This window comes from Saccopteryx bilineata, chromosome 7 (assembly GCF_036850765.1).
Source record: "Saccopteryx bilineata isolate mSacBil1 chromosome 7, mSacBil1_pri_phased_curated, whole genome shotgun sequence".
In the NCBI taxonomy this organism is placed as follows: Eukaryota; Metazoa; Chordata; class Mammalia; order Chiroptera; family Emballonuridae; genus Saccopteryx; species Saccopteryx bilineata.
The window spans coordinates 75977645-76117564 of NC_089496.1; the positions used below are offsets into that span (position 1 = coordinate 75977645).

Consider the following 139920-nt stretch of genomic DNA (forward strand, 5'->3'; position numbering starts at 1 on the left):
GCTCTAGAAAGAGAAAGAGAGCAGGCCTGCACATATTGCGCTGTTTGCCTTAAGGGTTTTTATAGATAGACTCCCGCATACGCCCAGCTGGGATCCACCTGGCACGCCCACCAGGGGTGGCGCTCTGCCCACCAGGGGGCGATGGTCTGCCCCTCTGGGGCGTCGCTCTGCCGAGACCAGAACCACTCTAGCGCCTGGAGCCATCCCCAGCGCCTGGGCCATTTTTGCTCCAATGGAGCCTTGGCTGCGGGAGGGAAAGAGAGAGACAGAGAGGAAGGAGGGGCTGGGGGTGGAGAAGCAAATTAGGCGCTTCTCCTATGTGCCCTGGCCGGGAATCAAACCCGGGTCCCCCGCACGCCAGGCCGACGCTCTACCGCTGAGCCAACCGGCCAGGGCCTATTTTTTTTTTTTTTTTAAGAAAGCTTATTTATTTATTGATTTTTTAATTGATTTTTTTTTTTTAGAGAGAGGGGAGAGAGAGAGAAGGGGGGAGGAGCAGGAAGCATCAACTCCCATATGTGCCTTGACCAGGCAAGCCCAGGGTTTCGAACCGGCAACCTCAGTGTTCCAGGTCGACGCTTTATCCCACTGCGCCACCACAGGTCAGGCCGATGTAAGGTATTTTTGCCGCTGAGGAAGAAAGAAGGGCATAGCCACGAAGTGTGGAACAGCAAAAGCTTTATTTAGTAGAGCGCTTCTTGCATGATGTTCTCTGGTCCGCGAGAGGAGAGCCAGAGAAGTCACACAGATTCTCCCATTTTGGGGGTAATTTATAGGATTGGTAGGGTGAGTTGATATGATGTGGCAAAATTTCATTGGCTGCCTGACCTGTGGTGGCGCAGTGGATAAAGCATCGACCTGGAAATGCTGAGGTCGCCGGTTCAAAACCCTGGGCTTGCCTGGTCAAGGCACATATGGGAGTTGATGCTTCCAGCTCCTCCCCCCTTCTCTCTCTCTCCCTCTCTCTCTCTCTCTCTCTCTCTCTCTCTCTCTCTCTCCCTCTCCTCTCTAAAATGAATAAATAAAAAAATAAAATAAAATAAAAAAAATTTCATTGGCTGACAGATAGTAGTTCTTTTTCAAAGGGCTTCCGGCTGTTTCCTTTTGGCAGGCATGGGTGTGGCGGTTCCAGCCAAAGTTGCTGGGCCTGGTTCCCTATGTGACCCTCCTCCATTGCCAATGGACCTCACAGAAGAGAGAGAGTGAGACAGGCTCCTGTATGCCCCACTACCAGGATCCACCCTGCAGCCTTTGGAGGGGCGCCAATGCTCAAATCAATGGAGCTATCTTCAGTGTCCTAGGCCATGCAGGAACCAATAGAGCCACTGGCTGTGAGAGGGGGGGAAAGGGAGAGAATGAGGAGTGGGAGGAGGAGAAAAGCAGATGGTGGCTTCTCTTGTGTGCCCTGAACAGGAATCGAACCTGGGACGTTTATATGCTGGGCCGACACTCTATTCACTGAGCCAACCAGCCAGGGCCTTATCTTTTTTTTAAAGGCAGGAATTAAGAGGTTTCAGGGGAGGATCTCAATAAAATATTCATCAGCTTTCCAGGTATGTCCTTTCAGGGTTGTGGTTTCTAATGATTGGTCAGCGCTAGGGTAGGGGTTTGTTGGTTATTGCATCTGGTCCTGATGTCATCCATGGCCTCTCTTCATCTTGTTTTGATGTTTTTTGGGGCCTGAAGCTGAAACACAACTAGGCCTAAATGTTATCTCTAGTTGGCCAAAACTGTCTCTGTAGTCAACAGACCTGAGGCTTTGTTCCTAAGATTATTTAATGCTGATCATAACCTCATTGTCCTGAGGGCTTAATGCTTAATGCTTAAGGGATAGTTGTACAAGGGAGAAAGAGGCAAGTGAACCACTTATCTGTCTCAGTTTCCCCATTCCACTTGCCAAGGAATTTTCCTAGCTTCTTACTATTCTGCCTCAGCAGGACCTTCTGATAATAATAACAATTATTTACTAAGTGTCAGGCTTTATTCTAGTAGTTTACATTCTTACCTCACTTAATTTCCACATAAACCCCTAGATACCACAATCCCTATTTACAGCTAAAGAAACTGAGCTACAGAAAGGAATTGTAACTGTCTATTGTCACAGTCTGTAAGGGGCAGATCTCCAGCGCTCATTTCTTTAACTCCTCTTCATATTATATGGCTGAATATGCCCAGGATTGTAGGATGGCAAGGAATGTCAGGATCAAACTCCTGAGTCAGGCAATAACCAAATCCTGCATTTTCAATACAAGCCCAATAGTAACCTTTAGGTAAATGGTTTTATTACTCCAGTGCACATTTAAGTGATTGCTAATGATCATATCTTTGAATGTGGTTGCATTAAGAGAACATTATATTCAAATCTAGATTTACACAAGCCACGTTTCCTGCAGTAAGTCACTGCCTCAAGAGATTTCCATTGAATCCTTTAGTGATTTTCAACCTTTGTTTCTCACGCACTCATAAACTAATTACTAAAGAAAAAGGGGCCCTGACCTCTTCTTCCTTACTAACTATTTTATTTGGCCATGAAATGAAAATGGTTGTATTTAGTCAGGGGCACTGACCTTAGTAATTAGTGTGTGTTTGTGTCATGAAAAAAAAAGGTTGAAAATCACTTTTAAGCTATCAAGAAGAGCCAAACCCATCATTAAGCTCTAAGATGCAAAAGCACAAAAGGCAAGTCACCAGTGACAGGAGGTAGAAGGCCTGGTTACAGAGGAAAGACTAAGGTTGCCTCCAGTCTTGGCCCTTTTACCCACAGGACTCCCAGATTCACAACACAGCTCTCTCATCTCTAAGAACCTATAAAACAGCCTGAACTGTGGTTGCACAATGGACAAAGCGTCGCCCTGGAATACTGTTAAAACCCCAGGCTTGCCCGTTCAAGGCACATAAGAGAAGCAACTACTATGCATTGATGCTTCCCCGTTCCTCCCCTCTCCTTCTCTCTCTCTCTCCTCTTACTAAAATCGATAAATAAAATCTTTTAAAAAGTAAACAAAAAAGAACTCATAAAACAAACGTTTAGCAAGGCCCCTTTCTTCCTTTAGCTAAATCAGAATGTCCATATAGGAAACTGGCCACTCTCACTCCGCACCGCATACACTCACATACCAACCCAGAAAGCTGGTGCTTCCTCTCCCCAGCTGCCTCTGCAGCTGTCCAGGACTTTCTAAAGAGACCTCTCCAAAAAAATCTTCCAGGGAGTCTGGAAGACTTGAGTGACACTAGTAATCTCATTTCACAAAAGGCGCCTTTGATTTTTGGGAATGAGATTTCTTCCTGATACCACATGTCATGCAGAGCTGCTGCATTTTTAAAAACCATGGTCTCTGATGTCCATAAATATTGGGTTGGTAGGCAGAAAGTCTCACCTCTCTCTCTCTTTTTTAAGACATTTATTTATTGATTCTAGCAAGAGAGGAAGGGAGAGAGAGAAAGGAACATCGATCTGTTCCTGTATGTACCCTGACTAGAGACCAAATTGGCAACCTCTGCGCTTCGCGATGATGCCCCAACCAACCGAGCTATCTGATCAGGGTAGAAAGTCTCATCTCTTTTGCCCCTGAATCTGATTTTGGAGAGGCTAGGTGGATGGTCCTCCCAGAAAAGCTAGAGAGATCCTTTGGGGAGGTGGGGCCAGGGAAGAGTTAAGCTTTCAGTGTGGCCTGTCCTGATACACCTGGACCATTTTCTTTCTTAGGTTCAGAAAGGGACTTTCTCCTTCCACTCACCACCTTCTTCATTCAGAAGGACAAGGACAAACACTGGTGAGATCATGGTTATTTTGAGTAGCGTTATAAAAAATGGAGTCCACTTTGCTTCTGCGAGTAGACACCCTTAATTTGTACGGAAATAATTAACCAGGCCTCAACTATGACAGACTTTCCTAACCCTGAGTATTTGAACATCAGTTTGAATCCATTTCTTGTTTTTAATAACTACTAATATTTATTGTCATTCATTGTGCCAATAGCTATATTAATGTGTACTATCTTGTTTAATCTTCAAATGATTTAAATTGTTTTTTATTCCCACTTTACATACCAGAAAACAGGATAAAAAAGAGTTAGTTCATTGGTCCAAGATCACACTGCTAGTGACTAGCTGATCTGTGATTCAAAGCCAAGTGGTTCTGACTTAATCTCTATAATAAGGGGCCTTCTTCAGGCAGGCCAGCAGTCTATATATGAAGGAAAATACCAGACATGTCATTGTGATTGATGGAGTCCAAAAGACTTATGTGTTGGAAAGATTGGCAGCCCAGTGAGCAGAGAAAATAGCATGTCAGAGTGCCACATTTGGAAAATTTAATTCCTTAGGCTTTATGTCTTTATCTAGTCTGGGATCACCTGTCCTAAATATCTGAATTATTTTCATCAGAGACATTGTTTCCTCCCCAGCACTGTAGGGAAACCTCATTAAGCCTTTCCAGATCTACCCAGTTTATATTAATCCCTCCCAGTCCTATTCCTTCCTAATGCGTTCCTTTCACTCCGATTATTTCTCACTCGGTCTGTCTTGTCTTCAAGACTGTTACCAGAAAGCAAGCCTGAGTGTTAGCCACACCCCCACACCTAATCCCATTTCTAATTGCTGCTTGACATTATGCTTCCTCCTTAATAGCCTGCTTTGACTAAGGCCATGCCTGGATCTGAGTTTCTATAGCATGTATAGGCTAGCAATTATACCTTAACTTGTTGTCTTCTTTCATATAGATACTTTTTTTTAATGTTTATTTTTTATTGATTTTAAAGAGAGGAAGAGAGAGAGCAAGAGAGAGACAGGAACATCTGTTCCTGTCTGTTCCCTGATGGGGCATGGAACCGGCAACCTCTGTGCTTCTGGACGATGCTCCAACAGAGTTATCTGTCCAGCACCCCCAACCCCCATTTTTTTCTGCAGCAAGATACTATAAGCTCTTTAAGGACTAAGGCTATATCTTCTACTTTTTAATTTAATAAATCCTTTTTTTATAAATATTTATTAATTTTAATGGGTGACATTAATAAATCAGGGTACATGTATTCAAAGAAAACATGTCCAGGTTATCTTGTCATAATAAATCCTCTTTTAATCTTGAGCAAGCACTGCGGACCACCATCTTCACTGATCTGAGTCATTATAATCATATTCTTGAGTCTTGCTTGATTCATCTGTCTGGGAGGCCTGGGCCTTCTGGGTTTTAAGTCCTCTATTCATTTGACAACGGTTTGCTTGTTCGTTTGTTTTTCATTTGACAACTTTTTTTGAGTGTTTATTTCATGGAAGATGCTGGGTTAAAAGATAAGTAAGAAAGGCCAAGCCTGGCCTGTGGTGGCGCAGCGGATAAAGCGTCAACCTGGAACGCTGAGGTTGCCGGTTGGAGGCCCCGGGCTTGCCTGGTTAAGGCACAAATGAGAGTTGATGCTTCTTGCTCTTCCCCCGGTCCTTCTCTCTCCCTCTCCCCCCCATCTCTCTAAAATGAATAAAAAATAAAAAAAATAAAGAAGGGCCTCATCCCAATGTGAGACAATCAGTTGCTTTCTCTCCAACCAAGACTTTCTTAAATTTGAGAGATTCAGGTAGTGCTTTCAAAGTTTCCTGCATCCTTCATCTTTAGAACTTACTGAAACCACCTCAGCTGTCAGTTTCCCATTGTGCGACACCCGCCCCACTTGAGACCACAAGGCTTGGCGATTCATCTGGTGCCACACCCAGACCACGGGTTTAACCGTGCTGGCCACTGAGGGGCCGCTTCTGTCCGAAGAAGCCAGAGACCCGGCTTCCCATTGGCTAGCCTTCCGGAAGTTGAAGGGCGGGCTTCCCTCTAACCCCGGGCCGCGCAGCGGAGCGCGGAAGTGGGTTCCGGTCGGTTTCCAGCACGCGAGCTCTGGAACTGGAGAGCCCTCCTACAGCGAGGCCAGACCAGGAGGCTGGATCAGGAAGGTTGCGAGTCCCTTTGTCCACTCTCCGCAGCGAAGGGGCGGGCCGTGCCGTTTGCCGCCCCGGAAGTGGAAGTGAGGGCGCCGCAGGGTCCTGTCCACTGCCAGTTCACCCCGGCGTCTGTCGTTCCGCCCTCCGGTCACATCGCGCCCTCTTTCTTGCCGGTGTCTTCCTCACCGGCCCTACGATGCTGTCTCTAGATTTTTTGGATGATGTGCGGCGGATGAACAAGCGGCAGGTGAGGTTGGCCTCCGGCTGTTTCCCCGGGCTCCTCATGTCCTTTCGACACTAGCACTGCGGGATCCTGCGGGCCTTTGGGCCCCTGAGCGGGTCTGACGCCTGGACTATCTCTTTGTGGAGTCCGAGGCCAGAGGTCCTTCTGTCCGCCCCTTACTATTTTTAACCCCTACCTAATTTGGGGCTTCCCGGAGCGGGAAGCTGAATCTTTACTTTTCTCCCAGTGAGGCAGAGGAGCAGATGGAAACGGAGAGCGCTTTGTAAGTGGGAGTTGGGTTTCCGTATTGTTCTAGACTTGGTAAGGCGGCAAACTCAGGGTTTCTCCAATCGCGACGGCTTCCAATGGATTGCGGGGACTACACTGATGCTGGGATGCCCGGAAGGCGGTTGTAGGCCCCACAAAAGCCGGTTTGCTGCTTTCAGCTAGTCCCAACCCTTCTACTACAGTTGGGCCCCAGCGGGTGCACTGACTTTTCCTTGGGTCACCTCCGACTTGGAGGGAGTTGGAACGGTTAGTTTACTTGCCCTCGAGCCCATTTAACATTAAAGTGGAAACCCTTAGAATCCTCGGTTATACCGCCCAATATTAGTGGCACCGGGATCTTCAATGTTAGATCTCCCGGTTTTATCCTTAAATCTTACTCCGTCTTGAGCTTCTATATAGATCGTATGCCAAATAGTAGTAGGAATGTTTATTATTAACATTTAATTATTTAGTCATTAGGAAAGGTCGTTTCTTGTCATCTTCTGCGCCAAGTGTGCCCATCTGTAGAGAGCCTAGTTTTCCTTGCCTCACACCTTTTTACAGTATTTGACAGCTAAGGATTTTCCTGCCCTGGCCAGGTAGCTCAGTTGGTTAGAGCGTCATTGGATACAACAAGGTTGCAGGTTTTGTCCTTGGTCAGGGCACATCAAGAGTCAACCAGTGTGCCTGACCTGTGGTGGTGCAGTGGGTAAAGCGTTGACCGGGAACGCTGAGGTTGCAGGTTTCAATCCCTGGGCCTGCCTGGGCAAGGCACATACAGGAAGCAACTACTATGAGTAAATGCTTCCTACTTCTCACTCTCCTCTCTCTCTCTCCAAAAGTCAATAAATAAAATCTAAAAAAAAAAAAAAAGTCAACCAGTGAATGCGTGAACAAGTGGGACAACAAATCGGTGCTTCTCTCTCCCGCTCTTCCGCTCTCCCTCATACTCTTTCTCCCCCATTCCTCTCTCTTCCCTTTCTCTAAAATGAATTAAAAAAAAATTTTTTTTTAAAAATAGTTATCCTGTCACTTAAAGATTTTTCTCTTGGACTTGCATTTTGCAGTATTTATAAATACCATTTAGTGAAGTAGATATGCATCCTCCCCTTAGTCTCTTTCAGACTTTAGCTTCTCTTAGACATGTTTCTTAATTCCTTCGGTCATAACTGATCATTCTTTTCAAATTACACAAAAAACTTTTATGTCTTTAAAGATAACACTTAAGTTTCTCTCTTTTGTATAGTGTTGTCTTTTTATCCATAGCTGAATTTCTAGGCACCACAAACATTTCTCTGAAGAAACAGTATTTAGGGCCTACTTATATCGTACCCTGTGCTAGATAAAATGAAAAAAATGCAAAGATAAGAGAGACACTCTTCAATGAGCATAAATGTGTAGAAAATGGCTAAGGCAAAACAACTATTTTGAGCTCTTGCTATGTGTAGAGCAGGGGTCCCCAAACTTTTTACACAGGGGGCCAGTTCACTTTTACACAAGGGGCCGGTCCCTCAGACTGTTGGAGAGCCGGACTATAAAAAAAACTATGAACAAATCCCTAAGCACACTGCACATATCTTATTTTAAAGTAAAAAAACAAAATGGGAACAAATACAATATTTAAAATAAAGAACAAGTAAATTTAAATCAACAAACTGACCAGTATTTCAATGGGAACTATGGGCCTGATTTTGGCTAATGAGATGGTCAGTGTCCGGTTCCATATTTGTCACTGCTAGCCGTAACAAGTGATATGACGTGCGTCCGGAGCCATGACGCTTGCGTCCCACGTCACCGGAAGTAGTATTATAGTGAGCGATGCTGCCCTTTGCGGTGCCGCCACATACAGTACTCACTGACCACCAATGAAAGAGGTGCCCCTTCTGGAAGTGTGGTGGGGGCCGGATAAATGGCCTCAGGGGGCCGCAGTTTGGGGACCCCTGGTGTAGAGTATGTAAAGTGCATTGCGTATATACCTTTGAGGTAGGTAATGCTATTCCATTATACAGATTAGGAAAATGAGCAACCTCCTAGCTGTTGTGAGGAGGAAATGGAAGGGATTGGACAGTATGGGAATAAGGCGAGGGAAAATAATGAAATGAGGTTTTACCTGTATATAACTTCCGGGAAAAAAGAATCAACATTGACTATAGGTACTGAAAGCTCATCACATGAAAAGAGGGAAACTAGAAGTTTGATTTTACTTCTCTAAAATGCTGTCATTGCAGAACTTTTTCATTTATGCCTAAATACATATCATCAAATGTCTGATTAATATGTTTGAGTTGTAATTGTGTTTTTTTTTCTTGCCAGGTTCATAGAGGAATACTTTAGTGCAATCAATTCCATCCATTTAAGTGTAAAATTTGAAAAGTTTCTACAGTTACATACACCCATTACAATCAGGATATAGAGCATTTTGGTCCCCTACAAGATCCTGTGTCCCTTTGTAGTTCTCTCCTCTAGTACCTGGCGACCATGGATTTGCTTTTTGTTAGTATTAGATGGGTTTGCATTTTGTATAAATGGAATCACGGAGTATGTATGCTTTTGAGCTTTGAGTTATTACTGATTTTTAATGCTTTACTCAAGGCTTTTGTTTATTGCATGTATTGTAATTTTGGGGGGGTCTGCTTCACAGTTTTCAAAAATAAAGTGTTTCACTACCTTCACCACATCCTGTTGCGAGATTAATCTCCTCTCTCCTCCCTCAAAGCTTCAGTAGCTCCCCATTGTCTCAGAAAGGCCTTTGCTATAAGTCCCAGTCATTTTATACCTGCTGTTTCTCATTGTTTCAGTCTTCTCCCAGCTTACTTTTCCTGCCTATTTTTTACTTTTATTTTTTTACAGGAACAGAGAGAGAGGGATAGATAGGGACAGACAGACAGGAATGAAGAGAGATGAGAAGCATCAATCATCAGTTTTTTGTTGCGACATTTTTTTTTTATTTTTATTTATTCATTTTAGAGAGGAGAGAGAGATAGAGACAGAGAGAGAGAGGAGAGAGAGACGGGGGGAGGAGCTGGAAGCATAAACTCCCATATGTGCCTTGACCAGGCAAGCCCTGGGTTTCGAACCGGCGACCTCAGCATTTCCAGGTTGATGCTTTATCCACTGCGCCACCACAGGTCAGGCCTTGTTGCAACATTTTAGTTGTTAATTGATTGCTTTCTCTTATGTGTCTTGACTGTGGACCTTCAGCAGACCGAGTAACCCCTTGCTCGAGCCAGTGACCTTGGGTGCAAGCTGGTGAGCTTTTTGCTCAAGCCAGATGAGCCTGTGCTCAAGCTGGCGACCTCGGGGTCTCAAACCTGGGTCCTCCGCATCCCAGTCTGACGCGCTATCCACTGCGCCACCGCCTGGTCAGGCCCTCCCTATTTTTTTTTTAAAGATTTTATTTATTCATTTTTAGAGAAAGAGGAGATAGAAAGAAAGGGAGGAGCAGGAAGCATCAACTCCCATGTGTGCCTTGACCAGGCAAGCCCAGGGTTTTGAACCAGCGATTTCAGTGTTCTGGGTCGACACTTGATCCACTGCTTTTCCTACCTATTTTATATTAATGTCTTTATGAACATTGTTCTACTCAAACCTTGTGTATTTAACTGTCTTAGGAGTCATTGTGGTCTGCCTTTGAATATTAGGAGATTTCTAAAGTTTTTTTGTGTTTTTTTTGTGACAGAGGGACAGATAGGGACAGACAGGAAGGGAGAGAGATGAGAAGCATCAGTTCTTCGTTGCGGCACCTTAGTTGTTCATTGATTGCTTTCTCAAGTGTACCTTGACCAGGGGCTAGAGCCGCCTGAGTGACCCCTTGCTCAAGCCAGTGACCTTAGGCTCAAGCTGATGAGCCTTGCTCTAACCAGATGAGCCCATGCTCAAGCCGGCGACTTCAGGTTTCTGAACCTGGGTCTTCCATGTCCCAGTCCGACGCTCTATCCACTGCGCCACTGCCAGTTCAGGCTAAAGTTCCTTTAGTTGTTATATACTGTTTCATTTGTCTTCTTGCCTTTGGAGTAGGTCTCCTTTACTGGAATATCAGATTGCCATTTTCCTGAAAAAAATTGGGGGGAGGGTGGGGGGGGGAGGGAGAAGCAGGTAGAGACAGGAATATCAAGCTCTTCCTATATGTGCTCTGACCAGGGATTGAACCAGCAACCTCTGTTCCTTGGGCAATGCTCCAACAGAGCTGTCTAGCCAGGCCTTAATTTAAAAACATTTTTTTTTTATTTAGTCAGTTGATTGATTTTTTTATTTTTTTTTTTAGGGAGACAGAGAGAGGAAGGGGGAAGGAAAGCATTCATTTGTTCTACTCAGTTCTGCACTCATTGGTTGCTTCCCATGTGTGCTCTGACTGGATTGAACCCGCAACCTTGTTTTGGGATGACGCTCTAACTAACTGAGCTAACTGGCCAGGGCATGCGCCCGACCGGGATCCACCAGGCATGCCCACGGGGGGGCGATGTTCTGCCCCTCTGGAGCATTGCTCTGTTGCATCCAGAGCCATTCTAGCGCCTGAGGCAGAGGCCACAGAGCCATCCCCAGCGCCTGGGCCATCTTTGCTCCAATGGAGCCTCGCTGCAGGAAGGGAAGAGAGAGACAGAGAGGAAGGAGAGGGGGAGGGGTGGAGAAGCAGATGGGCGCTTCTCCTGTGTGCCGTGGCCAGGAATCAAACCCGGGACTCCTGCACGCCAGGCCGACGCTCTACCGCTGAGCCAACCGGCCAGGGCCTCTCAAACTTTTTAATCTGTGAAGTCCTGATTTGTAGAATTTGCCTATTTCTGTGGTGTAAATAATCCCAACAGGGCTAATTTCAAGCTACTAACATGACATTATTGAATGTGGAAATTTGAAGAGATGTGGTAGCATGCAACTGTATTTCTACCGAATGGATAAAACAGAAAAAAACAGCCTCAAGAACATAGATAATTAATTTTTTCTTCCATTAACCATTCTATATTTCTTTGCCCTCAGCAAGAACCTAAGTTGATCGTAGTTGTTTGCCCAGTGGAGTGACCCCAACCTTTAGTGACCATATAACTAAAGGATTAATGTCATGAGTAGTCCTCCCTGAATTGGATTGTTGTAGTTTTCTCTAACTTTTACCTCAAGACATGGGAGAGAGGCCTCAGGATTCTCTATATTGTGGTTATATTCCCCTCATTATGTAGTAACAGCCCTGTTTATCTCTTGGTGGTCAGACTCAGTCACCCTTGCCGATAAATAACCCCCTGTTCTCTGCATTTGGTTCACTATAGCATGAGGAGCCCAAAGTGGCCAGGTGGCAGTCTCAACTTCCAGTCTAATGGATTTATTGTGTTCCGGGTGAAGGGTATCTCCTTTGGGAATGAAAACTTCTAAACCAGTAGAATCCAAAGAGAAGTCACTCCCATTCTTACCCTCAATTCCAGACTAGTGACTCCTACTATAGAAGATAAAACCCCATATGTTGCCTGACCTGTGGTGGCACAGTGGATAAAGCGTCAACCTGGAATGCTGAGATTGCCGGTTCAAAACCCTGGGCTTGCCAGGTCAAGGCACATGTGGGAGTTGAGGCTTCCTGCTCCTCCCCCCTTCTCTCTCTCTCTCTCCTCTAAAGTGAATAAATAATTTAAAATAAATTAAAAAAAACCCCATATGTTGTTTGCTAATATAGAGCATTTTCCACATACCGGAGGGCATTACATGTTATCCCAGCCTCACAAAGTGCTGCTGTGCCTTGCTGCTGCCGTACTGTCCTCAAAGGGACATTTGTATCATGAAACCACACCAGTAATTGAACAGGGCAACGTTTAATGTAAAGAAATTTTAACTAGGCCCTAGCCAGTTGGCTCAGTGGTAGAGGGTCATCCGGCATGTGGAAATCCTGGGTTTAATTCTCAATCAGGGCACACAAAGAAGTGACCATCTGCTTCTCTACTCTTGCCCCTCCCCTTCTTTCTTTGTCTCTCTCCCCCTCCTGTAGCCATGGCTTATTTGATTTAAGCAGCTTGGCCCTGGGCACTGAGGATGACTCCATGGCCTTGCCTCAGGTGCTTAAATAAAATAGCTCAGTTGCTGAGCAACGGAGCAGCAGTCCCAGATGGGCAGGTCATCATCTGGTAGGGGGCTTGTTGGGTGGATCCTTGTAAGGCCAGTAGCCACGGCCACCATCACAGCCACCTGGCCCATGCAGGTTTGCATTGGATTTGGACAGATGGTAATGAAACAATGGAGCCAAGAACTGGTGGGCCATTACCTTTAATCCTAGCTTGTACCCAGCAGGCAAGTAATACATACAGTGGGAAAACACTTCCCTTTCCATTCAGGGCTCCCAAAGCCACTGACTTATCCGAGTTTCCTAGAATTAAAGGTTTCAAGCTCACTAGCCTTATTCACCTCTGTTCCCCATCTCCTTCTCTCTGCACAAACTAGCTTCTCCTTCAGCATTCCTCCATGTAGCCTTACTCTGCTCTCCTCCCTGCTCTCTGCCCTCCTCCTAGAACGCAATCACTCTTCTCCAAGAACAACATGATCTCTCTTCCTTTTAAAACCTTTTAGCGCGAAAGCCCTCCCCCACGCCCATCCCAAGCAAGAAGGGCAATTAATACTATCACCGGGGCGACGTGCTTTCAAGTGGGCAGCACCATCTTTAACAAAGTGAGCATAATATATTTTATCTGCCCAACAATCCTCTTTCGGGCACCTGCAGGAGTCTTTCTGCTTCCCTGCCTCACACTGAATAATAAGAAAGAAGAAAGAAAGGAAATGTTAACTAGTAAAAGATGCTTAACTACCATATTTCCTCATGTATAAGATGCACCCTTTTTTGAAAATTTTAGGGTCTAAAAACTGGGTGCATCTTTTTTTAAAAAATAAAGGCTTTTTTGGCCCTGGCCGGTTGGCTCAGCGGTAGAGCGTCGGCCTAGCGTGCGGAGGACCCGGGTTCGATTCCCGGCCAGGGCACACAGGAGAGGCGCCCATTTGCTTCTCCACCCCTCCGCCGCGCTTTCCCTCTCTGTCTCTCTCTTCCCCTCCCGCAGCCAAGGCTCCATTGGAGCAAAAATGGCCCGGGCGCTGGGGATGGCTCTGTGGCCTCTGCCCCAGGCGCTAGAGTGGCTCTGGTCGCAACATGGCGACGCCCAGGATGGGCAGAGCATCGCCCCCTGGTGGGCAGAGCATCGCCCCTGGTGGGCGTGCCGGGTGGATCCCGGTCAGGCGCATGCGGGAGTCTGTCTGACTGTCTCTCCCTATTTCCAGCTTCAGAAAAATGAAAAAATAAATAAATAAATAAATAAATAAATAAATAAAGGCTTTTTTTTTTAAGATTTTATTAATTAGTTTTTTGGAGTTGGGGGGGAGAGAAAGAGAGAAAGGGGGGAGACACAGGAAGCATCTACTCATAGTAGTTACTTCCTGTATGTGCCTTGACCAGGCAAGCCCAGGAATTTGAACCAGCAGCCTCAGTGTTCCAGGTCACTGCTTTACCCACTGCGCCACCACAGGTCAGGCAAAACTGGGTGCATCTTATACAGTAGTGGTAGATATTTTTTTTACTTACATTTTCGCCTTTTCATGTTTGTTGTCTTTGCGTTCATTGTTTCCTACTTATTACAGTATATTACGGTAGGTTACTTTTTCCCACGTTCTGCCCAGAAATGACTCAGAAAAGATTTACGTACAGTGCTGAATTCAAGTTAAAAGTGATCCAGTTTGCAAAAGTGAATGGAAATTATGCTGCTCAATGTAAGTTTGGTCCTCCTCCAACTGAGAAATTAATCTGAGACTGGCTACGGGAAGAAGAAACCCTACTGAAAACACCACGGCAGAAAAAGGCCATGAGAGGCAAGTCAGCAAAATGGCCTGATGCAGAAAGGGATTGAAAATATGGATGAAGAGCAAAGGGCAATTGGAATTCCTGTGTCCACAGAGATGGTTCAGCATGAGGCAAGAAGAATTGCTGATGAAAAAGAAGTTACTGATTTCAAAGGAGGACACAAATTGGCGCTTTAGGTTCATGAAACGGAACGGACTACGTCCATACATGCACCAGACTTGGCCAAAAGATGCCTGAAAGCTATGAGCAAAAGGTCCTTGAATTTCATCGTTTTGCTATTCAGTGTCCGAAGACACATTGGTTTGAGTTGAGACAGATTGCAAATATGGATGAAGTCCCCCTTCAATTTGATATCCCAAGTAACAGTCCCATAGATGGAACTGAGGATAAGGCAATATATGAAGACAGTGATTTGTCATCAGACACAGAGGATAAGCGAATGGATGGGAGTTTTGACAGTGATGAGGAGTTGTATGAATTTTATGATGAATAAAACTTGAGTTCAGTAACTTTATGTAATACTTTTTTTCCCCAAAATTTGGACCCCAAAATTAAGGTGTGTCTTATACATCAGAGCGTCTTATACATGGGGAAAATATGGTAATAAAACAGGTAAAAGGACTTTTAAAGGCTTCAGAAGTAACATATGCAGAAAACAGCTACTACCCTCTAGAATGAGGGAGAGTGAGCAAGAACTAGGAAAACATCTTTTGCCTACAAGGCCCTTTCCAAGCCTGAGATTCAGACCTCTTTGGAGAGGGTGTGTCTGCCACAGGAACATGCACCATGTAAGGACATTTGCCAGAGCAGTGAGCTGGAAGTGATCCCTACAAGTAGCCTGCTAGGAGGCTTAAAAATTTGTCTGTCTGTGTGCGTGGCAGCCATTCTGTGGTGGTCACTGAAGTGAACACCAATAGACCTGCACCCAGATCCACTAGTTGTCGTGGATATGAAAGCACAGGACTGGGAAAAGAAGCCTCTGTCGCCTTGCTGTGAGCCTTCAGCATCTATTGTTCATGAAACCTAGTCATTGAGCCAGTTAGAAAAGGAGGATTTTGCCTGACCAGGTGGTGGCACAGTGGGCGATATTAGAGTATCGCCCAGGGACGCTGAGGACCCAGGTTCAAAACCTTGAGGTTGCTGGCTTAAGCCCAAAGGTTGTTGGCTTGAAGCCCAAGGTTGCTGGCTTGAGCCCAAGGTCACTAGCTTGAGCAAGGTGGTCACTGGCTCAGCTGAACTCCCCACCCCCCAATCAAGGCACATATGAGAAAACAATCAATGAACAACTGAAGTGCCACAACTGCCACAGCTATGAGTTGATGCTTCTTATGTTTCTCCATTCCTGTCTGTCTCGCTAAAAAAATAAATAAGAAAAGGAGAATGTTTATAGGGTTCAGCTCTAGTAACACAAAGAAGGATGGATAACTAGCCTACTATTCCACTGCTCAAGATGATGGGGGACATAGTAAGATCAGTGAATTCCATGACCATGTGCCCACTGTGTTCCTTAGCCATAAAATAAGTTCCCTAAGCCAAAAGCAGTGTCATATGGAATAAGGCATTCTGTAAGCTCATGGTTAGTGGTTCTGACAGAAATACTAAGGACAAGGGAGATGATCCATGCCCAGAGTCTATTCTAGTAAGAAGTTGCTGCCTCTTTTGTGATGGAAACAATCCAGTATCAGGAATGGTGACGTTATAGGTCTTTATGGTTGGCTGACTAGGGAAATTGGTCTTGGTGAGTGAAAATCCATTTTGCTGACCTTCCTCTTGGCTGCTGCAACTACTTTGATCATGAGTCCATTGGGCAAGACAGGGATGGCTGGGAAAGAGGCTGATAGCTGCAGAACAAGTAACTTTATCCACCTATTAATTAAAATACTCCTTTGCTGAGGTAATTTTTTGATGAGCATTTAGGACACAACCCTGTTCACACTTTATATACCTACTTGGAGAGCTCCATCCATGAACCAACCCTTCCTTCAAACCTCTTGTCTCCATCTTCCAGTGACATCCTTGGCTGTCCAGCAAACTGCTAGTCACTCTTAAATCAGTGTAAGTCCACACCCATGGCCATCTCTCCTTCCAGGCAAAATGAACAATTGGTGTCTTGCTCAAAGTTCTGTCCATTGGGAGGATTTTCCTTCATCACAATCCTTTGTAGTCAGCCTGAATGGGGATGTAATGCCACAGTTGTCCACTTTCAGTTAGTGCTTTCAGTGGTTCATGTAGAATCTTCTTAACTAGTTCCAAAGTTTTCCTTAGCTGGTCATGGTAGGTAGAAGATGAGAAAGAGGAAGAATTGCAGCAGTGTTTTTATATTATATATATATATATAATTTTTTATATAATATATATATAATTTTTTTATATAATATATAAAAATATATATATATTTTTTTACACAGAGACAGAGAGAGAGTCAGAGAGAGGAGGGATAGACAGGGACAGACAGACAGGAAGGGAGAAAGATGAGAAGCATCAATTATCAGTTTTTTTGTTGCGCATTGCGACACCTCAGTTGTTCATTGATTGCTTTCTCATATGTGCCTTGACCGTGGGTCTTCAGCAGACCGAGTAACCTCTTGCTCCAGCCAGCGACCTTGGGTCCAAGCTGGTGAGTTTTTGCTCACACCAGATGAGCGTGCGCTCAAGCTGGCGACCTCGGGGTCTCGAACCTGGGTCCTCGGCATCCCAGTCCGACGCTCTATTCACTGCGCCACCACCTGGTCAGGCAACAGCAGTGTTTATTTTTAAAATTTTGTTTGAATATTCAGATCTACCCATCTTTTCCTTCATTTGGCTTCTGGATTTATTTATTTTTAAATTATTTTTTTAAATTTATTCATTTTAGAGGAGACAGAGAGAGAGAAAGAGAGATAGAAAGAGAAGGGGGGAGGAACAGGAAGCATCAACTCCCATATGTGCCTTGACCGGACATACCCAGGGTTTTGAACCGGTGACCTCAGCATTCCAAGTCGATGCTTGATCCACTGCGCCACCACATGTCAGGCTTTTTATTTATTTTTAAATGAGAGGAGGGGAGATCATGAGACAGACTCGTATATGCACCCTGACCAGGATCCACCCGATAACCCCTGTCTGGGGTCAATGCTAGAATTAACTAAACTTTCCTCAGTTCCCAGGGTAAATGCTGGAACCAGTTGAGCCACTGGCTGTGGGAGGTGGTGAGGCAGGGAAGGGGGACGGGGAAGGGATAGAAGCAGACGATCACTTCTGTGTGCCCTGAATCGAACACGGGAGTCTGTACACTGGGCCAACACTATCCACTGAGCGAACCAGCTAGGACCTGGCTTGGATTTCAAGTCAGTTTAAAAGACCTCCCTCACTCTAAGGCCCTTTTTACTCATTTTCTTTTATTTCGTGCGTGTGTGTTTTTATAAAACCATCTTTATTGAGAAATAATTTATAATATAAAAATCACCCATTTTAAATGTATGACTCATGGTTTTTAGTGAAGTTATAGAATTGTGCAACTGTCACCACAGTCCAGTGTTACAACATTGCTGTCATCCAGAAAGGTCCTCTGTGTGCTTGTGCAGTCAGTGCTTGTTCTCACTCCAGCCCCGGGCAGTCACCAGGCTATTTCCTGTCCTCTGATTTGCCCGTACTGGACAGTGTATGTCAATGGAATCACATAAAACGGAGCCTTTTGCACTTGGCTACTTTCATTTAGTGTAATTTTTAAAAATAGTGGTAAAATGCATAGCAAAATTTAAACCATTTTTTAACTTTATTTTTTCATTGAATTTATTGAGGTGACATTGGTTACATAGGTATAGAGCTTACCGTTCCATATTCCATCATCGGCACACTGCACTATGTGGTCACGACCCAAAGTCAAGTCTCTTCCGTCACCATTTATCCTGCCTTTGCCCTCTTCTACCTTCCCCCACTTCCCGTGAACTACACTGTTATCTGTTTTTTAAGTGTATAGTTCAGTAGTTTTAAGTACATTCACATTGTTGTACAACCAATCTTCAGGATACTTCATCTTTCAAAATTAAAACTCGCCCTGGCCGGTTGGCTCAGCGGTAGAGCGTCGGCCTAGCGTGCGGTGGACCCGGGTTCGATTCCTGGCCAGGGCACACAGGAGAAGCGCCCATTTGCTTCTCCACCCCTCTGCCGCACCTTCCTCTCTGTCTCTCTCTTCCCCTCCCGCAGCCAAGGCTCCATTGGAGCAAAGATGGCCCGGGCGCTGGGGATGGCTCTGTGGCCTCTGCCTCAGGCGCTAGAGTGGCTCTGGTCGCAGCAGAGCGACGCCCCGGAGGGGCAGAGCATCGCCCCCTGGTGGGCAGAGCGTCGCCCCATGGTGGGCGTGCCGGGTGGATCCCGGTCAGGCGCATGCGGGAGGCTGTCTGACTGTCTCTCCCCATTTCCAGCTTCAGAAAAACGCAAAAACAAACAAACAAAAAAAAAAAACAAAACTCTGTTACCCAATAAACCTCCCCATTTCCCTCCACCCAGCCCCTGGTGGTCACCGTTCTACTACTTTCTGTCTCTATGAAATTGACTTTTATTGCTTTTTGTTATTGTTCATCTTTTTTTTTATTTTATTGATTACAGCTTTAAACTTTACGTTCCTTCCTTGGTTGCTCTGTTTAGTTTGCTGTTTTTTCTAGCTTTTTTTTTTTCCTAAAAAAATTTATTGATTTGTATTTTTCCGAAGCTGGAAACAGGGAGGCAGTCAGACAGACTCCCACATGTGCCCAACCGGGATCCACCCGGCACGCCCACCAGGGGCGATGCTCTGCCCACCAGGGGGCGATGCTCTGCCCCTCTGGGGCGTCGCTCTGTTGCGACCAGAGCCATTCTAGCGCCTGAGGCAGAGGCCATGGAGCCATCCCCAGCATCCGGGTCATCTTTGCTCCAATGGAGCCTTGGCTGCAGGAGGGGAAGAGAGAGACAGAGAGGAAGGAGGGGGGGAAAGGGGAAGAAGCAGATGGGCGCTTCTCCTGTGTGCCCTGGCCAGGAATCGAAACCGGGACTTCTGCACGCCAGGCCGACGCTCTACCACTGAGCCAACCGGCCAGGGCCAAATTTTATTGATTTTAGAAAGAGGAGGGGGAGAGAGATAGAAAGAGGAGAGAGGGAGAGAGAAGGGGGTGTGGGAGCGGGAAGCATCAACTCATAGTAGTTGCTTCTTGTATGTGCCTTGAACAGGCAAGTGCAAGGGTTTCGAACTGGTCACCTTAGCATTCCATGAGGATGCTTTATCCACTGTGCCACCACAGGTCAGGCTTTTCTAGTTGTGTGTGTGTGTGTGTGTGTGTGTGTGTGTGTGTGTGAGAGAGGGACAGGTAGGGACAGACAAACAGGAAGGGAGAGAGATGAGAAGCATCCATTCTTCGTTGCGGCACCTTAGTTGTTCATTGATTGCTTTCTCATATATGCCTTGACTGGGGGGCTACAGCAGAGCAAGTGACCCCTTGCTCAAGCTGATGAGCCTTGCTCAAACCAGATGAGCCCGCACTCAAGCCGGAGACCCCAGGGTTTCGAACCTGAGTCCTCTGCACCCCAGTCTGACACTTTATCCACTGTGCTACCACCTGGTCAGGCTTTTAGTTTCTTAAAGTGGAATCTTGGATGATTGTTTTAAAATTTTTCTTTTCTAATATAAATATTTAAATCTATAAATTTTCCTCTATGCAGTGCTTTAAGTTCAGTCCAAAATTTTGATATATTTTTGTTTATACTTTGTTCAAAATACTTTGTAATTCCCTTTGTGAGTCCTCTTTGACCCATGGGTTACTTAGAAAAATTGTTTAATTTCCAAACATTTGTGGTTTTCCCAAATTTCTTTCTAGTGCTTATTTCTGATTTAATTTTATTATGGTTACAAAACATAGCTTGTCTGATTATAGTCTTTTCTTTTTCTTTTTCCAAAGTTAGAAGCAGAGAGGCAGTCAGACAGACTCCCTCCCTCATGTGCCCAACTGCTATCCACCCGGCATGCCCACCAGGGGGCGATCCTCTGCCCATCTGAGGCATTGCTCTGTTGTGGCTGGAGCCATTCTAGTGCCTGAGGCAGAGGCCATGGAGCCATCCTTAGTGCCCCGACCAACTTTGCTCCAGTGGAGCCTTGACTATAGGAGGGGAAGAGAGAGACAGAGAGGAAGGAGAGGGGGAAGGAAGGAAAAGCAGATGGATGCTTCTCTTTTGTACCCTGACTGGGAATCGAACCTGGGACTCCCACACGCCAGGCTGATACTCCATTGCTGAGCCAACCGACCAGGGCCATGATTATAGTCTTTTAAAAGTTGAAGCCCTTTGCCTGACCAGGCAGTGGATAGAATGTCTGACTGGGGCGTGGAGGACCCAGTTTCGAAACCCCAAAGTCGCCGCTTGAGCGTAGGCTCACCAGCTTGAGTGTGGGGTTGCTGGCTTGAGCGTGAGATCATAGACATGACCCCATGGTTACTGACTTGGGCCCAAAGGTTGCTGGCTTGAAGCCCAAGATTGCTGGCTTGAGCAAGGGATCACTTGCTCTGCTGCAGCCCCCAGGGTCAAGGCACATATGAGAAAGCAATCAGTGCACAACTAAGGTACCATAACAAAGAATTGATGCTTCTCATCTCTCTCCCTTCTTGTCTGTCCCTATCTGTCCCTCTCTCTGTCTCTATCACACACACACACACACACACACAAAATGTTGAGGCCCTTTTATTATTTGCCTACTGCCTGGTCTCTGGAGAATGTTTCCTGTGTTTGAAAAGAATATGTATTCTGCTCTGTTGAGTGGAGTGTTCTGTAGATATTTACTTGTTTGGCGATAGTCAAGTTTTCCATATCCTTGCTGATTTTTTGTCTCATATTAACTATTGAGAATGGGGTATTGAAGTCTCCAATTTCTTATCCTGTGATAAATCCTACTTGCCCAGGCCCTGGCCGGTTGGCTCAGTGGTAGAACGTCGGCCTGGCGTGCAGGAGTCCCGGGTTCGATTCCCGGCCAGGGCACACAGGAGAGGCACCCATCTGCTTCTCCACCCCTCCCCCTCTCCTTCCTCTCTGTCTCTCTCTTCCCCTCCCGCACCCTGTGATTGTCAAAGGCTACATATTGTAGAAAAGTTAGTACTAGAGGAGTTCAGAAACAGAGGTGCAGCACTGGCTCATATGTGTCATGAATGTGATTGAATTTAATTAAGCTGAGTGGTTGTGAAGTCCAAATGAAATAAATTATATGAAAGTTTCTGAAAGTAATAAGTTATATAAATGTAACACATTTTAACAAACAAAATGGCATAGATTACCTGGGGTGAGAGAAAGAGGGCTATTCTAGGATTTAAAAAACTGTCTCAGAACTTCAGCCACCCTAATAGTGCTACTTGAAACGTTTAAATTAGCCTTACTCTAAGCTGATTCCCTGGGTGGAGAGAATCATAGATCTAATCACTTCTCTTCTGTTCTTACAGCTGTATTATCAAGTCCTAAATTTTGGAATGATTGTCTCCTCGGCACTAATGATCTGGAAGGGGTTAATGGTCATAACTGGAAGTGAAAGTCCAATTGTAGTGGTGCTCAGGTAATAATTTGTCTTTTCAAGGCTTGGAATTGCATGGTGTTGCTGGGGAGAAAAAATTTGACATTGAATAATGATTGTATTGTTCCTCTAGAATAGGGATTTTCAACCTGTTTCATCTCATGGCACACGTAATTACTAGTTTTGCGGCACACCAAAAAAATAGATAACTTTTTGTTGATCTGATAAAAAATAGGTATAATTTGATTCATTCACACCAGACAGCTGTTGTTGTGTTGACTGTTGTCATTGTTTATTTGACAATGTGAGAGAACAGAGGCCATGCCCTGATCAGTCAGACACTGCATATTGTAAAAATCCTCACAGCACACCAGTGTGCCTCTTGAGGTACACAGGCTGCCCTAGAAGCTCTCTTTCCCCAAAGAGGGCCTGGAAGAAAGTTGGTTCCTATTTCTCAATTGTGAGAAATTCTCAACGTGTTAAACACTTTACATTCAGATCTGAAGGGCTTGTGACCTCTGTACAAAACATTTACTATGTCAACTTTCTTTTTGGCACATCTCTTAAGAAAGTGTTTCAGTGGCGCTGGCTGGTTTGCTCAGTGGATGGAGCGTTGGCCCAGTGTAAGGATGGATCTCCTGGGTTCGATCCCCGATCAGGGCACATATGAGAGGTGACCATCTGTTTCTCTCCCCTTCCCTCTCTCACATCTCTCTCTCTTCCCCATCCACAGCCAGTGGCTCAATTAGTTTGAGCATTGGCCCTGGGTGCTAAGGGTAGTGTGGTTGGTCCCAGTGCATTAGCCTCAGGTGCTAAAAATAACTGTTGATTTGAGCATCAGCCTCAGACGGGTTGCTGGGTGGATCCCAGTTGCGGCGCATGCTAGAGTCTGTCTCACTATTTCCCCTCCTCTCACTTAAATTTTTTTTTTCTTTTTTTAAAGAAAGAAAGTGTTTCGATGTACTTTATTATCCTGAAGTTCTTCTATCTTACTCTTCGCTTTGACCCATCAGGGCTGATGTTCAGTTGATAGTTGGGTAGATTATGCATCGACTCCAAATTAAGAGTTTTTTGCAGCGTGTTCTCAGTGTCAGTACAGAAGCGTCACTAATTATTTCCATGTTTCCTGCTGACCTTTAAATATCACTTCTAAATAGACTTCAGGAATTTTGAATGTACTGATGCCATCTCTTAAAGTGACAAACAGTACTGACTTTTTTTTTCTACTGTATTTCCTTCCCCCTTCTTATATTTCTACTCTTGATGCTTTAAAAATCTAGCTTACTCATTTTTGGAGAATTACCACCTGATTACTTAATTGAACCATTATAGTTCTGTCTTATTTTGGGCTTAATTAGATAAGCACTCCCAAATCTTTTCTGCAGATAATGAAGTATAAACATAAAATAAACCGAATAATTAACATTATAAAATCTATTTAATAGTATGTTACTCTTGCCTGACCTGTGGTGGTACAGTGGATAAAGCTTCGACCTGGAATGTTGAGGTTGCCTGTTCAAAACCCTCAGGTCATGACACATATGGGAGTTGAGGCTTCCTGCTCCTCTCTTCTCTCTAAAATGAATAAATTAAGTCTTTAAAAAAATAGTACAGGCCCTGGCCGGTTGGCTCAGTGGTAGAGCGTTGGCCTGGCGTTCAGAAGTCCCGGGTTCAATTCCCGGCCAGGGCACACAGGAGAGGCACCCATCTGCTTCTGCACCCCTCACCCTCTCCTTCCTCTCTGTCTCTCTCTTCCCCTCCCGCAGCCGAGGCTCCATTGGAGCAAAGATGGCCTGGGCGCTGGGGATGTCTCCTTGGCCTCTGCCCCAGGTGCTAGAGTGACTCTGGTCGCAACAGAGCGACGCCCCAGAGGGGCAGAGCATCGCCCCCTGGTGGGCAGAGCATCGCCCCTGGTGGGCGCGCCGGGTGGATCCCGGTTGGGCGCATGCGGGAGTCTGTCTGACTGTCTCTCCCCGTTTCCAGCTTCAGAAAAATCAAAAAAAAAAAAAAAATAGTACAGCCTGACCAGGCGGTGACACAGTGAATAGAGCGTCGGACTGGGATGCAGAGGACCCGGTTTCGAGACCCCGAGGTCGCCAGCTTGAGTGCAGGCTCATCTGGTTTGAGGAAAAGCCCACCAGCTTGAACCCAAGGTCGCTGGCTCCAGCAAGGGGTTACTCGGTCTGCTGAAGGCCCACGGTCAAGGCACATATGAGAAAGCAATCAATGAACAACTAAGGTGTTGCAACGCGCAATGAAAAACTAATGATTGATGCTTCTCATCTCTCTCCGTTCCTGTCTGTCTGTCCCTGTCTATCCCTCTCTCTGACTCACTCTCTGTCTCTGTAAAAAAAAAAAAAAAAAAATGTTTAGAAACTTCCTTTAAAAAAGAAATAGTACAATAGCCTGACTGGGCGGTGGCGCAGTGGATAGAGCGTCGGACTGGGATGCAGAGGACCCAGGTTCAAGACCCCGAGGTCATCAGCTTGAGCGTGGGCTCATCTGGTTTGAGCAAAGCTCACCAGCTTGGATCCAAGGTCACTGGCTCCGGCAAGGGGTTACTCGGTTGGCTGAAGGCCCACAGTCAAGACACATATGAGAAAGCAATCAATGAACAACTAAGGTGTCGCCAAGAAAAACTAATGATTGATGCTTCTCATCTCTCTCCGTTCCTATCTGTCTTTCCCTATCTATCCCTCTCTCTGACTCTGTCTCTGTAAAAAAAAAAAAAAAAAAAAAAAAAAATAGTACATTACTCTTAACAGGGTGAATTTGACTCCTCCTTTATCAATATTGGATATATAGTACTTCAAGCAGCAAGTGGTTGGAAACAGTGGGTCTCCAGTGTCTTTCTTGTACCTTAGTTCTGTTTTTATAGACTTGGATTTCCATTTCTTTCATTGTCTAACTACAACCCTGGACGAGGCACTTATTCACTGAGTCCTTGTTTCATGTATAAAATAAAGGCTAGACCTAGATGAAGTCAGACCTTTCCAGTTCTAAAATAATGTGGCCCTAAGTTCCCAGTCTTGAATTCAGTGGAGAGCTTCAATTGATGAAGCTCAAACACTAGCAGAAGGGGAAGCAAACTAAATGGCAGTGTGGGGAAAGGCATAGAAAGAGGCCCAGGGGCCCTGGCCGGTTGGCACAGCGGTAGAGCATCGGCCTGGTGTGCAGGAGTTCCAGGTTCGATTCCCGGCCAGGGCACACAGGAGAAGCGCCCGTCTGTTTCTCCACCCCTCCCTCTTTCCTTCCTCTCTCTCTCTCTCTTCCCCTCCCGCAGCCGAGGCTCCATTGGAGCAAAGATGGCCCGGGCGCTGGGGATGGCTCTGTGGCCTCTGCCTCAGGCACTAGAATGGCTCTGGATGCAACAGAGCGATGCCCCGGAGGGGCAGATCATTGCCCCCTGGTGGGCATGCCGGGTGGACCCCAGTCGGGCGCATGCGGGAGTCTGTCTGACTGCCTCCCCCGTTTCCAGCTTCAGAAAAATGAAAAAAAAAAAGAAAGAAAGAAAGGCCCAGGGAAACTTCCTGTGGAGATTCTTCTGGGATTATTTCAGATAGAGTTTCCTTCCGTGGAGATGTTTAAGGACAATCTAATAACCTTTAAACTTGGCATGTTGGAGTGAATAGGAGATTAGACTAAGGACCTGCTCATTGGTGGTTCTGAAAATAGTACATTTTTACTATAGTTGGAAAATTTGTATTATCAATTGGGACTTAAAAGTGGTATTTGGATACGTTATTTGGTAGCTAGTTTATGAACTAAGCTTTTTTGATTCCTAATGTGGAATAAAGAAAGGAAGTTGGAAGCGAATCTGTTCAGGACTGGAAGGAGCAGTCATTAAAGAAAGGCATTCATGGGATTGGGTGGCCTGGCCAGGGTTTTCTGGTACTCTAAGGAATATAATTTCTGCCTGAAACAAATATGCTCAGAGAACTCAAACCAACTGAAAATCCACATTTAGGATTTTTGTGAAGCTGTTAGGGATAAAGACCAATACTTTTTTTTTATTTTATTAACTGAAGTTTCAGGGAACATTTAGAACTTTTTATAGAGCTGAAGTCAATCTTAAAATATTTAGCCTGCCCTGTGGTGGTGCAGTGTATAAAAATACATCAACCAGGAATGCTGAGGTTGCTGGTTCGAATCCTGGGGCTTGCCTGATAAAGGTACATATGACAAGCAATCAGTGAACAACTAAAGTGAAGCAAGTGTCCTGAGTTGACACTTCTTGCTCTCTGCCCCTTCCTCTTCTTTCTGTAAAATCATTTTTAAAAATCTTTTAAGAAATTTAAATGATTTATATATAATGTCTTATAAAATTTTCATGATTGATGTTTAAACTTAAGTATAGTTTAATCAGATAATAGTAAGGTTACTAATAATTTATTTCATGTTTAAAGAGTTTCCCCTGATTGATTATTTCTTCTTCTTCTTCTTCTTCTAACTTATTTATTAATTTTAGAGAGGGGGAAGGGAGAGAGAGATAGACAGAAACATTGATCTGTTCTTGTCCGTGCCCTGACTGGGGATCGAACTTGCAACCTTGCTGTATGAGGAGGATGCTCTAACCAACTAAACTATCCAGCCAGGACTTGCTGGGTTATTTCTTTTTTTTTTAAGTTTTTTTATTTTATTTATTTATTTATTTGTATTTTTCTGAAGTTAGAAACAGGAAGGCAGTCAGACAGACTCCTGCATGTGCCCAACGGGATCCACCTGGCATGCTCACCAGGGGGCGATGCTCTGCTTGTCTGGGGTGTTGCTGTGCTGCGACCAGAGCCATTCTAGCGCCTGAGGCAGAGGCCATGGAGCCAACCTTAGCTTCCAGGCCAACTTTGCTCCAATGGAGCCTTGGCTGAGGGAGGGGAAGAGAGAGACAGAGAGGAAGGAGAGGGGGAGGGGTGGAGAAGCAGATGGGCGCTTCTCCTGTGTGCCCTGGCCGGGAATTGAACCCGGGACTCCTGCATGCCAGGCTGACGCTCTACCACTGAGCCAACCGGCCAGGGCTATTTATTTATTTTTTTGTGTGGCAGAGACAGAGAGAGTCAGAGAGAGGGACAGACAGACAGGAAGAGAGATGAGAAACATTAATTCTTTGTTGTGGTTCCTCAGTTGTTCATTGATTGATTTCTCATAAGTGCCTTGAGTGGGGGGCTACAGCAGACCAAGTGACCCCTTGCTCAATCCAGCAACCTTGGGCTCAAGCTGGTGAACCTTGCTCAAACCAGATGAGCTTGCGCTCAAGCTGGCGACCTCGGTGTCTCGAACCTGGGTCCTCCACATCCCAGTCCAACGTTTATCCATGCGCCACTGCCTGGTCAGGCCTGGGTTATTTCTTTAATGATTCTCTCACTATACACTTCATCTTTGTTTAATTGCCATCTATATCTGAATTCTTAAATCTTTATATTTCTTGTCAATTTTTTTTAACTGATTTGAAAGAGGGAGGAAAGAGGGAAGAGAGAGAGAGTCATTGATTTGTTGTTTCATTTATTTATGCATTCATTGGTTGATTCTTGTGTGTTCCCTGACCAGGGATTAAACCTTGGAGTATCAGGACAACACTCTAACCAACTGAACTACCCAGCCAGGGTTCTCGTCAGCTTTACACTCTTGGCATCTAGACTCTTGTTTTTGCCCATACTAGACATCTGCTTGTTAACCAGGCACTTGAAGCTCCACATAATAAAAGTGAAATTCATCTTTTCTCACAAACCTGTTCTTTTTCCCCAACTTTCTGTGACTGTCACTGCATTCTGCTCAGTTGCCAGTGTTAAAAACCTAGGATCCCTGGTTGGATAGCTCACTTGGTTAGAGCATCATTTGATGCCCAAAGGTTGCCAGTTCAATCCCTGGTCAGGGCACATACAGAAACAGGTCAGAGTTTCTGTCTGTCCCTTCCATTCTCTCTAAAAATCAGTCAATCAATCAAATCTAGGAGTTATTCTGTCGTATCAAATTGACCATCAGATTTGTTCTTTTCCCTGTGTTCTATCTTTTTATAGTTGTGCCCTTGCTGTTGTTTTATTTCAGGCCCTTATCATTTTCTGCCTGGGTGGTTGTGGTGACCTTTAAAAAATGCTTTATTATTTAATTAGGAAAAAGTTAGTATATTTTCATTATATGAATTGTTGAAACCATACACACAGAAAAATCTAGATGAAACTAAGTCACCCATAGTATATAATTATTGTTAACATTTTGGTCTCTATGTGTATTATTTCTTACATAATTGAGGTAATTCTGTATATATACATCCTTTTCTCTATATTTTTCTTCTTATCATTCTCTTATATCCATTTTATAAACAACATTTTTTTTAAGTGAGAGGAGATAGAAAGACAGATCCCCCCCCCCCCCCCCCCCGCATGCACCCTATCAGGATCTGCTCGGCAACCCTGTCTGGGGTCGATGTTCAAATCATCTGAGCTATTCTCAGCACCTGGGGCTGACACTCAGACCAGTAGAGCCACTGGCTGCAAGAGGAGAAGAGAGAGAGAAGGGGGAGAGGATGGGGCAGAGAAGCAGATGGTCGCTTTTCATGTGTGCCCTTGACCAGGGATCAACCCAGGACATCCGCATGCCAGGCTGACACCCTATCCACTGAATCAGCCAGCCAGAGCCTAAATAACACTTTTAATATTTGTCAAGAGTACAGTTATAAGTAATGGCCTGGACAACTGGTCTACCAATTGACCTTCTCATCTATTCCACTTTATTATTAATTTGATAAATATTTGAATATCTTCTATATTCAAATAGCTTCTGAAATGATAATTCTTAATTTCTTTTTCTTTTTTTAGAGACAGAGAGAGTCAGAGAGAGGGATAGACAGGGACAGACAGACAGGAACGGAGAGATGAGAAGCATTAATCATTAGTTTTTTGTTGCGCATTGCAACACCTTAATTGTTTATTGATTGCCTTCTCATACGTGCCTTGACCACAGGCCTTCAGCAGACCGAGTAACCCCTTGCTCAAGCCAGCGACCTTGGGCTCAAGCTGGTGAACTTTTGCTCAAACCAGATGAGCCCTCGCTCAAGCTGGCGACCTCGGGGTCTCAAACCTGGGTCTTCTGCATTCCAATCCGACGCTCTATCCACTGAGCCACTGCCTGGTCAGGCTGAAATGATATTTCGAAAATGCAAATATTATGATGATACTTCCTGTTTAAAATTCCAGAGTGGCTTGGAGACAGTTTAGCACAGTGAGAGGTGAGAAGTTTGTCCTCTCATTATTACCATGGAATTAAATCCTTTGCTCATCTCTGAAATTCTTGGGCAAAGGTCTCGGCTCTTGTCCTTGGTTTTCCTTCTTGTTTCTCTTTTCAAAATAAATGAATTGATAACAAGCATTATCTCTGTAGCTGACTGTTCTTTGACTTGATGAGCTGTTTTTCCTTTTTAGTGGCTTGAAATCATAAGGTCATCTTGGTCTGTGTCTTTATAAATGGCAGAAGAGGCTGATCCAGTTCTTATTTGAATATTTGAATATGCTAAGCGTTTTCAGATGCAATGAGAATGAGGGCAGTGATTATAAAGTTCATTCTTTAATATTCTCTTTGTCACTTGAAATTTTAAAAGGTTAAAGAATTAGTAACATTGCCCTTTTCAAAGATTTAAGCTCCTTTGAATAGTAATGCCTGAAATGGAACTAGTTAATGAATGCTAATAATTACAGAAACCATTAATATACCTCATTTGTCTGAGGAAATTGTATTTTCAGAACAGTATCCATTTATGTCCATCAGTAGATTTGTTAAGGTGTTCACTATACTTCAAAGGTGATATGTTTTCATTGTTTTGTTGAAAATCTAATTTTGAAAATAAATTTAATCTCAGATTTTCTCTTTGCTACCCCCCCCCCCCCAGTGGCAGCATGGAACCTGCATTTCATAGAGGAGATCTCCTCTTTCTAACAAATCGAGTTGAAGATCCTATACGAGTGGGAGAAATTGTTGTTTTTAGAATAGAAGGAAGAGAGATTCCTATAGTTCACCGAGTCTTGAAGATTCATGAAAAGTATGTGCAAGCTATATCTTTTCTGTTTTAAAATATTTTTATGTCTTTGTGTTTACAATATTTCATTTTGATAGCCTAAAGATTAAAAAAGGGTGGGAAACTCGTAGGTCCTTCTTCCAATTCATTTTTAGGAATGTCTGAAGGCTTTGTAAACATTTGAAAACTAAATAGTTATTTATCAATCCATTTATTTCCCTGAAGGTTTTTCTGGACCTTTTCCTTCATTTTCTTCTGCTTCTCAGCCCCATCAATAACTCTGCATATCACGAAGCAGTAAACAACTTAATGGGCCTATTTATCTACGTTAAGAACATTCTTTTCAGATGATGCGGGCCTGGTGGTCACTCAGAGCAAGTTGCTTAAGATGGCATCGGTCATGTCAAGCACCAGAAACCATTTTGCCTAAAATTTTACCCCTCACGATCAGCTCTTGTAATCTCACACACCCCTTTCTTCCAGAATGGTTCCTGAGCCTCTGAGGGGATGGAGAAATACAGTTGTCACTTTTTGTGAAATCAGTTGTTTGCACTATAGACAAAGGCCACAAGAACAGAGTACTGTTACTCTGTGTGTGTTGTGTGTGTGTGTCTGCATACTGTATTTAATCACCTCAAATGACATAAAGGTTGATCCCCAATAGAATCTTCTGATATAATGGATGAGGAAGCCCTAATCTTTTCTTTTTAAAAAAATTTTATTTAGAAAATTAGATTTAACAGGGTGAGATTGAGCAATAAGAGTACACATTTCAGGTAAATATTTCTATAGCATTTGAACTGTTAATTATGTTGTATACCCATTACCCCAAGTCATATCATTTTCTGTCACCTTGTATTTATTTGTCCTTCTTTACACTCTTTCCCCTCTCCCCCTAATATTTTTTCTTAATCATTTTTCTTTTTTAAATTAAAAAAATTTTCCCATTGATTTGAGAGAGAAAGAGAAGCATCAACTCATTTTACTTGGTTATTCCATTTAGTTGTGTACTCATTGATTGCTTCTCCTATGTGCCCTGACCAGGTGTTGAACCTGTGACCTCTGGTGTGTCAGCTTGATGCTCTATTCGCTGAGCCACCATGATGGGACCAACAAAAAAAAGAATCTTTAAGGCAATCTTTTTTTTTTTTTTTTTTTTTGTATTTTTCTGAAGCTGGAAACAGGGAGAGACAGTCAGACAGACTCCCGCATGCACCCAACCGGGATCCACCCGGCACGCCCACGCCCACCTGGGGCGATGCTCTGCCCCTCTGGGGCATCGCTCTGCCACGACCAGAGCCACTCCAGCGCCTGGGGCAGAGGCCAAGGAGCCATCCCCAGCGCCCGGGCCATCTTTGCTCCAATGGAGTCTTGGCTGCGGGAGGGGAAGAGAGAGACAGAGAGGAAGGAGGGGGTGGAGGGTGGAGAAGCAAATGGGCGCTTCTCCTATGTGCCCTGGCCGGGAATCGAACCCCGGTCCCCCGCACGCCAGGCCGATGTTCTACCGCTGAGCCAACCGGCCAGGGCCAAGGCAATCTTTTTATTTTTTTATTTTTTTCCTTTTATTTTTCATTTTTCTGAAGCTGGAAACGGGAAGGCAGGCAGACAGACTCCTGCATGCACCCGACTGGGATCCACCCAGCATGCCCACCAGGGGGCGATGCTTTGCCCCTCGCCAAGGCAATCTTATAGACATTACAAATGAAAATAAATTTCCAAAAAGAAAAAAATAAATTTCCAAAGAAAATTTCTAAAACTCTGTTATTCTTTTAAATACAGACTTACATGTTAGAAGGGATGTATATAAAACCTTTAGTGTCACCTGGGGATGGAAGGGGGGGCATGTAAATGAACAAAAATTTCACCACTCTGGATCTCAGTTTCCTTGTCTGTAACATAAAAAGGTTTAGGAAGATGAATTATGAGATGTCTAAGTTCTAAGCCTGTGCTTCTTGTCAACTACACATATCCCAGCCCCTCCCTGCGAAGGTATAGTTACAGAAACTTTTGAGAAGGGAAGAAAGAAAGAAATGAAGGAAAAGGAGGTGTTCGGGAGGACACACAGAGGGCAAGAGGAGTGGTGGGAGTTACTTAGGTTCTTGATTATGAGGAGGCCCTAAGTAAGTACTATCTTATTCTTAAGAACAATGACCCTCTAACTTAGTTTATCTTCTCCACCTAAAAAAGGGACAACTGCTAGTTGTTGCTTTTTGAAAATTCCTATAAACATTCAAGTTTGGAAGAGTTCTCTTAACAGTGAAATAGAGATCTGACTACTCTTTTATCTTCAGACTTGAGTAGATTTTTTTTTTTAATTTTTTTTTTAATTTATTCATTTTAGAAAGGAGAGAGAGAGGGAGAGGAGAGAGAGACAGAGAGAGAGAGAGAGAGAGAGAGAGAGAGAAGGGGGAGGAGCAGGAAGCATCAACTCCCATATGTGCCCTGACCAGGCAAGCCCAGGGTTTCGAACCGGCGACCTCAGCGTTTCCAGGTCGATGCTTTATCCACTGCGCCACCACAGGTCAGGCTTGAGTAGATATTTTGAAAGAGATATATCATTTTGAAACAATATTCTATTATTGACTAGGAAGAAATAACTTAATTTGGGGGGGGGATTTATTTTGAAATTCAGTACAGGTAGCTTTTTGCAGATTCCTCAAGTGGTTTTGTTGTTTGTTCTCAGCACTACTTGTTGTGGACAAAGTAGAACCAGCTTTCCCCTGAATTTATCAGAGAAAATGAAACCTAGACCTTGCTTTGGGTAGAGCGGAAATTGTCCATTTTTATGTGATTCTTGAAATCCAGTAAGTTTTTTGGGTTTTTTATTTTGAAATAGTTTATCGTGTTTCAGGGTGGGTTCATTAACAGATGTTATATCAACTACAGACTCCCTACATTTTAGCAGTAATTTTTAACAGAATTTTGGATATTTTAAGATGGACAGTACTTAATATAGGAGATTCAGATGCATGCCTTCACCCTGCAGGACTGTTTAAATAGCAGATGCTGTTAATATTCCAAAGTTTCCAATTTCCTTTTTTCATTCAGGGAGACTAAAATACCTGGTTGTAATATTTACCTGATGACAAGCAAAATGGATTATGTTTTGTAGGCAATCTGTCCTGAATGTTTGCAGGCTGGTTTTTACACTATTGTTCATTTCTTTCAGAAGAAATAAAATCCTGAGCTTTAAGAAGAAGGGAGGTAGGTCTGACCAGCTGGTGGCACAGTGGATAGGGCATCAGGCTGGAATGCTGAGGACCCAGGTTCAAAACCCCAAGGTCACCAGTTTGAACGCAGGCTCACCAGCTTGAGCAAGGGGTCACTGGCTCAGCTGGAGGGCCCCCTTCCCTGTCAAGGCACATATGGGAAAGCAATCAATGAACAAACTAAGGTGCCGCAAGTATGAACTGATGCTTATCTTTCACCTTGTCTGTCTATCTGTCCCTGTCAGTCCCTTCCTCTCTCTGTTGCTAAAGAAATGGAAGAAGAGAGGTAGGAATAGTTCGACTGACCTCTCTCTTTTGTTTATTCCTCCTTTCTTTCCCCCCCTTCTTACTAAGTAAAGTGCCTTTGTAAATCTGTAAATATCATAGAAAACTCTTTTTTTAAGTATATATATCTCCACCTTGTGGACATTCTTATTACATATGTATTGTTATAGATGATGTGTAAAATTGGAAAGTATAGAAAACAAAATCACATGTAATCCTAGCACCCAGAGATAGTGGTAAATTTGGGATAATTCTCTTTTTGTTGTATAAACATACTACATAGTTTATCTTTAACCTTCTATAAAATGGTTATTTTTTCCTTCGTGCCATCACAGTATTCTGATGGTTGAATCAAACTGTAAGTGTGTTGAGCTCCTTAGGGATAAATAATATGAAACATTTGGTCCCTATGTGAGGGGACTGTTCAGTATAAATATGTCATCAGTCAGCATTTGGGCCTTTGAGTTGTGAGGTGCTGGAGTAGGTCTAATAGGAGCTAGTTGCCACCAGGGAATATTTGTTACACTATTAAGTACATAGTTGAAGGAGACCTATGCTTTTTCAGTCAGCTGTAGTGTGGTTTCTCCTGATTATATCCCCAGGGGTTGGGAGGAGGATTTGGGTATGTTTGGTTGGTTGGTTGGTGGGTTGGTTAGCAAATCAAGTCTTTGGGAAGAGCCCAGATCTGTAGCATCCCTTTCCTTTCCTGGGGAGTTTCCCATTTCCCAGTCTTCCTCTCCTATTTGATTTTGCTTCTCTGCCTCTCTGTGGTTGCCATTATATTCAGGGCTGAATTGCCTCTTGCTTCCTGCTGCTCCTGACTGTAGGGCTGGGCTCGTAGCCCCACTGGCATCTGTCCTCTCTCCTCTTCTGTTCCCAGCCTTTCTCACATTCTTTCACTCACTGAGTTGTTAGCTGCAGATTATTTTTCTCTGTTTATATTTGCATATTTTCTTACTGGAAACTCATTTTTAATGTGATTGTTTGCACCTAGCTGTTTTTGGTGTTTGCAACACCTCCCAATTTAGTTTTATCTGCAGATTTATCCTCCCAATTTAGTTTTATCTGCAGAGACTTCTAGTGAGCCAGTTTCTGGCTTAGCATCTCAATGGGTATTACTAGTCAGTAGGAGTCTGAGCTAGTGTTTTTTTTCTTTTTCTTTTTCTTTTTAAAGATACAGGAAGAGGAAGAGGCCCTGGCCGGTTGGCTCAGCGGTAGAGCGTCGGCCTAGCGTGCGGAGGACCCGGGTTTGATTCCCGGCCAGGGCACACAGGAGAAGCGCCCATTTGCTTCTCCACCCCTCCGCCGCGCCCTCCTCTCTGTCTCTCTCTTCCCCTCCCGCAGCCAAGGCTCCATTGGAGCAAAAATGGCCCGGGCGCTGGGGTTGGCTCTGTGGCCTCTGCCTCAGGTGCTAGAGTGGCTCTGGTCGCAACATGGCGACACCCAGGATGGGCAGAGCATCGCCCCCTGGTGGGCAGAGCGTCGCCCCCTGGTGGGCGTGCCGGGTGGATCCCGGTCGGGCGCATGCGGGAGTCTGTCTGACTGTCTCTCCCCGTTTCCAGCTTCAGAAAAATACAAAAAAAAAAAAAAGATACAGGAAGAGAGGGAGAAGAGAAGCATCAACTCGTAGTTACATCATTTTAGTTGTTCATTGATTGCTTCTCATATGTGCCTTGACCAGGGGACTCAAACTGAGCCAGTGACCTCTGGGATCAAGCAGGCGACTGTGTGATAATTTCAATGATCCCACTCAAAGTGTGACAACCCTGCACTCAAGTTGGCCATCTCAAGGTATCGAACCTGGGACTTCAGTGTCCCAGGTCGATGCTCTATCCACTGTGCCACACTGGTCAGGCCTGAAGTTACATAGTTTTTTTCTTTTTAGTATAACAGTTAACTCAAACTCACTTGAATTAATTTTAAGATAGTTTTCTTTTTTCTTCATTTTTATTTATTGAGTTTAGAGAGAAAGGAAGGGAGAGAGAGATAGAAACATCAGTCTGTTTCTGTATGTGCCCTGACTGGGGATCAAACTGGCAACCTTTTGTGTATCAGGACCATGTTCTAACCAACTGAACTATCTGGCCAGGGCTCCTAAGGTAGTTTTTTGTTCGATTTTTTGTTTTGTGAGAGAACGAGAGAGAGAGAGAGAGAGGACAGACAGGAAGGGAGAGAGATGAGAAGGATCAATTCTTCCTTGCGACACCTTAGTTGTTAACTGATTGCTTTCTCATATGTGCCTTGACCAGAGGGCTCCAGCTGAGCCAGTGACCCCTTGCTCAGATCAGTGACTTTGGGCTTCAAGCCAACGACCATGGAGTCATAGACATGACTCCATACTCAAGCTGGTGAGTCTGCGCTCAAGCTGAATGAGCCTGCACTCAAGCCTGCAACCTCAGAGCTTTGAACCTGGGTCCTCTGCATCCCAGGCCAATGCTCTGTCCACTGTGCCACTGCCTGGTAAGGCTCAGATAGTTTTAACTAACTGTAAAATATACTTTGCTTTTAATTAAATTTTGAAATTACTAGAAACTTTATGGTTCTATAGAAGAATTAAACTAATATATTCCTGATTAAGTAAGATACTGTCATTTTTGCTTTTAGTTTTTAAATATAGAGAATTTCCCTTCCTTTGATAGAGAGGAAAAGAGGGGAAGGAAGGAGAGAGAGAGTAAAGAAACAACTCGTTGTTAGGATGTTCCATTTCATCGTGCACTCATTGGTTGCTTCTCGTATATGCCCTGACCAGGGATCAAACCTGCAACCTCAGTGCACTGGGACAATGCTTTATCCACTGAACTACCTGGCAAGGGCCTAAATATGGAGAATTTCTAACATGCATAAAGGTAGACAACACAGTACAATGAACTCCCATGTACTTATTACCTAGTCCTAATAATTGTTCATCTATGGCCAATTCTGTCCCGCCTACACTACCATGCTTTCCCCCTTTCCTACCTGTTATTTTGAATCAAATCTTAGATTTCATGTCATACACAAATATTTTAGTAAACATCTTTGAAATATAATCACTGGGCTTTTTAAAAAGAGTTTATTTGAATTCAGGTTCAGATAAGGTCCTCAGTTGCGGTTGGTTGATATGGCTTGATAGTCTCTTTTTTTGTTTTGTTTTGTTTTTGTTTGTTTGTTTTTTGTGTTTTTTGTATTTTTCTGAAGTTGGAAACGGGGGGCAGTCAGACAGACTCCCGCATGCGCCCAACCAGGATCCACCTGGCACGCCCACCAGGGGGTGATGCTCTGCCCATCTGGGGCGTTGCTCTGTTGCAACCAGAGCCATTCTAGCAACTGAGGCAGAAGCCACGGAGCCATCCTCAGCACCCGGGCCATCTTTGCTCCAATGGAGCCTTGGCTGCAGGAGGGGAAGAGAGAGACAGAGAGGAGGGAGAGGGGGAGGGGTGGAGAAGCAGATGGGTGCTTCTCCTGTGTGCCCTGGCCGGGAATCAAACCCGGGACTCCTGCACGCCAGGCCGATGCTCTACCACTGAGCCAACTGGCCAGGGCGATAGTCTCTTTATTTTAAACTTAAATTCCCTTTTTAACTTTTTTTGTTCTTCACAACTTATGGGTTGAAGAAGCTGAGTTATTCTGTAGTTTCACATATCCTTCATTTTGCCTGTTATATCTTGTGAGGTAGTTTAATGTGTTCCTTTGCTCATTGTATTTCAAGAAAAAATTGGTGGTTTGTGGGGTGTTTTTGTTTGTTTGTGAGAGAGGCAGGGAGAGAGAGACAGGAACATCGAGCTGCTTTAGTTTGTGCCCTGACCAGGGAATCGAATCAGTAACCTCCATGCTCTGCTCTGGAATGAGCAGAGCTATCTGTCCAGGCCTTAATTATTTTTATTTTTTAGAAACAGAGAGTAACAGAGAAAGTGGGGAGGGGGGAGCAAAGCATTTGTTTGTTGTTCTACTCAGTCATTAGTTGCTTCCCGTGTGTGCCCTGACTGGAGATCGAACCTGCAACCCTGTCGTTTCAGGACAGAACTCTAAACTGACTGAGCTAACTGGCCAGGGCTGTGGTTTGTGTTTGTTTTAATATAAAAATGAGCTTATATTGTACATTTTGTAATCTTTTCTTTATTAATACAGTCTGTAATAGTCCTCTGTAATACTGTCCTTAATGCTTGCTTAGTATTTCAACTCTTGAATGTTAAACTTGTAGCTTGTTTTCAGTTTTTCCTTACTATAAACTGCACAGCTATAAACATCCTTTTAGCAAAATAAATAATTATTTTGATCTTGGGATTGGTGATAAGATACCACAGTTCTATGGGACATTTTAATTAGAAGGAGCAAATTTTAAATGACATGAAGGTATTTGATGACTTGGGTTTCTCTAACTCTTTTAAGGCAAAATGGACATATCAAGTTTTTGACCAAAGGAGACAATAATGCGGTTGATGACCGAGGCCTCTATAAACAAGGGCAACACTGGCTTGAGAAAAAAGATGTCGTGGGGAGAGCAAGAGGGTAAGTGTAAAGGGAGCATTTGCTACGTTTTTATGTCACTACAAACATGGCCCTCTCAATTGTAGTTTCTGGTTGTGCACAGCTGAACGTAATGGTTGGGTCCTGGTTGGGTCAAGTCACCTTGTAGCCTTTGAAAAAGCATGCTTCTTAAAATACACCTAAAACTCCAGGTATACTGCTCCAGAGGGGCAGGCATGGGGTACAGTAATAGAATAGAGTATTAGTGATGCAACAGTGAATTGGAGTGACAGTGTTAAAAATTCATTTGTTTTTTTAATTCAGTCAAGAAACGTTATCAGGCACCATGTACTCTAATGTCTGCATTGTCTGGGCTCTGGGCATCCGGAGCAGTTTTAATCCTGTTTCATGAAACTTATATTTCTCATGTATTCACTGAATCAGCACCTTAAAGTGTTCGTCTACATTAATTTAATCATATTAATTATTAGTTATTCCATACCATTCTATTGTAGTATTGAAATTACTGAGATCAAATGAAATTTAAAAGTTATATTAAGCCTGTTTATATCAGATTTTTATCAGGAGAACAGATCAGTGGAGAACAGGAATTGTAAGTATGAGGAAGTATGGGATTGTAACTACCTTCATGTTATTAATACTATTAACAATAACTGACATTTATTAGGGCTTACTGTGTGCCAGCAACTCATTCTAAGTGCTTTACAAGTATTACCTCTTTTTAACCTCAGCACAGTCCTGATATTTTCATTCTGTAAATGAGGAAACAGATCTACCGTCACAGTGATGACAAGCAGCTGGCTGACCCTGGAGCCGCTTTCTTAACCATCAGTCACACCAGAATTACAGGCATCATAATTCTGGAATGGGTGGCTACTGGTTCTGACCGTCCAGATGCCCACTCTTCCCTGTCAGAACATCTGCTCCTTCTGACCTAGGACGGGCAGCGTGGACTCAGAGTGATTTTTAGCACAGTGATTTTCGATCTCGCATCTCATGACACACATAAACTTCCTAAAATCCTGCAGCACACTAAAAAAATATTTTTTGCCAATCTGAAAAAAAAAAAGTATAATTTTGATTCATTTGTACTAGACAACTATTGTGTTCACTGTTGTCATTTTTTTTAAGATTTGACTAAGGGAAAAGAGGTCATTGCCCCTGACTAATTATTCAGGTATCACACATTTTAAATCATTTTACGTCATACCGGTTGAAAGTCACTGCTCATAGGCCACCACACTGGGGGACTCGGTTCCCACAGAGAAGTAGCGCAGGTTATTAAGTGAAAGCTGCCCCAGTTCCAGCATGAGAGAAGCTCAGCTCAGGGCCCAAGAGAGCTGGTCAGGGTAAGCACTCATGTGTGTCCTGCAGAGTCGGGTTTTCTGTGCGTGCCACCATTTATTTCCTACGATAGAGCCAAACCTACCTTTATCACCCAAGTTAGATTGTCATTGTTTCTGAGAAATTATTGTTCTCACTATACTGCTCTTATGGTTGTTCAAGGTTATCAACCTCTTAGAGTCTATTTTTACTTTAATTTTAAATGTACAGATTCATGTAGAAATATAAGGAAGACAGTCATCAAAAAGCAGAGTCACTTTTCATAAACATATCCCTCATTAAATACCTGATTGCAAAAAAAAAGAAGAAAGGAAAGAAAAAAAGCAAAGTCATTTCTCTTCTTCTGCTTCCCCTCTATAAATATTTAACTCTTTGATGTATTTTTTTATCCTTTATGTATAAAGATGCAGATGTTTATATATATATGTATATATACATAAACACATTTTGTGCATAGGGAAAGAATGAGCGTAGTTCATAACCTTTTTTTTTAATCCCTCAGAGTTATTGGTATCTTTATAAATCACAAGATTTATCTCCATATCATCATTTTCATTTATTTTTTAGCAAGAGAGACAGGGACAGACAGGCAGGAAGGGAGAGAGATAAGCATCAATTCTTTGTTGCGGCTCCGTAGTTGTACAGTGATTGCTTTCTCATATGTGCCTTGACCGGGGGTTTGGGTTTGGGGGCCTCCAGCAGTGCAAGTGACCCTTGGCTTAAGCCAGTGTCCTTGGGCTTCAAGCCAGCAACCTTTGGGCTCAAGCCAACCACCATGGGGACATGTCTATGATCCCATACTCAAGCCAGTGACCCTGTGCTCAAGCTGGATGAGCCTGCGCTCAAGCCAGCGACCTCAAGGTTTCAAACCTGAGTCCTTTGTGTCCCAGTCCAACTCTATGTACTGTGCCACCACCTGATCAGGCTCCATATCACCATTTTCAAAACTGAGCTATTCCACTGTGTGGATAGACTACATTTTTATTTAGACAACCTCCTATTGTTGGACTCTTTGATTGTTTCTATCAATATTTTTTAGAATTATGAGCATCCTTGTTACATGTATTTTAGTGCCTCTGCCAAATCATTTCTTCATGGTAAATTCTCAGAAGTGGGATTCCTGGGTGAAATAAGGTTTCTGACAAGTTTTGCCATAGTGTTTTATTTTTCTTCTGCCAGTATGACAGAGCTCCTTTATCTGGACCTTGATCATCAGGTGTTCAAAGTAGCCTTTTCTGCTCATTCTGGCCCCTGTTTGGGTAAAATACCTGTCACCCAACATCGAAGATATGGACCTTTTTGTGTCTTTAATAAGAAAATGTAATAGCCTGGTCCTTTCTGAAGTCAGTAACTTTCTGTGAGGTGTAAACAACTCGTGAACAGCAGGGGCACAGGATCTGAACTGCACAAATTCACTTTGCATTGATTATACTGCTTCTTGCCTTGTCACACAATGAGGCATATCACCTCCTCTTGTGGAAATTGTGTTTACAAACCCCTAAACTGATATTTCAAAGTCAGACTGTACCCAGACCATGAGAATAGAGCCTTCTCGCAGATCATTCTGTACCTGTGCTACAAATGTCTTTAAGAATTTTTTTAAAAAATGATTTTTTTCAAACAGCTGCCTGCACACTAAGAAATTTTACACTGAGGGCTAAGGCCCTAAATAAAACAAGTTAGAAAAACCTTGCTGAGCTATAATTCACATAAATCAGGACATAAAAATCACTATATCAAATGAGCTATATCAAATGGGGTTTTATATTCACAAGGTGTGCGTAGCTGTCACCACTAATAGAACATTTCCACAACCCAGAAAGAAAACTCCGAACTTATTTGCAGTTACTCCTTGTCCCCGTATCTCTGCAGCCCCTGGCAACCACTAATCTGCTTTCTGTCTCTACTGATTGCCTGCTCTGAACATTATATAGAGTCTTGCACCATATGGTCTCTTTTGTCTGGCTTCTTTTGTATAGCATAAGGTTTTCAAGGTTCATTCATGTTGTAACATGTAATGAAAACAATTACAGAAAATGAAACTAATAGTGAACCAACTAAGCATTTAAATAGGAGTGACACTTTCTAAATTCAGGGAATTGAAAAACACAAAAGGACCTGTTAGAGAGATTTGACAGCAACAGAAGAAAGGAATGACAGCTGGTAGATCAGGGAACAGAGAGTTCTTGACATTAAAAAGAGGAATTAAAAAATAAGGAAGGAGCACAGTAATTGAGCTCTCTGTTGGCCGAAATCAGTTTTATGGATGAAGCTTTTGAAATGTACTCTTTAACTTGAAACAGATTATTTGAGGATAAAAACAATGACCCTTAAGTCAGCTATTGGAGTCTAAACTTCCCAACATAGGTCCTCCCCCTTTTTAAATTTTTTTTTTTTTGATAGAGACAGTGAGAAACAGGAACATTGAGCTGCTTCTGTATATGCCCTGACCCTAGAATCGGGCTTACTTTTTTTTTTTTTTTTTTTTTTTTAAGAAACAGAGAGAGGAAGGAAGAGGTTGAGGAGGAGGCAAGAAAGCAGTCATTTGTTGTGCTACTCAGTCATGCATTCATTGGTTGCTTCTGGTGTGTGCCCTGACTGGGGATCGAACCTGCAACCTTGTTTTGGGATGACACTCTTAACCTACTGAGCTAACCGACCAGGGCCTAAATCCCTTTTAACATCTGCCGAAACTGGTTGCTCTTCCTTCTGAGGTTATTTTCTCAGCATCACTGTGATCCCAGAACCAGAATGTTTGTATAGTCACACTCTGCCTTCTAGAGGTAACTTGGCACAGGCTTGTGTTGGAGGTGGCCTTGTGGGTGGCATTTGGTTTATTTATATTAAACCTTCTTCTGTTTATTACCAACTCTGCTTTAGCAGACTTGATCTGCACAGGGTAGGAAAAAAATGCATCTGCTCGGAATTGAAGGTGACTGATGGTAACAGCATTGTGCACTCTATGCTGTCTCTGTCCATGGAGGGAAACGATGAGACAAATCACAAAGTCTTCTGTGTGACTTTGGACTGCCTGTCATGTGCTGTCTAATGTTTTGCTTATATTACTCCTAAAGATCATTGTGTTTCCATGTCACTCATGGTGGCAAGGAGAAACCAACCTTAGGAGAAAAATTGGGTCCATGGATAACTCACAAGCCAGAAGTTGTGGTTCTTTGAGCATCAATATTATTGTAAGGAGGTGACAGCGAAAAATCTCTACACATGAGAATGGCTCCTGACTGATCATCGGATCAGAATTAGGAGCCTGATATTGTCTTAATAGAAATCACGATGCTTTTATAGCTTTTAATCTACACCTTACCATCAGGCATTTGCCTTTACATTCTTAAAGTAGATGATTTAGCTGTTGCTGAAAGCTGTTGGTGTTATGAATGAGACAGAAGAGATTAAAGAGTTATTATATTGAAAAGAAAAATATGTGGCCCTGGCTGGTTAGCTCACTTAAGAGCGTCATTCCAGCCTGACCTGTGGTGGCACAGTGGATAAAGTGTCAACCTGGAAACGCTGAGGTTGCCGGTTCAAAACCCTGGGCTTGCCTGGTCAAGGCACATATGGGAGTTGATGCTTCCTGCTCCTCCCCCCTTCTCTCTCTCTCTCTGCCCCCTCTCTATAATGAATAAATAAAATCTTTAAAAAAAAAGAAAAAAAAAAGAGCGTCATTCCAAAAGGACAAGGTTGTCGGTCAGAGCACACACAGCAAGCAACCAGTGAGTGCACAACTGAGTGGAGCAACAAATGAATGCTTCCCTTTCCCCTCACCTCTCTTTTCCTTCCTCTCTCTATCACTAAAAAAAATAAATTAAAAAAAAAATTAAGCCCTAGCCAGATAGCTGGGTTGAAGCATCATCCTGAAGAGCAGATGTTGTCAGTTCTATTCCCTGGTCAGGGCACATACAGGAACAGCTCAGTGTTCCTGTCTCTCTCTCTGTGCCTCTCTCAAAAAGGTAAAAAATTAAAACAGAAAAAAAAAGTGTATTAAAAATATAGAGGCCCTGGCCGGTTGGCTCAGTGGTAGAGTGTCGGCCTGGCGTGCAGAAGTCCCGGGTTCAATTCCCGGCCAGGGCACACAGGAGAAGCGCCCATCTGCTTCTCCACCCCTCCCCTTCTCCTTCCTCTCTGTCTCTCTCTTCCCCTCCCGCAGCCAAGGCTCCATTGGAGCAAAGAAGGCCTGGGCGCTGGGGATGGCTCTTGGCCTCTGCCCCAGGCGCTAGAGTGGCTCTGGTCGCAACAGAGTGACGCCCCCTGGTGGGCAGAGCATCGCCCCCTGGTGGGCGTGCCGGGTGGATCCCGGTCGGGCGCATGCGGGAGTCTGTCTGACTGTCTCTCCCCATTTCCAGCTTCAGGGAAAAAAAAAGAAAAAAATATATATAGAGAGAGAGAGAGAATTTGCCTCACCAGGTAGTGGCGCAGTGGATAGAGCATCGGCCTGGGATGCAGAGGACCCAGGTTCGAAACCCCGAGGTCACCAGCTTGAATGCAGGCTCATCTGGTTTGAGCATAGCTCACCAGCTTGAAATTTGGCTTGAGCAAGGGGTCAGTTGGTCTGCTGTAGCCCCCCAGTCAAGGCACATATGAGAAAGCAATCAATGAACAACTAAGGTGCCATATGAAGAGTTGATGTTTCTCATCTCTCTCCCTTCCTGTCTGTCCCTCTCTCTGTCTCTGTCACACACATACACACACACCAAAAATTTAAAAAAAAAAAAAATATATATATATATATATATAGAGAGAGAGAGAGAGAGAGAGAGAGAGAGAGGACCTCTGTCCTCCTAGCTTAGCTATGCCATTCTTTAGTGACTGTTAGTTTCAGCTGAGGTTCCAGGAGTGGAAACAATAAAGTGTGGACCCTAGGAGGGGACAGTACTTGCCACCACGTGTGTTTCATGCATGTCACATGTTAGAACAGTGCTTCTTGTTGGTGTGCAGAAATGTCATTTGAGCCTCACCCTCCAGAAAAATCTGACTCAGTGAATCTGGGGAAGATACAGTGATCTGCATTGTTAACAAGCTAGACGAGATTCTGACAAAGGAGCCCTAGGTTTTAAGAAACATCAACTTGCCTGACCTGTGGTGGCGCAGTGGATAAAGCGTCAACCTGGAAATGCTGAGGTTGCCGGTTCAAAACCCTGGCTTGCCTGGTCAAGGCACATATGGGAGTTGATACTTCTAGCTCCTCCCCCCTTCTCTCTCTCTGTCTCTCCTCTCTCTCTCTCTCTCTCTCTCCCTCCCTCCCTCCCTCCCTCCCTCCCTCCCTCCCTCCCTCCCTCCCTCCCTCTCCTCTCTAAAATGAATAAATAAAAAATTTTTAAAAAAAAGAAACATCAACTTATGGAATGGGATTTTGTGATGGAGGGATAGAGAGAGAGATGGGTCTGGGTAATGCTACCAGGACAGGATGAGGACAGGAGATAGGAAGTAAAAGGAGTTCTTAAAAGAAAGTAAAATGTACTAAAGACAAAATTTTTGTTTTTCAAGTTTGGCTAGGCCCTGGCCAGTTGGCTCAGTTGTAGAGCGTCGGCCCAGCGTGTGGATGTCCCAGGTTTAATTCCCGGTCAGGGCACATGGGAAACAACCCTCTGCTTCTCCATCCTTCCCCTTCTTCCTTCTCTCTCTCTCTCTGTCTCTCTCTTCCCCTCCTGCAGCTATGACTCCATTGGAGCAAGTTGGCCCCAGGTGCTGAGGATGGTTCCACGGCCTTGCAGTGATCCAGATGGATACACTCATTAGGGGTTTACCGGGTCGAGGCACATAAGGAGTGTGTCTCTGTCTCCCCACTTCTCACTTAAGAAAAAAAGTTTGCCTAAGGCTTTGATGGTGGAGGTGTTACGTGGGAGATGATTTCTGTTTGTACACCTTTGCCATGGTGCAAAGGTTGTGGATGTTCAGAATAAAAGTGTCTGGGCTATTCTATTTTATTTTTTAAAAGATTTTATTTATTGATTTGAGAGAGAGAGAGAGAGAGAGAGAGAGAGAGAGAGAGAAAGGCTGGGGGAGGAGCAGGAAACATCAACTTGTAGTTACTTCTTGTATGTGCCATGACCTGGCAAGCCTGGGATCTTGAACCAGCAACCTCAGCACTCCAGGTTGACACTTTAACCACTGCACCACCACAGGTCAGGGTTGGGCTATTTTAAAGTAATACAAAGGTCAGTCTCTCTTTCAGCCCAGCCTCCCTTCTCTAGGACAGGATCACCCAGTCTACTCAAGTCCAGTGTATTTTTCCTCCCACATCGATGGTACCCTGCTAACTTGCTCTCTATCCCCCTCCCCCCCTTTTTTTGTATTTTTCTGAAGTGAGAAGCAGGGAGGCACCACATGCACCCAATTGGGATCTTCCCGGCATGCCCACTAGGGGGTGATGCTCTGCCCATTTGGGGCATTGCTCCATTGCAACTGGAGTCATTCTAGCACCTGAGGCAGAGGCCATGGAGCCATTCTCAGCGCCCGGGCCAACTTTTGCTCCAGGAGCCTTGGCTGCAGGAGGGGAAGAGAGAGACAGAGAGAAAAGAGAGGAGAAGGGTGGAGAAGCAGTTGGGCACTTCTCTTGTGTACCATGGCCGGGAATTGAACCTGGGACTTCCACACACCAGGCCAATACTCTACCACTAAGCCAACTGACCAAAGCCCCTCCCTTCCCTTCTTATGAGGAGTCTTTTGCATTGAAGGGAGAGAATTGAACTCCTGGGAGAAAATGAGATCCCCAAGGGGGAAAATAAAAGAGGCCTAGACACTAAAACATTCAATCAGGCATATTTGCTGGATGCCTGCTATACATAAGGCATTAGTTTGGCCTTGAAGATACAGTTCTAATCTTGGGTAACAAAATTGGCATTATTTTTGCCCTTATGGAGGTTAGAGTATAGTAGAAGAGACAAACACTAAACAGCTAGATGTGTAGCTAATTATGCCATTAAAATTGTGATGGAGACGTTAAAGGAAATGTATCAGGTGCTATGAGATTATTGAATGGGTGATTTTACTTAGTTGGAGGGGACAAACTTAAGGGCAAGAGGAAAGGAAGAACTAGTGAAAAACACAAAGGCATAGCAGCCAAGAGGTGAGTGGAGAACTAGATTTGCAGTGTGTTACAGAACCAAGGAGAAAGGAGTTTCGAGGACAAGTTTGTGGTCATCCGAGTTAGATGCCGCAGAATGAAGGAAGATGGGATCGGAGTCTGGCCTGCTGCATATAGTGATATTAACTGATCTAGGAAGTTGAGGATTAAGAGAGCCAAAGCCAGGTTACAGGTGGTTAACATAAGAGAGGGCGAGGAGACCTTAAGTACTGGAATAGGGCTCTCATGCTCACTTTTGGACACTTAGCATGAAGTGCCTTGTAATGTTCTGGCTGTGTTTGCCTGGTCTCCCCAACTATATTGACAGCTCACTGAAGGTTATGACAGCCCAGCCCGCAGCACTGAATCAGCAGGTAGAAAAGAGCCACCAAATAGAGGTCCAGGACCTCAGATCTGGTATTGGTTCTACCGCACAGAAGCCACTTGTCATGGGCATGAGCATCTGTTTCCTCATCTGCAAAATGGTGGTATTCCTAACTTCCCTGTCACTGGGCGTGGACAGGAGCTGCTAGGATGACGGTTTATACAAATGCACTTTGTGACCTGAAAATGAGTTTTCTGCAGAAGATACTGAGAATATTCAGTAAATGATAATAGCTATTTAGGAGGTTCTGTCATGATCAATTTATTGTCTCTTTGTTTAGATTTGTTCCTTATATTGGTATTGTGACGATCCTCATGAATGACTATCCTAAATTTAAGGTAAGATCCTGTACTTGATGTTTCATTAAAATTTGATCTTTTGCTAAATTCCAGAAACCATTAAATGGATTACACTTAAAATATACAGGACTACCTGGATAGTTGAATAATGTGGTCGCAAAGGTGAGTCTGTTAACCCTGAGGACTGTGGACTTGGAAGGCCTCTCTGATTGTGGTTCTCTTTCTTTTCTAGTATGCAGTACTCTTTTTGCTGGGTTTATTTGTGCTGGTTCATCGTGAGTAAGAAGCTGCCTTGCTGTTCCTGGGAGATGCCGTCCTTTTTGTTACTGATGTTCCGAATAGATGTTGGTCTGTGATGGGTGGAGCGGAGTGCACGCTGCTGGCCCCTCTTGGTAGCACTTGTTTGCATTAGTTTCTGTTTCCACGCCCGAGTCTGTGTGGGCGGATGCGTGTGCCCACAGCGTGAACTCAATGGGACTCTCCGTCACAGGATTTCATAATGTTGTCATTGTCACATTTTTGTACATCAGTGAATTTTTTATATTAAAATATTGAGCCAAAGCCCCCAGTGTTTGTATTTTGAAGCCAAGCTTCACTTCTGAAGTGCCTACGGAGTCTCACGGAATATGCAGCCCTGCCCGAGTCGGAAGCTCCCATTCCTCCTCCTGATGGGAATGGCATAAACTGAGGTGGTCAGGAGTCTTAACTTTTCACAATTTTAAATAAAAGACTTTGCATATTGAACCCTTTATCCCTGATTTGTGTTTATCGGGAAAGCTTTCTGCAGTTTGCCTTCCTGTGCTGGTTCTCAGCGCCCCCTGTGGAGATGAAGGCTTCGATGTGAACAGTCCTTTGGCTAAGAAGGTTGTCCTAATGCTGCCAACTATTTGCTTATTGTGTCTTTTTTGTTTTGGGGGAAGCCAAGGTAGCCATTGATGTTCATAGGAAATCTCTTAGTCACAAAATTGATTCTTCGCTAGGGTGTGACTCAGATGTGTACAAACCCAGCTAGTGCAGCTACGGGATTCAAATCTCACTCTGCCGTCCAGACTGATCACTGTTCCTCACTGAGACATTGCAGCCCCGTCTTCCTGAAGGCAGTGTGTTTTGGAGGAAGGACGAGGAAGGTGTAGGAGGGAAAGCACCAACCTGTTTATTTCTTTAAAAAATTTATTTATTGATTCTAGAGAAAGAGGAAAAGAGACAGACAGAAACATCGATCTGTATGTGCCCTGACCAGGGATTGAACTGGCAACCTCTGTGTTTCAAAATGACGCTCTTAACCAACTGAGCTATCCTGCTAGGTCTGTGACTCGTTTGTTCGTTCGTTCGTCCCTCCCTTCCCTTTCTCCCTCCCTCCCTTCCCTTTCTCCCTCCCTCCCTCCCTTCCCTTTCTCCCTCCCTCTGTTTCCTCCCTCCCTCCCTCCCTCCCTTTCCTCCCTCCCTCCCTCCCTCCCTCCCTTTCTTCCTTCCTTTCCTCCCTCCCTCCCTTCCTTCCTTCCTTTTTTTATTTATTGATTTTAGCTAGAGAGTAAAGGAGAGAGAGAGAGAGAGAGAGGAACTTTGATCTGTTCCTATGTGTGCCCTGACTAGGGATTGAACTGACAAACTGTGCTTTAGGACAACGCTCTAACCAACCGAGGTGTCTGGCCAGGGCTGTGACTTACTTCTTTAAACTCTGATTTGCCTGACCATGTCCTCTGCAGTCCTGGCTTTTGTTCATGCAGACCTTAGGAAGCAGGTTGTTAGGCAGTGAAAGGAAGCCCAGGTGTGTTTTTCTTCTTTTAGCATTGAGGCAGGTAGGGAGTTAGGGAAGTAGGGAGAGTGGAGTGAGCCAATGTGTTTTAAGCACAAAATACTCTTAATTCTTGTTCTCTTGTATTAATGTGACATCTCAAAGTAAACATTTTCTGTGCTGAGCTAAGTGCACAATTTCTATTATTTGTTCAACGGAGGTGGAAATCAGTTTATACTTGAACGCTAATGGAGTGAGAGTAGGGACAGTTGGTCCTCGGAAAAGCTCCCCTGCAGAGAACAGTGCCATCCTGCATCCATTAACAAGGCTTTAGCCTTCCAGCTCTAGATATGGGCTCTTAATGATCCCAACAGATGGTGAAACTTGGCAAATCATGGCTAACAAGTGTTTCTTTGAGCCTGTCTGGGAAGCATCTGTTTGCTCATGCACTGAGGAGCATTCTGAAATAGCCCCCGTGTGGATGGCAGAAAATGGCTACTTCCTCCGTGTTTTCCTACTAAATCACCTGCAGAGGATGGACTGACTGCTTCCAGAATCAGTGCCTGGGTTCTCAAACAAGGTCTTCGGAGACCTCACTGGGATCCCAGCTTGCCTGAGCGTGAACACCCCTTTCTATCCTCAGCTATCCCGATTTCTCCTCATACACTTATTGGGAGGAAAACATTTTCTCACGTATTTTCACACCGCGTTTTGTGAAATGACTGTTGTTCTTCCTTTGCTGGATGACCTAGTTGGAAGCAACAGCTGAAAAGTAATCAAATCATGTACAAGTATTTACATTGCTCTGTTAGCCAAAAATAAAAAGACTTTTTTGTGGAGACAGGTATTATGTTCCTAGTTTTTATATTGTCTAGGTTAGTGCTGAAACACAGGACTTAAAACTGAGACTGGGAGGTTGTGTTTGTAAACGTTTATAGTGTATTTTAAAAGCTCTTTGAAAATGTAAGAAATGCCAGGGGTGTTGAAGTTGGTGTTTTAGTGGAATTATAAGCTCTCGGAGATCTGAGAGGGCTTAACCATTGTGAGTCAAGGGAATCGAAGAGAATAAGAATTGGTAAAACTTGAAATGAGAATTTGGTAATGGGATTGTCTCTTAGCTGTTAGTTATCTACTCTCATTGCTCTAACTACTAGGTCTCTACACATGTTCAAATGCCTGTCCTCAGTTCTAGGCCCAGGTCTCTTTTTTTATTCATTGATTGATTTCTAAGACTTTATTTATTAATTTTACAAGGAGAGGAGATAGAGGGAAGGGGAGTAAGAAGTTTCAACTCATAGTTGCTTTATTTTAGTTGTTCATTGCTTGCCGTCTGTTCCTTGACCACGCAAGCCCATGGTTTCAAACCAGCGACCTCAACATTCATTCCAGGTCGATGCTTTATCCACTGCGCCACCACAGGTCAAGCTTTAGTGATTGATTTTTAGAGAGACAGAGAGAAGAGGAAGGGAGATGGGGGGGGGGGAGAAGCATTCATTTGTTGTTCCACTCAGTGACACAGTCATTGGTCACTTCCCTTGTGAGCCCTGACTAGGAGTCGAACCCACACAACCTTGTTGTTTTGGGATAATGCGCCTAACTGACTGAGCTAACTGGCCAGGGCCCTCACCCTTTCTTTGATCTGGATCCTATTTGATCGTATATACCTAGATCCCTGGTCGACAAACTGTGGCTCGTGAGCCACATGTGGCTCTTTGGCCCCTTGAATGTGGCTCTTCCACAAAATACCACATGTAGGCGCTACCTCGATAAGGAATGTACCTACCTATATAGTTTAAGTTTAAAAAATTTGGCTCTCAAAAGAAATTTCAATCGTTGTACTGTTGATATTTGGCTCTGTTGACTAATGAGTTTGCTGACCACTGGCCTAGATTTTTCATTTTCTCACCATATTTAATCACCTATAAGCCCTACATTTACCCCCATCTTTCCACGGTCCTTGCCATCACCTGAATCCAGAAGCTCGTTCAGTGGCCCCCTGTCACAAGGGGGGCTATGTTCCAGTTTCCCTGCAACATGCCTGTCTGTGCCTATTTTAGATGGTTTCCACCTGTTAATTTGTTTCAGAAACCCCTTTAGTCTGAGAAGTATCTCTTTTGGACCATAAGTTTGTTTCCCTACATATTACCTGCATGTGAAGTTCAACTTTGAATTCAGCTAACAGGAAGCACCCTTGTGAAAAAAAAGCACTGCTTTTTTCCCTCACTTATACTCTCATTTCTGCTTGTCTGAGCCTCACTTTCTTCACAAGGTAATCGTTCTCCTTTTCTCCTTTCTCACTCAGCATTTGCAGCCTGTACTACTTGTGTCAGTTTTTGGATGTGACCTCAAGTTCCCTCATCAGATCATAAGCTCCTCCAGTGCAGGAGTTCTGTTTTATAGAAACCGCTCTCTTTTTCCCTGTAGCAGCGTCGACTGATGTTCAGTCTAACCATGCGTGGAAGCAGAGGCAGCAACCCAGGGTGACATTATTATTAGCTATTATTCTGGGGGAGATCATATGAATCATTAAAGCAGTTTGTACTTTCCTGTTATTTACCAAGTACATTATCTTGGTTTTGCCAAATGTGAATCCGAAAACTTTCTCTCGCCATGGTTCCATTTAAACAGCATGTTCCCTTTCCAGAATTGTTGATGTTAATCCTGTTTTCTTTTGTGTGATGTCCTTGGACTCTTCCTGTTCTCTTTCTCAATGGGGAGAGGTGTCGGTGTTTGTCAGTTTTCTTAGGGAGTCTTAGGCTTCTGAGAGAGTCTAGTCTTGGCGTAAAGTCTATTATCCTTCAGTGCATTTTTTGGTCATTTGTGTGTGTTTCCAAGTCCAAGTGACCTTTAGAAATGAGATATCTCAGCATCTGAGGCAGCCTTCTTATGACATGCTCCACTGTGTTGAGCTTCAAAAATGATCTGGCTGATTCTAGCAGCTAAGTGGATTGTGAACTTTCTTCAGGGTGCTCCTTCAGGAGGACTGGCTGTGCAGCCTGTTTTCTGGCTGGGTATATCCTCCCTTACTGGGACTATACTCGGGACCAGACCAAGTGTGAGAGACTTGAATACGCAATTGCTACCGAAAATACTGAAGAGATTGCCTTCAAATTGTCAGTTTAAGCCCTCAGGGTCTTTCCAGCCTCAACTCTCAGCAGATTCCACATTTGTGTAGCCTTGATATTGGTCTCAATATGCAGACCTCCAGTCCTTGCTTATGCTGGTTGCTCTGCTTGGAATGTCAACTCACTGCTCTACCTGTTAAAAGCTTTCTCATCCAGCAGACATTTACGGAACTCTGTGCCAGATTTTGGACTAGGCTCTGGGGATACAAAGATGAGTCAGGTCAGGTTCCTCCTCTGCCAGGAACTTGGCACCTTAACAGGGGCAACGTGAAACAAACTTTCCCACATAGGATCTGGGGTGCAATGATAGAGAGATGCACAGGAAGCTCAAGAGAGAGGTCTTTCCCCTCCCCTTCTCCTTTCTCTGTCTCTTTTCTCCTCCCACAGCCATGGCTTGATTGGTTTGAGCGCATTGGCCCTGGTGCTGAGGATGGCTCCATGGAGCATCTACCTCGGGTGCTAAAAATACCTTGATTGTGAGCATCAACCCCAGATGGAGGTTGCTGGTTGGATTTTGGTCAAGGCTCATGCAGGAGTCTGTCTCTCTGTCTCCCCTCCTCTCACTTGGAAAGAAAAAAAAGGGGGGGAGTTTTTCTTTCTCGACAGATCTCAAATGTACAGTGTTTCCTGCTTGGTGCTGTCAGACTTGTTCATGCTCCTCTGTGACATTGTATGATAATGTGTCCTGCTCCCAGCCTGCTCCCTGAAGACATTAAGACAAGGCCAACATCTGATTCATGTTTGTGTCCCCTCGTCCCTGTCATGTTATAGATTTATTTATACCTTGCGTTTCAGAAAGGCTTTGGATACGATATTAGATATGTGATCAGATATAAAATAACTTAAGAATTTGGGATTGAAGGATTGAAATAAGTGTGGGAGGAGAAAAGGATGAGAAAATAGATGATAAGACACATCAAAAGATTCTGTTATTGGTGTTTGTTCCCAGCTCTTTAGGGGTTAACGTAAAGAGGAAAATGATCATGTCTGTGCTTTATGCAATAACCTAACAGAATAAAAGGACAGCCTGTAATGATACCGAGGACCAAGAAATTTCTCTTCTGGGACCTCATTGCAAGGGTACAATGCCATGTGATGTTGTTCAGTAATCCCTGTAATTAGCTTAATGATTTTTTGTAAGCTATTTCAGAGAATGTTCCTTCAGTGTAGGTACAGCTTGGCAACTCTGCTGAGAGCCACCTCACGGAAGACCAGCTACCCACCTAGTCAGCCAGGAACATTCAACTAGCTTTTCTGTAAACAGTGTTCTGTAATTTTTTTAAACTCTTGGTCTCTTTTAAGAAACATAAAAATCTTATAACTTTTCTTCGTTGTAATAAAATCTCCCTCAGATCTGTTATCCAACCTCTTATCCTCTCTGGCTGAGCATATTTTATCCTTTTTCTTTTTCTTTCTTTCTTTTTTTTTTTTTTTTAGCTAAAGAGACAGGAAAGGAGCGAGATGAGAAACATCAGCTCATAGTTGCAGCTTTTTTTTTTTTTTTTTTTTTTTTGTATTTTTTTTTTTCTGAAGCTGGAAACGGGGAGAGACAGTCAGACAGACTCCCGCATGCGCCCGACCGGGATCCACCCGGCACGCCCACCAGGGGCGATGCTCTGCCCACCAGGGGGCGTCGCTTTGCCACGACCAGAGCCACTCTAGCGCCTGGGGCAGAGGCCAAGGAGCCATCCCCAGTGCCCGGGCCATCTCCGCTCCAATGGAGCCTTGGCTACGGGAGGGGAAGAGAGAGACAGAGAGGAAGAGGGGGAGGGGGTGGAGAAGCAAATGGGCGCTTCTCCTATGTGCCCTGGCCGGGAATCGAACCCGGGTCCCCCGCACACTAGGCCGACGCTCTACCGCTGAGCCAACCGGCCAGGGCCCAGCTTTTTTTTTTTAATACAGAGATAGTCTGTATTAAATAGAGATAGACAGGAATGGAGAGAGATGAGAAGCATCAATCATTAGTTTTTCCTTGTGACACCTTAGTTGTTCATTGATTGCTTTCTCATATGTGCCTTGACAGTGGGGCTTCAGCAGACCGACTAACCCCTTGATCAAGGCAGCAACCTTGGGTCCAAGCTGGTGAGCTTTGCTCAAACCAGATGAGCCCACGCTCAAGCTGGTATCTTTGGGGTCTCGAACCTGGGTCCTCTGCATCCCAGTCCGATGCTCTATCCACTGCGCCACCGCCTGGTCAGGCTAGTTGCAGCACTTTAGTTTATTGATAGCTTCTCATACTACCCTGGTAGGGAGGAGGGGCTCCAGCCAAGCCAGTGACCATGGGGTCATATCTATGATCCCACGCTCAAGCCAGTGACCTTAGGGCCTCAAACCTGTGTCCTCAGCATCCCACAGTGGCTCTATCCACTGTGCCACTACTAGTCAGACTTAACTTGCTTTTTCTTAAGTTTGTAATATGAAAACAATAGTTATTCCTCTCTCATACAGTTATATTATTATATTGAATTCTTGTTCTACCAATCTTAGGAATTTCTGGAATGCCACCTACTCTTGATTAAAAATCATTTCTCTTGAACCTTCACTTTGATTGAACAGTTTATTTAGATTGGTAAGCTGGATTCTAGTTTTAATTCCAGCAGTCTAGTCAAAAGGATTTGTGGCCCTGACCAGCTATTTTAGTCCATTGGAGAATTGTCCCGAAACACCAAGGTTGCAGGTTCCATCCCCAGTCAGGGCACATACGAGAAGCAAACAATGAACACACAAATAAGGGGAACAACAAATTAATACTTCTCTTTCCTGTCTCTCTTTCTGTCTCCCCCTCTCTCTAAAAAAGAAAAATCAGTTTAAAAAATACAGGATATATACTCAGTTTTCGTCAGGCAGGTAAGTTAATCAGCTAACATGAAGTTCTATCAAAGCTATCAGCCTGACAACTTGAGTGAAAAAGCGAGAACCTTGTATAGATCTTGTTTCTTGGAATTAGTCAGAAGTTGAGGTAGATATGCTAACATGTTAGTTTATCAAGCAACTCATGATGTCATAGGCATTTTGCTGATTGTTATATCAGCACCAGGGCCTTAGCCTCTATCCAGGGAAGCTTTTTGCCTATAAATGGGCTTCAGGCTTAAAGCAGGCTTTGCTTTTCCCAGGATCCAGCTAATAATATTGAGTACTTAGATTTGCCAAATACTCTGCTAAGTGCTTTTGAATTGATAATAGATTTTTATTTTCTTTCATTTAGTCCTCAAAATAAAATCCATTTCACAAAAGAGAGAAACCAGAAGTTACGAGATTTGCCCAACATCTTCTGGTTCACAGATGACAGAGGAACTTGAAGTTGGTTGCTTGATCATGTTACAATGCTGGTGTCGTAACACAATCTTTACTTTTATTAAGTCTGTTGAGACTCTCGTTTGGAATAAACCCTACAACTGCAAAGTATTTGGGACTAGAGGCTCTGAGTTGTTCTTTTGCTCAGATTAGTAAATCTCCTAGGTATAGTGAGATTCTCGGGAAGATTTCCAAGCATTTAAACCTCTTTGAAGTTTCAAGGATATTTATTTCAGCTACTAAAATGCCCTCTGAAATGCATGACTCTTACACTCAAATAATTGTGAGCTGGGACTGGGCATCTTGCGTTTTTAGGTTTTCGTAACTTCCCCAATCATCTGTGCCATTTAACTGGGAGCAGCGGCTTAGCTGTCCTAGCCGCTGGGGGATGTCATCACTTTCTAATTAGATGTAAATGTTTCCTCTTTTTGTGAATATTGCCCCCCCTTTTTTTGAGAGAGAAGCAGGGAGAAAGACAGGAAGGAACACTGAGCTTCTCCTGTATGTGCCCTGACTGGGGAATCAAACTATTGCCTTTCTTTATTTCCCTTCTTTTCCAAGTGAAAGAGGGGAGACAGACAGACTCCTACATGCGCCCTCACCGGGATCCACCCTGCAACCCCTGTCTTGGGCCGATGCTCTGCCCATCTGGGCCCATGCTCTGCCCATCTGGGCCCATGCTCGCAAAAGAGCCATTCCTAGCACCTGAGGCGGAGGCTCCACAGAGCCACCTTCAGCGCCCAGGATGCACTTGAACCTATAGAGCCATGGCTGCAGGAGCTGAAGAAAGAGAGATGGGGGAGGGGAGTGGTGGAGAAGCTGATGGTCGCTTCTCCTGGGTGTCCTGACCAGGGATTGAACCCTGGACATCCACATGCTGGGCCAACGCTCTACCACTGAACCAACCAGCCAAGACCCTATTATCTTTTTGTTTGTTTGTTTAACTGTGTTTAATAACATGACATATAACCCCTACACTTGATATATTCATTTTGCAAAATACATAGATGAATACTGTCTTCTTTTAAAAATATAAAATAAATAAGCAAGACGTGAAAATAACCAAGTTTCCATTAAATAAATAAAAATTTTTTTAAAAGTTTTTGCTTTTTATATCATTTGAAGGAGCAAAATTGTCGTTTAAACTATTCAAGTTTATTAAACAAATTGAAAAACTATTTTAATAAGATGTTTAGCTTTCATCAGCTTCAAGGTTTATGTTTCTCCCAAATTTTGCATATAACTGAACTTTCAAATCTGCTAACACCTGCTGAGTTGACTCCGCTCTGGATTCTAAGGCATCAGTTTCTTGCAAATTTCTCCTTGCTTCTTCTAACATTTCTTGTGTTTCTTCTTGAGAATGGCTAATGAAAACACCAATTTGATAAGGTATCATTAAACAGTCATCGTCTGCAAGTATGATGTCCTCACAAGCAACTTCTAAATTTTGCTGTTGTTTCTTTTTTATGTCTATTTCTTCCCTAAATTTTGGTGGTGTTTCTTTTTTATGTCTATTTCTTCCTTTAGCTCTGTAATTCTACTTGTGTTCTGTGCAAATTTGTTTATTTTTTGTTGATCTTCAACAAAAGTAACATTGACATCTTCTGCATCCGCCTTCTTAATGGTGGCTGCCATCTTCCCTATTACCTCTTTTTTTTTTTTTTTTTTTGTATTTTTCTGAAGCTAGAAACCGGGAGAGACAATCAGACTCCCGCATGCGCCCGACTGGGATCCACCTGGCACGCCCACCAGGGGGCGACGCTCTGCCCCTCCGGGGCGTCGCTCTGTTGCGACCAGAGCCACTCTAGCACCTGGGGCAGAGGCCAAGGAGCCATCCCCAGCGCCTGGGCCATTTTTGCTCCAATGGAGCCTCGGCTGTGGGAGGGGAAGAGAGAGACAGAGAGGAAGGAGAGGGGGAGGGGTGGAGAAGCAGATGGGCGCTTCTCCTGTGTGCCCTGGCCGGGAATCGAACCTGGGACTTCTGCACACCAGGCTGACGCTCTACCACTGAGCCAACCGGCCAGGGCCCTATTACCTTTTATTAAAAAATTACAGTTTGCCTGACCAGGTGGTAGAGTGTCGGACTGGGATGCAGAAGGACCCAGGTTCGAGACCCCAAGGTCACCAGCTTGAGCACGGGCTCATCTGGCTTGAGCAAAAAGCTCACCAGCTTGGACCCAAGGTCTCTGGCTCCAGCAAGGAGTTACTCAGTCTGCTGAAGGCACCCGGTCAAGGCACATATGAGAAAGCAATCAATGAACAACTAAGGTGTCACAACAAAAAACTGATGATTGATGCTTCTCATCTCTCTCCATCCCTGTCTGTCTGTCCCTATCTATCCCTCTCTCTGATTCTCTCTCTGTCCCTGTAAAAAAAAAAAAAAAAAAAATTACAGTTTGACCATTTCAGTTTCTGAAATATTTTCTTATTAATAAATAATGTTCCAATTTTCTAACTAATCCCTTTTTGTTCCTTCTGACTTTAAGAAATTGTATCAAATATCCCTAATTCTCCTTTTCACCTCTCTTAAAGATTCTGCTGCTTTACTTGTTCTACAGCCCCTTCCTTGTTCTGAAACCAAAGAGAAGGATCTGAGATCCCTCAGAACAGTGGTCCCCAACCTTTCTTGGGCTACGGACTGGTTTAATGTCAGAAAATATTTTCACGGACCGGCCTTTAGGGTGGGACAGATAAATGTATCACATGACTGAGACAAGCATCAAGAGTGAGTCTTAGACAGATGTAACAGAGGGAATCTGATCATTTTTAAAAAATAAAACATCGTTCAGACTTAAATATAAATAAAATGGAAATAATGTAAGTTATTTATTCTTTCTCTGCGGACCGGTACCAAATGGCCCACGGACTGGTACTGGTCCGCGGCCTGGGGGTTGGGGACCACTGCCTCAGAATGTTTCTCGTCAGCTCCCAGCCCACGTAGGTGGGGGTCTGTGCTCAGCTTTGCCAGGAGAGTGGTTTTATACCATCTAGTTCTGAGTGGCACTACACTTATCATCATTTCTTTTTACTAGACTCATTTATGTCTAATTTAAATTTCTGCTCTCACTTTCTCTGTTGTCCTCTGTACCTTTCATGTATTTGAAGCCCACAGTCTTGTTTTCTCTTTTTGTTTAGTTTATCTGCAACTAATTTGTTTTGTGCATGAGTTAACTCATCTATAGGATGGGTGTAATACTAGTCTTTACTATATTAAAATAGTGTTGGTGCCTGACCTGTGGTGGCGCAGTGGATAAAATGTCGACCTGGAATGCTGAGGTCGCCAGTTCAAAACCCTGGGCTTGCCTGGTGAAGGCACATATGGGAGTTGATGCTTCCTGCTCCTCCCCCCGCCTTCTCCTTTCTCTCTTAAAAAAAAAAAAAATAGTGTTGGCCCTGGCCAGTTGGCTCAGCGGTAGAGCGTCGGCCTGGCGTGCAGGGGACCCGGGTTTGATTCCCGGCCAGGGCACATAGGAGAAGCGCCCATTTGCTTCTCCACCCCCCCTCCTTCCTCTCTGTCTCTCTCTTCCCCTCCCACAGCCAAGGCTCCATTGGAGCAAAGAAGGCCCAGGCGCTGGGGATGGCTCCTTGGCCTCTGCCCCAGGCGCTAGAATGGCTCTGGTCGCGGCAGAGCGAAGCCCCGGAGGGGCAGAGCATCGCCCCCTGGTGGGCAGAGCGTCGCCCCTGGTGGGCGTGCTGGGTGGATCCCTGTCGGATGCATGCGGGAGTCTGTCTGACTGTCTCTCCCTGTTTCCAGCTTCAGAAAAAAAAAGGAAAAAAAATAGTGTTGGTGACCAAATGAGCATGCATGTAAGTGCTTTTGGAAAACAACAAAGACTCAGTTGTAAAAGGTATAACTTGCAATGGATTCCGCTTTAATGAAAATGTAGCAAACAATATATGTATCCTTTATTTCAAGCAATCTTTGATTAAACACCACTGTGCAGTTTAAATGTTCTGTTGGTGGTGTTATAACAGGGTTTGCCATGCCTCTTCCCCTTCTTAATCATTGTTTGGATTACCCTATGAATCTTCTGTGCATTTTCTGTGGGTGTCCTAGAATGTTGCAGAAACCTGGGAAGGGTCCAGAGAGAGCTCTGATGAGTGTCCCCATGCACCTCCATGTGACTCACTGTCAGTCTTCCCAGTGGAGTGGAGGCCTTTGGACTACCTTGCCATCACAGTGGACCCAGGGAACAGGCAGTAAGCAGTTGAAGTCTTTTCTAAACTCAGAGCCTTGTACTACTACTCCCTGGTGGAGATCCCACTTAGAAATGTTATCTTGGACAAGCCATAATCTCTGCCATGCGTCTCCTCCCTGAGACAGTGTTTTGTAACTAGCTGGGCTGCTGCTGCCTGGCTCCTTTCTCCAGGGTCCTTGGGGCCCCTTTATTCTTGTGCTGGGCTGACAGATAAAATGATCCCAGGGGCATGTGGAGTCAGCCCTCGAGCTGGGGTTGGAGCTGAGAACCCAGGCTCTGTCAGAGGAGGCTTGGCGTAAGTGTAAATGAACCTGTCAGAGCAGAATCCCAGGATCACCTGCAGAAGGGAGGCGAAACTCTCAATTCAGTGCCTGCTCCCTTACCACCAACTTGATGTTTGGGGTGGTAAAATGGAGTGGGTGTGGTTTAGGAAAAGCCACATCTGCCCTGATAGAGTGGTCCAAACAGACCCAAAGTCTGATTACAGTGTGGTGTCTATTCAAGTAACTACCCTCTGAGCTTGTTTCTAGCTATCACATTAGAGGTGAGCCTACCGAATAAGATTCTTTCAAGCCTTAAGTGAGGCAGCACTCCATGCCAGCTCTTATGTGTTTCCACCAATTACTGCATCCTAGGACTGGAGAAGACAGGATGGGTGTGTGACTGATGTGGAGGAGAGGGAGGGGGTCGCAAAATGACTATTACAGGAAGGTGATAAGAGCTATATCTGTACACCATGGCTAAGCAGTGACAGGAATGCAGAGAGGTGTAAATGCCAGGGTGGGAGATGAGACTCAAGGAGGTTGAGAAAAAAACCAGAGCTGGAAATGGAGTGTCCCTGTCCTGTGTGTCATGCTCCTGGGAGTTCAGTGTGACAAGCAGCTTCTCAGATATGCTTCCCTTTTCAGGATGGTGATCCACAGAGCTAGCAGGCCTAATAGCAATGCCATTATTGAGCAGGTTTTGTGACAGCCATAATGTACAGTGTTTCAGGGAAGGATCCAGAGTCCAGGGGTTGTCTGCACCTCCATTATCACTCCTGTGCACTCCGCCTCTCCCATGAGATGGAGAACTCCCTGGGGAGCAGGGAATTAGCTTTTGTCTCTGCTCCTTCAGTGCCTAGCACAGTGGTCTGAACATTGGTGTTTAGGAAATATTTAAGCTAAAGAAAATGTATTATTTTGGAGCACAGCCTCTTTGCCTACTCATAAAGTGATGCCATTGACCCGAATTTTGTTCCAGGAAAGACTGGACAGCTTCTTTGGAGAAGACAGTGCTAGTATGAGTGGGCAGTCCTAAGGACTGCTGCTTTCAGCCACACACACACACACACACACACACACACACACAACCTGCTAAAAATATTCAAGTATTAAAAATAGGGTGTTGTGGTTATTTCCATCTTGTAGTTGAAGAAAGTGAGGTTCGAGGATGTCATATGAACACCTGGTCCAGTGCTCACTCCCCTGACTGAGAGAGATGCCTCCTCCTACCCAAAAAATGGCCAGGCTCTCCCCAGCAGGGCGCCCATAGGGGCGGGGTCTCCCCCACTGTCATTCTACTTTCCCATCCCAAGCACCTGCTGTGATTTCTGGTGAGTGCTAGCAGAGAGCAGGCAGAGAGCGGGCCAGATGCCTCAGAAGGGAGGGAGCTCCTCTAGTACCTGGCACTTTGCAGGGCACTAGCCACATTCACCCTTGTAAAGAGAGACTTAGCGGTGAAATACCGGTATCACTCGACCAGAAAGCTGGTGGACGTGGGGAGGGAGGGCCAGCGCCTTCGCCGGAAGATGGTGGGCTCGGGCCAGAACACTCCGTGGAAGCGGTTCCCACTGGGGCAAGAGTGCGGTGAGCAGTTTGTGAGGGACCCTTGACTGAGACAGAGGAAGGGCTGGAGGGGCGGGGCGGGGCTAGGCGGCACCAGGGGCGGGCTCCTCAGACAGGCTCCGCCCCCAGGGGCGCGAGTTTAAAAGCTGGGAAAGTGGGCGCAGGACACTGGGGCGCCCACTGCGAAACGCTACAAGCTCGTAGTTCCAGAACCGGCAGCCGTGTTGGGGCTTGAGCACAGCCATGGCCTTAAGGGTGGGGGGTGCTCGGTGGCTTGGAGGTGTCCTGTTCTTTGCTCTGCTCTCTGCCAACGCTGCTTCAGTCAGCTGGGATCTCCCGGAGCCCCGCAGCCCGGCCAGCAAGATCCGAGTGCACCCGCGAGGCAACCTCTGGGCTACTGGTAAGTCTATGGGACCCGGGCAAGCGCCCTACCAAAGTGTTGTCATTCCCTTTCCTTCTCTAGCCTCCCATCAGCCACAGACATTAGTGTCTGGGGACCCTGAAACTTATCTAATTTAAATGATAGGGAACTTGAGACCCAGACCGGTCAGTGAGTTGGCTAAGATCACTCAGCCAGTTTCAAGCAGAGCCGAGGCTGGATCCTACATCACCTGCCAGCTCGTGCCCCTTCCCTTAAGCAAGACTCCATGGACTCTTCTAGCCTCTGTGTATCTCATCCCTGCACCTCAGCCTTCCAGACACCTTCATTCTCCACTTCCTTCCCTGCCTGTGCTGCCCTCTTCTAAGCAGGCAGCACACCTGGCAGAGTTTCTCCCTGGCCCTGACCCATCCCACCTCCACCTAGCTGTGTCATCCTCCCCACCCCACCACTGGTTCAGGAAAAGTTTAGGTGCAGGCTTTGCCACCACCCAGGGGTCTTTATGGCTCCTTGGTGAAGAGAAGGAAGGTTGCGTATATTCCTGCACTGAGAACTAAAAGGTGAGAGAGATGGGGAGCTTTCCCGCTGTGACAGGATCCACGCTCCCTGACTTCCTTGTGCATCGGCACCTCCTTTCTAGGTCACTTCATGGGCAAGAAGAGTCTGGAGCCCCCCAGCCCATCCCTACTGGGGACAGCTCCCCACATCTCCCTGAGGGACCAGAGACTACAGCTGAGTCATGATCTGCTCAGGTTCCTCCTGCTGAAGAAGGCTCTGGGCAGGAGCCCCAGCGGCCCAGCACCTCACACCCAGGTGAGCTGGGCCCCCACCGTGGGCCCAGGAGAGGTTCAGCCAGGGCCGCCTTTGGGTCCGGCATTGGGTTTAGGGTGTGCCTGCCTGACCAGGGTGTGATGGGCCCCAGAAATCCAGGGACTCTCGGCTCTTTCTGTGACCCAGAGCTTACAAGGAGAGGACTCCAAAGAAAGGAAGCTGAAGAAATAGAAAGAAAGAAAGAAAGAAAGAAAGAAAGAAAGAAAGAAAGAAATAGAAAAAAGAAAGGAAGCTGACTTTCCTAGCAAACTCTACGGAGTAAGAAGTATTGGGAGAAATCTCCCCTCACCGATTGCCCAGTCTAAAGTCACAGCCCAGGATTATCCAGCCACTTGCAGCTGGATCTTCCCTCACAATCCAGACAGACTTGCCCCCACCTCAGCTGTCTACCCTCACTGTGCCCTGAATGTGTTTGTGGTTAAAGTTGGGACCCTGGGGCCCACAGAGGGGAAGAGAAGAGTCAGCAGCCGAAACAGAGTCCACCCTTGTTCACCTTGACTAGTGCTATTTCCAGTCTGCACCTGCCTCTGTGACCCATGGCAAGGTTTCTTGACCTTGGTGCACTCTTGACATTCTGGAATGGGTGATTCTTTGCTGTGGGAGCTGTGCTGTGCATTGTAGGAAGTTTAGCAGTATTCCTGGTCTCTGTCCACCTGAGTATCCCCCCACATCCCCAATTGTGATAATAGAAAATGTCTTCAGACAATGCCAGAGGTTCACTGGTGAGGGGACAGGTAGGAGTTAAAAATCACCCTTAATTATAAACCACTGACTATGGTGTTTAAGGCCCCCAAACTAAAGCCAAGCCAGACTTAGTCTCTAGCCATTCCCTGCTCCTGGTGCGGTCCCCATCCCACGTTCCCTGGTGCTCTGTTGCTGTGTGTGGAAGGCAGAGTGAGGTGGTAGATCTGGATTCTGGTGACAGTGTGCTATGCTCAAAACCTAGCTCGTTAGAAGCTGTGTGACCTTAGAAATATCACTTACCTGCTTTAAGCCTCATCTTCGTCATCTATAAAATGGGGATAATAATGCTCATCTCTTATAAAATGAGACTGTGTCATGTGCACAGCATGATGCCAGGTATATAGAAAGCGCTTAGTAAATAAGAGTCTAGTCTGAGCTCCCCGGTAGCACTGTAGCTGACTCAGCTTTGTATCCTCGACTGTGCAAAGTATACAGTATGTACATTTTGAAAGAAGGCAGGGGCATGCCCTAAAGAAGGTCCAGCTGCAGCCAGCCTTTCTGACCCTCCTAATAGTACCACTCGCCCCTGGGGACCACAGACATTATGGCCAGGAGCCTGTGCTGGCTGAGTCTGGAGGGGGACAATGTTACCTCTGTTACCATTGGTCTTGAAGGCCTGAAACATGCAGGCCAACTAGAGAATCTTAGGAAACAATACCTAGCCCTGGGGTATGGGCTTCAGAAGTGAGGTTTAGGTGAGTGAAAACACTGATGCTGGCAGAGGGCCAGTCACCATACTTGGACTTTACTTCCAATGATCTCACTGGACTGTCATGACCACTCTGTTAGGTTGGGGTTATATTTTCAGAAAGCCACTGTCGCCACCTCTACTAGGCCCTTCTTCAGGAAGAAAGGTGCTGGGGTGGGGGTGGGGCTGCCTCAGATGAGAGCCTGTCCCTGTCTAACTCTGTGGATGCTAGAGCTTAGGAATGAAGGATGCCCCTAGCATTTGCCTCCTCTGCCCAGGGTAATTCCTCTGTGTTCCTCTTCAGTACAGAAGGCCGCTGGTGCAGATGCTGCCGCAATGAGGCCATTAACCAGGAAGATTGGACAACACAGCTTAGACTCTGTCCACCCCGGGAAGGTGCTGAATGGGACCTTGGTAGTAGCCCCATCTGGATGTAAATCCTGGGCTGAAATCTCTGTTACTCCATTACTGTGATTTCTGGTCGGGTCACCAGGAATATCATCAGCACTGCAGACACAAATTATGTTCCTGCTGTATTTATTGCTTCCCTTTTGAAGTTATGAATAAAACCCTGCTCTTTACATAGATTGTCTCGTCCTCTCCTTGCTGCGTGTTAGAGGGAATGGGGGAAGGGAGGGGGAGAGGGCTGGATCCAAAAAGCCCAGAACACTCCAAGGCACTAGCCTGGCACTGACTCAGGACTCCTACTCGTTAGCTCATTCAGCAAGCAGGTACTCAACACCTGCTGTATGCCAGGTCCTGTGCCAGGCCATTGGTTCTACTCTCGCCTCTGCCACCAGCTGGCACAGGAAAGTCTCTCGTGTTTCCTCGCCCATGAAAGGAAGCTGCCTACACTACTCGGAGTTTCGCTTATTCCGTTAATTTCAGCCTCACGCCAGGCTTTGAGGGGAGCCCCAGCATATAAGGGTGAGAGCCTAGCTGGGATCCAGCCCCCCTTGCTCTCTCAATGTCTCTGGCTTTCTGTCGGATTGCCAGAGTTAGCAAAGAATACAGGACAGCCAGTTAAATGAGAATTTCAGATAAACAATCATATTTTTTGTATAAAATAGCCTAATATTGCATGAACATACTTATGAGAAAAATTATTCGTTATCTAATATTCGAATTTAACCGGACGTCCTGTATCACATCTGGCCTTGGCCCTCTGCATTGCAAATATCCGGTCGTAAATCGGACGGCATTTGGTCCCTCAGGCCCCGCCCGAAGCTGACATCCTGGAAATCCCTGTTTCTACGTTATGTCTCCATACCCTTTGCCCAGAGAACCTCGAACCTACGAGAGCTCTGAGGGTCGTAGCGACGCTTCGGCAACTCTAGGCCCCGCCCCCTGACGTAAACCACGCCCTTTGTGTCAGAGCAAGCTGCTCCCACTCCTCGCGAGAAAGCCGCTCCCGCCCAGGAAGGGTGGCGGAAGTGAGGTAACGGAAGCGAGAGTTGCCATGGATCCCGCGGAGGACTGGCTGGTGGAATCTTTGCGCTTGTAAGTCACGGGATGGAGGATTTGGGTAGGATCTGGCCTGGGGAGCGCGAGGTGGAAAATGTAGGGAATCCTGGACGAGGCTTACGAGGACTCTGCCAAGGCCTCGGCTTTCGTTTTTGGGAAATAGCACGTTCCTGTGTGCGCACACTCTGTGAGGTACTAGTAAGAGGCAATGCTTGTGGAGGGTAATACGTGACCAATTATTTTGCACCGGTCTCTGAATTGAACCCCAGGTTATCTCATCAACCTGGAAAAGTCTGAGTACTCTTGAGAGTTCCGTTTTGCAGCTGAGGACCGAGGCTCAGGGAAATCGTGTCTGGCCTGGTCTCAGCCACAAAGGGAGCAAAATGTGTAGCAAGACTTGATCGGGAGTTTGTCTGAGTCCAGAGACTGGACCTCCAACAACCGAACCATGCTGTCGCCTCAGTTCTTAAACAGCTGTAAAGTGCCATGCGCCTTGTGACATTGTGTCCCTGCCTCGCAGGTACCAGGATTTCCATGCATTCGACCTCTCGGGAGCCACTCGAGTCCTTGAATGGATTGGTGACAAAGGTGAGGAGGTGGAATCGCACTCAGGCTGGTACGCAAGAGTTCAGCCCAGCCAGGGCACACAGGAGAAGCGCCCATCTGCTTCTTCACCCAGACTCCTCACCTTCCTCTCTCTTTCCCTCCCGCAGCCAAGGCTCCATTGGATCAAAGTTGGCCGGGGCACTGAGGATAGCTCCATGGCCTCCGAATGGCGCGGGTTGCAACGGAGCAACGTCCCCTAGTGGGCATGCGGGAGTCTGTCTCTGCATCCCTGCTTCTCACTTCAGAAAAATAGGAGGAGAAAAAAAAAAAAAAGAGTTCAGCCCAGCAGGACCCAACTCACTCCTCCTAGGACCTCTTGGTCACTTGTGGCAATTTTTTGCCCTGTAAGCACTTGTTAAGATCTAGATCTCTTTCATCTTCCAGTACAAGGCTGGCTGCATGTCAATGACAAAGGAAATTATCTTTGCTTCAGCAGGTTTGATGGAGTTTCTAGACCCAACCATGGTCCAGAATCTTTCTAGCAGTTTGTTACAGCTATTTCTGCTTCTTTTTTTAGGGGTTTGTGTTGCTGGCTATGAAAGCCTTAAAAAAAATGAAATTCTTCATCTGATGTTACCGCTCAGACTTTCTGTAAAAGAAAACCAGGTAACTTGAAATATAAATGCTGAGTATATATGTGTCTACTTTTAGTCATTTATTCATTGAACCTTTATGGAGCTGTTACTATCTACTAGCTGTTGTCCTGCATACTAGAGAGAGAGAGAGGGAGAGAAACCCTTCACCTGCCCTTCTGGTCTAATAGAGGGAGACAAATATGCACAGAGATAAGTACTAAGGAAAGTCCTGTGATTTACTTAGGGCTACCTGAGGAAGAGGTCAATTTTAATTTATGAAAAATAGATTTAGGCCTGACCTGTGGTGGCGCAGTGGATAAAGCGTCGACCTGGAAATGCTGAGGTCGCTGGTTTGAAACCCTGGGCTTGCCTGGTCAAGGCACATAGGGGAGTTGATGCTTCCTGCTCCTCCCCCCATCTCTCTCTCTCTCTGTCTCTCTCTCTGTCTCTCTCTCTCTCCCCTCTAAAATGAATAAATAAAATTAAAAAAAATAGATTTAGGGAGCCTTTGGGATATAGAGGGTGTATCTGGACAATCCCTTCCTGCAGTGAGCTTTCCTGAGGTGGGCATGTTGGAATTCCAGGATGAGTGGGCTGGAGAGGGGAAAGACAGAACTTAAGGCGATACATTTAAGGAATGGGTGGAGGAAGATGAACCCACAAGGAATACTAGATGGCTGCTTGATGTTGCTATAAAATCACTGATACATCTGAGAGGGCAGCCTGGTCCCTGTTGCCCAGGGGGAGTTTTCTACCTAGGGCTCTTGACCTCCCTTTCCCCATCACTGAACCTTGAGCCAGGAAGGAGCTCACCCAGACGGGGCCTTTATGAGAGACTTGATTTACCTCCCACCTCACCACTGGCTTTTCCTCTTTCCTCTTGTGCCACTTCCTTTTTCCCTGCCTCCAGTTCCTTGCATGGAAATTATAATCTAGTGGCTAAGAGCATAGACTTGGTTGACAAGATTTTGGTTCAGATTTGCAACATGATCCCTGTGTGATCTTAGAAAACTTGCTTAAATTTGCTGTGCCTTAGTTTTATCTTTTTTATTTTTGTGAGAGAAAGAAAGACAGGAAGGGAGAGAGATGAGAAGCGTTAACTCATAGTTGTGGCACCTTAGTTGGTCATTGATTGCTTTCTCATTTATGCCTTGACCGGGGGACTCCAGCCGAGCCAGTGACTTTGGGCTTCAAGCCAGCAACCTTTGGGCTCAAGCCAGCGACCATAGGATCATGTCTATGATCCCACGCTCAAGCCTGCGACCTTGGCGCTCTGTGTCCTTGGCCAATGTTCTATCCACTGTGCAACCTCCTGGTCAGGTAGTTTTATCATTTTAGAATAGTAATGAAAGTACTTGTATCTCTCCTATGGTGTTTGTAAGAATTCAACATGATGAAGTAGACAAAGCACTAAATACAGTGCCTGATACAGTCAATGCTAGATAAATAGTAGTTGTTGTGTTTTATTACTAGAGGAACCTACCTGATTTCCATTGGGAGGTGGCAGGAGAAATGGCGGTGTTAGTTGGCTGATGCCTTCCAGCTTTATTTGATGAAGCTATTAAGCCTCTCTGACTCTTCTAAGAAAGCCTGGAATATAACATGTGCTAGAAAGAAAGGTTAGAAGCGTTTGGATGTGCAGGAAAGAAAGGAAGCTATCCATGTGGGCAACTGAGACCAACACTGACAAATAGTACACAAGACCTGCAGGGAGAAGCATCTGTTGCCAGCAGAGCAGCTTCCATGGCTTCCTGCCAGGCTGGGGTCTGGCTCCTTACCTAGAGCTTGTCTGAAACGTTCCTTGGGAGAGCAGACTCGACCTGACTGGCCACCGCTCTGTATTTCAGGGCTTATTCCCAGAAAGAGATTTCAAGGTACGCCATGGAGGATTTTCAGACAAGTCTGTCTTTGATCTGAAGCACGTGCCAGACACCAGGTATGGTCAGCTTTTGACCCAGACCTTCCATTCAGGATGGAGTAGCTGGAAATGTCAGGAGCACTCTGCCTCTTTATCACCACCCCTCCCCATCCTGTCAGCACATGGACATGTGAGCATTCAAGCACACAGAAATCTGGGATACAAACCATCTATTGCTTGGTGGCTTTATGGTCCCTCAGAAGACCTTTCAACTACTATAACCCACAGATCTCTGGAGCTGCTCCAAATAGATAAATGATGCTCTCAGTTTCTCAGAGAGCTGAGGCTAGGTAGCTGGGACTGCTAGCTCAGCTGCCAGAGGCTAAGAGTCTGGGTCAGAGCTATGTGTTCAGGCTCCATGCTTGTGTCCTCTCTAGGACACTTCATGCCACATGGAAGCCTGGGCTGAGTCCCATGGCTCTATCATTGTGGGTCTGTCCCTAAAGTGGAATGAGCCTGCTCCTCTATTAGATGAGGGTCGCTGGTCCTGACAATCCCTTCTTGCAGTGAGCTTTCCTGAGGTACATGTAGGAATCCCAAGTTCAGTGGATTGGAGAGGGGAAAGGCTGGGTGGTATGTGGATGAGCTCCCCACTGTCTGAACTAAAATTTCCTCTTCATCCTGACTAGGTTGCTGGTGACCAGTGGCCTTCCAGGTTGTTACCTGCAGGTATGGCAGATCGCGGAGGACAGTGGTAAGTGAATTTGACTTGGTGCGGGTTTACACTCACACACCTCTATCCTCTGATCTGAGCCAATTAAGGTGTAGACTCAGCTTAACCAAGTGGTGGCACAGAGGATAGAGCATCAGCCTGGGATATTAAGGACCCAGGTTCAATACCCCAAAGTCTCCGGCTTGAGCCCAAGGTTGCTGGCTTGAGCAAAGGGGTCACTGGCTCAGCTGGAACAGCCTGGTCAAAGCACATATGAGAAAGTGAGCAATGAACAACTAAGGTACTACAACTACAAGTTGATGCTTCTCATCTTTCTCCTTTCTTGTCTGTCCCTCTCTCTCGTGCGAGCACACACACCCCAAAAAAGAAAATATTAAAATTGAAGGCTCTGGCTGGTTGGCTCAGTGGTAGAGCATTGGCCAGTGTGTGGAAGTCCTGGGTTTGATTCCTGGTCAGGCACACAGGAGAAGCAACTGTTTTTCCCCTTCTCTCTCTCTCTCTCTTTCTCTCTCTCTCTCTCTCTCTCTCTTCTCCTCTTGCAGCCATGGCTCAAATAGTTTGAGCAAAGTTGGCCCCATGGGCTGAGGATGGCTCCATGGCTTTGGCCTCAGGCACTAAAATAGCTCAGTTGTCAAGCAGTGGAGCTGTGACCCAGTCGGGCTGAGCATCGCCTTGTAAGGGCTTGCCAGATGGATTCTGGTCCAGGGCGCATTCAGCAGTCTGTCTCTGCTTCTCCACTTCTTACTTAGTTAAAAGAAAACGTAGACTCAGAGTCAGGTGGTAATTGAAATTCAGTGTTTGCTTTAATGCAGACAGAGTTGAACTAGCAACCACAGCATGGCACACAAGCCCCAAATGGAGCTTCCTGTGATTTGCTTCAGGAGTTGAGCTTAACCCAGTCACAGGCAGAGCATGTAGTAAGCTACCTCTCCCCCAGGTGAGAGCAATGGCAGAGACTAGGACAGAGCTGTCGCCACTCAGGTTAGCTCGCCTCCTCAAGTAAGAGGAGACAGCAGGAGGTCACCTCCCTTTGCTGGCATGGTAGCCTTGGGGAAGGAAAACTGAGTGACCAAGAGACTGGGCTGACGCATCTCCCTCAGAGAAGTAACTGGACTCCCACTCCCTCTGGGAGTGGAGGGGAGTTCCCTGTGTGTTCTCCTGTCGGGCAGATGCCAGAGTCTGCAGCCTGGTCCATCCCTTCCATCCCTCCTCAGTTCAAGTCTTGTTGGCCAGCGTGGAAGTGTTCCTCATGGGCACCGGCCTTCGCTCTTGGAACTGCCCTTTGCTTGTGTGATTCAGTGCCTACGGGCAGTTCCCCAAACTGCCTCACTTGGATGCTTCCCAGAAACTGGCTGCAGGTGTTGGCTTCTCTCTGAGTACCATTGTTGCGGAAAGGCAGTTCGTGTGCTCCTTTGCTTTGAGGTTACTGCACTTTCCTTTATTTTTTTTGTTATTTTGTTAATGCTTCCTGGTGTTTGAATCACTTGTAGTTATGATTGATTTTTTAATATAATTTAATTGAAAGTCACTCATTTTAAGTGTATAATTCATTAATTTTTAGTAAATTTAACAAGTTGTGCAATCATCACTGTAAATCAGTTTTAGAACAATTTTCATAACCTCAGTAAGATCCATCATGCTATTTACTATTAATCCCATGCCTACACCGTGCGCCAGGTAACCACGTGATCTACTTTCTGTCTTTCATAGATTTGCCTTTCCTGGACGTTTTGTATCAATGGAATCGTACAATATGTGGTCTCTTATATCTGGCTTCTTTCACTTAGTGTAGTGGTTTTTGTTTGTTTGTTTTTTATTAAGTGAGAGGCAGTTGAGGCAGAGAGACAGTTCCCGCATGTGCTTCAACTAGGATCCTGACAAGGCCCTACTGGGTGACACTCTGCCCATCTGGGCAGCTGCTCCTTTGCTCAGCAACCAAGTTATTTCAGCACCTGAGGCAAGGCCATGGAGCCATCCTCAGCACCCAGGGCCAACTTACTTAAACCATTCAAACTGTGGCTATGGGAGGGGGGAGAGAGAGGGAGAGAAAAAGAGAAGGGGAGAACTAGGGGTGCAGGAGCAGATGGTTGCCTCTCCTGTGTGCCCTGACTAGGAATCAAACCTGGGACTTTCACACCCCAGGCCAGGGCTAGCATAGTGCCTTTTTTTTTTTTTTTTTTTTCTTTTCATTTTTCTGAAGCTGGAAACGGGGAGAGACAGTCAGACAGACTCCCGCATGCACCCGACCGGGATCCACCCGGCACGCCCACCGTGGGGCGAAGCTCTGCCCACCAGGGGGCGATGCTCTGCCCATCCTGGGCGTCACCATGTTGCGACCAGAGCCACTCTAGCGCCTAGGGCAGAGGCTACAGAGCCATCCCTAGCGCCCGGGCCATGTTTGCTCCAATGGAGCCTTGGCTGCGGGAGGGGAAGAGAGAGACAGAGAGGAAAGCGCGGCGGAGAGGTGGAGAAGCAAATGGGCGCTTCTCCTGTGTGCCCTGGCCGGGAATCGAACCCGGGTCCTCCGCACGCTAGGCCGACGCTCTACCACTGAGCCAACCGGCCAGGGCCGCATAGTGCTTTTGAGAGCCACCATATCATACCATGTCATAGCATGTGATGTTGTAAAGTACCGTACCTTACTTCCACGGGTTTACGTAGAGACACCAAGTCCAAATGAATTTTTGAGTTTTATTAATTAAGCTGGCTGCATATGACAAACACGGGATTTAGCTGACCCAAATCGGGCAGTGTCGAATATAGCTCTGAGGCTGGTTATATACACTTGATCACATACAGTGTGGGGGCAAAAGGAGGAGGAGGAGGGGAGCATGACATCATCATTAACAAGCTTATAACATTTGTCTATAGGATTTATAAAAAACATTCCTACATATTAAAACTTACAAGGTAACATAATAGCAAAAAGTGTTGTTTTATAGGCCCTGGCCGGTTGGCTCAGCGGTAGAGTGTCAGCCTGGCGTGCGGGGGACCCGGGTTCGATTCCCAGCCAGGGCACATAGGAGAAGTGCCCATTTGCTTCTCCACACCCCCCCCTTCCTCTCTGTCTCTCTCTTCCCCTCCCGCAGCCAAGGCTCCATTGGAGCAAGGATGGCCCGGGCCCTGGGGATGGCTCCTTGGCCTCTGCCCCAGGCGCTAGAGTGGCTCTGGTCGTGGAGGAGTGACTCCCCGGAGGGGCAGAGCATCGCCCCCTGGTGGGCAGAGCTTCGCCCCTGGTGGGCGTGCCGGGTGGATCCCAGTCGGGCGCATACGGGAGTCTGTCTGACTGTCTCTCCCCGTTTCCAGCTTCAGAAAAATACAAAAAAAAAAGTGTTGTTTTATATATTAAAAGACGTTCCCAAATTTTTTAGTATCTACTATTCCTTTGTCTAGGCAGGGGTCTCAAACTCGCAGCCCGCGGGCCGCATGCAGCCCGCCCACCAATTTTGTGCGGCCCGCAGACTAATCAAACTTCGTGGATTAGTTTTCGGGCCAGTCTGCGGCTGCACAAAATTGGTGGGCGGGCCACATGCGGCCAGCGGGCCGCCTCGAGTTTGAGACCTCTGGTAGAGGTACATACATCAATCACACGACTTCAGGATGGGAGGGGACTTACATGATGTCAGAGGATAAGCATTTGTAAATTGCCCATTAAGGAGAAAGAAAGGGGAGAGGAAAGGACCACTCGAATCTTCCCTCCCTCCCCTGCACCTGGCTAGCTGTTTACCTTCTTCCTCACAGGTATGGGGGAGGGAGGGGGCCCAAGTCTCCTTCCTCTTTTCATTCAAAACTCAGTACAAAAACCTTTCTGCTTACAATATAATAGCCCTTTCTAAGCATCTTGAGCTGGTGTAAATCACACGCAAGTATAAAAATCATTATTTACAAAATCTCTCTGAATGCTTGGCCTAAATTATAAAATGCCTTTTAAGCTTCTTTCTTAGTAAAAGGGGGTTTCTTATCTCAGTACTGTACATAGTATGTCCTTGTAAGCCAGGAAACTCCCACTTCCTTCTCCCTCCATTCCCTAAAGAAAGGACGGGGCAAGAAGCCTGACTTTTTCACCTAAAATATTAATACTAATGTTTTCAATTCCTTGGTAGCTTACCACAGCGGCAGTAGCTGGTTCCTCTTTATGGCTGAATAGTGTTCCATTATCTGGATGTACCACATTTATACCCAGTTAAGGGGTTTGAGTTTTGGCTACAATGAATAATGCTGCTAAGAACATTCATGTATAAGTCTCTGTGGACATATGATTGCTGAGTCATTTGGGAAATCTATGTTTGATACTTTTAGAAACTTCGAAACTTGTCTAAAATGGTTTCATCATTTATATACCAGCCAGCAATGTATGAGGGTTCCTATATCTCCATGTCCTTACAAACATTTGTATTGTCTTTTTATTTATTTATTTTTTTTTTTCTTTTTTGTATTTCTCTGAAGTTGGAAACGGAGAAGCAGTTAGACAGACTCCCTCATGCATCTGACCAGGATCCACCCAGCACGCCCACCAGGAGGCGATGCTCTGCCCATTTGGGGCGTTGCTCTGTTGCAACCAGAGCCACTCTAGCGCCTGAGGCAGAGGCCACAGAGCCATCCTCAGTGCCCAGGCCAACTTTGCTCCAGTGGAGCCTTGGCTGCAGGAGGGGAAGAGAGAGACAGAGAAGAAGGAGAAGGGGAGAGGTGGAGAAGCAGACAGGCGCCTCTCCTGTGTGCCCTGGCCGGGAATCAAACTCGGGACTCCTGCACGCCAGGCTGACGCTCTACCACTGAGCCAACCGGCCAGGGCCATATATTGTTTTTTTTTGTTTGTTTTTTTGTTTTGTTTTGTTTTTCATTTTTCTGAAGCTGGAAACAGGGAGAGACAGTCAGACAGACTCCCGCATGCACCCGACCGGGATCCACCCGGCACGCCCACCAGGGGCGGTGCTCTGCCCCCCAGGGGGCGATGCTCTGCCCATCCTGGGCGTCGCCATGTTGCGACCAGAGCCACTCTAGCGCCTGAGGCAGAGGCCACAGAGCCATGCCCAGCGCCCGGGCCATCTTTGCTCCAATGGAGCCTTGGCTGCGGGAGGGGAAGAGAGAGACAGAGAGGAAAGCGTGGCGGAGGGGTGGAGAAGCAAATGGGCGCTTCTATGTGCCCTGGCCGGGAATCGAACCCGGGTCCTCCGCACGCTAGGCCGACGCTCTACCGCTGAGCCAACCGGCCAGGGCCCATATATTGTTTTAATTGATTGATTAGCGAGACATAGAGGAAGGAGTGGAGAAGGAGAAAGAGAAGCATTCATTTGGTGTTCCACTTAGTTGTGTGTTCATTGATTACTTCCCGAGTGTGCCCTGACCAGGGATCAATCCTGCAACCTTGTCGTTTCAGGATGATGTTAGATCTAAGCAACTGAGCTAACCGGCCAGGGCCTTACATTTCTTTTCTATTGTGTTTGTGAAGCAGCTTTCTGATCAGCAGGCCCCAAAACCTATGTTTTCCACCCATCTTTGATACAGGTCTTTGAAGCATTCCCTTTGGCTCCTCCTTTTTCCCACTGGGGACAAATCACATCTGAGAACCGTCCCCTGGCTCAGAGCAGCAGGTCCTGGGGAATCTGTTACAGGTTCCTCAAAGTCTGTGGAAAGGGAAGAGGGAGCTGCTTCATTGCGGTCTGGGAGACAGAAAGCTCTGATGGGTGGGTTGACATCAGAGCCTCATTGGCATTTCCCCGAGACAGACTGGCCCTGAGGCTCAGCTGTGTGTCTGCTGCTGAACTCTGCACCTCCTTTGGTAGGAGCGGGTAAGCTGAGCCAGTCTGGAGTCAGTGCACTGAGAGCCTGTGGGCTTGCGGAACAGTAATTACTCAAGGGCCCCCGGCATTCTTGTTCAGCCAGACAGGTCTCTGTGTGCTCCTTGCCTGGGAGCTGTCTCCAGGGCCTTGCTCACCTGCTTGCTGCACAAGTCGTGTTACTGTTCCTTCTCTCCACCATTCTCTTCACATCCTGACTTTTACCTATTCTTTAGAATTTAAAAAATACATAGATCTTCCTTTTATTCAGAGAATGTGGGGACCAATTAAGGAGCCCCCTCCTGCAGCGAGAAGATAGGCATCTCCCTTTGGGTAGTTTGTACAGCAGACTACTTGTTCTGAACTGTGTTATAAACGGCTTGGGTTAAGAGAGTCCTCAGTTGTAGATACAGAGATGAGAGTCTACCTGCCCCCTAAGCAGGCTGAGACAAAACTAAAATTTGATTCAACTTGAGGTCAGGTGTCTTTTTTCTATTCAATGTTAAAAGGACATGGGCTTTTCTTACTTGTCATGTTCAAAGACAATGATATTTGCATTGTAACCTTTATCTGCAAGGCTTTAGCAGAGCTCTCGGGTCATAGAATGTGTTTTTGAAGAAATATTATTTATTCATGAATTCTGTACCTGTTGTTTTCACTTAAGGTGTAAATGACGCTATCAGTGTATTTTTTCCTTTCTCTTCTTCTATTTGTCTCCACAAACTATAAAAAGCCAGAACTGCTTTTGAGGCTTTTGAGATGGTGGCTAGATTCATTATCTGCCATAGCGAAATGTAAGAAAGAAAGACTCTTAGCATAAGTAATTTTTAGCAGAACTTATTTTCTCTAAAACAAAGAGACTTTTGGCAGAACTTAAAAGACTCCCTACCCCTGGCCCTGAGGCTGGTTTTCCAGGCTATGGCCCTGGAATAGTTCCACAAGGTTGCACATGTTCCTAGAATGTTTCTCCTGAATTAATCTTATAGGTAGGTAAACATTGTAAATGAGCTTGTTTCACTGCTTTGTTTTACTGCTATGCTTCCCCTCTTCCCCATTCCCCAATCATTGTGTAATTTTGTCTTTAAAAGCTAGCCCCAGCCATGGCCAGTTGGCTCAATGGTATAGCTCTGCCTGGCCGTGCGGATGTCCCGGGTTCAATTCCCAGCCAGGGCACACAGGAGAAGCACCCATCTGCTTCTCCATCCTTCCCTCTCCTTTCTCTCTGTCTCTCTCTTCCCCTCCTGCAGCCAAGGCTCCACTGGAGCAAGTTGGCCCAGGCGCTGAGAACGGCTCCATGACCTCCACCTCAGGCACTAGAATGGCTCCGGTTGCAACGAAGCAACACCCCAGATGGGCAGAGCATTGTCCTCTAGAGGGCTTGCCGGGTGGATTCGGGTCAGGCACATGCAGGAATCTGTCTTTCTGCCTCCCTGCTTCTCACTTCAGAAAAATACATAAATAAATAAATAAATAAATAAATAAATAAAAGCTAGCCCCAAACTGTGTTCAGGGCCACACGATTTGAATGACTTAGGTCTCCATGTGGTCGCCAGCTTTAAAATAAAGACTCCTTTAAATTTGAACTTTGGTGTGGAGAACATCTGTGTACTCTCACTGGTTTCACTACAACAATAGGACAAATTATAAAGAAATTAAAGTGTGCAGGCTGGATAGCTTAATTGATTAGAGCATCATCCAATGCTTAGAGGTTGCTGGTTCAATTCCTGGTCAGGGTACAGACAGAAACAGATTAGTGTTTCCGTCTGTCTCTTTTCCCTTCTTTAAAATTAGTAAATTTAAAAAACAATTAAAGTGCTCCTTCTGATAGTTTCAAAATATAAATATAATGCAGTGTTTATGTTTCCACATCCTGTCTTGCCAACTGTCAGCTCCCTTTTTTTTTTTTTTTTTTAATGGGCCATTACCTTTAATCCTAGCCTGCACCCAGCGGGCAAGTACAACACACACTGGGCTCCAAAACCCACTCATTCAGTGCTCACAAAGCTACTGACTTATCCGAGTTCCCTAGAATCAAAGGTTTCTAGCTCACCAGACTTATTCACCTCTGTTCCCCATCTCCTTCCTTCTTCCTGCACAAACTCTGCACAAACTGGTTTCTCACTCAGCACTCCGCCATCTTGGCTGCTTCTCCTGGCCTCCTCCACGTGGCCTCTCTCTCCTCTCCTCTCTGCTCTCTCCTCTAATGCTAATAATCCTAGGAACTGAGAGCTCCCTTTCTTTCTTGACCTTCTAGATATCCAGGGAAGACCACTGGCCAGCTCTCATTGTATAATGGTTCAAACCTTCATTAACATTCTGGATTTTCACCTCTTCCTCTTTCCCCTAGATGTCATTAAGGCTGTGAGCACCATTGCTGTGCATGAGAAAGAGGGGAGTCTCTGGCCCAGGGTCGCCATCTTCTCCTCAGTGGTGCCTGGAGTTCTGAACGGGGTACGGCTCAGCGATCTGAAGGTTGTGGATCTAGAATCCCAGAAGACCACGTACTTGTCAGGTGTGGCCACAGTTTGCCCCTTGCTGGCTCCTCCAGCTCTATCTGCTTTCCAGCCCTACTCAGCCACGTTTGAACTGAAATCAGCCCTGTGTGCCACCTGCTGGGGACACAGATGAATGAGAGCAAGCCCTGGCCTGAAGGGGCTCCCATTCTAGGATTGGAGGAGTCAGTCATGGGGACCAGCACCCACCCAGCTGAGTAGAATGGCAAGATGAACAGGAGAGGGGAGATTTGATTTATTCTGCTTGGGACTAGGGATGCTTCCCAGAGGGGACCAGCTAGCCTTGACCAATTGCGCAGCCTGTGTGACTCCAGCAGCTTTTCTCTTTGCCCTCTGTCTTCCAGGTGTCAGTGACAGTGAGGAGCTAAGTAGCCTCCAGGTCCTAGATGCGGACACCTTTGCCTTCTGCTGTCCCTCAGGCCGGCTGGGAGTCGTGGACATCCGCCAGAAGTGGGCACCACTGGAGAACGTCAGCCCTAGCCCAGGGTCTGGTGGAGGGAGGTGGTGTGCAGAGGTCCGGGGCAAGAGACAGGGCCCTGGACCCAACATTGCCAGCCTTTGCTCAGATGGGCATCTCTGTCTTCTTGATGTTCGGGATCTCTGCCATCCTGTGAGCTCAGTCCAATGCCCAGTGTCCACGCCGAGCCCTGACCCAGAACTGCTGCGGGTGACCTGGGCTCCAGGCCTGGACAGCTGCTTGGCCATTTCAGGTACTGCTGAGCAGGGTCTTGCATCTGTTGTTTGAGCTTCTCTTGTGAGGGACTATCGGGTGCTCAGGAAGGGCCTCTGGCCCCAAATTTAAAGTTCCAGAGAATCTCCAAATTAATTCTCCAGGCTCATCAGGGGAAGGCCCTTCCCCATTATGGTTGCTAAACTCATACATCGGTAGCAGGGCTTTCCTCTCCTCGCAGGAATTCAGTTCTGAGGTTGGTCGAGAGGCCTGCAGATAGTGAGACACTAGGATGGCCACGAGGCTGTACCAGAAGGATGCCATCGGATCTCAAGGGTGCTTCTCAGTCTGTTTGCTTTTTGAATTATAGCAAGCCTCTAGGTCAGCAGGCTCCTGGGTCTGGCCTGGCAGTATCTAGTTGAATGAGGGTTTCCAAAGACCAATATGATGGATCCGTTGAACAGGGAGAGGTTGAAAGAATAGTTGATCTTTGGCCAGATAACTCTGTTGGTTGGACCTTCACTCTGAAGCGCACAGGTTGCCTGCCGGTTCATTCCCCGGCCAGGGTACATACAGGAATAGATCACTGTTCCAGTCTCTCTCTCTACCCTTTCCTCTCACTGAAATCAATGAGTAAAGAAACAATTTTTTTTTTTTTTTTTTTAAGAAAGAATAGTTGAGAGAGCAAGAAAGGATCACCACTGGTAATAGGTTCCAGAAAGTGGAAGACTGGAGCCGGGGTGGAAGGACTGGCTCCTGGCAAGAAGGCAGCAGGGTGGAGTGAATGTGGATATAGTTTGGTTGTTGGGGAACACAGCCTAGAGAATGTTCCTCTAAAGGCTTCTGTTTGCCCCTCGGGTAGGAGATAAGCCATCTGTTGAGAGAGACTCAGATGGATTCAAATTTGGGGCAAGTGGCCTGACCTGTGCTGGTGCAGGATAAAGCATCGACCTAGAACGCTGAGGTCATTGGTTCAAAACCCTGGGCTTGCCTGGTCAACACACATAGGGGAGTTGGTGCTTCCTCCTCCTCCTCCCCCTTCTCTCTCCTTCCTCTAAAAATGAATAAATAAAAGCTAGGAAAAAAGAATTTGGGGCAAGTGGGAAGGGTCTAAAAAAGTTTCAAGCCTCAGTTTCCTGGGCTAAATATATTAGTACCTATTTCATACAGTTGTAAGACTTAAAACAATGTATGTTCAGGATTAGCCTCAGGCCTGGCACATGATAGATACACAAGATTCTCATCGTGCCCTGGTCGGTTGGCTCAGCGGTAGAGCGTCGGCCTGGCGTGCGGGGGACCCGGCTTTGATTCCCGGCCAGGGCACACAGGAGAAGCACTCATTTGCTTCTCCACCCCCCCCCCCTTCCTCTCTGTCTCTCTCTTCTCCTCCTGCAGCCAAGGCTCCATTGGAGCAAAGATGGCCCGGGCGCTGGGGATGGCTCCTTGGCCTTTGCCCCAGGCGCTAGAGTGGCTCTGGTCGCGGCAGAGCGACGCCCCGGAGGGGCAGAGCATCGCCCCCTGGTGGGCGTGCCGGGTGGATCCCAGTCGGGCGCATGCGGGAGTCTGTCTGACTGTCTCTCCCCGTTTCCAGCTTCAGAAAAATACAAAAAAAAAGAAAAAAAAAAAAGATTCTCATCATCATACGCCCTGTGGAGCTGGCAGCTGCCGGCCCGAGGGCAGATGCTCCGTGTCCTTGGTTGGCCATTAAGTATCTTGTTAACTATTAGATTCCTAATCCCATAGCCTGTTTGGGTACCATAGAGCCAACTGTGAAAACTATTTTAGAGATTCTGTGTCAATCTTCTCATTTCTTATTCTTCTTCAGGTTTTGATGGGACAGTCCAAGTCTACGATGCCATGTCTTGGGATGGAATGGAGGGCCAAGTAGAACCTTTCTTCACTCACAGAGGTCACATCTTTCTAGATGGCAATGGGACAAACACTGCTCCACTGGTCACCACCCACACCTGGCACCCCCACAAACCAAGGACTTTGTTATCGGCAGCGAATGATGCCTCTCTGCATGTGTGGGACTGGGTGGATTTCCGTGCCTCCCGGTGACACCAGCATCTCTCTTTGTAGGAAGAGGAACTGCTTTATGTACAAGGGTGCTGATTTAGGACTCAAGTGACCACAGATCTCTGCTATCAGCTGAGTGCCTTTGGGCCAGAAGGTAGCAACTACTTCACAGGGTTCTTGGGGAAATTTGAAGAAATAAATGATAAAACACCTGGTAGGATGCAGAGCCCGTTAAAATGTTGGTGGCTACTCTTAGATCAGAGCAGCTGTGGGTGACAGGTTCCTGCTGCTTCCAGCAAGTCTCAGTCCTGAGGCTTTGGTGTGAGCAATGCTTTCCTTACCGGGTGGGCTGTGGGGGACTGTCTCAGGAGTAATGATGACCACACATAGCCATTACCTGTGTACCGACCTCTCAGCCCAACCCCTACATACGCTGTGGCTCCCAGCACTTTGTACTGTTTGGAAGCTGATATTCCAGTGATGAAGACGCTAGTGTTGAAGTCAGACCGATCAGGGCTCGCCTCCTGGCTCTATTCAGTTTCCCTCTCTGAAGTGGGCCTTATCATAATACCACCTGGTGGAGCGGCTGAAGATGCTTACATGGGACACTGCACTAAAGTGCGTGGCTCAGCACCTGACACCCTGTGAATACTCAGTAAGTGAGGCTGTTGTTTTCATCTGTCTTCCGGACTGAAGGACTGATGGAGCTGAGCTGAAGACACCATAAAGCTGGAGTCTTGGAGAGAGGAAAGGGGGGAGGTCATGTTCTCTGGGGTTAGAGCAGACTTATCAAAGCAGCTGAGTGGGGGCCACCATTCTGGTATGAATCAGCTGGGAGGCCTGGGTCATGCTCACAGGCCGTGGGATTTATGAGTCCCATATTACCTAATATACTCCTTGTGGGTCAAATAAGTTTACAAATATGATGTATATGTTTGCTCGCTTATACTTTACATTGGGTGTGGGGGACAGGCTGGAAGCAGGCCGGATCCTTCTAGCCAAAGGGTTAGTTTTAAGACTAAGCCTTTCCTACCCTTTTTTTTTTTTTTTTTTTTTTTACAGAGGCAGAGATAGACAGGGACAGACAGACAGGAACGGAGAGAGATGAGAAGCATCAATCATCAGTTTCTCGTTGCGTGTTGCAACTTCTTAGTTGTTCATTGATTGCTTTCTCACATGTGCCTTGACCGCGGGCCTTCAGCAGACCGAGTAACCCCCTGCTGGAGCCAGCGACCTTGGGTCTAAGCTGGTGAGCTCTTTGCTCAAGCCAGATGAGCCCGTGCTCAAGCTGGCGACCTCGGGGTCTCGAACCTGGGTCCTTCCGCATCCCGGTCCGACGCTCTATCCACTGCGCCACCACCTGGTCAGGCCCTACCCTTTTAATACTAAGATCTTCACAACACTAAGCTTTTCCCCGCACTCTTGACAGATGCATGATGCAGGGTGGTGCACTCTTATGAGGAATCCCATTTATGCCTCAGATAAGTGGCTTTGTATCAGAGACTTCCTTATTTGTATACTGGCTTAAAGGCTTTAATTTCTACACTATAAAATAAGGGAGACCAGGGGCTCTCTCTTGGTTCTTGAAATTAGCATTGCAAGGTGAGGCAGCCAAGATGGCAGAGTGCTGAAGGAGAAGCCAGTTTGTGCCGAGAGAAGGAGATGGGGAACAGAGATGAATAAGGCTGGTAAGATAAAAACCTTTGATTCTAGGGATACTCGGATGAGTCAGTGGCTTTGGGAACCCTGAATGGAAAGAGAAGTGTTTTCCCACTGTGTCTTTCTCACCTGCCGGGTGCAAGCTAGGATTAAAGATAATGGCACACCAGTTCTTGGCTCCATTGTTTCATTATTCTCTGTCCAAATCAAATGCAAACCTGCATTGGTCAGGCAGCTGTGTGCCGGGGTCCAGCCCCAGGGGGAATCCAGGGGTCCCACAGGAAGAGACGGTGTCGGCAAAATCGAGTGAGAGAGCCGAATTCTTTTCTTTCTCTTTATTTTCTAGTTAGCATTTACTGCCAGGCATCTCTGCCAAATGCTGGTCTAGCTTTTTATGCACACACACTAAGTTAGAATCACATGGTATTCTGTTTCACTATGGTTACATATTTCCAGATAACAGTTAATTCATATCTATAAGCTACAAATCAGGTGATAAGTCATTCAAAGTACAGATATACAATAACTTGAATAGCAATAACAATATCAGTACAAACTTCTAAAAGATTAGTACTAAATAACTCTACTGTTGTTGTGAGTCAAGGGTGCAGAGAGAGATTAGTAGATGAAATCATCAAGGACTAGCAAAGAACCACCGCTTGCTCAGGCAAATGGCCTTGAGTTCATGCAGTGTCCTAATTTTTCTCACAAGACTTCAAAGGCTTGCTTATTAAGAAATTGGCATAACATTAAGAGTAATTTTTGCTTAAAGATATATAGAGTGCACCTGCAAGATAGCTTAGTAGCAACATAATATCAGAAGGCATTAATTGCTATTGCTGCTATGGATCCCACCACATTCCTCTCCTTATTCTTGGAAAATACAAAAATCTCATGAGAATACTTTACTGAGAAAAGCCCAGCAACTGCCTTCAGTCACAAAACAAGTCTTTTAACAAAACATTCTTTACTTGCCGACTGCGTTCCCATCCAAGGCCATGCAACGGGCCACTCCGCTACACCTTACCTAAGATTCTATTGTCTAGTTAAATTTTATTTATTTACTATATTCACACACTAGTTAAGTTCTAACTATATTCTTCTCAGAGTGTTCCACCATCTGCAGGTCAGGTAAGCAAGAAGAAAGGAAAGTTTCTCTATCACATGAAAAGGCTAGGGAGGAAAGATGATGAATTAAGTGAAGGCCGAAAGGTGCTCTGTGCACAGCCACTGCCTCTTATCCATTTACAAGTCACAATCTATTCTTTCTAACATAATTAATAAGAAATTCTCCTACAAACTTAACCCTTTACGAGGGATATCATAGCCAGCCTCTTATGTTTATGAACCCAGTTCAAGGGGCTTACAGGCTTTTCTGTGGTACTCACACCCTCTGTCTCATTTCCAAAGAAATCACTACGAATCTACAGGGAAAGCACGGTACTATTATCCCTGTGCCACAAATAATAGCACACACCCAGAAAAGGGGGGATATAAGGCCAGATTAATTCAAAAAGTCAGAAGGGGGAAGTGTCGTGCCTTTCCTTTGCGGTGACTTTGTCAACCTGCAGCCATTGGTCTTCACTGTGGTGACTTTGTCAACCAGCAGCCGTTGGTCTTCTCTGCTGTGACTTTGTCAATCAGCAGTTTTTGATCTTCTGCTGTGACCTTGTCAGCCAGCAGTTGTGGGTCTTCTCCTGCTGTGACCTTGTCAGCCAGCAGTTGTGGGTCTTCTCCTGCTGTGACCTTGTCAGCCAGCAGTTGTGGGTCTTCTCCTGCTGTGACCTTGTCAGCCAGCAGTTGTTGATCGGCTCCCGACAGCTGTGGTGGTGGCTGTGGCTACTGTTTTTACACCCCTAATGTATTTTTTTTATTTTTTGGAAAGGAAAATAGCATTAGAAGAAAGGAAATTAGTGTTTATTGAGCGCCTATTCTCCTACCAAAAAGTTTACATATGATACATACATACTTAGAATACATCTTTTATTTATATAATCTTTTTTTTCTTTTTCTTTTTCTTTTTTTTTTTTCTTGAACTTGGAAACAGGGAGACAGTCAGACAGACTCTCGCATGTGCCTGACCGGGATCCACCCATCTGGGGCATTGCTCCTTGCAACCAGAGCCATTCTAGTGCCTGAGGCAGAGGCCATGGAGCCATCCTCAGCACCTGGGCCAACTTTGCTCCAATGGAACCTTGGCTGCAGGAGGGGAAGAGAGAGACAGAGAGGAAGGAGAGGGGGAGGGGTGGAGAAGCAGATGGGTGCTGCTCCTGTGTGCACTGGCCAGGAATCGAACCTGGGACTCCTGCACGCCAGGCCAATGCTCTACCACTGAGCCAACTGGCCAGGGCCTTCATTTATTGATTTTAGAGAGAGAGTATTGGGTGAGAGGAGAAATAAACCAATTATTGTTCCAGGTAGTTCTTTCTTGGTGTTCCATGGGTAAGGTGGACGGGACAGCACTATATGCAGCCAGCCACTGTGATTTGGTTTCTGCACTTTAGGTCTCGGCCTCCAGGCCACTTCTTCCAAGACAGGCGTTCCCAGGTCACTCGTGTCTGCTCCTGACAACATTCTGTTCTTTTCCTGCATAGTAGTTGCCTGAACGTACAGTGGTATCTTTATTTCTTTATTTTCCTCTTAGCCACCTAAACCATGAGCCACAGGACATCCTGTGTGTGTTGTGTGCACATCATATGCCGGTGTCTATGTCTGACCTGGTACTGACCTAATTTACTGACTTAAAATAAGGGCAAGTGAGGCACCTCCCTCAGCAGGGCTCCCAGTGGAAAATCCTTAAAGAAACAGTAGTGTCGCCAGCCGGTTCCAAAGTAACTTTGGGGACAGTTCTTGTCCTGCCTGGTGGAAGCTCTCCGCACCCCTGGGACGCCGCCGCGGCCAGGCAGCCCTCCCCAGGAAGCCTCCTCAGCGGAGGCCTCGCTGTGGCGTGGAAATCCGCGCCAGCCGGCCCGTTTAGAGACGCTCCTCTGGACCGCCGCCCCTCCCGCGTTCCCCCACCCCCTCGGCGGCGTGAGCTCGGGCGCGCAGCGTGGACGCATCTGCACGCCCGCTGTTGGGCCGGAGTCCTAAGGGCGGAACACCCGACAGCGCAGCTGGGGCGGAGATCTCGGGACGGACACTCTTATGGAGAGCACGGTGACCTGAGGAGAAGGCAGCAAGTCCGTGACAGGTGACGGGGGCGGCGGCGGAGGAGGAGGAGGCACAGCCCCGGGGAGAGGAAGGACAGGCCGGGGCCTTGCCAGGGGAGGGTCATTAAGGAGGCGGAGGCGGACGTGGCAGAGGTCCGAGCAGGTCGGGGCGAGCCGGGGCACACAGGCCGGGAAGGGAGGGCAGACGGGACTGTCCTCGGGGGGCCAGGAAGAGGGGGTGCATGAGAGGTGCTGAGCTCGGAGCTCGGGGAAGAGGTTTAGGGAGCGTTCGCTCAGAGGCAAGAGGAGGGGCGGATGGGAGGATTGGCTGGAATGAGACAGCTGAGTCGTGTGTGCGGGACGTGGGCCTGAGGAGATCCGACCCGAAAGAAACTCTTGTAGGGAGAGGGACGGGACACGAGATGTCCACGTGTCCATGGCGAGGGAGGTTTGGGAGTGATGGGGTTTGGGGGTGCGTCTCCCCTCTGTCTGTGGAAAGGCCGGGAGAGCGGAGTGGAGCACGCTGGGTCGCAAGTGAGTTTTGGTTTTTTGGTGACAGGGACAGAGAGAATCAGAAAGAGGGACAGTCAGACAGGAGGAGAGGGAGATGAGAAGTATTAATTCTTTGTTGTAGCTCCTTAGTTGTTCATTGATTGCTTTCTCATATGTGCTTTCTCATATGTGCCTTGACCAGAGGCTACAGCAGACTGAGTGACCCCTTGCTCAAGCCAGCGACCTTTGCTCAAACCAGATGAGCCCGCACTCAAGCTGGCGACCTCGGGGTCTCAAACCTGGGTCCTCGGATCCCAGTCCGACGCTCTATCCACTGCGCCACTGCTTGGTCAGGCCCCGCAGGTGAGTTTAATATCCAGTCTTTCAGCTTCTCACGGGAGGGGCAGGGCAGGCATGAGGACGTGGTCGGGCAGGTCCGGGGTGTTGGCGTCTGCAGCGGCTGGGGTCCGAGAGGCTGCGTCGCGAGAGGCTCCTGGCTCACCTCCACCTCAGTTTCCTCATTCTCCAGTGTCCTTGGGCACAGTAGGAGGAAAGGGCTTTTCTTGTTCAGAGCTGCGTGGGAACAATTAACCCAGGTCGTGTGTGTGGGAGCCGCCTGTGCCACCACTGAGGGTCCGTAGGTTTGAGGAAGGGAGCATATAGGACCTGACTGCATGCAGGGGAGGAGGATTATGAAAGGCGCTTCCTAATTCCCAGACCTTCGCTGTGCACTTGCTGATGGTGGGAGGGATCCCTATGCACCTCACAAAACCTGTATTTGTTGCTACGTTTATGTCTTACCAGGTGTCACTTCATCAGATGAGTCATTTTTTGTGTTTGTAAGGAAAGGGAAATGTGGGTGGAGTGCAGAGCACATTCCTAGCAGCTGTGGCTGATGCAATGCTGTGAGAACACTCCAGCACCTGAAACCCTCCTGGGCACACCCAGGAGGGAGCTCACCAGCTATAAGGAAGTGACTCAGCGCCAACCACGCACTCCCTGACCTTTTCAGCCATTGGCTATGAAGGTCACGCTGTAACACCCTATAGGCTGAACCCATGTATATAAGCTAGTTTACTTCCTGAATAAAGGGGATCTGCGTCGCTGAACCTGGTCCCAGGAGCCGGGTCTTTGCATCTCCGTCGTCCTCACCCCCGGCAGAACTTGTCCACAGGGAAAGGCCTGAGAAGACTCAAGGTAGTTGTGGTCTCGGTCCATGAAAGGAGGACGCAAATCGTGGTGTTTGGATGCAGCAGGAGCCTCAGGTGCATGCCCTAGGGAGCTGAGGAATGAATAAGGGATGACAGAGCAGAAATTGTTTTTTTTTGCTGCTGTTTAGATTTGGGAGCGTTGTTACCATGACGACAATTTTGGACGTTGTTCGAGTAGGTATTTTTTTGTCCAAGGGCATCATGTATGAATACACAGTATAGTGTTTTTTACTGGTCATTTTATTTTTGCAGTGTTGAGTCGTGAGGCGACGCTGTTTTCATTTTCTAGAGTTTATAGTTAAAATAATTTGATGGTGCATGTGAGGCACAGGACACCCTGAGCATTCTAGGAAGGAGAAACTAGCCCATCGGTTTGGGGCGGGGGGGGGGGGTGTTAGGAAACAGGCGGGATATGGAAGAAGAAGTTGTGAGAGTTCCGTGGGGCTTGCGTGTTCCCAGTCGCCTCACATGTGCGTGGCCTTGATTCCCTTTGGGTCGAGACCCCCGACGACGGCCAGTGCCCGGTCCCCACCCAGCCTGAACCCCTTCCCACACAGCAGGACCTCCCCCCTACGCTCAGACACACAGGCCGTGTAGCGTGTCGTAGGAGTAAGAAGTTTTCAGGTGCCCCTCGGGAGCGCTTGCGTGTGCCGCCCTAAGCCGCCACTCCCCACAGCTGGCTATACAAGGAGTCCACAGTTCAGGACATCCACGTGGTCCCCTAGGCCAGCGTGGCCGACGTCGAGGCCATCATTAGCAACTCCGCCTAGGGCAAATTCCGGAAGCTCTTTCCAGAATGAACAGACGCGGGCCTGGACTGTGTTGGTGGTTGGAGAGAGAGACAGGTCCGCAGGGTGACAGGTTCTGCCTGGTCACTGCGTCACGTGGGCTGGCTCTCCTCCTAAGGTTGCAGTCATGAAAGAAGGAGAGCCCAGTCCTCTTGGTTGCGACTGCCCTTGTGCAAAGAGAAGCAAACAGCCTGACCAGGTGGTGGCGCAGTGGATAGAGTGTTGGACTGGGATACGGAAGGACCCAGGTTCGAGACCCCGAGGTCACCAGCTTGAGTGCGGGCTCATCTGGCTTGAGCAAAGAGCTCACCAGCTTGGACCCAAGGTCGCTGGCTCCAGCAGGGGGTTACTTGGTCTGCTGAAGGCCCGCGGTCAAAGCACATGTGAGTAAGCAATCAATGAACAACTAAGAAGTCTGCAATGCGCAACGAGAAACTGATGATTGATGCTTCTCATCTCTCTCTGTTTCTGTCTGTCTGTCCCTGTCTATCTCTGCCTCTGTAAAAAAAAAAAAAAAAAAGAGAAGCAAACATCTGGCATCGTTTCAAGAAGCAGGAAGTTGTGCCTTGGCGCAAACCGCCACCAAGAGGGCTGCACACACAGACGCCCCAAGACAGACCTGGGTGCACAGCTGGCGCCTCCCTCGGTTAGAGACTCACGTGCTTCCCTAGGTGGAGAACAGCGCAGGATATACCGCAAGGCCAAGGGGAGAGGTCTCTCCCTCCCTCACAGAGAAAGCGGTGAGGGGTTGTCCTGCAGACTTGAACCCACCAGGTCGAGGGCATTGGTGAAGTCCCACACCCGCGGCATGGGGGGAAATAAAGGAAGCTCTACCCCCTCATGAGCGTGCAAAGGGATGTGCGCTACCTGTCCTCACACCGCGGAGAGCTGGTTGTTCTGTGTGACTCCATGAGGCTCACGCTGCCAGACAGGACTATCACACCCCCACTCGACCCTCAAACTGTTCCTTCCCAAACCTTCCCACCCTGGCCCCCTGGCCTAGCTGTGCTGAGAAGCTCGGTTTGGTAAGGTGTAGACACTGTCCCCTCAGGTGTCCATGTCCCCACCCTCAGAACCTGAGCTGTTCACCTGAATGGGCAGGTGGACTTTGCAGATAGGATCCAGTTAGGACCCTGAGATGGGAGGTGAGTCTGCGTTCCCCGGGTAGTCCCCGGTGCCACCACCCGGGTCCTAACCAGAGGGAAGCAGCAAGGCCAGGGTCAGAGATGTGCAGCTAACGCTGGAAGCCAAGTCAGGGAAAGGTCAGGACGCCACGGGGCTGGCCTTGCAGGTGCAGGAAGAAGCCACGAGCCAAGCTGGAACGATGGGGCCTCTGAGTGTCCCCTGCAGTGTTGGGGAACCAGCCCCACAACACTTCCCCTTCCCTTGGCCTCTGGGGGAACCAGCCCTGCTACACCCTGACTTCAGCCCCGGGAGACCCCTGCAGACTCCCGAACCCCAGACTGAGAGAACAGTGACATGGTTGTGTGTTACAGTGACCTCAGGACCGCTGCACACGGGGGACCCTGGGTCCTGAGGCTATCCACTGGTGACACGGCCCTACCCTGCTATCCCCTTGAGTTGGGCTCCTAGGGACCCTGCAGGCCGAGTGTAGAGTGGGCTGTGGTCCTGGCTGCCCACATGGCCCTGTGGTGACAGGATAGCCCCATGAGCCCGGGCCGCAGAGCATCTGCTATCTGTGTCCATTCAGCCCCGCCCTGGGGATCAGCCCCCGTAGGTCTCTGAGCTGTTGGGGCTTTGAGGAGACCGCGGGGGTGGAGGGCATCCTCCTGGGGTGCCCTCAGGTCCTGCCTAGTGCGCTGCAGCCAGCAGCCACCTGGGGGCAGCACTGTCCCTTTTCAGGCTGCCTCACCTTCTCTCCTGGCTGCTGTCCACAGCCGCCCGTCCAGTTCCGGGCTTCATCTGCTGCAAGCCACTTCTTCTCTGGCTCAGGGAAACGGGGCAGGGTGGGGGTTCTGGTCTCGGGCTGGCTCTCCTCTTGGTACCCCCACAGCTGGCACACCCGTTCTCACTCCTGGCGTTGAGGAGGAGAGAACTCACCCCAGGGCTGTCTCAGGAACGGCCTGGCACACTGTCCGGTCCCGACAACATTGCGAGGGCTCAGCTCAGTGGGGCCGCAAGGAGGAGGACGAGGTTGGGGTCTTGGGACCCCAGAGAGCAAACATTGGGCTTCATGTGGGGGAGAACAAGTGCAGTACCACTCTGCACCACTGACAGTCTTGTCCCCTCCAGATTATAGGGTCCACTGGGCCCACAGGAGCTCTGACCCTGAGAACAACCACAAGTGGGAGGGAGGAAGGGAGGGAGGCCGTTGTGCCATCAGGGGAAGGCGGTCTGGGCTGGGCAGACCAGGGGGTGCCCACCATGTGTCTGACGAGGCAGTGTTTTTAGAGAGAGATCCAGGTCAGCATGTGTTTGGTGGCTTCTTCACAAATATTTATTGAGTGGCTTCGTAGCGACAGTTCTGCCCACAGCCTGGAAGTCAGTTTGCCCAGTATGTCCTGCTGGAAGAACGTGTCCCTTTAATTTTTTTTTTTATTTATTCATTTTTAGAGAGGAGAGAGAGAGAGGAGAGAGAGAGAGAAGGGGGGAGGAGCTGGAAGCATCAACTCCCATATGTGCCTTGACCAGGCAAGCCCAGGGTTTCGAACCGGCAACCTCAGCATTTCCAGGTCGACGCTCTATCCACTGCGCCACCACAGGTCAGGCCCGAGAACGCGTCCCTTTAACATAAAGTCTGGAGAAGTCATCTTTACAATTACATGCAGACCTTTGGTTAATGGCCCCTGGGAAGCTGAAGGTATTATGAACCTCAGAACTCTTTATAAATCAAAGATAAATGGGAGGGAGAGGGGCACAATTCCATGTTTAAAAATAGCTCCTCGGGACCCAAACACAGTTCACATTTCTGAAGCTCCTTTTTGTGTATTCTCAACACCTGGGTTGTCTGACCACAAAAATCTGTGTCAAAGCTGTTTCATGTGTTTGTTGTTCTCTTGGAGGAAGTCACTGCTGTGGATGGTTCCCGGCTCAGGCACAACCGAGGGAAATGTGGGTGTGCAGGGGGTGATAGTTACTACGTCAGAGACACTGTGAGCCATCTGGCCACCATTCTCGCCCTGCTGGCTGGATGCATGTGCGAGACAGGGAGACGGGAGAGGCTGCAGGAGGACAGAGGGCACGTGGTCAGCACGCAAGCAGCCTCTCGTTGAGATCAAGCAGCCTCTTGTTTTTTTTTAATTTTTTTTTAAATGGTGGTCCATTTCGTTTATTTTTTTTTAAGATTTTATTTATTCATTATAGAGAGGAGAGAGAGAGAGAGAGAGAGAGAGAGAGAGAGAGAGAGAGAGAAGGGGGGAGGAGCTGGAAGCATCAACTCCCATATGTGCCTTGACCAGGCAAGCCCAGGGCTTTGAACCGGCGACCTCAGCATTTCCAGGTTAACGCTTTATCCACTGCGCCACCACAGGTCAGGCGAGCAGCCTCTTGTTGAGATTAATGACGTTGCTGACGAAAGTGTTGGCGCCGATGAAGTCGCCCGCAATGATGTTGGTGCAACGCGCACCCGGGCCTGGGCACTGGTCCCACACCCAGGCCCCGACCTGTGGCAGGCTGGGCAGCGTCAGCCTCCACAGGGACTCGGATGATGCGCCAGGACGTACTTACTGTAGGTTCCCCGTCAGGTTGCTGCCGGCTACGAAAAGCCCACCTGCAAGTGTGGGGGTTGCTGCCGTCCACCTGCGCCCCACCTGGTTCCCACCTATGGCCCACGTGGCCCATCAGCTACCACCATCCTGTCCCCGCGGTCATCCCCATGGTTCCAGCCCCTCACACCAGCACGGACATCTCTGGCCCCACAGAGCTGTCAGATCGCCATGCTCCTGCTACAGAGGACTGTGGGTGAAAAGTTACCTGACATGTCCACGTCCTGACCCCGTGCGGTACACGGATTAATAGCCATGTGAATCCCAGGTAGCACACCAAGCGTAACACACAGCTGCCCTCTCACAGTGCTGATTGTGACAGGAGAGTGGGACCCCGGAGGCCCAAAGTAGCCACAGACACAGCCACGCACCCTGACCATGGATATGGAGCAGTTGAAACCACAAACTCCTTTTGTAAGAAAATCTCCTTCAAAACACACACAACAGTGCAAAACAGCCCCACCTCCGAATCAGTTGGGGTTGTGTGTGGCTCGTGTGCCCAAAAGTGCCCATGTCCTTGCAGAGAGTCGTGGGCAACAGATGAGGAGGCCCGGGCGAGAAATACACAGGATGCTGTGCGACATCAGAAGGGACAGAAGACCCCAGAACTGCACGCTCTCCTTGCTCAGAGCTGGCAGCTGCCATGGCAACACCCAGACCTCATGCAGCTGAGCCCTAAAACCACACATGCATGTGCCTGACCTGTGGTGGCGCAGTGGATAAAGCGTCGACCTGGAAATGCTGAGGTCGCCGGTTCGAAACCCTGGGCTTGCCTGGTCAAGGCCCATATGGGAGTTGATGCTTCTAGTTCCTCCCCCCTTCTCTCTCTCTGTCTCTCCTCGCTGTCTCTCCCTCTCCTCTCTAAAAAATGAATAAATAAATAAAAAACCACACATGCATGTGTGCACACATACATACCCCACGATGGATGTGTGTTATGTGTACACGTGTGTGCGTGTACCCCCATAGGACATGCACCCACCTGGGCGGCCGCAGCTCTTCATGTGCTCCAGGTAGTGAATCCGCTTCTCGGGCTTCCCCTGGTTGCCCCACCCGTAGGGGCTGGCCGGCCACAGCTCCCCGTGCCGGCGCACGGCGCCCTCATCATTGTAGGACAGGAGGACCTGCTCGCCCCGCACCCAGAGCTGCTGCAGTGTCGGAACCTCCTAGGGTGGGAGGGTGACGTGTCAGGGTGGGGAGGGGGTATCAGGTCTGTGCGAGGACAGTGGGGCAATGGGGCATCCGTGTCAGTGTTGTGGCATCTGGATTGTCACAAGGACACACACTCGTTTTCCTGGAACAGAGCCTGATGCCCCTCAGTGAGTGACCGGGACAGGAGGCACACTGAGTCAGGCTGCACATGAACGGAGGGGATTTAGATACAATCAGGTCACTAGGAAGGGTCCTGATCCCACAAGACTGGGGTCCTTATAAGAAGAGAAGGTGAGGACACACACACAAAGGGACAGCCATGTCAGGACACAGGGAGGAGACAACCGTGTCTCAGAAGAGAGGCTTCAGGAGGAACTAGCTCTGCCCACATCTGGGTCTCAGACTCCAGCCCCCAGAGTGAGGTGAGAAGAAGCCCTGTGGGGCTGGTGCTCCCAGGCTGTGCACCCTGTTGGAACAGCCTGGGACACAGAGTCACCCTGCTCATGGGGAACACACAGTGCAGCAACTTCTAACAGGTGCTAAGTTTGACCCAGTCTCCAGAGAAGCTTCCAGAAGACCGTGTCAGCAGCTTCACTGCCACCAGGACTACCTCAGCATCAGGTGCGGGGAAGCCTCACCCCCTTCCACGACCTGCGTGGGGAGGTCGTGCCTGCCTCACCCATTGGGGCACCGCACACCCTTTTCACCCCTCAAGGACACCGCATTACCCCTCACCCCTCGGGGACACAGCATGTCCCCAAAGATGTTCTTGACACAGGTGACCAGGTACTCGTGCAGGTCGTCTGTCATGCCCTCGAAGTTGCTGTAGGCCAAGATGACGACCTCCCAGGGTTGGTTCTCCTGCCACTCCAAGATCTCCGTGGGCGTGTCCTGGGCAGTGGACAGGAGTGCACAGGGTGTCATGGCCCATTGAAGGGGCTCCCTACAAAGCTCACTGGACAGGTGGCTCAAGTCGACTCTGAACTAGTAAACACATAACACCTGGCTGCCCCCACGGAGCTCAGCTACCCAGTGATGGCCAGGCCACTGCTGTGAGTGGAAGTGTGCACATGCGTGTACATCTGTGAGTATACATGTGTGTGTGTATGCTTGTGTGCACTGTGTGCCTACCCTCCAGAGGACACTGCAGAAGCAAATGTTAAGTTCCTTGACACCCTGGAATGCTCCTTTGCTCCCTGTTAGAAAACCAGTGGCCGGCCTGGCCAGTTGGCTCAGTGGTAGAGCGTCGGCCTGGCGTGCAGGAGTCCTGGGTTCGATTCCTGGCCAGGGCACACAGGAGAAGCGCCCATCTGCTTCTCCACCCCTCCCCCTCTCCTTCCTCTCTGTCTCTCTCTTCCCCTCCCGCAGCCGAGGCTCCATTGGAGCAAAGTTGGCCCGGGCGCTGAGGATGGCAACATGGACTCTGCCTCAGGCGCTAGAATGGCTCTGGTCGCAACAGGGCAATGCCCCAGATGGGCAGAGCATCGCCCCCTGGTGGGCATGCTGGGTTGATCCCGGTCGGGCGCATGCGGGAGTCTGTCTGACTGCCTCCCAGTTTCCAACTTCAGAAAAATAAAATAAATAAAAAAAAGAAAACCAATGGTTTTTACCAGTATAGCCAATGGTTATAGCCATTGGTAAAGCCAATGGTTATTACCCAGTATAGGACTTGAGGGTCGTAAACGAGGCAGCAGTGACTCTGCACCCGACAATACCAAATCCTTACTCACTCCTAAGCTTCCTCCCTGCTCAAGTCTCATGGTTCACTTGCTTGGACTTAAAAGATGCCTTCTTTAGTATAAGACTAGCTCCTAAAAGCCGGGAGCTGTTTGCCTACAAATAGGAGGACCCGGCCACAGGGGCAAAGGTGCAGTACACCTGGACTAAGCTCCCACAAGGGTTCAAGAACTCCCCTCCTATCTATGGGGAGGCCCTCGCTCAGGACCTCCCGAGGTTTCCTGCGCAGGACATTGGGTGTGTCCTCCTTTAGTATATGGATGACCTATAGCTAGGTCATGAGACTCTCCAAGGATGTGCTCGAGGAAGCCACGACCTTCTACATCATCTAGAGAAGAATAGATACAAGGTCTGGAAGAAGAAGGCCCAGATCGCCCAGATCTGCTAAAGGCAAGTAAAATACTTGGGATCATTCTCCAACAGGGGGAAGGCTAGGAGTAGAATAGAAACAGGTTATTTAGAACATCCCAGTCCCTACCACAAGGAGACAAGTTAGAGAGTTCCTGGGTACAGTAGGAACTGTCATTTGTAGATCCCCAACTTTGCAGTACTGGCCAAACCCCTCTATGAAGTCACAAGGTGGGGAGAAAAAGAGCCCATGGACTGGGGGTCAGAACAGGGCTGTGCTTTTTGGACTCTTAAAACGGAATTATAAGTTGCCCCAGCGCTAGGTCTTCCTAGCCTAGCAAAACCTTTTGTGCTGTATGTCTCAGAGAGGAGCAAGGCAGCAGTGAGTGTCTTAACCCAGGACTTGGGGTCATGGCCTAGACCAGTAGTCTACCTCTCCAAGCAACTAGATGGGGTTGCAAAGGGCTGGCCTCCATGCTTGAGAGCCCTAGCAGCCACTGCCATGCTGGTGCAAGAAGCAGACAAACTAACTTTAGGACAAGACCTAAAAGTGCGGGTGCCACATGCAGTAGTGACTCTAATGAATGCCAGAGGACATCACTGGCTCACAAATGCCCACTTCACTGGGTGCCAGAGTTTATTATGTGAAAACCCAAAACTAGTAATAGAGGTGTGTACCACTCTAAATCCAGCATCACTGCTCCCAGTGAATGACGGAAAGCTTCAACACAATTGCTTGGAAGTGCTTGATGCAGTATATATACTCCAGCTGGCCAGAATTGCTAGATCAACCGATTAGAGACCCAGATGAGAAGCTGCTGTCAACTCACCAGGAGGAAGGCAAGCTGGATATGTACTGATTTCTGCTTTGCCTTTCTTACTCTAAAAGTCCAGAGAGCCAGAAAGAGTGCTCCTGACTGCTGGGGGCAAGGACCTCAGATATCCAGGAGAAATTCTTCAGCTGCTTGAAGCAGTCTAGAAGCCAAAACAGATAGCAGTAATCCACTGCCAAGGACACCAGGAGGCAGGATAGGTAGAAGCCTATCCCATCCGGACTAAAACCAGAGAAGTAACAAAGGCATTGCTCAGAGAAGTAATTCCAAGGTTTAGACTGTCACTTCGGATAGGCTCCCACCATGGCCCAGCCTTTGTAGCTAAGAGAGTACAAGGAACAGCTCAAGCATTAGACATCACCTAGATTACAGGGGTCCCCAAACTTTTTACACAGGGGGCCAGTTCACTGTCCCTCAGACCGTTGGAGGGTCGCCGCATACAGTGCTCCTCTCACTGACCAGCAATGAAAGAGGTGCCCCTTCTGGAAGTGCGGTGGGGGCTGGATAAATGGCCTCAGGGGGCCGCATGCAGCCCGCGGGCCGTAGTTTGGGGACTCCTGACCTAGAAGCTTCACACGGCCTACAGACCTCAGAGCTCGGGAAAGGTAGAATGCATGAACAAAACTCTGAAGTTAGGGCTTAGCAAATTATGTCAGGAAACAGGTCTTAAACTGTACAAACTTTGCCTCTAATATTGTTTAAGGTTCAGTACACCCCCTCCAAGAACACCAGGTATTCACCTTACAAGGTATTTTACAATAGGCCTCCCCCAATATTATGTAGCTTGCCAGAGACTCCCCGAGAATTAGGAAAAACAGAACTACATAGGCAATGAAAAAGCTTTAGGCAAGGTGACTGGTACCATATCCAAGTAGGTGCTAGATAGGGCTCTGATCAGTTTGTTCACCCCTGTCCATTCTTCATCCCCAGGGAACCAGGTGTAGGTCGAGGATTAGAACCCAGGTGGAAGGGACTCTACACTGTGATACTGACCACTCCTGCTGCCGAGGTAGAAGGCATTCCTGCCTGGATTCACCACAGCCAGCTGAAGCCCGAGGCCCCAGCAGAGACACCTTCGTAGACAGCAAATACTAACCCTGCCAACCGTTGTAAGTTGACCCTGAGAAGGACAGCATGCCCTGTTCCAGCCACAAACCAGGAGCTGGCTGGTCCACATACGACCAGAGCCTGAGGAGTCTCGCCTCTGGGGCTCTTTATAATTAGATTCTGGGGAGGGAGGCAACTAGGGCAGAGGACTGTAAACTTTGTATCCACGTCACCAAGGAAGACCAAAAGGTCTCCACCACCTTATTTTTCTATAGCTTCTATGAGTGTGAGGGAACTCAGAAAGGGACCTGTACCTATAATCAGACTCAATATTCAGTGTGTAACCCAGGGAATAACCAGCCTTATGACTGTTATGATCCTAAAAATCCTCCTACTATCACAATATTTAGAGTAAAATATTGTTCTCAGCCTTTAGTAGGTTTAAAACCCTAATAGAATCAGTCTTAACTACTCCTAGGAATTTGCTTAATGGGTCTGTGTTTGTTACCATTATTTTTTTTTTATTTTTTATTTTTTTCAGAGAGAGAGAGAGGGATAGACAGGGACAGACAGACAAGAATGGAGAGAGATGAGAAGCATCAATCATTAGTTTTTCATTGCACGTTGCAACACCTTAGTTGTTCCTTTATTGCTTTCTCATATGTGCCTTGACCGCGGGCCTTCAGCAGACCGAGTAACCCCTTGCTGGAGCCAGCAACCTTGGGTTCAAGCTGGTGGGCTTTTTGCTCAAACCAGATGAGCCCGCTCTCAATCTGGCGACCTCGGGGTCTCGAACCTGGGTCCTCTGCATCCCAGTCCCTCAGTGTCCCAGTCTGCCACTCTATCCACTGCGCCACCACCTGTGGTCAGGCTATGATGGTAATATTTATAGGGTTACACTTACCAGTGTTTTGGCAGCTGTCTGTGGGAACTATTCCAGATAGAAGAATATGACTATCCCTATTCTTATTTTTTTTTTTTTTTTTTTTTTTTTTAATTTATTTTTATTTTTTTAGCGAGAGAGAGAGAGAGAGAGAGACAGACAGACAGGAACAGAGAGAGATGAGAAGCATCAGTTTTTCATTGTGACACCTTAGTTGTTCATTGATTGCTTTCTCATATGTGCCTTGACCACGGGCCTTCAGCAGACCGAGTAACCCCTTGCTCAAGCCAGTGACCCTGGGTTCAAGCTGGTGAGCTTTTTACTCAAAACAGATGAGCTCTTGTTCAAACTGGCGACCTCGGGGTCTCGAACCTGGGTTCTCCGCATCCCAGTCTGATGCTCTATCCACTGCGCCACCGCCTGGTCAGGCCCTATTCTTATTTTTATTGTCTATAGTGGAAATGGTTCTCACAACCCCAGTAAGGGCAGAAATACTCTTCAACATTTAAACACCTTGACTGTACATTACCAGATCCAGGGCAAATATAGATTCCAAGTCTCCTTAGTCCTATTTCCTGGCTTACATAGCCTCATCCAAAGGGCCTTTTTCCTGCCACTACTCCATCTACCTCAAAGGCTCCTTTTATATTATGTGAATTCCCCTTGTACCTTGTTTCAAAATTGCTTTGAAAAATATCACAGAGGCCAAGCATTACTTGGGCACTACCTCCTGTCCAAATATATTCTTTGATAGTATCTCCTGCAATTTCATTTCTTAACTGAAATTTATATGGTTGTTGTGGCTTCTGGGGGTTACCTCCTATACTATAGGGAATTAAATACAAAAAGCCAAGTAAAACAATTAGATACAGGTTAATCTTATTTTTAAAGGGTCCTTGGTAGCTGTGACGGTCCATCCTGAGTCAGCCTTTTTGATCCGTGAGTGTTGAATTCAGCCATCTACGTTTATTGCAGTTAGAGTGGTCAGGAGTCAGTCCTTCTTTGATGAATTTCTTGACAAGAATGTAGTCACCTGGCTGGAATGGGTGAGCAGGCTCAGAGCTGAGCAAAGGGAGAGTTTCTTGCACCTGCTTAGGGATCTGCCGCTGTGTTTTCTGCAGCTCCTGCAATGACTTAATGAGTTCTTGGTTTCTTAATTCTGCTAACATTTCAGCTCTAAGCTTGGAAGCAATGATGGTGGTCTCCCAAATACAATCTCATAAGGTGTGAACCCAGCTTTATAGGGGGGTACATCATGTTTTCAAAATAGCAAAGATGATTGACCCAATTTCTTCCTGTCTCTAAAATAAATTTAATCAGGACTTCTTTAAGAGTTCAGTTAATTCTTTTGAACTGTCTTGAACACTGAGGCCTGTAGGCACAATGTAAATTCCAATTAATGATGAGTACTTTTCCTACTGGCTGTGAGACCTTAGACACAAACACAGGCCCATTATCAGACTGGATGTTAATGGGCAAGCCAAACCTGGGATTAATTTGATACAATTATTTATAGCAATTTCTTAACGACTGTTACTGCAGTCTCATTTCCAGTAGAGAAAGTTTCTATCTATCCCGAAACAGTGTCAATAAAAACTAATAGGGGCCCTGGCCGGTTGGCTCAGTGGTAGAGCGTTGGCCTGGCGTGCAGGAGTCCTGGGTTCGATTCCCGGCCAGGGCACACAGGAGAAGCGCCCATCTGCTTCTCCACCCCTCCCCCTCTCCTTCCTCTCTGTCTCTCTCTTCCCCTCCCGCAGCCGAGGCTCCATTGGAGCAAAGATGGCCCGAGCACTGGGGATGGCTCCTTGGCCTCTGCCCCAGGCACTGGAGTGGCTCTGGTCACAGCGGAGCGACGCCCCAGAGGGGCAGAGCATCGCCCCCTGGTGGGTAGAGCGTCGCCCCTGGTGGGCGTGCCGGGTGGATCCTGGTCGGGCGCATGCGCGAGTCTGTCTGTCTCTCCCCACCGTTTCCAGCTTCAGAAAAATACAAAAAAAAAAAAAAAAAGGTGATGTTTCTGAGTAAAATTTCAAGTCTGGTAACAACAGGCTTAAAAGTGTGTAGGGTTTAGGCACAGCTGGGTGTATTGTCTCAACCCGTTTATTTACCTCCCGTAAATCATGGACTTGATGATAGTCCTTGGAGCCTGGCTTCCGAACAGTCAACAAAGGGGTATTCCATTGGGATTGGCAGAGAACAAGAATACCAGCTTCTACCAGTCTCTTAATATGGGAAATATTCCCTTTTTAGCTTCTCTTGACATAGGGTATTGTTTTACCTGTATAGGGACGGCACTTACAGACAGTAAGCTAAACTACTCCTGGGGCTTGATGCTTTACCAGCCCAGACGGGTTGATTTCTGTCCAAACTGAGGGGAATCTGTGCTGTAAGTCTATTAAATACTCATTTGAAACTTCTTGTTCTTCCTTGGTAACTACATTTAATATATATATTCCTCTGACAAAGGGCAAGTGAAATTTTATACAGTCTTAGATTTATTTGAAAGATGCTTTCTTCAAGCCCTGGCCGGTTGGCTCAGCGGTAGAGCGTCAGCCTAGCGTGCGGAGGACCCGGGTTCAATTCTCGGCCAGAGCACACAGGAGAAGCACCCATTTGCTTCTCCACCCCTCCGCCGTGCTTTCCTCTCTGTCTCTCTCTTCCCCTCCTGCAGCCAAGGCTCCATTGGAGCAAAGATGGCCCGGGCGCTGGGGATGGCTCTGTGGCCTCTGCCTCAGGCGCTAGAGTGGCTCTGGTCGCAACATGGCGACGCCCAGGATGGGCAGAGCATCGCCCCCTGGTGGGCAGAGCGTGGCTCCTGGTGGGCGTGCCGGGTGGATCCTGGTCGGGCGCATGTGGGAGTCTGTCTGACTGTCTCTCCCTGTTTCCAGCTTCAGAAAAATGAAAAAAAAAAAAAAAATGAAAAAAAAAAGAAAAGAAAGATGCTTTCTTCAGTATTCTCCTGGCCCCTGTAAGTCAGCCCATCTTTGCCTTCGAGTGGAACGACCCAGAGGCCGGCATTTCAGGACAACTAACCCGGACCGGATTACCACAGGGCTTCAAGAATTCACCCACCCTCTTTGATGAGGCACTACATCAGGACCTGCTCGCCTTCCGCCAGGAACATCCAGAGTGAATGCTGCTACAGTACTTAGATGATTAGCTTCTAGCTGCAGAAATGGAGGTAAGCTGCTGCACAGCCACTGAGGGACTTTTACAAACACTACAGACTGTGGTACCTAGTGTCAGCTAAAAAGGCACAACTCTTCACCTCCAAGGTGACCTATATAGGCTACCACATTGAGGCGGGAAGCATACTCTCTTCTCCAGTTGTATAGAGGCCATCCTTCGGATCCCAACTCCCACTAGCAAGAGACAAGTCTGAGAATTTCTCGGGGCAGTAGTATACTGCAGGTTGTGAATCCCTAGGTTTGTAGAGGTAGCCAAGCCTGCTCATAGATTAGCTTCGCATTGAGTTTGTCCAGATGCAGGCTATCCACCCAAAGAGGATCCAAGCATCCCTTTGCCTGACTGCTCTGAGGTGCTAGACTTCGTTCAAACAGTAAAAATAGATGTTACTGATATACCCTTACCTAACGTGGAAGAACAGCTATTCACTGATAGCAGCAGTTTTGTTCTAGATGTGGTTCAACATGCTAGAGTGGCTAGAGTGACTCCTGATAAGACCATATGGGCCCAAGCCTTGCCAATTGGGATCTTGGCTCAGCGGGCAGAACTTATCACTCTCACCTAGGCGTTGAGGTGGGCCAAAGGAAAGAAGGTGAACATTTACACTGACAGTGGGTATGCGTTTGCTACTGCCCCTGTTCATGCAGCATTCTATAAGAAGAGAGGATTTCTGACATCAGCTGGTAAGGGCATTAAAAACAAAAAGATATTTTAGCCTTACTGAAAGCCATTTGGTTACCAGAGACTGTAGCTTTCATTCATTGCCCAGGACACCAGCAAGAGGACTCAATAGCAGCAAAAGGAAATTGGGCAGCTGATCAAGCAGCCAAAGAAGTAGCCCTAAAACCAGTAGGGCCTTTAGAAATTTTAGTGACTTTACCAGAACACTTGTTGCCAGAGACACCTTTTTATAACTAATTAGAAGAGGATTTTGCTAAAAGAAGAATGTCTAAAAACAAAGAAGGATGGTTATAGTTGCCAGACCAAAGAACCCTCTTACCTGAAGCCCTAGGCAGAGAGATTATCAGCCAGCTATATCAAGTTACTTATCTAGGCCAAACTAAGCTAATAGAATTATTTAATAAAAATTACTATTTGCCAGGCTTAGACTCTATTGTAGAAAGCACAGTGCCCAAGTGTCTAATTTGTGTCCAAGTAAATGCCAAACAAAATAGAGAAGTCGTAAAGAGAAATAGGGATAGAAGAGCTTTCCTAGGTGAACATTGGGAAATAGATTTTACTGAGATAAAACCGTCAGCACAGGGATATAAGTATCTATTAGTTTTTACTGACACCCTTCAGGATAGGTAGGGGCTTTTTCTGCTAGGAATGAGACCACAATAACAGTTGTTAAGAAATTGCTATATAAAATTATTCCCAGATTTAACTTGCCCGTTAACATTGGGTCTGATAATAAACCTGCACTTGTATCTGAGGTCTCACAGTTAGTAGGAAAGGCACTCAACATTAATTAGAAATTGCATTGTGCTTACAGGCCTCAGAGTTTGGTTCATTCTTCCAACTTGTCCCAAGCTCTGAAGTCCTAACTAAATTCATTTTAGAAACTGGTAAAAACTGGACTGACTTACTCCCCCTAGTTTTGCTAGAAGCTAAATACACCCCCTACTAGGAAAAATTCACCCCACATAGACTTGTATTTGGCAGGGTGACACCCCTTCTCCCTAAGCTCCCTTAAAGACCCCCTCAGAGATGGAGATGGTGCAAACGGATCCCACCAACCCCTGTAAGTTGACCCTGAAGAAGGACGACGTGCCCTGCTCCAGCCACAAACCAGAAGCTGGCTAGTCTACAAATGGCAGAAGCTTGAGGAACCTCGCTGGGGGACTCCTTTGTAATTGAACTTTGGGAAGGGGGGGATCTTGGGTTGGGGTAGGGCCAGAGCAAGTCATCTTAAGATTTAATACATGTACTGCTATGAGTCATAAAGAAGAGGTGGTATGTGGTGGCGCAGTGGATAAAGCGTCGACCTGGAAATGCTGAGGTCGCCAGTTTGAAACCCCTGGGCTTGCCTGGTCAAGGCACATATGGGAGTTGATGCTTCCTGCTCCTCCTCACCTTCTCTCTCTCTCCCTCTCTGTCTCCTCTCTAAAATGAATAATAAAAAAAAAATTAAAAAAAAAAAAGAAGAAGAAGAAGAGGTGGTATAAGTCCCTTTGCTAAAAAAACCAAAAACAAAACAAAACAGAAAACAACTACAAGGTAAATGAAAAATATATATGTACTCATAGCTACCCCTGTAAAGTAACCTATAAAAATCTTGTTTCCAACAAGCTACTTAGAAGTAGTACACCTCCAAAAATAAGCATATTTTAAAAGAAAATTGCTTATTACTAACTTAAGTTGTCACTGAAGGTTAAGATCTTTAAAATTAAGAAGTCTGATTAAAAAGGGATTATATAATTTTTAAAAAAAGAAAAAATAAGTTGTTATGAAAACTAGTTATTTCTGAATAGATAAGAAAGTTCATGAAAGCCAGGGGTTTATGTAAGTTGCAGAAGGTTTCTGCAGGTTGTAAGCGGTTTGTACGAAGGAAAAAAAAGCAGGTTTAGGAAACAGAATAAGCCTATTCTGTCATCTAGTAAATGTTATGCCTCAAGTTTATTTGTATACAAAATAAAAGAGGCTTAGATTTACTTTTCCTTCAACAAGGTAGCTTATGTGCAGCATTATGGGAAACTTGTTGTTTCTATGCTAATAATTCTAGTGTAATTAAAGAAAGCCTATGTTTAGTTAGGGCAAACATAGAAAAGAGAAAAAAAAATTGAACAGTCAGAGAATTAGTTCCAAAGATGTTTAATTAATCATGGCTCACTATCCTTTTGTCTGTAGCAATTGGTCCTCTTACTTTAATTTTAACTTGTTTGATAATAATACCATGTTTAATTAATTTTATAACAAGGTTTGTTTGAGAGAGGATAGCAACAAAAACAAAAATAAATCAATGATTTGATTAAAATTTAATTAAAACCAGTAGGGAATGAAGTGTAGAAAAGAAAGACTCTTGCCTGACCAGGCTGACTGGGCGGTGGCGCAGTGGATAGAGCGTCGGACTGGGATGCAGAGGACCCAGGTTCAAGACCCCAAGGTCGCCAGCTTGAGCACAGGCTTATCTGGTTTGAGCAAAAGCTCACCAGCTTGAGCCCAAGGTCGCTGGCTCGAGCAAGATGGTTACTCGGTCTGCTGAAGGCCCGTGGTTAAGGCACATATGAGAAAGCAATCAATGAACAACTATGGTGTCACAATGCGCAATGAAAAACTAACGATTGATGCTTCTCATCTCTCTGTTCCTGTCTATCCCTCTCTCTGACTCTCTCTGTCTCTGAAAAAAAAAGGTCTTACCATGAATAATTTTTGGCAAAACTTACTTTCTCTAAAACAAACTTTTAGCGAAACTTACTTTTTTCTGAAAAGACTCCCTATTCCTGGCCTTGAGGCTGGCTTCCCAGACTGTGACCTTGGGCTGGCTTTGCAAAGTTGCAGGTGTTCTCAACATGTTTGTCCCTGAATTAACCCTATAGATAAACATTGTAAGAAACCTTGATTTACTGCTTTGTTTTACTGCTTGATTTAAAACTTTGTTTTACTGTCCTCCCCATTCATCGGTCAGTATGTAATTTTCCCTTTAAAAGCAAACCCCAAACTGTGTTCACCACAGCATTGATTTGAACAACTTAGGTATCCATGCGGTCCATGCAGCAGGTTAATTAAAGACTCCCTAATTTGCCTGACTGATTGTGTGGCGAGATGTTTTATCTCGCCAAAATAACTAGAAAAAAGAGAAAAGAATGTGAAAACTCGGAGAATTCGTTCCAGAGAATGTTTAATTGGTCACCATGGCTAACTACCCTATTGTCTTCTGCAACCAGTCCTCTTACTTTAATTTTATGTTGTCTAATATTAGGACCATGTTTAATCAATTTTATAACAAGATTTGTTCGAGAAAGGATAAATTCTATCAAATTAATAATAAACAGAAGTCAATATATACCTTTACAAGATGATAGCAAAGAAAATGAGTCAATGATTTGACTAAAATTTAGTTAAAACCAGTAGGGAATGAAATGTAGAAAAGAAAGGCTCTTAGCATGAGTAACTTTTGACAGAACTTACTTTCTCTAAAACAGAGACTTTTCAGCAGAACTTACTTTTTCTAAAAGACTCCCTACTCCTGGCCTTGGGGCTGGTTTCCCAGGCTATGGCCCTGGGATAGTTCCGCAAAGTTGCACATGTTCCCAGAATGTTTCTCCCTGAATTAATCTTATAGATAAACATTGTAAGAGAGCCTGTTTCACTGCTTACTGCTTTGTTTTACGGCAAGGCTTCCCCTCCTCCCCATATCCTAGCCAAAGTATAATCTTGCATTTAAAAACTTGCTCCTGACTGTGTTTGGGGCTGTGAGTTTTTGGAACGCTAGTTGGTCATAGGTTGCTGGCTTTTGAAATAAAGACTCCTTAATTGACTACTTAATTATGTGGCAAACCTCTATGGCTGTTCCAATTTAACAAAAGCAGTGAAAGAAACTCATTTACAATGTTTATCTATAAGATAAATTCAGGGAGAAACACTCTAGGTACATCTGCAACCTTGCAAAACTAGTCCAAGGCCATAGCCTGCAAAACTAGCCTCAAGGCAAGGGATAGCGAGTCTTTTAGAAAAAGTAAGTTCTGCGGGAGGTCTCTTTGCTTAATTTCAATGTAGTCATCAATTGCTCTGTACAAACCATACACAATTGTTCTATCAACAATCTTTAAAGATGTCTTTCTCTCCGTTCTTATATTTTCTGTCTTGGACTTCCAGGCAGTTTTTTCTTGTCACACAGAACACCAAGAGTGAGAATACCACGACAGAGGCCTACCTCCCACACTCGCTTCTTACTGCTGAGATCTGTCGAAAGGTGTGCTGAGAGGGTAGTGTCTGCCTGGGGAGTTGCTGACAGAGATAGACGTTCCTGTCAGTAGAGGTGGAACAGGACTTTCCTCCACATGCAGGAAATACCACGTGTGAAAACAAAGGTGTGTGCAAAGCCAGGTTCAAGTATCTGCAGGTTGGGGCTGAGGCGACAGGGGCTCTTACTCTTCTGTGGCTGCTTTTTGCTGTCGAGGGACCTAACAATTGCCACACGAGTCAGAGCTGAAAAGGACCTTCAGCTCCCTCCAACTTTCTTTTTATAATTATAGGAAGCCTTAAAGAGTGTAAATGACCTGTTACAGGTCACAGCTCTGGCCAACACGGGGGTCCTGACGTCCAGTCCACTGATTTTCTGCCTCTGGCCCACGGGTTCTGCCCTGTCTATCAAGCCCAAACCCCGCTCCCAGGCCGGCGGACTGGCCGTCTGCGTAGATGGACTTCATCACCCACAATGCCTTCGGCTTAGTCTCCTACCCGCCTCTGGCTGGACGATGTATCCACCAACAGGAAAGCAGAGTTCCAGCGGGCGTTCTCGGTAGCCAATGAGCGCGCTGGGGGCGGGTCGCTCCCGTCCATTGTTCTCGGTGCCCCTCTGGTCGGAGCCGTTGTGACTCTGGAGGGACTGTGCCCTGCACGGGGCGCCTTTGCACGGGAAGCCGCCGTCGGAGCAGGATTTGGTCTCCAGAGAGGTAAGCCCGGAGAGACAGGCCTGGAGCCTCGCGGCTCAGGGGAGTACCGTGAGGCGTGGGAATAACGGGCCTGGAGCCAGTGCTGGCAGCCTACTGGGGGAGGGGCGTCGGGGGCGCTGTCCGTGGCTCGCGGACCCAGGCGGTTCCGGTTTACGCGTTGGTTCCCTCTGCGAACTCACCCGGGCTCTGCTCTTGGCGATGAGCTCCTTGCACAGCCAACAGCGGCTGCAGGGCTTGCACTGGAAGTACACTGGACGACATCCCGCGCAGCTCCTCATTTTACACATGGGGAAACTGAGCTCAGAGGGGGCGTGTCTTACTTGCCTCGGGTCACACAGAAACTTACTAGGAACGGTTTTCCAGGGTTCCTTAAGGGTAAGAGTTCTGTTATCCCTGTGATTCTTCTAGTCATTGTAAATACACATTGGGAACTTCGGTTTTCCCACTAGCATTTTTATTCTGTTCTTTTAAGAAAGTTTTTCTTACTCCCTTTTTTCCTTTTTTATTGGGGGGGGGGTTGTTATCTGAGTCTTTATAGTATAGTAATAATCTTGTAAAATAATTTTTATTGAGTTTATAGTATTTAAGTAATTTGTAATTTCACAGCTTTCAGCGTCTTGCAGGATTTCGGTCCAGATCTTTTTTTTCCTTGTGTATGTTCATTTTTAAAGGGAATTGGGGTCATATTGTATCTGTGGTTTTAAGATGTTGCTGGTTTTGTTTTCATCCCTAATTTTTACATTATTAGTGATTATCTTAAATCACTAATAATGAATAATCTTTCTCAGAATAATTTAAAATTTTTTTCCCATTGATTTGAGAGAGAAAGAGGCAGGGAGAGAGAGAAGCACCAAATCCTTGTTTCACTTAAGTTGTTCCATTTAGTAGTGCTCTCATTGATTGCTTCTTCTCTGTGCCCTGACCAGGAGTTGAACCCACAGCCACTGGTGCTCTGGGTTGATGCTTTATCCACTGAGCCACCTGGCCAGGGCTTTTTGTCAGCACAATTTTTTTTAATTTTTTTTTTTTGTATTTTTCTGAAGCTGGAAACGGGGAGAGACAGTCAGACAGACTCCCGCATGCACCCGACCAGGATCCACCCGGCACGCCCACCAGGGGTGATGCTCTGCCCCTCCAGGGCGTCGCTCTGCCGTGACCAGAGCCACTCTAGCGCCTGGGGCAGAGGCCAAGGAGCCATCCCCAGCGCCCGGGCCATCTTTGCTCCAATGGAGTCTCGGGCTGCGGGAGGGGAAGAGAGAGACAGAGAGGAAGGAGGGGGGGTGGAGAAGCAAATGGGTGCTTCTCCTATGTGCCCTGGCTGGGAATCGAACCCGGGTCCCCCACACACCAGGCCGACGCTCTACCGCTGAGCCAACCGGCCAGGGCCTGTCAGCACAATTTTAAAAATATTTTAAAATACATACAGCAGAGTGCACAAATCTTAAATTTTATACATATGCTCTCATGCAACCATTGTCAAATCAAAATATAGGACATTCCCAACACCCCCAAAAATCTCCTTTCAGCCCCTTCTCAGTCAGTACCTCCCAAAGTAGCCATTATTATATTAGCATAGATTAAAAAAAAAAAAAAAAGATTTTATTTATTTATTTATTTATTATTCAGTGAGAGGAGGGGAGAGACAGATTCCCCACGTGTGCCCCACTGGGATTCACCAGGCAAACGCATTAGGGGGCGATGCTCTGCCTATGTGGGGCATTGCTTCATTGCAACCAAGCTCTCTTAGAGCCTGAGGCTGAGGCTATGGAGCCATCCTCAGCACCCAGGGCCAACTTGCTCCAATTGAGCCATGGCTGTAGGAGGGGAAGAGAGAGAGAGAGAGAAGTGAGGGGGGAGGGGGAGAAACAGATGGGCACCTCTCCTGTGTGCCCTGACTGGGATTCAAACCCCGGGGCCAGGGCATCAACATGCCCAGCCAACACTCTACCACTGAACCAGTGGGCTAGGGCCAGATTTTATTTATTTATTTTTTACAGGGGGAGGGGGAGGAACGAGAAGTAGCAACTCATAGTTGCTTCACTTCAGTTGTTTGTTGATTGCTTGTCATATGTGCCTTACCCTGGCAAGCCTAGGGTTTCAAACTGGCAACCTCAGCATTCCAGGCCAACACTATCCACTGCGCCACCACAGGCCAGGCATCAGCATAGTTTTTAATACATTTTATAGTATTCATTTGCCATAATTTATTAACCATTCCCCTGCTGCTGGATTTTTTAAAATTATTATTTATTCATTTTAGAGAGGAGAGAGAGGGAGACAGAGAGAGAGAGAGAGAAAGAGAGAGGAGAGAGAGAGACAGGGGGGAGGAGCTGGAAGCATCAACTCCCATATGTGCCTTGACCAGGCAAGCCCAGGGTTTCGAACTGGCGACCTCAGCATTTCCAGGTCGACGCTTTATCCACTGCGCCACCACAGGTCAGGCTGCTGGTGGATTTTTAACGTGTCAATTTTTTTGCAATCAGAAAGAATGCTATGGTTGGATGTTCTTCCAAATAAATTTTTCTTTGAAATATAGTTATAAAAGATAAATTCATGAGGGGCCAAGGCCATATCACTGAGTTTTGTTAGGTTCAAGGAAGTGTGCTGTGGCTGCCAGAGTCTAACTCTTAGAAAAACAGGAACAGGGAAGTGCTGACAAGGTCCCTGTGAGGCCGAGAACAAACAGTTCAGCACAAAGTTGAGCAAACATCCTGCATTCTATGAGTCAGAGACCCTTATCAGAAGTTTATGTTTGGCCTGACCTGTGGTGGCGCAGTGGATAAAGCGTCAACCTGGAAACACTGAGGTTGCCGGTTTGAAACCCTGGGCTTGCCTGGTCAAGGCGCATATGGGAGTTGATGCTTCCTGCTCCTCCCTTCTCTCTCTCTCTCTCTCTCTCTCTCTCTCTCTCTCTCTCCTCTTTATAATGAATAAATAAAATCTAAAAAAAAAAAAAAGTTTATGTTTGAAATTCTCCACTGAGCTATATACCCTTCCCCTGTTGCTATGCTGCGCACGACCTCCCTAGTGAATAGCTAACTGCCACATCTGCTTCTATATAATGCTTGCTCACTTAGGATATATAAGGACCTAGTTGTAAGCGCCAGGCACGACTCTCATTTGCAGCCCCTTGTGGGTACAGTGTCTCCGGACACCTTGAGAGTTCGTCCCTTCTCAGGTCAATAAAATAAGATCTAAACCCCTGAAAGTCTCCGACGTTTGTTCTCGCGCTTGGTGGATGCAACAAGTATGAACATTTTAAAACTTCATATTTTAAAATATGGTAATAATGCAGTTGAGAAATTGTCTTCTGAATAGTGAGGCTCAAAAGTCTCTTGATATCTGATCCATTGCTAATCCTTGAGAATCCCTGTAAGATAAGAAGGATGGGTGTTATTATCTCTACTTTGTGGTGGTCAGTGAGGTTGAGTATGTCAGGTCAAGGCCATTCACTCTGCAGCAAATCTGAACTGAGTTTAGAGCAGGATAACTCAGCCCTGGATTTTTGCAAGGGCTTTGAATTTCTTACACTCATGCTTTGGCTTTTGGAAAGAAAAATGCTATATAATTTTGTGTTTATGATTCTTCTTCTCCTGCCGTAGAGAGAAATAGGTTTTCAGAAATAAGCCATTTTTTCCTTAAGAGAAACAGGAAACTTGTGCTGATTTGCAATATGAGAATCATAATGGCGGCCTGACCTGGGCTGCTGTGAGTTAGATTGTTTTAGGACAGTTTGCTTATTGATTCTGTTGTAGCAAAACCAGCGAGAGTATCCACACCAAAGTTCAGTTTTAAAGGAGTCTTATTCAAAGCCGGTGCAGAGACCTAAGTCATTCCAATCATGCAGCCCCGAACACAGTTTGAAGTCAACTTTTAAAGACAAAATTACACACTGATTGGGTTATGGGGAGGAGGGGATGCCTAGCAGTAAAACAAAGCAGTGAAACAAGCTCTTTTACAACGTTTATAAGATTAATTCAGCCTGACCTGTGGTGGCGCAGTGGATAAAGCGTCGACCTGGAAATGCTGAGGTCGCCAGTTCGAAACCCTGGGCTTGCCTGGTCAAGGCACATATGGGAGTTGATGCTTCCAGCTCCTCCCCCCTTCTCTCTCTGTCTCTCCTCTCTTTCTGTCTCTCTCTGTCTCTCTCTCCTCTCTAAAATGAATAAATAAAAAAAATTAAAAAAAAGATTAATTCAGGGAGAAACATTCTGGGAGCATCTGCAACCTTGTAAAACTAGCCCTAAGCCTCAAGGCCAGAGGTTAGGGAGTCTTTTAGAAAAAGTGAGTTCTGCTGAAAGTCTCTTTGTTTTAGAGAAAGTAAGTTCTGCTAAAAGTTACCTTTGCTAAGAACCTTTTCTAATTTTTAATTCTGTTTCTCATTTCTCAGCTGGGCTACTTGTTGAAATTTGAGGAGGGAGGTGTCTTCTCAGAGGGCCCGGCTGGAGAAGACTGAAGTTAAAGCTAGAAGCCCAAGTGTCCCGAGAACAGAAGTGATGGCTGCAGAGGTGCCGAGAGTAACCACTCCCCTGAGTCCCTTGGTCCAGCTACCTCAAGAGGAAGACAAACAAATGGAGGAAGTCACCACCATGATCCTAGAAGATGACTCTTGGGTGCAGGAGGCTGTGCTGCAGGAGGATGGCCCTGACTCCGAGCCCTTTCCCCAGAGTGCTGGCAAAGGCCGCCACTGTGAGGAGGTCGCTGGAGGACCACCGGGCGCGCTCGGCCGCCTTCGAGAGCTCTGTCGGCGTTGGCTGAGGCCAGAGGTGCACACCAAGGAGCAGATGCTGACCTTGATGCCAAGGGAAATTCAGGCCTGGCTGCAAGAGCATAGGCCCGAAAACAGCGAGGAGGCAGTGGCCCTGGTAGAAGACTTGACCCAGACCCTGCAGGACAGTGGTAAGATGCCGAAACTCCTAGGGAGAGGCTGGGAGCACCCTCCCAGGTAGAGGAAAGACAGTTTGGGACAGCCCCATTCCTCTACTCTGTCTGCATAAAATCAGCATATTGTCACCTTTTTAAAGTCCCTGGGGTGCAGTGAAAGTTACAGAATTTTAGTATAGAAGGGGCTTAGAGGAGGAGTATTGGAACTATTTTATTTTTAATTTTTATTTATCTGTGAGAGAGAAAAACATTGATTTGTTGTTCCACTTATTGAGTCATTCATTGGTTGACTCTTGTATGTGCCCTAACATGGAAGCAAACCCACAACCTTGGTGTATGAAGAGGATGCTCTAGCCACCTGAGCCACCTGGCAGGGCCAACATGGTTTATCCTTCTGTGTTTACTCAGAGTGGTTGGGAAGCTGATGGAGGTTTGGGGGAGGGGCTGGAAACCCTATAAATCACCCCATGGTGCCTTCACTTGGTTGTACAATAAACATCCAGATATTGTGGAGTTCCAGCAGTTAGGAAAACCAAATCTTTTTTAAAAAAAGATTTTATTTATTCATTTTAGAGAAAAGAGACTGAGAGAGAAGGAGGGAGGAGCAGGAAGCATCTACTCCCATATGTGCCTTGACCAGGCAAGCCCAGGATTTCAAACCAGCGACCTTGGTGTTCCAGGTCCACACTTTATCCACTGTGCCGCCATGGGTCTAGCGAAACCAAATCCTATTTTTAAAATGTGATTATTTTTATGAAACCAAGATGAATGACAAGTGCCTAGGGACTTTCTGTGGCACAAAGTAATGCTGGACTCTTTTTTTTTTAGAGAGAGGGAGAGACTAGAAAGGAGAGGGGGAGTAGAGAGATGAGAAGCATCAACTCATAGTAGCTCTAGTTGTTTTATTGATTGCTTCTCATACGTGCCTTAACTGGGGACTCAAGCCAGTGAACTTGGGCTCAAGCCAACAACTTTGGGCTCTAGCCAGAGACTTTGGGATCATGTCCATGATCCTGCACTCATGCCGGTGACCCCACGCTCAAGCCAATAATGAGCTTGTGCTCTAGCCAACGACCTCGCGGTTTCAAACCGGTGCCCTTCGTGTCCTGGGCCAGTGCTCAATCCACTGCACCAAAACCAGTAGGCAGTAATGCTGGGCTCTTAGAGGAGGAATTACAAATCTGAGTTCTTTATAGCAGTTGATATATTTGTCTTTTATATTATTAATATACTGCGGGACCTGGGTATGCCGTGTAACTCCTCTTCCCTCCATCCTGCTCTTCACTTGTCAGCTGGACTCCCTTGATTTCCAGATGTTTACTTCCAGTCTCCCTGTGCCCCTGGGGCTGCTTCAGGACCCAAGGGAAAGGGCTGCCTGTGTGCTGTGAGGACTGTGGGAGAGGAGAGGTCAGAGAGGCTTCGTGGAGGATGTGGAACTTGAGCCGGAGTCGCAGGCTGGGGGGAAAATTTGGAAAGGAGCCGGGCAGGCAGATGGGGTGGCCTCCCAGAGGAGCTGTGCTAAGCAGAGGCTCAGAAGGGCGGATCATCATGGCATAGTTCAAGTGACAGTAAGCAAGGCTGGCTGATTGTGGAGTGGAAAGTATGTGTTTAGGAAGTGGTAGGAAGTAGAGCTTGGGGGAAGGGTGGGTGGAGGCTCAGACTTACTGTCATTGGCCTCAGCAGGTTTTTGAACTGGAGCCCAAGGGGCATGGGAGGAAGCTGAGTTTGGCAACAGGATGTGGGTTTGATTAGAGAAGGGAGAGGCTGGAGGTAGGAGAGCAGCCAGAAAGCCACTTAGACATCAGGTGTACAGGGGTCAGCCCAAGGTGGGGTCGGCAGGGCATGAGGAGGTGATTGGGCACGTGTGAGGAAGAACTCAGAAACAATAGCTAGCATTTATCGATCCCTTTCTGTGGGCCAGACTGTATGCCTAGCATCTAATATGTTGTATTGGAACAGCGAGAAACAAACATCTTGCCACACAATCACAAAGCCAAATTAGGTAATTAGGGAGCCTTTATTAGCTAGCTATGGGCACGGACCACACAGAGGCAAAGCCCTTCAAATCAGTGCAGCTCCGACTGCAGTTTGTAAGTAGGTTTCATAGGCAGAATTACATACTGACTGAGGAAAGGGGAGGAGAGAAAGCATAGCAGTAAAACAGCAGTGTTTATCTATTGGGTTAATTCAGGGAGAAACATTCTGAGAACACCTGCAACTTTGCAAAGCTAGCCCAAGGCCACAGTCTGGGAAACCAGCCTAAAGGCCAGGAATAGGGAGAAAAAGTAAGTTCTGCTAAAAGTTTCTTTGTTTCAGAGAAAGTAAGTTTTGCCAAAAATTATTTATGTTAAGAGCTTTTCTTTTCCACACTTCATTCCCTACTGGTTTTAATTAAATTTTAATCATATCATTGATTCTTTTTTATTTTCATTGCTATCTTCTTGTATTGGTGTGTATTGATTTTTGATTACTATTAATTTGATAGAGTTTATCCTTTCTCAAACAAATCGTGTTGTAAAATTAATTAAACATGGTCCTACTATAAGACAAGTTAAAATTAAAGTAAGAGGACCAATTGCTGCAGACAAAAGGGTAGTGAGCCATGGTGACCAATTAAACATTCTTTGGAACCAATTCGCTTAACTGTTTAAATTCTTCTCTTTTCTATGTTTGCCCTAACTAAACATAGGCTTTCTTTAATTACACTAGAATTATTAGCATAGAAACAACAAGTTTCCCTTAAAGCTGTGCATAAGCTACCTTGTTGAAGGAAAAGGTAATCTAAGCCTCTCCTATTTTGTAAAACTATTTCTTTTATACAAATAAACTTGAGACATAACATTTGCTAGAATATATAATAAGGCTTATTCTGTTCCCTAAACCTGTTTTCTTTTCTCTTTGTTCAAACTGCTTACAACCTGCAGAAACCTTCTGCAACTTACATAAACCCTTAGCTTTCATGAACTTTCTTATCTGCTCAGAAATAACTAGCTTTTATAACAACTTTTTCTCTTTTTTTTCTTAAAAGTACATTTAGCCTGACCTGTGGTGGCGCAGTGGATAAAGCATCGACCTGGAAATGCTGAGGTCGCCGGTTCGAAACCCTGGGCTTGCCTGGTCAAGGCACATATGGGAGTTGATGCTTCCAGCTCCTCCCCCCTGTCTTTCTCTCCTCTCTCTGTCTCTCTCTGTCTCCTCTCTAAAATGAATAATAATAAAAAAAAGTACATTTATACCTTACACCTTCTGTTATCAAAACTATACAATCCCTTTTTAATCAGAACTCTTAATTTTTAAAGATCTTAACCTTTAGTGACAACTTATATTAGCAGTAAGCAATTTTCTTTAAAATATACTTCTTTTTAAAGATGTCCTTCCTCTAAGTAGCTTGTCAGATACATGATTAATATTTATAGGTTACTTTACAGGGGTAGCTATGAGTATATATATATATATTTTCTCTTAGTGAAGGGACTTATAGCCCCTTTCTGCATGACCTGCAGCGGTACATATGTTAAAATTTAAGATGACTCCCTCTGGCCTTCCCCTGACCTGAGCTCCCCCCTTCCCAATGTTCATTTATGAAAGAGACCCATGGCGAGGTTCCGCAGGCTTCTGTTATACGTAGACCATCCAGCTTCTGGTTTGTGGCTGAAGCAGGGCATGTTGTCCTTCTTAGGGTCAGCTCACAGGTGTTGGTGGGATTGCCTCTGAGGGGGTCTTCAAGGGAGCCTAGGGAGAAGGTGTCTCCCTGCCTAATACAATTCTGTGGGGGGTGAGGTTTTTCCAGTAAAGGTTGTATTTAGCTTCTAGCAAAACTAGGGGGAGTAAATCAGTCCAGTTTTTATCAGTTTCTAAAATGAATTTAATTAGGACTTTTTTCAGAGTTTGGTTCATTCTTTCAACTTGTCCTGAGCTCTGAGGCCTGTAAGTACAATGTAACTTCTAATTAATGTTGAGTGCCTTTCCTACTAGCTATGAGACCTTAGATACAAATGCAGGCCTATTATCAGACCCAATATTAATGGGCAAGCTAAATCTGGGAATAATTTCATATAGTAGTTTCTTAACTGTTATTGCGTTCTCATTTCTAGTAGGAAAAGCCTCTACCTATCCTAAAAAGGTGTCAATAAAGACTAGTAGAGGCCCTGGCCGGTTGGCTCAGTGGTAGAGCGTTGGCCTGGCGTGTAGAAGTCCCGGGTTCGATTCCCAGCCAGGACACACAGGAGAAGTGCCCATCTGCTTCTCCACCCCTCCCCCTCTCCTTCCTCTCTGTCTCTCTCTTCCCCTCCCACGGCCGAGGCTCCATTGGAGCAAAGATGGCCCGGGCGCTGGGGATGGCTCCTTGGCCTCTGCCCCAGGCGCTAGAGTGGCTCTGGTAGCAACAGAGCAACGCCCCAGAGGGGCAGAGCATCGCCCCCTGGTGGGCAGAGCGTGGCCCCTGGTGGGCGTGCCGGGTGGATCCCGGTCGGGCGCATGCGGGTGTCTGTCTGACTGTTTCTCCCTGTTTCCAGCTTCAGAAAAAATACAAAAAAAAAAAAAAAAAAAAGACTAATAGATACTTATATCCCTGTGCTGGCAGCTTTATCTTAATAAAATCTATCTCCTAATGTTTACCTGGGAAAGCTCCTCTAGTTGGTTATAAAAAGGCATCTCTGGCAACAAGTGTTCTTGTAAAGTTACTGAGATTTCTAAAGGCCCTACTGGTTTTAGAGCGACTTCTTTGGCTGCCTTATCTGCTGCCCGATTTCCTTTTGCCACTATTGAGTCCCCTTGCTGGTGTCCTGGGCAATGAATGAAAGCTACAGTTTCTGGCACCCAAATGGCTTCTAGTAAAGCTAAAATTTCTTCTTTGTTTATAATGTCCTTACCAGCAGATGTCAGGAATCCTCTCTCCTTATAGATTGCTGCATGAACATGGGCAGTAGCAAAATCATACCTACTGTCAATGTAAATGTTGACCTTCTTTCTTTTGGCCCACCTCAATGCCTGGGTGAGAGCGATAAGTTCTGCCTGCTGAACCAAGGTCTCGTGGGCAAGGCTTGGGCCAAATGGTCTCATCAGAAATTACTACAGCCGCTCCAGCATATTGAACCCTATCTAGGACAAAACTGCTGACATCAGTGAATAGCTATACTTCTGCATTAAATAGAGGTACATCAGTAAGGTCTGGTCTTGCAGTTTGAACAGAGTCTAGCACCTCAGAGCAGTCATGCAAGGGGATGCTTATTTCTTCGTCAGCATCAGGCTTACTGGGTTGATAGCATGCATCTGGACAAACTTAATGTGAGGTTGATCTATGAGAAGGGCTTGATATTGTGTGATTTTAGCATTAGATATCCACCTTTCTGGAGTTCTCTAAGCAAAGTCTCTACTGCATGTGGAACTGTCAGGAACAGTTTTTGCCCGTGGTTAGTTTATCTGCCTCCTTCATTAGTATGGCAGTGGCTGCTATGGCTCTGAGACAGTTTGGCCATCCAGATGCAACAAGGTCTAGCCGCTTAGAGAGGATAAGAATTAGGCCTGTGCCATGGCCCTGAAGTTTGGGTCAAAATTGCTTTTGCTATTCCCTTGCTTTTGTGAACGAAGAGCTGGAAAGGATTGGTAATGTCTGGCAAAGCCAGGGCAGGGCCTCAGGAGGGCTTTCTTGAGGGTTTCAAAAGCTTCTTGTTCCTCATCTGTCCAGATTAACTCCTGGGTTCCTGCTGTACTGGAGTATAAAGGCTTGGCTATCTCTGTAAACCTAGGGATCCACAACCTGCAATATCCAACTGCCCCGAGAAATTCTCGGACTTGTCTCTTGCTAGTGGGGGTTGGAATTCGAAGGATTGCCTCTACACAGCTGGAGGAGAGAGTACGCTTCCCTGCCTCAATGTGGTAGCCTAGATAGGTCACCTTGGAGGTGCATAGTTGTGCCTTTTTAGCTGACACGCAGTACCCCAGAGTCTGCAGTGTTTGTAAAAGTCCCTCAGTGGCTGTGCAGCAGCTTCCCTCCTTTTCCGCAGCTAGAAGCTAATCATCTATGTACTGTAGCAGCGTGCATTCAAGATGTTCCTGGCGGAAGGCGAGCAGGTCCTGATGTAGTGCCTCTTCAAAGAGGGTGGGTGAATTCTTGAAGCCCTGTGGTAATCTGGTCCAGGTTAGTTGTCCTTAAATGCCTGCCCCTCTGGGTCATTCCACTCGAAAGCAAAGATGGGCTGACTTACAGGGGCCAGGAGAATACTGAAGAAAGCATCTTTCAAATCTAAACTGTAAAATTTCAAGTCCAGTGACAACAGGCTTAAAAGTGTGTAGGGGTTAGGCACAGTTGGGTGTATTGTCTCAACCTGTTTAGTTACCTCCTGTAAGTCCTGGACTTGATGATAGTTCTTGGTGCCTGGCTTCTGGAAAGGCAGTAAAGGAGCATTCAATTGGGATTGGCAAGGAACAAGAATACCAACTTCTAACAGTATTTTAATATGAATACTGTTCCCCTGAGAGCAGTCCGAGGAGGGCAGTGAGAACAGAGTGAGAGGCTCTGGTGCTAGTGAGGAAGTCTGCCAGGCAGCCTCCTACTTGTAAAGGCTGACAGGTGTGGACCCTGCCCCGTCAGTCCTCCTTTAGATTAAGGATTCTTGGGGTTTGCTGTGACTTTCCTTTCAGCTTTGGACAGTCTTTCTTCTAATGTCTTTCTTTACAATAAGTGCACTGATTTCTGCTTAACTTAGGCTTCCTTTTTTCTTATTATTCTGGTGTTCTAAAACAGCTAAAACTACCTTTGTTATTTTCTTAGGCTGTTTCTCCTCAAGGGAGTCTCTGTTATTTTTATTTTCTTTCTTTTTTTTTTTTTTTCCTGAAGCTGGAAACGGGGAGAGACAGTCAGACAGACTCCCGCACACGCCCGACCGGGATCCACCCGGCACGCCCACCAGGAGCGACGCTTTGCCCACCAGGGGGCGATGCTCTGCCCCTCTGGGGCGTCGCTCTGCCACAACCAGAGCCACTCTAGCACCTGGGGCAGAGGCCAAGGAGCCATCCCCAGCGCCCGGGCCATCCTTGCTCCAATGGAGCCTTGGCTGCGGGAGGGGAAGAGAGAGACAGAGAGGAAGGAGGGGGGTGGGGGTGGAGAAGCAAATGGGTGCTTCTCCTATGTGCCCTGGCCGGGAATCAAACCCGGGTCCCCCGCATGCCAGGCCGACGCTCCACCGCTGAGCCAAACGGCCAGGGCGGGAGTCTCTGTTATTTTAAACTTTCTGAGCTACTTCTAGCAATTGGGAAATTACTATCCCCAGGAAGCCTTCTAATTTTTGTAGCTTCCTCCTGATATCTGGAGCAGCCTGTGACACAAAAGCTAATTTAACTGCCTTAGCATTCTCTGGTGCTTCAGGGTCTAGAGGTGTATAGATCCTGTAAGCTTCTTGCAGTCTAAGATAGCTGAGGTAGTTTCCTGGGGGCCCTGCATAACGTCGGACACCTTAGACAAATGCATGGGTTTCTTAGCAGCTCCCTCGATCCCGGCTGACAGAAGCTGGTGAAAAGTGTTCAAAGCTTCCCGTCCCGCAATAGTTAGGGTCCCAGTCAGGCTGGACAGTGGGGAACACCTTATCAAGGTGGTCCTCCTCGAAGCCATCTCTCCCTAGCATGACAGCTTTTCTTGCCTCTGATTGAGTCTTTCTCTCTCTTCAGTAGTAAACAAAGTAACTAAAAGCTGCTGGCAATTGTCCCAGGTGGGGTGATGTGTGTACAGCACAGATTCCAGCAGTCTTGTTAGAGCCTGAGGCTTCTAGGCGGGTGGAGCGGACGGAGGGGAAGATATGGAGGGGCGATTCTGAATCTTCCTCAACAGTTTGTAAAACAGGGACATTCTTGTCTAATTTTGGGACTGTTGCTAACAAAACATGATGACTATCTCTGACAGCACAGCCTTTCAGCCAGGGAGGGGGGTTCTCTATTAGAGCCCTCCACTGATCTATGTATTGGAACTGGTCTGGGTGGCCCGGAGGCTTAGCTTTATATTCCATACAGCTCTGACATCTCTAGGATCTAATGAACCCAGTTTGGGCCACATTACCCGAAAGGATGGCCATTCTAGTTCACAAAGAGTTCAAAGTCTCCCCTTGCTTAGTTTTATACCATAATCATCGATCATCAGAAAATCCAAATTTGAATTTTTTTTTTTGTGGCACAGAGAGTCAGAGAGAGAGGGACAGACAGACAGGAAGGGAGAGAGATGAGAAATATCGATTCTTTGTTGCGGCTTTTTAGTTGTTCATTGATTGATTTCTCATATGTGCCTTGACCAGGAGCTACAGCTGACCGAGTGACCCTTTGCTCGAGCCAGCGACCTTGGGCTCAAGCTGGTGAGCCTTGCTCAAGCCAGATGAGCCTGCACTCAAGCTGGCGACCTCAGGGTCTCAAACCTGGGTCCTCCACATCCCAGTTCGACGCTCTATCCACTGCGCCACTGCCTGGTCAGGCTTGAAATTCTTAAGCATACACTCAAGAGGAGTTTGACTCTGACTTTGCCCTTCCCCCATTGTTATAAACAATATGAGTACAAATGAACTTCCCAAGATCACAAAAGGGATCAAGAACGTAGGCTTGTGCCAGTTTTCTAAAATGTCCCCCATTGGATCATATCCTGGAGAACCAAAGGACAAAGAACTTTCAGACAAAATGGAAAGGGTGCCTGTGAAGAGCCACAAACTGGAAACTCAGGCTCAGGTACCTGAGCTCTTTATTCACACATTCACTCAGGGGTTTTCAACACAGAGACAGAATAGCAAACAAAACTGAAGAACGAGATCTCGGCAAGAGTAAAACAGAGAGGGACCCTTGAAAATGAAGGTCCTCTATCCAGTGAAGAATGCAGGAAGGAGATCCCAAAAGAAGGACCAAACCAGGAGATGTCTTTTAGGATATCCTGTAAAAATAAACAAGCGGCAAAACAAGCAGAGGGCAAACATATGAGAGCAAATCCAAACGTGTCCTGGGAAGCTTGAGGTGGGACTCAGTCCCAGCAACTGCCCTCCCAAGAGCCCACAGATCCCTCTTCCAAATAACTCTCCACCAATGTCTTGGCACTGGAGAGCCTGTGTGAGTGCAGTCACGTCCAATCCTCGAGCACAATAGTACAGAAGCCTAGCCACAAACAAGCCACAAATTGAGCAGATTGCAAATCTGCTCTACTTACCTCTGGAGGCTTTCTTTTTTTTTTTTTTCTTTTTTTTTTTTTTTTTTGCATTTTTCTGAAGCTGGAAACAGGGAGAGACAGTCAGACAGACTCCCGCATGCGCCCGACCGGGATCCACCCGGCACGCCCACCATGGGGCGAGGCTCTGCCCACCAGGGGGTGATGCTCTGCCGATCCTGGGCGTCGCCATGTTGCGACCAGAGCCACTCTAGCGCCTGAGGCAGAGGCCACAGAGCCATCCCCAGCGCCCGGGCCATCTTTGCTCCAATGGAGCCTTGGCTGCGGGAGGGGAAGAGAGAGACAGAGAGGAAGGCGCGGCGGAGGGGTGGAGAAGCAAATGGGCGCTTCTCCTGTGTGCCCTGGCCGGGAATCGAACCCGGGTCTTCCGCACGCTAGGCCGACGCTCTACCGCTGAGCCAACCGGCCAGGGCCTCTGGAGGCTTTCTTGATGACTCCAAATGGGTGGATGGGCATGATGATTGTCTGCGGCTGACTGTCGGCCAGACAAAAAGACCAGCGGGGCCCTGGAACATCTCAGGTGGCACCTCCCCTGCTGGGTTTCTGCTTCTGGCCGAGGAGGTCAGCCGCCCTGCTTGTGTTGCAAAGACAAAAAATCAAATGAGTGCAGAGGACTCATCTCACTGAGGCCTCCAATAATATGTTGTATCAGAACAGTGAGAAACATACGTCTTGCCACACAGTCACGAAGCCAAATTAGGTAATTAGGGAGCCTTTATTAGCTAGCTATGCGCGGACCACATGGAGGCCCAAGCCCTTCAAATCAGTGCAGCTCCGACTGCAGTTTGGAATTAGATTTCATAGGCGAAATTACGTAGTGATTGAGGGATGGGGAGGAGAGAAAGCATAACAGTAAAACAGCAATGAAACAAGCTTTACAATGTTTGTCTATTGGGTTAATTCAGGGAGAAACATTCTGAGAACACCTGCAACTTTGCAAAGCTAGCCCAAGGCACAGTCTGGGAAATCAGCCTCAAGGTCAGGAATAGGAAGTCTTTTCAGAAAAAGTAAGTTCTGCTAAAAGTCTCTTTGTTTTAAAGAAAGTAAGTTTTACCAAAAATTATTCATGTTAAGATCCTTTCTTTTCCATACATCAATATGCAAAACTCATGAAAGTTTAGCACCTTGGGAGAAAGCGAGATTACCACTTCATCACCTTGTGAGTTAAGTGAGAGAAGTTCTGTGACTCCCATGAGATCATGCAGCTAGTATGAGGCCAGCGTCTGAACTCATGGGTCTGAGCATTGAACTCATGCCCATCTCATCTAGAACACAAAGTGATAGTTCCAGTGGGGAGTTGGAAAGGGGGGATGCAGTTGGGGACTGAGACAAAGGTGACCTAACTCAGAAGCATCTTTCTGGAGGATTCAGAGGACTGGGAAGAGAAGAAGGGAAAGGGCAGAGGTGACAACCTTCAGGGACTTGGGAGACAGAAGTAGAGCCATCTTTCAGAGAAAGGGACTGCCATTGAGGGCATATTGTGACCCTGCAGTGGGCACCTTACATGTCTCATTAAAAATCCTGAAAGAGCCTGACCAGGCAGTGGCGCAGCGGATAGAGCGTCAGACTGGGATGCGGAGGACCCAGGTTTGAGACCCCGTGGTCGCCAGCTTGAGCATGGGCTCATCTGGTTAGAGCAAAGCTCACTAGCTTGGACCCAAGGTCGCTGGCTTGAGCAAGGGGCTACTCAGTCTGCTGAAGGCCCACGGTCAAGGCACATATGAGAAAGCAATCAGTGAACAACTAAGGTGTCGCAACGCGCAACAAAAAGTAATGATTGATGTTTCTCATCTCTCTCTGTTCCTGTCTGTCTGTCCCTATCTATCCCTCTCTGACTCTCTCTCTGTCTCTGTAAAAGAAAAAAAAAATCCTGTGAGATGGGTGGGCTGTCTTTTTTTTTTTTTTTTTTCATTTTTCTGAAGCTGGAAACAGGGAGAGACAGTCAGACAGACTCCCGCATGCGCCCGACCGGGATCCACCCGGCACGCCCACCATGGGGCGACGCTCTGCCCACCAAGGGGCGATGCTCTGCCCATCCTGGGCGTCGCCATGTTGCAACCAGAGCCACTCTAGCGCCTGGGGCAGAGGCCACAGAGCCATCTTCAGCGCCCGGGCCATTTTTGCTCCAATGGAGCCTTGGCTGCAGGAGGGGAAGAGAGAGACAGAGAGGAAAGCGCGGTGGAGGGGTGGAGAAGCAAATGGGCGCTTCTTCTGTGTGTCCTGGCCGGGAATCGAACCCGGGTCCTCCGCATGCTAGGCCGACGCTCTACCGCTGAGCCAACTGGCCAGGGCTGGGGCTGTCATTTTATAGATGAGGACATGGAGTGCAACAAGGCGGTCCTTACTTGGAGTCACACAGTGGGTAAGTGGTGTATCTAGGACTAAAATTCCAGTCTATTTGCTTCCACATGTGTCGGGTAGATCCTAGATATTTTTGTTTTGTTTTGTTTTTTGTTTTTTTAGTGAGGGGTAGGAGAGAGAGAGACAGGCAGGCAGACTGGGACAGACAGGAAGGGAGAGAGATGGGAAGCATCAACTTCTAGTTGCGGCAGTTTAGTTGTTCATTGATTGCTTTCTTATTTGTGCCTTGACCAGGAGGCTCCATCCAAGTCAGTGACTCCTTACGCAAGCCAGCAACCTTGGACTTCAGATCAGCGACCTTTGGGTTCAAACCAACGACCATGGGGTCATGTCTATGATCTTACACTCAAACTGGTGAGCCCATGCTCAAGCCGGCAACCTTGGAGTTTCGAACCTGGGTCCTTAGCATTCCAGGTCAATGCTCTATCCATGGAACTACCACCTGGTCAGGCTAGATCCTAGGTTTTGTCTAAATTAAAGTACCTGGTTTTCTTTAGCCTTGAAAAGTAACTTTTGGCCCTGACCCATTGCTTTGTGGATAGAGTGTCATCCTGGCATGCGGACGTCCTGGGTTCGATCCCCAGTCAGGACACACATGAGAAGTGACCTGCTTCTCTCCCTCCCTCTCCCTCTCCCTCTCCCCCTTCTCGCTTCCTCTCTGGTATCCAGTGGCTCAGTTGGTTCAAGCGATGGCCCTGGACGCAGAGGATAACTTGGTTGATTTGAGCATTGGCCCCAGATGAGGGTTGCTGGCTGGATCCCTGTCAGGGTGAATGCAGGAGTCCGTCTCTATCTCCCTTTCTGTCACTACAAAAAAAAAAAAAAAAAAAAAAGTAACTTTTATTTTTACTCTCTATTTAAAAAAATACAAACACCTCTCATCCTATTTATTGATTTTAATTTTTTAATTCTATTTTTTTAATTATTGATTTTTTAGAAAGAGGAGAGAGAGAGGGAGGGAGAGAAAGAGAAAGAGGGGTGGGAGAAGATGCAGGAAGCATCAACTTATAGTAGTTGTTTCCTGTATGTTCCTTGACCAGGCAAGCCCAGGGCTTCGAATTGTCAACCTCAGCGTCCCAGGTAGACACTTTATCCACTGTGCCACCACAGGTCAGGCTAAAATTTATTGATTATAGAGAGAGAGGAAGGGAGAGAGAGAAGAGACAGACACATCGATCTGTTCTTGTATGTACCCTGACTGGGGATCAAACCGTCAACCCCTTCGTATCAGGACAATACTGTAACCATCCACGCTATCTGGCCAGGACACCTCTTACCCTATTTAAACACTTGTTTCGCCTGCCTCCTGATGGGTGGGGTAAGTTTGTAATAAACTTTAGGATCTTTAGTCAGATACCGCAGAGAGGCCAGCAGGGCTGCAGACTGAGGAGAGGCCTCTAGGATTGTGGTTGGGTTGGGGAGGTCACAGAACAGAAAGTTGAGTCTCAGCAGGTGCCTCAGGGGATTCTAGACGCCCCCTGCCACAGCCCTCCTACCTGGCTGACTGCAGAGGCTTGCTGCTTTCTTCTGCCCTGGGACCCGGGAGATGTGTCTGTCAGCCCTCTGACTCCTGCCTCTGCCTTTGAGATCATCTTTATTGGTCTTCGTTGAACAAATGCTCCTGACCTTCCTCGTGATTACTCAGAGGAGCCTCTGCAACTATCTTCATCCCTTCTTGAACGTTTACTCAAGACCTCTGTTCTGTACAGCTCGGGACCTTGGGCACATTTATCCAGTACAGTTAATTATTGACTGACAGGCACCTGTGGGTGCCCACAGTATCTCATCATCTCAATTGAGATTGGACCTCTATCAGCAGGTTAAGGTAAAGCTCTCTCTCATGTTTCCCACATTTCAGTCCTGAGCTGTAATTAATGCTCTTGGATTTCACCTGAAATCTTGCAGCAACCTCCAAAGGGAACCTGCCTTCCTCCTTTCCTCTTCATTACAGCTGCTTCTCTCCTACCTGAGTGATTGTTCACTCTCCTGCGTAAAAGTCATCGTGAGTTCCCCAGTGTCTCCAAATCGAGTGTTATGCTTGGAGCCTGTGGCCTGTGAGACCTGGCTCAGACGGCCCTGCAGCTGATTTTCCCTGGGCCACTTGCTGCAGCTCCTGCTCCATTCAGACCTGGTCTTGCTGTTTCTTGAACATGCCTGTGTTTTCTAGCATTCACCTCTGCTCCTGAATTTTGACCTGGAATGGCTTTATCCCATCCCTGTGTGGTATCCCATCCTGGTCATCCTTTGAGTGTACACCTTTCAAGTCCGGCCCCATAAAGTTGTCCTTACTTCCAGACCCTCTTCCCTGACCCCAGCTCCGTCCACCTGGGAGCATCTTGGATCATTTCTGCTGGAAGTCTTCTCTCCAGAGCATTTTGATTCTTCTCTTTTGGCCTTTTCTCATATTCTATCTTGTTTTCTTTTTCTTTTAGAGAGAGAGAGAGACAGACAGAGACAGAAGGGAGAGAGATGAGAAGCACCAACTCATACTTGCAGCACTATAGTTGTTCATTGATTGCTTTCTCATACATGTCTTGACCAGCTGAGCCAGTAACCCCTTGCTCAAACCAGCAACATTGGGTTCAAGCCAGAGACCGTGGGCTTCAAGCCAGCGATCTTTGGGCTCAAGCCAGCAACCATAGTGTCATGCCTGTGATCCCACACTCAAGCCAGTGAGCCTGCATTCAAGGCAGTGACCTTGGGGTTTCAAACGTGGGCCCTCAGCATCCCAGGCCGGTGCTCTATCCTGGTCAAGCCCGTCTTGTTTTCTGTTTCTGTGAATACTTGTCTTATTTTTTTCTAGGAACCTATAAAATTCCAGAAGGCAAGGACGTGTCTTTCTTTTTTATTCTTCTTCTATCTATAGAGAAATCAATATTTTAAACTTCAAACCTGTTTTCCAGCAGGTGAGCCAAAGGGTCACAGCGACCTCTCCAGCATCACCTGGCTTTCTGGGGGCACAAGCAAGTTTATCTACTTTTTAATTTTTTTTTTAAGATTTTATTTATTCATTATAGAGAGGGGAGGGGGGAGCAGGAAGCATCAACTCCCATATGTGCCTTGACCAGGCAAGCCCAGGGTTTTGAACCATCAACCTCAGTGTTTCCAGGTTGACACTTTATCCACTGCGCCACCACAGGTCAGGCCGCAAGTTTACCTACTCTGAGCTTGCAACTTAGCAAAATGTTCCCTTAATGACAACATATGAACAAATACATTCTTTTTTTTTTTTTTAACAAGAAGGGGAATGGAGAGTGTTAGAGGGTTGGAAAGTATATTTCTTTTTTTTTTTTTACAGAGACAGAGAGTCAGAGAGAGGGATAGACAGGAACTGAGAGAAATGAGAAGCATCAATCATTAGTTTTTTGTTGCGACACCGTAGTTGTTCATTGATTGCTTTCTCATATGTGCCTTGACTGGGGGCTACAGCAGACTTGAGTAACCCCTTGCTCGAGCCAGCGACCTTGGGTCCAAGCTGGTGAGCCTTGCTCAAACCAGATGAGCCTGCACTCAAGCTGGTGACCTCGGGGTCTCGAACCTGGTCCTCCGCATCCCAATCCGACAGTCCATCCACTGCGCCACCGCCTGGTCAGGTGGAAAGTATATGTCTTTTTAAAGCTATGATTTCCAGCTTCAAAATAAAATCACTTTGAGTTCACTTATGTATTTGAATTCTTAGAGAGTTGCAATGTCATAATGTAAAATGTTTGGCAGTCATTCATTTAAACTGATAAGAGAGCTCGTTGTTTTGTCAGTGCTCAGTCTCTCAAGCAGCCAGAGTTCAGCTGGGAACAGTGTGCCAGGCACTCCAGTGGGATCAGGCTCCCACAAGGCTTTGCAGGGCAGCACTCCTGTGGGGGAAGCCAAGATAGAGTAGGAGAGCCGGAATTGAACACAAGCTGGATGAAACAGTTCTGTATTTCATTTGATTTAATTTTTCTTGCCTGACCTGTGATGGTACAGTGGATAAAGCATTGACCTGAACGCTGAGGTTGCTGGTTCGAATCCCCGGGCTTGCCTGGTCAAGGCACATACAGGAGGCAGCTACTACAAGTAGATGCTTCCCGCTCTTTCTCACTCTCCTTATCCCTTTCTCTCTTTCTCACCTCTCTCCAAAAATCAATAAATAAAATCTAAAAGAATGAATAAATAGATGTTCATTGGTTGTTTTGGGTTTTTGTTTTGTTGTGTTTTTTTTTTTTTGAAAGAGAGAAAGGAAGAGAGAAGGGACAGAAACATTGTATCATTGCCCATGTACTCATTGGTTGATTCTTGTATGTGCACTGACGGGATCAAACCCTCAACCTTAGCACATCAGGATGATGCTCTAACCAACTGAGCTAGCTGGCCAGGGCTTAACTTCTGTATTTTAGTATATGTGCTGTCGAAGCGAGCACTCACTTCTGTATTTTAGACCATTGCCTCTGACTGTGGTGTTGAGACACAACAGTGTGTCACAATCAGGTGGGAGGAGCTTTGGGAGAATTTTTAGTTGACCCAGCTAATGCATTGTAGTTAATGACCAATTTTATTGTTACAAATTATACTAAATTCAGGTTTATCCCCTTATTGACATCAGTTTTCCTCACACTCATTCTGATATGTGTTCTAGCATGGGAGGGAAAGAGCAGGCCTCTGACCAAGCAGGAGGACAGCCACAGGGATGTGCTGTGCATGGGAATGGAGAATATATTGAAGGTTGAGAAATGCAAGAACCACTTGACCAGGCGGTGGTGCAGTGGATAGAGCATCGGACTGGTATGCCGAGGACCCAGGTTCGAGACCACCAGGTCGCCAGCTTGAGTGCAGGCTCATCTGGTTTGAGCAAAAGCTCACCAGCTTGGACCTAAGGTCGCTGGCTCGAGCAAGGGGTCACTCAGTCTGCTGAAGGCCTGTGGTCAAGGTACATATGAGAAAGCAATCAATGAACAACTAAGGTGTTGCAATGTGCAACGAAAAACTAATGATTGATGCTTCTCATATCTTCGTTCCTGTCTGTCCTTGTCTATCCCTCTCTCTGACTCTCTCTCTGTTTCTGAAAAAAAAAGAAAGAAAAATGCAAGAACCGCTGGTTTAGACTGAGCCACAACTGCAGCTTTTATCTGCTGACCTATAAGGGTCTTGTAGCAATTCAAGAACCATTCCATGGCCCTGGCCGGTTGGCTCAGCGGTAGAGCGTCGGCCTAGCGTGCGGAGGACCCGGGTTCGATTCCCGGCCAGGGCACACAGGAGAAGCGCCCATTTGCTTCTCTACCCCTCCGCCGTGCCTTCCTCTCTGTCTCTCTCTTCCCCTCCCGCAGCCGAGGCTCCATTGGAGCAAAGATGGCCCGGGCACTGGGGATGGCTCTGTGGCCTCTGCCCCAGGCGCTAGAGTGGCTCTGGTCGCAACATGGCGACGCCCAGGATGGGCAGAGCATCGCCCCCTGGTGGGCAGAGCATCGCTCCTGGTGGGCGTGCCGGGTGGATCCCGGTCGGGCACATGCGGGAGTCTGTCTGACTGTCTCTCCCTGTTTCCAACTTCAGAAAAATACAAAAAAAAAAAAAAAAATTATCAGGAAAATACCCATTAAAGTACAAAACTATTCTTTTGCCTATTAGACCATAAGAATTTTAAGTGTTTCTAAGAATCTTTTGTCTTGGCTATTGTAAATAACAGTGCAGTGAACATGGGGGTGCAGGTATCTCTTTGAGATAGTGATTTTATTTGCTTAGGATGCTATATACACCCAGAAGTGGAGTTTTTGGGTCATAAGGTGGTTCTATTTTTTAAGATTTTTATTTGATTTTAGAGAGAATGAGAGATGGGGAGAGGGAGCGAGATCGTAGTTGCTTCACTTTAGTTCATAATTGCTGCTTGTCTGTGCCTTGACCAGGCAAGCCTGGGGTTTTGAACTGGTGACTTCAGCATTCCAGGTCCACAGTCCCTCTACTGTGCCACCACAGGTTAGGCTCTATTTTGTTTGGGGTTTTTTTTATTGATTTTTGTGAGCAAGAGAGACAAGAACATTGATTTGTCTCTGTATATCCCCTGACTAGGGATCGAACCTGCAACCTCTGTGCTTCGGGACAATGCTAACCAATTGAGCTATCCAGCCAGGGCAGTAGTTCTATTTTTAATTTTTTGAGGAACCTCCATAGTTTTTTTCCGTAGTGGATGTACCAACTTACATTCTCACCAACAATGTATGAGGGTTCCCTTTTCTCCACATCCTTGCCAACACTTAATCTCTTGTAATCTTATCCTAATGTTTATTTTGTACTTTAAAGCAGTGGTCCCCAACCTTTTTTAGGCCACGGATTGGTTTAATGTCAGAAAATATTTTCACGGACCAGCCTTTAGGGTGGGACGGATAAATGTATCATGTGACCAAGACAAGCGTCAAGAGTGAGTCTTAGATGGCTGTAACAGAGGGAATCTGGTCATTTTTTAAAAATAAAACATCGTTCAGACTTAAATATAAATAAAACGGAAATAATGTAAGTTATTTATTCTTTCTCTGCAGACCGGTACCAAATGGCCCACAGACCAGTACTGGTCCACGGCCCGGGGGTTGGGGACCACTGCTTTAAAGACACTGAAACTTCAGTAACACGATTTGTCACTTTTAAATGATATCCTTTGAGCTCCCAGGTATTACAGGTAAGGCAGTCAGTGAACATATCCTATATTCCACCTTCTTCCTCCTACCCCAGTTTTGATCAGAATATCATTTCTGCATCTCTGTATAGCATTTACATTCTAACCCCCTAATCACCATGGTTGTTTTAGACTTCTTTTTTTTTTTTTTTTTTTTACTTTTTACAGAGACAGAGAGTGAGTCAGAGAAAGGGATAGACAGGGACAGACAGACCGGAATGGAGAGAGATGAGAAGCATCAATCATTAGTTTTTCATTGCGCATTGCAACACCTTAGTTGTTCATTGATTGCTTTCTCATATGCGCCTTGACCGCGGGCCTTCAGCAGACCAAGTAACCCCTTGCTGGAGCCAGAGACCTTGGGTTAAAGCTGGTGGGCTTTTGCTCAAGCCAGATGAGCCCGCGCTCAAGCTGGTGATCCCGGGGTCTTGAACCTGGGTCTTCCGCATCCCAGTCTGACGCTTTATCCACTGCGCCACCGCCTGGTCAGGCTGTTTTAGACTTCTAAAGGTCTAAGTATCAGGTGTCATCACCAATCTTTTGCTCTAGTTTCCTTTATCTCTTGGTTGATTGAAATTCATCTCCTGTTTCCTCAGGAAGGGCTCATTGGACCAGTATTCCATGAAATTGTGTGTATTCAAAGCTGTTTGCCTATACACTTTGTACTTGAAGGACAGTTTGGTTAAACATAAAATCCTTGGCGTACATTTTCTTTTCTTACGCATCTATAGCTGTTGCTGCACTATCTGCTCGCAGTGAATGTGACTGGAGAGAAATCCAAGACCAGTTGATTTTCTTCGCCCATATAAGTGATTTGATCTTTTTGCCTTGTTACCTGTGTCTCATTATTAACCACCCTGGGCTACTTTTCTTTGGCATACAATTTAAGTTTCAAGGGTTCTTATGTCTTTATTGATTAAACTATTTGTTCTGGTCCTTTGGTTTAGTTTCCTTTTTTTTTTTTTTTTTTATTTATTCATTTTAGAGAGGAGAGGGAGAGACAAAGAGAGAGAAAGAGAGGAGAGACAGAGAGAGAGAAGGGGCGAGGAGCTGGAAGCATCAACTCCCATATGTGCCTTGACCAGGCAAGCCCAGGGTTTCGAACCGGCGACCTCAGCATTTCCAGGTCGACGCTTTATCCATTGCGCCACCACAGGTCAGGCTAGTTTCTTTTTTTGAGAACTCCAGTTATGTTTATTGATTCTCTTTTTGTCTAACTTCTGTTTCTGTCAGTCTCTTTAATCTTGTTCACCTTACTTTGTTTCCATTTAATTTCATTGCTTTTGTCATTGCATTCCTCCTCCATTTCTGTCCTTTCCAAGGTGTATGTTTTCATTTGTGTTCCATCCCAACTGTGCTTGTTTCTCCGGATGATTTCCCCTCCTTTTCTTAGTTTTGCCAGCTAACATTTCATTATCTCACCGTCTTCTCTTCAAGTTCCACTGTAGGATCTTTCTTATTTATTTATTTATTTATTTATTTAGAGAGACAGACAGGAAGGGAGAGAGATGAGAAGCTTCAACTCATAGTTGCAGAACTTTAGTTCACTGATTGCTTCTCATATGTGGTTTGGCTGGGGGGCTACAGCTAAGCCAGTGAGTGACCCCTTGCTCAAGCCAGTGACCATGGGATCATGTAGATGTTCCTGTGCTCAAGCTGGATGAGCCCACACTCAAGCCGGCCATCTTGGGGTTTCAAATCTGGGACCGCAGCATCTCAGGTTCACTGTGCCACCACTGGTCAGGCTAGTGTCTCTTCATAGAGGTGGTTGCTTCATTTAACTTTTGTTATAGATGGACAGTGGTCTCTTTTCTCCATAAGTATTCCCATGATTAGTGCCTGAGGGTCAGAAGTGCTCTGAATGGCTTATCTGGGTGATTCTGGTTGTAGCCTTACTTCCTTTGCTTCTCTGAACCAGAGAGGCCAGCCCTGCTTCCCTGGTCCCCAGCAGCACTGGCATACTTGAAGGTAGTACCGACCTGCAGAAAGAGATCATCTGCCAGGGCTTGTTGAGATCTCCTTCCCTTGAGTGCCGCCCTCTCCACACACTACTTCCCATGCTTGTCTCCTCCTTCCCTGCCCTCGTGGGCTTCTGCCCAGTCTCTGCTGTTTTGGGAAGCCCTTCCATGAATTAGTGTTGGCAAATTGACTCTCTTCCTACTCTCACTGAAATAAAATTTGAGTTTTTGTTTGTTTTCTCTGTGGTTTCTGAGCTCATCCCAGAACATACCAGGGTTTCTGATTTTAAAGCAATGAAACCTTTAATAGCTATTGTCTTTACTAAGAAGAAAACAGTTACTAAAGTCATTAAAAATGTTTTTGATTTTACTAGCTTGTACAACAGGGGTCGGGAACCTTTTTGGCTGAGAGAGCCATGAACGCCACATATTTTAAAATATAACTCCGTAAGAGCCATACAACGACCCGTGTACATTACGCATTATCCAATAAAAATTTGGTGTTGTCCCGGAGGACAGCTGTGATTGGCTCCAGCCACCCGCAACCACCAACATGAGCAATAGGAAATGAATGGAATGTAATACATGAGAATGTTTTATATTTTTAATGTTATTATTTTTTTATTAAAGATTTGGCTGCGAGCCAGGTGCAGCCATCAAAACAGCCACATCTGGCTCAAGAGCCATAGGTTCTCGAACCCTGTTGTAGAAAATAAGTCAGAGTCTCAGCCTACTGGCCCTAGCTAAGTGGAAACCTGCACTGGGCCCCTCATGCCTATGTCCGTCCCCTGGAGATATGGGGGAAGGAGGGCAATTATATACGCTCACAAATTACCAGCAGCATATGTTAGTGTGAGCACGAAATGTAATTATGTGCCTATTTGCAAGTTTAAATATAATCTTATATTGACTAAAGACATGATGCAAGATGCACATCAAATTTTATCATGCATAAATGGAAATTTACACTGTCATAGAAATTAATCACTGAATTGATCATTACTGTAAATAAATAGTTTATTAGCTTTAATAATGAATATGTCACTAGGACTTTGTGTCATTATTTTTCTAATTGTCTTCCCTGCTATGGATAGATTTACTTTGTAAGAGGATCTAATGTTAGGTTTTAGAAATAGGCTATCACATTTATCAATTAATCATTGATTGATTTCTGCATACACTACAAAATTTTTTAAACTAAGAACTGAAGACTGACCTGTGGTGGCACAGTGGATAAAGCGTCAACCTGGAATGCTGAGGTCGCCGGTTCAAAACCCTGGGCTTGCCTGGTCAAGGCACATATGGGAGTTGATGCTTCCTGCTCCTCCCCCTGTTCTCTCTCTATATCCCTCTCTCTCTCTCCCCTCTCTCTCTAATAAAAATGAATAAATAAAATCTAAAGAAAACAAAAAGTATATTAAGAAAAGGACGTTTAAGAACTGAAGACACCTTACAGAAATAGAGCACAAGGAAATTATAGTGGAAAAGAAAATAATGGGACAGGAAAAAAAGAAAGAACACAAATTGCATGCTGTAAGAACATCCAGTGTCTGCTCTGAGTTTTGGGCTCCAAGCTTCCAAACAGGCAACGCTACGAGGAAGCCACAGTTGGGGTGAGACAGACACAAATTGGTGGCGCAGAAGAGCTGCCTTTTGGTATTTCAGTCAGAGGAAGGATTCCTCCTTGGGCTCATCAAGAGGACATTGGTATAAACAATGTCGTCAGCAACTTCCTGGCAGCATGAATGTTCCTGACAGCCACTAGTACTAATGACACTCCTTAGACTGTTTGTCACTATTGGCCAGAGCCGTTAAACCAACACAGAGTTCAGTGAACTCACTGAACTGGGGTCAGAGCAGTGAGGTCCAGGATCACAGCTCTCTGCTGCTCGGCTTAATTCTGGGGTAGATTTATTAGAGCCTCTAGTCTAAGGAAGAGATGCATATTCTTCCAGAAAGCCTCCCTAGTGAGTGATGTCTTTCACTGAAATGTTTGATAATTATTGGGTAGGAGAGGGTTTGATAAGGTTCTGGAAGGTAGGTATTTTTATTAGTGATGGAAGGTCTATCTATAGTCACTTTCTGCAGAAAAAGTTGAGGGCATTTATAACTGCCCACTTACTAGCTTCCTGTCAATGGAAGATCACAAGAGTCCTTGTTGCAGGTGTCCCTTCATGTTTTCTGTTGGCTCAATGGATAGAACATCAGTCCAGTGTATGGACATCCAGGTTCAATTCCCAGTCAGGACACACAAGAGAAGTGACCATCTGTTCCTCTGCCCCTCCATCTCACCCTTCTCTCTCTCTTCCCCTCCTGTAGCCAGTGGCTCAGTTGGTTCAAGCATTGGCCCCAGGCACTGAGGATAGCTTGTTTGGTCTGAGTGTGTCAGCCTCAGGTACTAAAAGTAGCTTGGTGGATCCAAGTATGGGCGCCAGACAGGGGTTGCTGGGTGGATCGCATTTCGGGAGTAAGCAGAAGTCTATCTCACTATCTCCTCTCCTCTCACTTAAAAACAAGAATCTTCAAACTCCTACCTGCCCTCGTTTCCCAGTGAAGAAACAAGTAGAGACAGAACCCAAAGCTTTAAGACTAAGGAATTCTGGCCTGGCCAGGTGGTGGTGCAGTGGATAGTGCATTGGTCTGGGATGCAGGGGACACAGGCTGGAAACCTCGAGGTCGCTGGCTTGAACATAGGCTTACCACCTTCAGTGTGGGGTCTCTGGCTTGAGCATGGGATCACTCACTCTGCTGTAGCTGCACCGAACATCAAGGCACATGAGAAAGCAATCAATGAAAAACTAAGAAGCTGCAATGAAGAACTGATGCTTCTCATCTCTCCCCCTTCCATCCTGGCTGTCCCTATCTGTCCCTCTCTGTCTCTCTCTATTTCTCTTCTCTCGCATACACACACACAGCGCATGCGCGCGCGCACGCACACGCACACGCACACACAAAGACTTAGGAATTCTGGATGATTACTAGGAAGTTTGAGGCCTGCTACCTAGAGAACCAGTTAGAAGGAAATAAACCTGCTTTTAAAAGTTTTAAGGATTCTTTAGTCTCTTTACCAGTGAATTTTTAAAATTTATCCTTTTGTGTCCTTTTCTTACCATTAGGGGAATTGAGTATAAATTGTATGTTTTTCTTCATTATTTCAGATTTTGAAATCCAGAGTGCAATTGGGGAGAACTCTTGTCAAGACATATTTGAGGATGTGGAGTCACATGAGATCTTCTCAGAAATGCCTGAAGGGGAAGGTGTTCAGCAGTCTGACTGGGAAAGTGAGTTTGAGAGAGACTGTGGCTCCAGGAGGCCCCAGGGAAATGCCCCAAGTGAAGACTGTAGGAAAGTGTCATCACAGAGCAGGAAAGTTAGACAGCTCATTGGCCTTCAGGGCACTTACCTGGGTGAGAAGTCCTATGAATGTCCCCAGTGTGGGAAAGCCTTCAGCCGGAAATCCCACCTAATCACGCATGAGCGAACCCACACGGGAGAGAAATACTACAAGTGTGATGAATGTGGAAAAAGCTTTAGTGATGGTTCAAACTTTAGTAGACACCAAACGACTCACACTGGGGAGAAACCTTTCAAATGCAGAGATTGTGGGAAAAGCTTTAGCCGGAGTGCAAACCTCATAACCCATCAAAGGATCCACACGGGTGAGAAACCCTTTCAATGTGCTGAGTGTGGCAAGAGTTTCAGCAGGAACCCCAATCTCATCGCTCACCAGCGAACTCACACAGGAGAGAAACCATATTCATGCCCTGAGTGTGGCAAGTGCTTTGGCAACCGGTCCAGCCTTAATTCACATCAGGGAATCCACACTGGAGAAAAGCCCTACGAATGCAAAGAATGTGGTGAAAGCTTTAGCTACAATTCCAACCTGATCAGACACCAGAGGATCCACACAGGGGAGAAACCGTACAAATGTCCTGACTGTGGGCAGAGGTTCAGTCAGAGCTCAGCCCTCATCAGCCACCGGAGAACTCACACAGGAGAGAAGCCCTATCAGTGCAGTGAGTGTGGGAAAAACTTCAGCCGCAGCTCCAATCTAGCCACGCACCGCAGAACCCACCTGGTGGAGAAGCCCTACAAATGCGGGGAGTGTGGGAAGAGCTTCAGCCAGAGCTCTAGCCTGATCGCACACCAGGGAATGCACACGGGTGAAAAACCCTATGAGTGCCTGACCTGCGGGGAGAGTTTTAGCTGGAGCTCCAACCTCATCAAGCACCAGAGGATCCACACGGGTGAGAAACCCTACAAATGCGGCGACTGTGGGAAGTGCTTCAGCCAGCGCTCCCAGCTGGTGGTGCACCAGCGGACCCACACAGGTGAGAAGCCATATGAATGCCTCATGTGTGGCAAGAGCTTCAGCCGGGGCTCCATCCTGGTCATGCACCAGAGAGCGCACTTGGGGGACAAGCCATACAGGTGCCCCGAATGTGGCAAAGGCTTTAGCTGGAATTCAGTTCTCATTATACACCAGCGAATCCACACAGGGGAGAAGCCCTACAAATGCCCTGAGTGTGGCAAAGGCTTCAGCAACAGCTCCAATTTCATTACACATCAGAGAACTCACATGAAAGAGAAACTTTATTGACGTGACAAGAGGAGAAGTGAGGGGCTGACCCGGGAGAGGGACCTGTCACCCTGCCCCCGAGCAGGGATGTCTCACTAGAAGAGCCATTCTTCCTGAGTGATCTCGGGATCTGTGCCAGAATCTCACCCTGCATCTGCATTCCTTGGATCCCGTCGTCTTGTGGTCGGAGCCAAACCAGTGTAGAACTGGAAGGTTGGGAAGTTGGGTCTTTCTCTGTTTTGTTTCATGGCTCGATTGGCTCTCTCTCCTGATCCCTGTGCTGCCATTTCTTCTCTGGTAGAACAGGGGAGTGTTTCTGTATGTGGAACGGAAGGTGACGTGGTCCACATCCCGCTGAATCCTCGGGGAAATACCGGGAATCTGTTGGTGCGGCCTGGTTGTGCTGCCACTTGGTTGGGCTGAGGTGCCTTCAACCCGTGCTACTAGATTCTAGGCCCCTTGCCCATGTCAGCGCCATCTTTTCCTGGCTCAGTCCTGGCCTTCGATTTCAGGTCAAGGTGGAAAGGCTGCTCCAATTCTGAGTCACCACATGAATGTGAAGTCCTTTTCTCTTTTCTAGAGAGGGGCAGGAACGCTGAAACACAGTGTGTCCTAGAACCAGTGTGCCAGCAGCCTTTCCATTGATAAGAGTTGAACAGGGCCTGCCAGGGAAGGTGTAAAACGAGATTTACACGTTTGCTCTGTTACTGCTGTTGTCCTAGGGTAAGTCAGCTGCCAGGGGTGATACACGGATTTTTGAGGAGCTTCATTTTTCGAGTGTGAAGGCAGAGATCCCTAGCAGTCTAGCCCTGGGGGGTGGCAGTTTCTCTCCCATCGGGGGTGAAACAGTCCTGCACTTTGCAGGGTGGGCTTATTGACGTCTTTACACAAAGCTCCATAATCTTTACTTTATGCACTTATCAGTTCCTCATCTTATGTTTTTTATTTTATACATGCAGAGCTAGAATTCTGTCCAGTAGCTTTTGTATACAAAGAAGGTTATTTTTAAGGAACTGTTGGTTTTGAGGAGATATCATCTGTCCCCGGGAGAGATCTGGGCTTGAATCAGGCATTGTCTGTCCTACAGAGGTCGCCTTTGATTCTAGGGTGCTACCAAGGCTTTATTCTTGGGTCTTTGAGCCTTGAAACAGTAAAGATGGAGATGGTAGCAGGTAAAGGGGTTGTTACGAGGAGAGAGTGGACAAGCGTTTCTGGGAAATGTGAAACCACCTCCTCCAATGCGTGGGGCCTGCACTCGGAATGGGCCTTGGTTCTTACAGGATGGATGCTCAGTGCTGTCTAATAAAGTAGAGTCCCATTCTTTTCCTGACTCTGTCTTTTAATGTGTGTCAGAAAACCTGAACTTCACTATCATCAGCAAACCCACACTTCACTTCCCCACCACGCCACTCCCTGCACCAGGCCAAACATGGTCCATGACCTTCAGGGAGTAAAAATCAGTTGCTCCAAAGAGCACGCCTTTGGCTGAGCCTAGATCGGACCAGTGCACGTACCTTTCCAGTGTCCTTTGCCAACTCTGTATGCAGTCTGTCTACCAAGACTTGGAGCGGCAGCTCTGGTTAAGGAGCCAGATGGCCTCCTGAATCATCGTTATCCTGAATCAGCGAAATTAGACAGAAAGGTCTAATTTCTAACCTAGGCCAGGATTGTTAAGCCAAACTACCTTGGCTGTGAAGTTCCCATCATTAATTTCATCTCTATGCTGGGTACTAGGGGCAGGTGGTGAACAGGAAGTCTGACCCATCATCTCCATGAGGCGTACCCTGGACCTTTTTTCTTCCCTACACTTACTCTATTTATTTTTAAAAGATTTTATTTATTTATTTTAGAGAGAGAGAGAGAGAGAAAAGCAGTGAAGGAGGAGTAGGAAGCTTCAACCTGAAGTTGCTTCTCGTACGTTCCTTGACCAGGCAAGCCCAGGGTTTGGAACTGGTAACCTCAGCATTCCAGGTCCGCACTCCATCCACTGAATCACCATAGGTCAGGCTTCCCTGCACTTCTGTGGCAGGCCTGACCTGCTTCTGCCTCTCACACCCCTACCTTCTCCCACTTCAGTGCCTGTGACCTGTCACACATCTCTCTCTGACATGATTCTGCCCCCTTTCTCTTCTATGTTTTATTTTTACACCCATACTGAGGTCCCAGACTCTTGGCTCTAGCAACCAGCTGAGGGCCTGGATTACAAAAGGAACTTAATCCATTTTTGCCAACTGAGTTCTCTTTGTGGAGAAAGAAAATGCAAGAGGCAGGTGGAGTCCAATATTCTGACATGGTAAATGGAATAGGTTTTCATACTTCCCTTTTGTAAGATGATTATTTTAAGTTAGTTTTTTTCCCCCATTGGTTTGAGAGGGGGGCGGGGAAGGAGGGGCATGGAAGGAAGAGAGAGAAGCATCAATTTGTTCTACTTGGTGGTTCCATTTGGTTGTGCACTCACTGGTTGCTTTTCATTTGTCCTGACTGGGGATCAAACCCACGACTTCAGCGTGGCTGAATGATGCTGTATTCACTGAGGTGCTCAGCCAGGGCAATGTAACTTCTACCACCGGTCAGGCTAGTGTCTCTTCACAGAGGTGGTTGCTTCATTTAACTTTTGTTATAGATGGACCGTGGTCTCTTTTCTCCATAAGTATTCCCATGATTAGTGCCTGAGGGTCAGAGTTGCTCTGAATGGCTTATCTGAGTGATTCTGGTTGTAGCCTCGCTTCTGTTACTTCTCTGAAACAGAGAGGCTAGCCCTGCTTCCCCGGTCCCCAGCAGCACTGGCACACTTGAAGGTAGTACCGACCTGCAGGAAGTGATCATCTGCCAGAGCTTTTTTTTAGGTGGAGGAGACACAGAGAGAGACAGACAGGAAGGGAGAGAGATGAGAAACATCAATTCTTCGTTGCGCTTCCTTAGCTGTTCATTGATTGATTTCTCATATGTGCTTTGACCAGGGTGCTACAGCAGACCGAGTGACCCCTTGCTCGAGCCAGCAACCTTAGGCTCAAGCTGGTGAGCCTTGCTCAAACTAGATGAGCTCGTGCTCACGCTGGCGACCTAGGGACTCGAACCTGGGTCCTCCATATCCCAGTCCAACGCTCTGTCCACTGCACCACCGCTTGGTCAGGCTGTCAGTGCTTTTTGAGATATCCTTCCCTTGAGTGCCGCCCCTCTCCACACACTACTTCCCATGCTTGTTTTCCCTCTTCCCCGCCCTCATGGGCTTCTGCCCAGTCTCTGCTGTTTTGGGAAGCCCTTCCACGAATTAGTGTCTGCAAATTGACTTCCTACTCTCACTGAAGTTAAGTTTGAGTTTTTGTTTGTTTTCTCTGTTGTTTGAGCTCATCCCAGAACATACCAGGGTTTCTGCTTTTAAAGCAGTGAAACTTTAATAGGTATTGTCTCTACTAAAAAGAAAATAGTTACTAAAGTCATTAAAAATGTCTTTGGTTTTACGAGCTTGTAGAAAATAAGTCAGGGTTTCAGCCTACTGGTCCTAGCCAAGTGGAGACTTGCACTGGGCCCCTCATGCCTGTGTCCGTCCCCTGGAGATATGGGGGAAGGAGGGCAATTATATGAGCTCACAGATTACCAGCAGCATATGTTAGTGTGAGCACGAAATGTAATTATGTGCCTATTTGCAAGTTTAAATATAATCTTTTTTTTTTTTTTTTTTCTGAAACTGGAAACGGGGAGAGACAGACAGACTCCCGCATGCGCCCGACCGGGATCCACCCAGCATGCCCACCAGGGGGCAACGCTCTGCCCACCAGGGGGCGATGCTCTGCCCCTCCGGGGCATCACTCTGTTGCGACCAGAGCCACTCTAGCGCCTGGAGCAGAGGCCAAGGAGCCATCCCCAGCGCCCGGGGCCATCTTTGCTCCAATAGAGCCTTGGCTGTGGGAGGGGAAGAGAGAGACAGAGAGGAAGGAGAGGGGGAGGGGTGGAGAAGCAGATGGGTGCCTCTCCTGTGTGCCCTAGCCGGGAATCGAACCCGGGACTTCTGCACGCCAGGCTGACGCTCTACCACTGAGCTAACCGGCCAGGGCCTAAGTATAATCTTATATTGACTAAAGCATGATGCAAGATGCACATCAAATTTTATCAAGCATAAATGGAAATTTACACTGTCATAGAAATTAATCACTGAATCGATCATTACTGTAAATAAATAGTTTATTAGCTTTAATAATGAATATGTCACTAGGACTTTGTGTCATTTTTCTACTTGTCTTCCCTGCTATGGATAGATTTACTTTGTAAGAGGATCTAATGTTAGGTTTTAGAAATAGGCTATCACATTTATCAATTAATCATTGATTGATTTCTGCATACACTACAGAATTTTTTAAACTAAGAACTGAAGACACCTTACAGAAATAGTGCACAAGGAAATTATAGTGAAAAAGAAAATAATGGGACAGGAAAAAAAGAAAGAACACAAATTGTATGCTGTAAGAACATCCAGTGTCTGCTCTGAGTTTTGGGCTCCAAGCTTCCAAACAGGCAACGCTACGAGGAAGCCACAGTTGGGGTGAGACAGATACAAATTGGTGGCTCAGAAGAGCTGCTTTTTGGTATTTCAGTCAGAGGAAGGATTCCTCCTTGGGCTCATCAAGAGGACATTGGTATAAACAATGTCATCAGCAACT

General features: G+C 46.5%; 5 protein-coding genes and 1 long non-coding RNA gene across 18 annotated transcripts in view; 5 read left to right on the forward strand and 1 right to left on the reverse strand.

Moving 5' to 3' along the window:
- Positions 1-5830: 5830 nt before the first annotated feature.
- SEC11A (SEC11 homolog A, signal peptidase complex subunit) lies at positions 5831-47536 on the forward strand. 2 transcript variants are annotated; one of them, XM_066239965.1, is made up of 6 exons: positions 5831-6166; positions 21656-21765; positions 29600-29749; positions 37588-37707; positions 46774-46831; positions 47025-47536. In XM_066239965.1, exons 1-6 carry the CDS (start codon positions 6116-6118, stop codon positions 47073-47075), a joined length of 540 nt encoding a protein of 179 aa, XP_066096062.1. In that variant the 5' UTR covers positions 5831-6115; the 3' UTR covers positions 47076-47536. The 2 variants fall into 2 exon arrangements, with proteins under 2 accessions (XP_066096062.1, XP_066096063.1); XM_066239966.1 differs by lacking the exon at positions 29600-29749.
- An 8602-nt stretch (positions 47537-56138) lies between these two features.
- Positions 56139-56581, reverse strand: LOC136311055 (prefoldin subunit 4-like). Its single transcript, XM_066240210.1, has 2 exons — positions 56456-56581; positions 56139-56414 (listed from the first exon to the last, which is right to left on the reverse strand). Exons 1-2 carry the CDS (start codon positions 56579-56581, stop codon positions 56139-56141), a joined length of 402 nt encoding a protein of 133 aa, XP_066096307.1.
- Positions 56582-61131: 4550 nt separating this feature from the next.
- On the forward strand, positions 61132-64196 carry NMB (neuromedin B). Of its 2 annotated transcripts, none has more exons than XM_066239299.1 (3): positions 61132-61371; positions 61991-62163; positions 63918-64196. In XM_066239299.1, the coding sequence occupies exons 1-3, from the start codon at positions 61215-61217 to the stop codon at positions 63951-63953; spliced, it is 366 nt and encodes a 121-aa protein (XP_066095396.1). In that variant the 5' UTR covers positions 61132-61214; the 3' UTR covers positions 63954-64196. The 2 variants fall into 2 exon arrangements, with proteins under 2 accessions (XP_066095396.1, XP_066095395.1); XM_066239298.1 differs by having other exon boundaries at positions 63923-64196.
- An 844-nt stretch (positions 64197-65040) lies between these two features.
- WDR73 (WD repeat domain 73) lies at positions 65041-80455 on the forward strand. 5 transcript variants are annotated; one of them, XM_066239735.1, is made up of 9 exons: positions 65093-65113; positions 65598-65665; positions 65791-66027; positions 66201-66289; positions 68106-68194; positions 68806-68870; positions 76974-77138; positions 77484-77849; positions 79635-80455. In XM_066239735.1, the coding sequence occupies exons 4-9, from the start codon at positions 66254-66256 to the stop codon at positions 79868-79870; spliced, it is 957 nt and encodes a 318-aa protein (XP_066095832.1). In that variant the 5' UTR covers positions 65093-65113; positions 65598-65665; positions 65791-66027; positions 66201-66253; the 3' UTR covers positions 79871-80455. The 5 variants fall into 5 exon arrangements, with proteins under 5 accessions (XP_066095829.1, XP_066095828.1, XP_066095832.1 ...); XM_066239732.1 differs by lacking the exon at positions 65791-66027 and having other exon boundaries at positions 65041-65113; positions 65598-65693; XM_066239731.1 differs by lacking the exon at positions 65791-66027 and having other exon boundaries at positions 65047-65113.
- Positions 80456-84319: 3864 nt separating this feature from the next.
- On the forward strand, positions 84320-91743 carry LOC136310785 (uncharacterized). Of its 2 annotated transcripts, none has more exons than XR_010726612.1 (3): positions 84320-84677; positions 85331-85491; positions 91376-91743. It is a non-coding gene; the product is annotated as an uncharacterized lncRNA (long non-coding RNA). The 2 variants fall into 2 exon arrangements; XR_010726611.1 differs by lacking the exon at positions 91376-91743 and adding an exon at positions 87649-89677.
- A 3797-nt stretch (positions 91744-95540) lies between these two features.
- ZSCAN2 (zinc finger and SCAN domain containing 2) overlaps positions 95541-139920 on the forward strand; it is a 47461-nt gene continuing 3081 nt past the window's right edge. The window contains exons 1-6 of one of the 6 annotated variants that reach the window (XM_066238183.1): positions 95541-96031; positions 99738-100030; positions 104854-105068; positions 105234-105653; positions 110044-110552; positions 133842-135014. In XM_066238183.1, the coding sequence (XP_066094280.1) occupies positions 110150-110552; positions 133842-135014 (1576 nt within the window). In that variant the 5' untranslated portion in view covers positions 95541-96031; positions 99738-100030; positions 104854-105068; positions 105234-105653; positions 110044-110149. Of the gene's footprint in view, positions 96032-99737; positions 100031-104853; positions 105069-105233; positions 105654-105906; positions 106029-110043; positions 110553-133841; positions 135015-135281; positions 135476-139920 lie in introns of those variants that run through there. The other 5 variants (XM_066238185.1, XM_066238184.1, XM_066238187.1 and 2 more) reach the window with 5 other exon arrangements.

Bases quoted from the DNA above. Each gene is read 5' to 3' on its own strand.
- SEC11A (XM_066239965.1), top strand. From the start codon at position 6,116: ATGCTGTCTCTAGATTTTTTGGATGATGTGCGGCGGATGAACAAGCGG. The intron at 21,766-29,599 runs GTAATAATTTGT...CCCCCCCCCCAG, and splicing joins CCAATTGTAGTGGTGCTCAG to TGGCAGCATGGAACCTGCAT. The intron at 37,708-46,773 runs GTAAGTGTAAAG...CTCTTTGTTTAG, and splicing joins GTCGTGGGGAGAGCAAGAGG to ATTTGTTCCTTATATTGGTA.
- LOC136311055 (XM_066240210.1), bottom strand. From the start codon at position 56,581: ATGGCAGCCACCATTAAGAAGGCGGATGCAGAAGATGTCAATGTTACT. The intron at 56,415-56,455 runs ATAAAAAAGAAA...GAAGAAATAGAC, and splicing joins AGCTAAAGGAAGAAATAGAC to ATAAAAAAGAAACAACAGCA.
- NMB (XM_066239298.1), top strand. From the start codon at position 61,215: ATGGCCTTAAGGGTGGGGGGTGCTCGGTGGCTTGGAGGTGTCCTGTTC. The intron at 61,372-61,990 runs GTAAGTCTATGG...CCTCCTTTCTAG, and splicing joins AGGCAACCTCTGGGCTACTG to GTCACTTCATGGGCAAGAAG. The intron at 62,164-63,922 runs GTGAGCTGGGCC...TCTTCAGTACAG, and splicing joins GCCCAGCACCTCACACCCAG to AAGGCCGCTGGTGCAGATGC.
- WDR73 (XM_066239731.1), top strand. From the start codon at position 65,073: ATGGATCCCGCGGAGGACTGGCTGGTGGAATCTTTGCGCTT. The intron at 65,114-65,597 runs GTAAGTCACGGG...CCTGCCTCGCAG, and splicing joins CTGGTGGAATCTTTGCGCTT to GTACCAGGATTTCCATGCAT. The intron at 68,871-76,973 runs GTAAGTGAATTT...TCTTTCCCCTAG, and splicing joins GCAGATCGCGGAGGACAGTG to ATGTCATTAAGGCTGTGAGC.